The sequence below is a fragment of the Patagioenas fasciata genome, unplaced genomic scaffold (assembly GCF_037038585.1).
Source record: "Patagioenas fasciata isolate bPatFas1 unplaced genomic scaffold, bPatFas1.hap1 Unplaced_6, whole genome shotgun sequence".
In the NCBI taxonomy this organism is placed as follows: Eukaryota; Metazoa; Chordata; class Aves; order Columbiformes; family Columbidae; genus Patagioenas; species Patagioenas fasciata.
The window spans coordinates 328,647-469,007 of NW_027288778.1; positions in this window are offsets into that span (position 1 = coordinate 328,647).

Consider the following 140,361-nt stretch of genomic DNA (forward strand, 5'->3'; position numbering starts at 1 on the left):
ATAGAGACCATAGAGACCCATAGGGACCCATAGGGACCGTAGAGCCTGTAGAGACCCATAGGGACCCATAGAGCTCCATAGGACCCCATAGGGACCCATAGAGACCATAGAGGCCCATAGGGAGCCACAGAGCCCCATGGAACCCCATAGGGACCCATAGAGACCCAAAGGGACCCATAGGGACCCATAGAGACCATAGAGACCCATAGGGACCCATAGGGACCGTAGAGCCTGTAGAGACCCATAGGGACCCATAGAGCTCCATAGGACCCCAGAGGGACCCATAGAGACCATAGAGGCCCATAGGGAGCCACAGAGCCCCATGGAACCCCATAGAGACCCATAGGGACCGTAGAGCCTATAGAGACCCATAGGGACCCATAGAGCTCCGTAGGACCCCATAGGGACCCATAGAGACCATAGAGGCCCATAGGGAGCCACAGAGCCCCATGGAACCCCATAGAGACCCATAGGGACCGTAGAGCCTGTAGAGACCCATAGGGACCCATAGAGCTCCGTAGGACCCCATAGGGACCCATAGAGACCATAGAGGCCCATAGGGAGCCACAGAGCCCCATGGAACCCCATAGAGACCCATAGGGACCCATAGAGACCCAAAGGGACCCATAGAGAGGGAGGGTTTTAGGACCCTGGGGGTTCCATAGAGACCCATAGAGCATCAAGGAGCCCCATAGGGACCCATAGAGCCTGTAGAGACCCATAGAGACCCATAGGGACCCGTAGAGACCCATAGGGACCCATAGAGACCCAAGGAGCCCCATAGAGACCCATTAAGACCCATAAGGACCCATAGGGACCCATAGGGACCCATAGAGCCCCATAGAGGCCCATAGGAAACCACAGAGCCCCATGGAACCCCATAGGGACCTAGAGAGCTCCATAGGGACCCATAGGGACCCATAGAGCTCCATAGGGACCCATAGAGCCCCATAGGGACCCATAGAGAGGGAGGGTTTTAGGACCCCGGGGGTTCCTGCTGGGCTCAACTATGGCAAGAAAACCTTAACGAATAATTAACCGAATATTAATGAATGCAAAAGGCCAGGAACCAATGAGGAGTGAGCACTGAGCCCTGGGACAGCGGGGACAGGGACAGCGGGAATGCGACCCTGGGACCCATTGACCCCATTGACTCCCATTGACCCCATTGACTGACCCCATTGACCCCCATTGATCCCCATTGACCGATTGACCCCCATTGACCCCATTGACCCATTGATCCCCATTGCCCCCCATTGATCCCCATTGACCCATTGACCCCATTGACCCATTGATCCCCATTGACCCCATTGACCCATTGACCCATTGACTCCCATTGACCCATTGATCCCCATTGACTCCCATTGACCCCATTGACCCCCATTGACCCCATTGACTCCCATTGACCCATTGACCCCACTGACCCCATTGACCCATTGATCCCCATTGACCCCCATTGAGTCATTGAGTCATTGACTTCATTGACCCCCCATTGCCCCCCATTGCCTCCCATTGATCACCATTGATCCCCATTGCCCCCCATTGATCCCCATTGCCCCCATTGCCCCCATTGACCCATTGACCCCCATTGACCGCCATTGACCCCGTTGACCCATTGATCCCCATTGCTCCCCATTGACTCCCATTGCCCCCATTGACCCCATTGACCCATTGACCGCATTGACTCCCATTGCCCCCCATTGCCCCCATTGCCCCCCATTGCCCCCATTGTACCCACTGCCCCCATTGTCCCCCATTGTCCCCCATTGCCCCCCACTGACCCCATTGCCCCCCATTGACCCCATTGATCCCCATTGCCCCCATTGTCCCATTTCAGGTAAAAGAGGACATAAACAAGAGAGAAAAAACAAAACACAACACATTTGGGTACTCCTGGGTCCTTTGGGGCACTCCTGGGTCCTTTGGGGCACTCCTGGGTCCCTCCTGAACTCCTGGGTCCTTTGGGGCACTCCTGGGTCCCTCCTGAACTCCTGGGTCCTTTGGGGCACTCCTGGGTCCCTTGGGGTACTCCTGGGTCCCTCCTGAACTCCCCATAGACCCCCATAATTTCCCCCTTAGGGACCCAGGAGTGCCCCATAGTGACCCATAAGTGACTCATGGAGCCCCCTAAGTGTGTTCGGGTCCCTTCGGGTCCCTTCGGGTGAGTGCGGGCCCCACTCGGGTCCCTTCGGGTCCCTTCGGGTGTGTTCGGGTCCCACTCGGGTCCCTTCGGGTGCGTTCGGGTCCCTTCGGGTGCGTTCGGGTCCCTTCGGGTGCCTTCGGGTCCCCTCGGGTGCGTTCGGGCCCCACTCGGGTCCCTTCGGGTGCGTTCGGGTCCCTTCGGGTGCGTTCGGGTCCCTTCGGGTCCCCTCGGGTCCCTTCGGCTCCCTTCGTGTATCTTCGGCTCCTCTCGGAGCCGCCTCCGCGCACGCCACGCACAGTGGGCGTGGCCACGCACCCCCCCCGCTTCCCATTGGCCGCCGCCTGAGGAAGGGGGCGTGGCCTCGCTCGCAGCCACCGCCGCGGCGGGAAACGATCGTGAGGCGGGAAAAGGGGAAGAAAGGGGGCGGGGGGAGGAAGAGGAGGGGCCGGGGGGGGAGCGGAACACGGGTTTTGGGGTAAAAAGGCGGGGATTTGGGAGTTTGGCGCCTTTTGGGGCACTTTCGGGTGGGTTCGGGTCCCTTCGGGGAGACTTCGGGTCCCTTCGGGGAGACTTCGGGCCCCTTCGGGTGGGTTCGGGCCCCTTCGGGGAGACTTCGGGTCCCTTCGGGTGCGTTCGGGTCCCTTCGGGTGCGTTCGGCTCCACTCGGACCCCTTCGGGTGGGTTCGGGTCCCTTCGGGTGGGTTCGGGTCCCTTCGGGTGGGTTCGGGTCCCTTCGGGTTTGTTCGGCTCCACTCGGGCCCCTTCGGGTGGGTTCGGGTCCCTTCCGGTGCGTTCGGCTCCACTCGGACCCCTTCGGGAAGACTTCGGGTCCCTTCGGGTGCGTTCGGCCCCGGCCGTGACTCGGGCGCCGCTCGGCTCCGCTCGGGCGCCGCTCTGCTCCGCTCGGGCGCCGTTCGGCTCCGCTCGGGCGCCGTTCGGCTCCGCTCGGGCGCCGTTCGGCTCCGCTCGGGCGCCGTTCGGCTCCGCTCGGGCCCATTCGGCTCCGCTCGGCTCTTTCCGTCTCCGCTCGTTTTCCCGCGCTTTCCCTCAGAGCGCGAAGCGAAGCGCGGGGACCCCCGGGGCCGCTTTTTTCGCGCTTTTCCCGAGGTGACAACAGCGGGGGCTTTGGGGACACAGCTCGGGGAGCCTCAGCGGGAGGGTTTTGGGTTGAAAAAGCGCTATTTTGGGTCAATTTTGAGGTGGTTTGTGGCCCTCCCGGCGGGGCAAGATGGCGGCTGCGGACATCGAGGGGCTGCTGGGTGAGTAATGAGGGGGAATTAGGGGTGATTAGCGCGAATTAGGGGGTAATTAGGGGGCAGCGGGGATACGGGGGGGTGGGGGGGGTGTTAATTAGCGCTGCTGAGGGTGTTAATTGTTAATGAATGCAGAGGAGGAGCCGTTGCAGGAGCTGCACCCCGGGCTGGCCCCGCTGAGGGGGATTGGGGGGGTGGGAGCGGAGCTGGAGAGGGAGGTGAGACAGGTAAGGGGGCATTGGGGACAATGGGGACAGAGAGAGCGAGTGTGTGCGGATCAGCAGTGATCACCCCAAACCTGCCCCGCAGACACGGCACCCAAAATCCTGCACCCCAAAATACTCTTCCCAAACCTGCACCCCAGATCCTGACCCCAAGCCCTGCACCAAAACCCTGCCCCTCAATCCTGCACCCCCAAATCCTCCACCCCCGATCCTGTCTTCCCAAACCCTGCACCCCAGATCCTGCACCCCCAAATTCGGCCCTACCAAACTCTGCACCCCTAAACCCTACAACTGAAACCTTGCACCCCCTAATCCTGCCCTCCCTACCTTCCTGAACCCCGAAACCTGCACCCCAAACCCTGCATTCCCAAATCTTTCCGTCCTATACCCTCCACCCCTAAACCTGCCCCCAAACCCTGCACCCCAAAGAATTCCCTCCCAAACCCTGCACCTCCAAATCCTGCACCTCAAAGGCCTGGCAACCCAAGCCCTTCAACCCCATCCCTGCAACACCAAATCCTGTACCCCAAACCCAGCACCCCAGAATCCTGCACCCCAAATCCTGCCTGCCAAACCTTTCACTGCAAACCCCTGCACCCCAAGATTGTGCTGCCCTAAACACTGAACCCCCAAATCCTGCAGACCCGGATCCTTGCCTCCCAAGACTCTGCACCCCCAAATCCTGCACCCAAATCTCTCACCCCCACCACCCTGCACCCCCAACCCCTGCACCCCAAAACTCCACACCTCCAAATCCTGAACCCTGAAACCTCGCATCCCCAAATCCTGTGCCCCAGTCCTGTGCACCCCACACTCTGCAACCTTAAATTTCCCCCCAAGCCCCTGCACCCCAAACGCTGCACTCTGAGACCTGACTTCTAAACCCCAAGGGCCCATTGTGACATCCCAGAACCTCCTATTGTCCCCAGGGCCCATTGTGACATCCTGGGGACCCCCATTGTCCCCAGGGCCCATTGTGACATTCAGGGGACTCCTCTTTGTCCCCAGGGCCCATTGTGACATCCTGGGGACCGCCCCTTGTCACTGGGGCCCATTGTGACGTCCCAGGACCCCCCGTTGTCCCCAGGGTTCATTGTGACGTCTTAGGACCCCCCATTGTCCCCAGGGCCCATTGTGACATCCACTGCACCCCCCTGTCCCCAGGGCCCATTGTGACATTCAGGGGACCCCTCTTTGTCCCCAGGGCCCATTGTGACATCCTGGGGACCCCCCCTTGTCCCCAGGGCCCATTGTGACGTCCCAGGACCCCCCATTGTCCCCAGGACCCATTGTGACATTCAGGGGACCCCCTTTGTCACTGGGGCCCATTGTGAAATCCCAGGACCCCACATTGTCCCCAGGGCCCATTGTGACATCCTGGGGACCCCCCCTTTGTCCCCAGTGCCCATTGTGACATCCTGCGGACCCCCCTTTGTCCCCAGGGCCCATTTTGACATTCAGGGGACCCACCATTGTCCTCAGGGCCCATTGTGCGGTCCCAGGACCCCCCATTGTCCCCAGGGCCCATTGTGACATCCTGCGGACCCCCTTGTCCCCAGGGTCCATTGTGACACTATGGGGACCCCCCCTTGTGCCCAGGGCCCATTGTGACACTGTGGGTACCACCCTTGTCTGCAGGGCTCATTGTGACATCCCAGGACCCCCCATTGTCCCCAGGGCCCATTGTGACATTCAGGGGACCCCCCTTGTCCCCCGGGCCCATTCTGATACCGTGGGGACCCCCTTTGTCCCCAGGGCCCATTGTGACATCCTGGGGACCCCCCTTGTCCTCAGGGTCCATTGTGACAGCCCAGGACCCCCCATTGTCCCCAGAGCCCATTGTGACATCCTCGGCACCCCCTTGTCCCCAGGGCCCATTGTGACATCCTGGGGACCCCCCCTTCTTCCCAGGGCCCATTGTGACGTCCCAGGACCCCCCATTGTCCCCAGGGCCCATTCTGACATCCTGGGGATCCCTCCTTGTCCCCAGGGCCCATTGTGACGTCCCAGGACCCCCCATTGTCCCCAGGACCTATTGTGACATTCAGGGGACCCCCTTTGTCACTGGGGCCCATTGTGACACCAGGGAGACCCCCGCTTGTCCCCAGGACCCATTGTGACATCCTGGGCACCCCCTTGCTCCCAGGGCCCGTTGTGGCACCATGGGGACACCCCCTTTGTCCCCAGGGCCCATTGTGACATCCCAGGACCCCCCTTTGACCCCAGGTCCCATTGTGGCACCATGGCAACCCCTTTTGTCCCCAGGGCCCATTGTGACATTCTTGGACCCCACTTTGTCCCCAGGGCCTATTGTGACACCATGGGGACCCCTCCTTGTCACTGGGGACCCATTGTGACACCATGGGGACCCCCCCTTGTCCTCAGGACTCATTCTCACATCCTGGACACCCCCCATTGTCCCCAGGGCCCATTGTAACATCCACTGCACCCCCTTGTCCCCAGGGCCCATTGTGACATTCAGGGGACCCCTCTTTGTCCCCAGGGCCCATTGTGACATCCTGGGGACCCCCCCTTGTCACTGGGGCCCATTGTGACGTCCCAGGATCCCTCCTTGTCCCCAGGGCCCATTGCAACATTCAGGGCACCCCCTTGTCCCCAGGGCCCATTGTGACATTCCGGGGACGCCTCTTTGTCCCCAGGGCACATTGTGACATCCTGGGGACCCCCCCTTGTCACTGGGGGCCATTGTGACGTCCCAGGATCCCCCATTGTCCCCAGGGTCCATTGTGACATTCCGGGGACGCCTCTTTCTCCCCAGGGCCCATTGTGACATTCCGGGGACGCCTCTTTCTCCCCAGGGCCCATTGTGACATTCTGGGGATCCCTCCTTGTCCCCAGGGCCCATTGTGACGTCCCAGGACCCCCCATTTTCCCCAGGACCCATTGTGACACTATGGGGTCCCCCCCTTGTTCCCAGGGCCCATTGTGACACCGTGGGTACCACCCTTGTCCGCAGGGCTCATTGAGACATCCCAGGACCCCCCTTTGTCCCCAGGGCCCATTGTGACATCCAGGGGACCCCCTTTGTCCCCAGGGCCCATTGTGACATCGAAGGACCCCCCTGGTCCCCAGGGCCCATTATGACATCCTGGGGATACCCCCTTATTACTGGGGCCCATTGTGATGTCCCAGGACCCCCATTGTCCCCAGGGCCCATTGTGACATCCTGGGGATCCCTCCTTGTCCCCAGGGCCCATTGCGACATTCAGGGGACGCCTCTTTGTACCCAGGGCACATTGTGACATCCTGGGGACCCCCCCTTGTCCCCAGGGCCCATTGTGACATCCTGGGAATCCCTCCTTGTCCCCAGGGCCCATTGTGATGTCCCAGGACCCCCCATTGTCTTCAGGACCCATTGTGACATTCAGGGCACCCCCTTTGTCACTGGGGCCCATTGTGACATCCCAGGACCCCACATTGTCCTCAGGGCCCATTGTGACATCCTGGGGACCCCACTTGTCCCCAGGACCCATTGTGACACTATGGGCACCCCGCCTTGTTCCCAGGGCCCATTGTGACACCGTGGGTACCACCCTTGTCCCCAGAGCCCATTGTGACATCCAGGGGACCCCCTTTGTCCCCAGGGCCCATTGTGACATCCTGCGGACCCCTTTTGTCCCCACGGCCCATTGTGGCACCATGGGGAACCCCTTTGTCAGTGGGGGCCATTGTGACATCCCAGGATTCCACTTTGTCCCCAGGGCTCGTTCTGACACCTTGGGGACTCCCATTGTCCCCAGGGCCCATTGTGACATCCTGGGGATCCCCCTTTGTCCCCAGGGCCCATTGTGACACCATGGGGACGCCCCCTTTGTCCCCAGTACCCATTGTGACATCCTGCTACCCCCCTTTGTCCCCAGGGCCCATTTTGACATTCAGGGGACCCACCATTGTCCCCAGGGCCCATTGTGACATCCTGGGCAACCCCAATGTCCCCAGGGCCCATTGTGACATCTGGGGGACCCCCTTGTCCCCAGGACCCATCGTGGCACCGTGGGTGCCCTCCTTGTCACTTGGGCCCATTGTGACACCATGGGGACTCCCCCTTTGTCCCCAGTGCCCATTGTGACATCCTGCGGACCCCCCCTTTGTCCCCAGGGCCCATTTTGACATTCAGGACACCCACCATTGTCCCCAGGGCCCATTGTGACCTTCAAGGGACCCCCATTGTTCCTAGGGCCCATTGTGACGTCCTGGGGACCCCCTCTGTTCCCAGGGCTCATTGTGACTTTCAGGGGACCCCCCCCTTGTCCCCAGGGCTGATTGTGACGTCCTAGGGCCCCTCTGTGTCCCCAGGGCCCATTGTGACACTTTAGAGACCCCTCTTTGTACCCAGGGCCCATTGTGACATCCTGGGGACCCCCCCTTGTACCCAGGGCCCATTGTGACATCCTCGGCACCCCCTTGTCCCCAGGGCCCATTGTGACATTCAGGGGACCCCTCTTTGTCCCCAGGGCCCATTGTGACATCCTGGGGACCCCCTCTTGTCCCCAGGGCCCATTGTGACGTCCCAGGACCCCCCATTGTCCCCAGGGCCCATTGTGACATCCTGGGGATCCCTCCTTGTCCCCAGGGCCCATTGTGACGTCCCAGGACCCCAGATTGTCCCCAGGGCCCATTGTGACATCCTGGGGAACCCCTTGTCCCCAGGAGCCATCGTGACACCATGGGGACCCTCCTTGTCACTGGGGACCCATTCCGACACCCTGGGGAACCCCCTTGTCCTCAGGGCCCATTGTGACATCCTGGGCATCCCCCTTTTTCCCCCTGGACCATTGTAACACCGTGGGGACCCCCTTTGTCCCCAGGGCCCATTGTGACACTGTGGGACCCCCCCTTTGTCCCCAGGGCCTATTATTCCGTCCCGGGACCCCCATTGTCCCCAGGGCCCATTGTGACACTTGGGGACCCCCCTTGTCACTGGGGACCCATTGTGACACCATGGGGACCACCCCTTGTCCCCAGGTCCCATTGTGACATCCTGGGGAGCCTCTTTGTCCCCAGGGCCCATTGTGACGTCCCAGGACCCCCCATTGTCCCCAGGGCCCATTGTGGCATCCTGGGGACCTCCTTGTCCCCAGGACCCATCGTGGAACCGTGGGGACCTCCCTTGTCACTGGGGACCCTTTGTGACACCATGGGGACCTCCCATTGTTCTCAGGGCCCATTGAGACATCCTGGGGACCCCCTTTGTCACTGGGGACCCATTGTGACATCCCAGGAACCCCATTGTCCCAAGGGCCCATTGTGACATCCTGGGGACCCCTCTTTGTCTCCAGGACATATTGTGACACCGTGGGGACCACATTAGTCCCCAGGGCCCATTGTGACATCCTAGGAATCCCCTCTTGTCCCCAGGGCCCATTGTGACATCCCAGGACCCCCCTTTGTCCCCAGGGCTCATTGTGACATTCTAGGACCCCACTTTGTCCCCAGGGCCTATTGTGACACCATGGGGAACCCTCCTTGTCACTGGGGACCCATTGTGACACCATGGGGACCCCCCCTTTGTCCCCAGTGCCCATTGTGACATCCTGCCCACCCCCCTTTGTCCCCAGGGTCCATTGTGACATCCTGGGCAACCCCATTGTCCCCACGGCCCATTGTGACATCTAGGGGGACGCCCTTGTCCCCAGGACCCATCGTGGCACCGTGGGGACCCCCATTGTCCCCAGGGCCCATTGTGACATCCCAGGAACCCCATTGTGCCAAGAGCAGATTGTAACATCCTGGGGACCCTCCTTTTTCTCCAGGACGCATTGTGACACCGTGGGGACCTCATTAGTCCCCAGGGCCCATTGTGACATTGTAGGGACCTCCCTTTGTCCCCAGGGCTCATTGTGGCACCATGGGGACCCCCCCGTGTCACTGGGGACCCATTGTGACACCATGGGGACCACCCATGTCCTCAGGGTCCATTGTGACATCCTGGGCACCCCCCATTGTCCCCAGGACCCATTGTGACATCCTGGCCACCCCATTGCTCCCAGGGCCCATTTTAGCACCATGGGGACCGCCTTTGACCCCAGGTCCCCTTGTGGCACCATGGCAACCCCTTTTGTCCCCAGGGCCCATTGTGACATTGTAGGGACCTCCCTTTGTCCCCAGGGCTCATTGTGGCACCATGGCAACCACTTTTGTTCCCAGGGCCCATTGTGACATTCAGGGGACCCCATTGTCCCCAGGACCTATTGTGACACCATGGGGACCCCTCCTTGTCACTGGGGACCCATTGTGACACCATGGGGACCCCCCCATGTCCTCAGGACTCATTTTCACATCCTGGGCACCCCCCATTGTCCCCAGGGCCCATTGTGACATCCCAGAACCTCCTATTGTCCCCAAGGCCCATTGTGACATCCTGGGGACCCCCATAGCCCCCAGTGCCCATTGTGACATTCCAGGACCCCCCATTGTCCCCAGGGCCCATTGTGACATCCTCGGCACGCCCTTGTCCCCAGGGCCCTTTGTGACATTCAGGGGACCCCTCTTTGTCCTCAGGGCCCATTGTGACATCCTGGGGACCCCCCCTTGTCACTGGGGCCCATTGTGACGTCCCAGGACCCCCCATTGTCCCCAGGGCCCATTGTGACATCCTGGGGATCCCTCCTTGTCCCCAGGGCCCATTGTGACGTCCCAGGACCCCACATTGTACCCAGGACCCATTGTGACATTCAGGGGACCCCCTTTGTCACTGGGGCCCATTGTGACATCCCAGGACCCCACATTGTCCCCAGGACCTATTGTGACATCCTGGGGACCCCACTTGTCCCCAGGACCCATTGTGACACTATGGGGACCACCCCTTGTGCCCAGGGCCCATTGTGACACTGTGGGTACCACCCTTGTCCGCAGGGCTCATTGTTACATCCCAGGACCCCCATTGTCCCCAGGGCCCATTGTGACATTCAGGGGACCCCCCTTTGTCCCCAGGGCCCATTCTGATACTGTGGGGACCCCCTTTGTCCCCAGGGCATATTGTGACATCCTGGGGACGCCCTTTGTCCCCAGGACCCATTTTGACACCGTCGACACCCCCGTTTGTCCCCAGGGCCCATTGTGACATCCTGGGGACCCCCTTTCTCCCCAGGGCCCATTGTGACATTGCAGTACCCCCCCTGGTCCCCACGGCCCATTGTGGCACCATGGGGACCCCCTTTTGTCACTGGGGCCCATTGTGACATCCCAACACCCCACTTTGTCCCCAGGGCTTATTGTGACACCATGGGGACCTCCCTTGTCCCCAGGGCCCACTGTGACATCCCATGACCCCCATTTGTCCCCAGTGCTATTGTCAAATCCTGGGGACCCCCTTTGTCCCCAGGGACCATTGTGGCACCATGGGGAACCCCTTTGTCACTGGGGCCCATTGTGACATCCCAGGACCCCACATTGTCCCCAGGACCCATTGTGACATCCTGGGGACCCCACTTGTCCCCAGGACTCATTGTGACACTATGGGGACCCCACCTTGTTCCCAGGGCCCATTGTGAAACCATCGACACCCCCCTTGTCCCCAGAGCCCATTGTGACATCCAGGGGACCCACTTTCTCCCCAGGGCCCATTGTGACATCGCAGGACCCCCCTGGTCCCCAGGGCCCATTGTGACATCCTGGGGATCCCCCTTTGTCCCCAGGGTCCATTGTGACATCCTGGGCAACCCCATTGTCCCCAGGGCCCATTGTGACATCTGGGGGACCCCCTTGTCCCCAGGACCCATCGTGGCACCGTGGGGACCCTCCTTGTCACTTGGGCCCATTGTGACACCATGGGGACCTCCCCTTTGTCCCCAGTGCCCATTGTGACATCCTGCGGACCCCCCTTTGTCCCCAGGGCCCATTTTGACATTCAGGGGACCCACCATTGTTCCCAGGGCCCATTGTGACGTCCTGGGGAGCCCCCTCTGCTCCCAAGGCTCATTGTGACTTTCAGGGGATCCCCCCATGTACCCAGGGCTGATTGTGACGTTGTAGGGCCCCGCTTTGTCCCCAGGGCCCATTGTGACATCCTGGGGAACCCCCTTGTTCCCCGGGCCCATTGTGATGTCCCGGGACCCCCCATTGTCCCCATGGCCCATTGTGACATCCTGGGGATCCCTCCTTGTCCCCAGGGCCCATTGTGACGTCCCAGGACCCCCCATTGTCCCCAGGGCCTACTGTGACATCCTCTGCACCCCCTTGTCCCCAGGGCCCATTGTGACATTCAGGGGACACCTCTTTGTCCCCAGGGCCCATTGTGACATCCTGGGGACCCCCTCTTGTCCCCAGGGCCCATTGTGACGTCCCAGGACCCCCCATTGTCCCCAGGGCCCATTGTGACATCCTGGGGATCCCTCCTTGTCCCCAGGTCCCATTGTGACGTCCCAAGACCCCCCCATTGTCCCCAGGGCCCATTGTGACATCCTGGGGATCCCTCCTTGTCCCCAGGTCCCATTGTGACATCCCAGGACCCCACATTGTCCCCAGGGCCCATTGTGACATCCTGGGGACCCCTCTTTGTCCTAAGGACCCATTGTGACGTCCCAGGACCCTGCATTGTCCCCAGAGCCCATTGTGACATCCTGGAGACACCCTTTGTCCCCAGGACCCATTGTGAGGTCCCAGGACCCCCCATTGTCCCCAGGGTTCATTCTTACATCCTGGGGACCCCCTTGTCCCCAGGACCCATCGTGACACCATGGAGACCCCTCCTTGCCTCAGGGCCCATTGTGACATCCTGGGCATCCCCCTTTGTCACCCGGGACCATTGTAACACCGTGGGGACCCCCTTTGTCCCTAGGGCCTATTGTTACGTCCCAGGACCCCCCGTTGTTCCCAGGGCCCATTGTGACACCTTGGGGACCCCCTTGTCACTGGGGACCCATTGTGACACCATGGGGACCACCCCTTGTCCTCAGGGCCTATTGTGAACATCCTGGGGAACCTCCATTGTCCCCAGAGCCCATTGTGAGTTCCTGGGGACCCCCTTGTCCCCAGGTCCCATTGTGACATCCTGGGGAGTCTCTTTGTCCCCAGGGCCCATTGTGACATCCTGGGGACCCCCTTTGTCCCCAGGGCCCATGGTGACATCCTGGGGACCTCCTTGTCCGCAGGACCCATCCTGGCACCGTGGGGACCTCCCTTGTCACTGGGGACCCTTTGTGACACCATGGGGACCTCCCATTGTCCTCAGGGCCCATTGAGACATCCTGGGGACCCCCTTTGTCACTGGGGACCCGTTGTGACATCCCAGGAACCCCATTGTCCCAAGGGCCCATTGTGACATCCTAGGGACCTCCCTTTGTCCCCAGGGTTCATTGTGGCACCATGGGGACCCCCTTTGCACTGTGTCACATTGTGATATCCAAGAACCCCACTTTGTCCCCAAGGCCCATTTTAACATCCTGGGGACCCCCTTTCTCCCCAGGGCCCATTGTGACATTCAGGGGACACCCCCCTTGTCCCCAGGGCCCATTGTGACTTCCCAGGACTCCCCATTGTCCCTAGAGCCCATTGTGACATTCAGGGGACCCCCTTTGTCACTGGGGTCCATTGTGACATCCCAGGACCCCACATTGTCCCCAGGGCCCATTGTGACATTCAGGGGACACCCCCCTTGTCCCCAGGGCCCATTGTGACGTCCCAGGATCCCCCATTGTCCCCAGGGCCCATTGTGACATTCAGGGGACCCCCTTTGGCACTGGGGCCCATTGTGACATCCCAGGACCCCACATTGTCCCCAGGGCCCATTGTGACATTCAGGGGTCCCCCCCTTGTCCCCAGGACCCATTGTGATGTCCCAGGACCCCTCATTGTCCCCACGGCCCATTGTGACATCCTGGGGACCCCCCTTTGTCACTGGGGCTCATTGAGACATCGTGGGGACCAACTTTGTCCCCAGGGCCCATTGTGACGTCCCAGGACCTCCCGTTGTCCCCAGTGTCCATTGTGACATCCGAGGAGCCCACTTTGTCCCCAGGACCCATTTTGATATTGAGGGGAACCACGTTTGTCCCCAGGGCCCATTGTGACACCATGGGGACCCCCCCTTGTCACTGGGGACCCATTGTGACACCATGGAGACCCCTGCTTGTCCCCAGGGTCCATTGTGACATCTTGGGCACCTCCCATTGTCCCCAGGACCCATTGTGACATCCTGGGGACCCCCTTGCTCCCAGGGCCCATTCTGGCACCATGTGGACATCCCCTTTGTCCCCAGGGCCCATTGTGACATTCCAGGACCCCCCATTGTCCCCAGGGCCCATTGTGACATCCACTGCACCCCCTTGTCCCCAGGGCCCATTGTGACATTCAGGGGACCCCTCTTTGTCCCCAGGGCCCATTGTGACATCCTGGGGACCCCCCCTTGTCCTCAGGGCCCATTGTGACGTCCCAGGACCCCCCATTGTCCCCAGGGCCCATTGTGACATCCTGGGGATCCCTCCTTGTCCTCAGGGCCCATTGTGACGTCTTAGGACCCCCCATTGTCCCCAGGGCCCATTGTGACATTCAGGGGACGCCTCTTTGAAACCCAGGGCCCATTGTGACATCCTGGGGACCCCCCCTTGTCCCCACAGCCCATTGTGACGTCCCAGGACCCCCCATTGTCCCCAGGGCCCATTGTGACATTCAGGGGACCCCTCTTTGTCCCCAGGGCCCATTGTGAAGTCTAATGACCCCCCATTGTCCCCAGGGCCCATTGTGACATCCTGGGGATCCCTCCTTGTCCCCAGAGCCCATTGTGACATCCAAGGGACCCCCTTTGTCTCCAGGGCCCATTGTGGCACCATGGGGACCCCCTTTGACACTGGGACCCATTGTGACACCGTCGACACCCCCCTTTGTCCCCAGGGCCCATTGTGACGTCCTGGGGACCCCCCTTGTCCCCAGAGCCCATTGTGACATCCAGGGGACCCCCTCTTGTCCCCAGGGCCCATTGTGACGTCCCAGGACCCTCCATTGTCCCCAGGGCCCATTGTGACATCCTGGGGATTCCTCCTTGTCCTCAGGGCCCATTGTGACGTCCCAGGACCGCCCATTGTCCCCAGGGCCCATTGTGACATCCTGGGGATCCCTCCTTGTCCCCAGGGCCCATTGTGACATTCAGGGGACCCCCTTTGTCACTGGGGCCCATTGTGACATCCCAGGACCCCACATTGTCCCCAGGGCCCATTGTGACATCCTGGGGACCCCACTTGTCCCCCGGACCCATTGTGACACTATGGGGACCCCCCCTTGTCCCCAGGGCCCATTGTGACGTCCTGGGTACCACCCTTGTGCGCAGGGCTCATTGTGACGTCTCAGGACCCCCCATTGTCCCCAGGGCCCATTGTGACATCCTGGGGATCCCTCCTTGTCCGCAGGGCCCATTGTGACGTCCCAGGACCCCCCATTGTCCCCAGGGCCCATTGTGACATCCTCGGCACCCCCTTGTCCCCAGGGCCCATTGTGACATTCAGGGGACCCCTGTTTGTCCCCAGGGCCCATTGTGACATCCTGGGGACCCCCTCTTGTCACTGGGGCCCATTGTGATGTCCCAGGACCCCCCATTTTCCCCAGGGCCCATTGTGACATTCAGGGGACCCCTCTTTGTCCCCAGGGGCCATTGTGACGTCTAACGACCCCCCATTGTCCCCAGGGCCCATTGTGACATCCTGGGGATCCCTCCTTGTCCCCAGGGCCCATTGTGACGTCCCAGGACCCCCCATTGTCCCCAGGACCCATTGTGACATTCAGGGGACCCCCTTTGTCACTGGGGCCCATTGTGACATCCCAGGACCCCACATTGTTTCCAGGTCCCCTTGTGACATCCTCTGCACCCCCTTGTCCCCAGGGCCCATTGTGACATTCAGGGGACCCCTCCTTGTCCCCAGGGCCCATTGTGACGTCCCAGGACCCCCCATTGTCCCCAGGACCTATTGTGACATTCAGGGGACCCCCTTTGTCACTGGGGCCCATTGTGACACCATGGAGACCCCCGCTTGTCCTCAGGGTCCATTGTGACATCCTGGGCACCCCCCATTTTCCCCAGGACCCATTGTGACATCCTGGCCACCCCCTTGCTCACAGGGCCCGTTGTGGCACCATGGGGATACCCCCTTTGTCCCCAGGGCCCATAGTGACATCCCAGGACCCCCCTTTGTCCCCAGGGCCATTGTGAAATCCTGGGGACCCCTTTTGTCCCCAGGGCCCATTGTGGCACCATGGGGAACCCCTTTGTCACTGGGGGCCATTGTGACATTCCAGGATTCCACTTTGTCCCCAGGGCTCGTTCTGACACCTTGGGGACTCCCATTGTCCCCAGGGCCCATTGTGACATCCCAGGACCCCACTTTGTCCCCAGGGCTTATTGTGACATCTGGGGGACGCCCTTGTCCCCAGGACCCATCCTGGCACCGTGGGGACCCTCCTTGTCACTTGGGCCCATTGTGACACCATGGGGACCCACCCTTTGTCCCCAGTGCCCATTGTGACATCCTGCGGACCCCCCGTTGTCCCCAGGGCCCATTGTGACATTCAGAGGACCCACCATTGTCCTCAGGGCCCATTGTGACGTCCCAGGACCCCCCATTGTCCCCAGGGCCCATTGTGACATCCTCAGCACCCCCTTGTCCCCAGGGCCCATTGTGACATTCAGGGGACCCCTCTTTTTCCCCAGGGCCCATTGTGACATCCTGGGGACCCCCCCTTGTCCCCAGGGCCCATTGTGACGTCCCAGAACCCGCCATTGTCCCCAGGGCCCATTGTGACATCCTGGGGATCCCTGCTTGTCCCCAGGGCCCATTGGGACGTCCCAGGACCCGCTATTGTCCCCAGGGCCCATTTTGACATCCTGGGGATCCCTCCTTGTCCCCAGGGCCCATTGGGACGTCCCAGGACCCCCATTGTCCCCAGGGCCCATTGTGACATTCAGGGGCCCCCGTTTGTCACTGGGGCCCATTGTGACATCCCAGGACCCCACATTGTCCCCAGGGCCCTTGTGACATCCTGGGGAGCCCACTTGTCCCCAGGACCCATTGTGACACTATAGGGACCCCCCCTTGTGCCCAGTGACCATTGTGACACCGTGGGTACCACCCTTGTCCGCACGGCCCATTGTGACATCCTAGGGACACCCCCTTGTCTCCAGGGCCCATTGTGACATCCTGGGAATCCCTCCTTGTCCCCAGGGCCCATTTTGACATTCAGGGGACCCCCCATTGTCCCCAGGGCCCATTGTGACATCCTCTGCACCCCCTTTTCCCCAGGGCCCATTGTGACATTCAGGGGACCCCTCTTTGTCCCCAGGGCCCATTGTGACATCCTGGGGATCCCTCGTTGTCCCCAGGGCCCATTGTGACGTCCCAGGACCTGCCATTGTCCCCAGGACCTATTGTGACATTCAGGGGTGCCCCTTTGTCACTGGGGCCCATTGTGACACCATGGAGACCCCCGCTTGTCCTCAGGGTCCATTGTGACATCCTGGGCACCCCCCATTTTCCCCAGGACCCATTGTGACATCCTGTCCACCCCCTTGCTCCCAGGGCCCGTTGTGGCACCATGGGGACACCCCCTTTGTCCCCAGGACCCATTGTGACATCCCAGGACCCCCCTTTGTCCCCAGGGCCATTGTAACACCATGGGGACCCCCTTTGACCCCAGGGCCCATTGTGGCACCATGGCAACCCCTTTTGTCCCCAGGGCCCATTGTGACATTCTTGGACCCCACTTTGTCCCCAGGGCCTATTGTGACACCATGGGGACCCCTCCTTGTCACTGGGGACCCATTGTGACACCATGGGGACCCCCTCTTGTCCTCAGGACTCATTCTCACATCCTGGACACCCCCCATTGTCCCCAGGGCCCATTGTGACATCCACTGCACCCCATTGTCCCCAGGGCCCATTGTGACATTCAGGGGACCCCTCTTTGTCCCCAGGGCCCATTGTGACATCCTGGGGACCCCCCCTTGTCCCCAGGGCTCATTGAGACGTCCCAGGACCCCCCACTGTCCCCAGGGCCCATTGTGACATTCAGGGGACCCCCTTTGTCCCCAGGGCCCATTCTGATACCGTGGGGACCCCCCATTGTCCCCAGGGCCCATTGTGACATGCTGGGGACGCTCTTTGTCCACAGGGCCCATTGTGACATCCTGGGGACCCTCCTTGTCCCCAGAGCCCATTGTGACATCCAGGGGACCCCCTTTGTCCCCAGGGCCCATTGTGGCACCATGAGGACCCTCTTTGTCACTGGGGCCCATTGTGACATCCCAGGACCCCACTTTGTCCCCAGGGCTTATTGTGACGCCATGGGGATCTCCCTTGTCCCCAGGGCCCATTGTGACATCCCATGACCCCCCATTGTCCCCAGGGCCCATTGTGACATCCTGGCGATCCCTCCTAGTCCCCAGGGCCCATTGTGACATCCTAGGACCCCCCATTGTCCCCAGGACCCATTGTGACATTCAGGGGGCCCCTTTGTCACTGGGGCCCATTGTGACATCCCAGGACCCCACATTGTCCCCAGGACACATTGTGACATGCTGGGGACGCTCTTTGTCCCCAGGGCCCATTGTGACATCCTGGGGACCCTCCTTGTCCCCAGAGCCCACTCTGACATCCAGGGGACCCCCTTTGTCCCCATGGCCCATTGTGGCACCATAGGGACCCCCTTTGTCACTGGGGCCCATTGTGACATCCCAGGACACCCCCTGGTCCCCAGGCCCCATTGTGACATCCTGGGGACCCCACTTGTCCTCAGGGTCCATTGTGACGTCCCAGGACCTTACATTGTCCCCAGGGCCCATTGTGATATCTGGGGGACCCCCTTGTCCCCAGGGCCCATTGTGACATCCCAGGACCCCCCATTGTCCCCAGGGCCCATTGTGACATCCCAGGACCCCCCATTGTCCCCAGGGCCCATTGTGACATCCTCGACACCCCTTTGTCCCCCGGGCCCATTGTGACATCCTGGGGACCCCCCCTTGTCCCCAGGGCCCATTGTGACGTCCCAGGACCCCCCATTGTCCCCAGGGGCCATTGTGACATCCTAGGGATCCCTCCTTGTCCCCAGGGCCCATTGTGACATTCAGGGGACCCCTCTTTGTCCCTAGGGCCCATTGTGACATCCTGGGGATCCCTCCTTGTCCCCAGGACCCATTGTGACGTCCCAGGATCCCCATTGTCTCCAGGACCTACTGTGACATTCCGGGGACCCCCTTTGTCACTGGGGCCCATTGTGACACCATGGAGACCCCCGCTTGTCCCCAGGGCCCATTGTGACATCCCAGGACCCCCCTTTGTCCCCAGGGCCCATTGTAGCACCATGGGGACCCCCTTTGACCCCAGGGCCCATTGTGGCACCATGGCAACCCCTTTTGTCCCCAGGGCCCATTGTGACATTCTTGGACCCCACTTTGTCCCCAGGACCTATTGTGACACCATGGGGACCCCCCCTTGTCCTCAGGACTCATTCTCACATCCTGGACACCCCCCATTGTCCCCAGGGCCCATTGTGACATCCACTGCACCCCATTGTCCCCAGGGCCCATTGTGACATTCAGGGGACCCCTCTTTGTCCCCAGGGCCCATTGTGACATGCTGGGGACGCTCTTTGTCCCCAGGGCCCATTGTGACATCCTGGGGACCCTCCTTGTCCCCAGAGCCCATTGTGACATCCAGGGGACCCCCTTTGTCCCCAGGGCCCATTGTGGCACCATGAGGACCCTCTTTATCACTGGGCCCCATTGTGACATCCCAGGACCCCCCTTTGTCCCCAGGGCCCATTGTGACATCCCAGGACCCCACTTTGTCCCCAGGGCTTATTGTGACACCATGGGGATCTCCCTTGTCCCCAGGGCCCATTGTGACATCCCATGACCCCCCTTTGTCCCCAGTGCTATTGTGAAATCCTGGGGACCCCTTATGTCCCCAGGGCCCATTATGACACCATGGGGAACCCCTTTGTCACTGGGGGCCATTGTGACATTCCAGGATTCCACTTTGTCCCCAGGGCTCGTTCTGACACCTTGGGGACTCCCATTGTCCCCAGGGCCCATTGTGACATCCTGGGGACCCCCATTGTCCCCAGGGCCCATTGTGACATTCCAGGACCCCCCATTGTCCCCAAGGCCCATTGTGACATCCACTGCACCCCCTTGTCCCCAGGGCCCATTGTGACGTCCCAGGACCCCCCATTGTCCCCAGGACCCATTGTGACATTCAGGGGATCCCCTTTGTCACTGGGGCCCATTGTGACATCCCAGGACCCCACATTGTCCCCAGGGCCCATTGTGACATCCTGGGGACCCCACTTGTCCCCAGGACCCATTGTGACACTATGGGGACCCCCCCTTGTCCCCAGGGCCCATTGTGACGTCCTGGGTACCACCCTTGTCCGCAGGGCTCATTGTGACGTCTCAGGACCCCCCATTGTCCCCAGGGCCCATTGTGACATCCTGGGGATCCCTCCTTGTCCGCAGGGCCCATTGTGACGTCCCAGGACCCCCCACTGTCCCCAGGGCCCATTGTGACATCCTGGGGACACCCCCTTGTCTCCAGGGCCCATTGTGACATCCTGGGGAACCCCTTTGTCCCCAGGGCCCATTGTGACATCCAAGGGACCCCCCCTTGTCCCCAGGGCCCATTGTGACGTCCCAGGACCCCCCACTGTCCCCAGGGCCCATTGTGACATTCAGGGGACCCCCCTTTGTCCCCAGGGCCCATTCTGATACCGTCGGGACCCCCTTTGTCCCCAGGGCCCATTGTGACATGCTGGGGACGCTCTTTGTCCACAGGGCCCATTGTGACATGCTGGGGACCCTCCTTGTCCCCAGAGCCCATTGTGACATCCAGGGGACCCCCTTTGTTCCCAGGGCTCATTGTGGCACCATAGGGACCCCCTTTGTCACTGGGGCCCATTGTGACATCCCAGGACCCCCCCTGGTCCCCAGGCCTCATTGTGACATCCTGGGGACCCCTTTGTCCCAAGACTTCATTGTGACATCCTGGGGACCCCCCTTGTCCTCAGGGTCCATTGTGACAGCCCAGGGCCTTACATTTTCCCCAGGACCCATTGTGACATCCTGGGGCCACCCCCTTGCTCCCAGGGCCCGTTGTGGCACCGTGGGGACACCCCGTTTGTCCCCAGGGCCCATTGTGACATCCCAGGACCCCCCTTTGTACCCAGGGCCATTGTAGCACCATGGGGTCCCCTTTGACCCCATGGCCCATTGTGGCACCATGGCAACCCCTTTTGTCCCCAGGGCCCATTGTGACATTCTTGGACCCCACTTTGTCCCCAGGGCCTATTGTGACACCATGGGGACCCCTCCTTGTCACTGGGGACCCATTGTGACACCATGGGGACCCCCCCTTGTCCTCAGGACTCATTCTCACATCCTGGACACCCCCCATTGTCCCCAGGGCCCATTGTGACATCCACTGCACCCCCTTGTCCCCAGGGCCCATTGTGACATTCAGGGGACCCCTCTTTGTCCCCAGGGCCCATTGTGACATCCCAGGACCCCCCCTTGTCCCCAGGGCCCATTGTGACGTCCCAGGACCCCCCACTGTCCCCAGGGCCCATTGTGACATCCTGGGGACCCTCCTTGTCCCCAGAGCCCATTGTGACATCCTGGGGACCCCCTTTGTCCCCAGGGCCCATTGTGGCACCATGAGGACCCTCTTTGTCACTGGGGGCCATTGTGACATCCTGGGGATCCTCCTTGTCCCCAGAGCCCATTTTGACATCCCAGGACCACACTTTGTCCCCAGGGCTTATTGTGACACCATGGGGATCTCCCTTGTCCCCAGGGCCCATTGTGACATCCCATGACCCCCCTTTGTCCCCAGTGCTATTGTGAAATCCTGGGGACCCCTTTTGTCCCCAGGGCCCATTGTGACACCATGGGGAACCCCTTTGTCACTGGGGGCCATTGTGACATTCCAGGATTCCACTTTGTCCCCAGGGCTCGTTCTGACACCTTGGGGACTCCCATTGTCCCCAGGGCCCATTGTGACATCCTGGGCAACCCCATTGTCCCCAGGGCCCATTGTGACATCCTGGGGACCCCCATTGTCCCCAGGGCCCATTGTGACATTCCAGGACCCCCCATTGTCCCCAGGGCCCATTGTGACATCCACTGCACCCCCTTGTCCCCAGGGCCCATTGTGACATTCAGGGGACCCCTCTTTGTCCCCAGGGCCCATTGTGACATTCAGGGGACCCCCCCTTGTCACTGGGGCCCATTGTGACGTCCCAGGACCCCCCATTGTCCCCAGGGCCCATTGTGACATCCTGTGGATCCCTCCTTGTCCCCAGGGCCCGTTGTGACGTCCCAGGACCCCCCATTGTCCCTAGGAACCATTGTGACATTCAGGGGGCCCCTTTGTCACTGGGGCCCATTGTGACATCCCAGGACCCCACATTGTCCCCAGGACACATTGTCACATCCTGGGGACCCCACTTGTCCCCAGGACCCATTGTGACACTATGGGGACCCCCCCTTGTGCCCAGGGCCCATTGTGACACCGTGGGTACCACCCTTGTCCGCAGGGCTCATTGTGACATCCCAGGACCCCCCTTTGTCCCCAGGGCCCATTCTGATACCGTGGGGATCCCCTTTGTCCCCAGAGTCCATTGTGACATCCAGGGGACTCCCTTTGTCCCCAGGGCCCATTGTGACATCGCAGGACCCCCCTGGGCCCCAGGGCGCATTTTGACATCCTGGGGATGCCCCCTTGTCAACGGGGCCCATTGTGACGTCCCAGGACCCCCCATTGTCCCCAGGGCCCATTGTGACATCCTGGGGATCCCTCCTTGTCCCCAGGGCCCATTGTGACGTCCCAGGACCCCCCACTGTCCTCAGGACCTATTGTAACATTCAGGGGACCCCCTTTGTCACTGGGGCCCATTGTGACATCCCAGGACCCCACATTGTCCCCAGGGCCCATTGTGACATCCTGGGGACCCCATTTTCCCCAGGACCCATTGTGACACTATGGGTACCCCCCCTTGTCCCCAGGGCCCATTGTGACGTCCCAGGACCCCCCATTGTCCCCAGGGCCCATTGTGACATTCAGGGGACCCCCTTTGTCACTGGGGCCCATTGTGACATCCCAGGACCCCGCATTGTCCCCAGAGCCCATTGTGACATCCTGGAGACCCCCTTTGTCTCCAGGGCCCATTGTGACGTCCCAGGACCCCCCATTATCCCCAGGGCCCATTGTGACATTCAGGGGACCCCCTTTGTCACTGGGGCCCATTGTGACATCCCAGGACCCCGCATTGTCCCCAGAGCCCATTGTGACATCCTGGAGACCCCCTTTGTCTCCAGGGCCCATTGTGACGTCCCAGGACCCCCCATTGTCCCCAGGGTCCATTGTTACATCCTGGGGACCCCCATGTCCCCAGGACCCATCATGACACCATGGGGACCCTCCTTGTCACTGGGGACCCATTGTGACACCATGGGGACCCCCCCTTGTCCTCAGGGCCCATTGTGACATCCTGGGCATCCCCCTTTGTCCCCCGGGACCATTGTAACACCGTGCGGACCCCCTTTGTCCCCAGGGCCCATTGTGACACTGTGGGGAACCCCCTTGTCCCCAGGGCCTATTGTTACGTCCCAGGACCCCCCATTGTCCCCAGGGCCCATTGTGACACCATGGGGACCCCCTTGTCACTGGAGACCCATTGTGACAGCATGGGGACCACCCCTTGTCCTCAGGGCCTATTGTGAACATCCTGGGGAACCTCCATTGTCCCCAGAGCCCATTGTGAGTTCCTGGAGACCCCCTTGTCCCCAGGTCCCATTGTGACATCCTGGGGAGCCTCTTTGTCCCCACGGCCCATTGTGACATCCTGGGGACCTCCTTGTCCCCAGGACCCATCCTGGCACTGTGGAGACCTCCCTTGTCACTGGGGACCCATTGTGACACCATGGGGACCTCCCATTGTCCTCAGGGCCCATTGAGACATCCTGGGGACCCCCTTTGTCACTGGGGACCCATTGTGACATCCCAGGAACCCCATTGTCCCAAGGGCCCATTGTGACATCCTGGGGACCCCTCTTTGTCTCCAGGACATATTGTGACACCGTGGGGACCACATTAGTCCCCAGGGCCCATTGTGACATCCTAGGAATCCCCTCTTGTCCCCAGGGCCCATTGTGACATCCCAGGACCCCCCTTTGTCCCCAGGGCTCATTGTGACATTCTAGGACCCCACTTTGTCCCCAGGGCCTATTGTGACACCATGGGGAACCCTCCTTGTCACTGGGGACCCATTGTGACACCATGGGGACCCCCCCTTTGTCCCCAGTGCCCATTGTGACATCCTGCCCACCCCCCTTTGTCCCCAGGGTCCATTGTGACATCCTGGGCAACCCCATTGTCCCCAGGGCCCATTGTGACATCTAGGGGGACGCCCTTGTCCCCAGGACCCATCGTGGCACCGTAGGGACCCCCATTGTCCCCAGGGCCCATTGTGACGTCCCAGGACCCCCATTGTCCCCAGGGCCCATTGTGACATCCCAGGACCCCACTTTGTCCCCAGGGCTTATTGTGACACCATGGGGATCTCCCTTGTCCCCAGGGCCCATTGTGACATCCTCGGCACCCCCTTGTCCCCAGGGCCCATTGTGACATTCAGGGGACGCCTCTTTGTCCCCAGGGCCCATTGTGACATCCTGGGGATCCCTCCTTGTCCCCAGGGCCCATTGTGACGTCCCGGGACCCCCCATTGTCCCCAGGGCCCATTGTGACATTCAGGGGCCCCCGTTTGTCACTGGGGCCCATTTTGACATTCAGGGGACCCACCATTGTCCTCAGGGCCCATTGTGACTTTCAGGGGACCCCACTTGTCCCCAGGACCCATTGCGACACTATAGGGACCCCCCCTTGTGCCCAGTGCCTATTGTGACACCGTGGGTACCACCCTTGTCCGCAGGGCCCATTGTGACATCCTGGGGACACCACCTTTGTCCCCAGTGCCCATTGTGACATCCTGCGGACCCCCCTTTGTCCCCAGGGCCCATTTTGACATTCAGGGGACCCACCATTGTCCTCAGGGCCCATTGTGAGGTCCCAGGACCCCCCATTGTCCCCAGGGCCCATTGTGACATCCTGCGGACCCCCTTGTCCCCAGGGCCCATTGTGACATTCAGGGGACCCCACATTGTCCCCAGGGCCCATTGTGACATCCTCTGCACCCCCTTGTCCCCAGGGCCCATTGTGACATTCAGGGGACCCCTCTTTGTCCCCAGGGCCCATTGTGACATCCTGGGGACCCTCTTTGTCACTGGGGCCTATTGTGACATCCCAGGACCCCCCTTTGTCCCCAGGGCCCATTGTAGCACCATGGGGACCCCCTTTGACCCCAGGACCCATTGTGGCACCATGGCAACCGCTTTTGTCCCCAGGGCCCATTGTGACATTCTTGGACCCCACTTTGTCCCCAGGGCCTATTGTGACACCATGGGGACCCCTCCTTGTCACTGGGGACCCATTGTGACACCATGGGGACCCCGCCTTGTCCTCAGGACTCATTCTCACATCCTGGACGCCCCCCATTGTCCCCAGGGCCCATTGTGACATCCACTGCACCCCCTTGTCCCCAGGGCGCATTGTGACATCCTGGGGACCCCCCCTTGTCCCCAGGGCCCATTGTGACGTCCCAGGACCCCCCATTGTCCCCCGGGCCCATTGTGACATCCTGTGGATCCCTCCTTGTCCCCAGGGCCCATTGTGACGTCCCAGGACCCCCCATTGTCCCCAGGGCCCATTGTGATATGTTGGGGAGCCCTCTTTGTCCCCAGGGCCCATTGTGAAATTCAGGGGACCCCAACTTGTCCTCAGGGCCCATTCTGATATCCTGGGGACACTCTTTGTCCCCAGGGCCCATTGTGACATCCTGGGGACCCCATTGTCACCAAAGCCCATTGTGATATCCTGGCGACCACCTTTTGTCCCCAGGGCCCATTGTGATATCCTGAGGACCGCCCTTTGTCCCCAGGGCCCATTGTGACGTCCCGGGACCCCCCATTGTCCCCAGGGCCCATTGTGACATTCAGGGGCCCCCGTTTGTCATTGGGGCCCATTGTGAGATCCCAGGACCCCACATTGTCCCAAGGGCCCATTGTGACTTTCAGGGGACTCCACTTGTCCCCAGGACCCATTGTGACACTATAGGGACCCCCCCTTGTTCCCAGTGCCCATTGTGACACCGTGGGTACCACCCTTGTCCGCAGGGCCCATTGTGACATCCTGGGGACACCCCCTTGTCCCCAGGGCCCATTGTGACATTTTGGGAATCCCTCCTTGTCCCCAGGGCCCATTGTGACGTCCCAGGAGCCCCCATTGTCCCCAGGACCCATTGTGACATTCAGGGGACGCCCTTTGTCACTGGGGCCCATTGTGAAAACCCAGGACCCCACACTGTCCCCAGGGCCCATTGTGACATCCTGGGGACCCCCCCTTTGTCTCCAGTGCCCATTGTGACATCCTGCGGACCCCCCTTTGTCCCCAGGGCCCATTTTGACATTCAGGGGACCCACCATTGTCCTCAGGGCCCATTGTGAGGTCCCAGGACCCCCCATTGTCCCCAGGGCCCATTGTGACATCCTGCGGACCCCCTTGTCCCCAGGGTCCATTGTGACACTATGGGGACCCCCCCTTGTGCCCAGGGCCCATTGTGACACTGTGGGTACCACCCTTGTCTGCAGGGCTCATTGTGACATCCCAGGACCCCCCATTGTCCCCAGGGCCCATTGTGACATTCAGGGGACCCCCCTTGTCCCCAGGGCCCATTCTGATACCGTGGGGACCCCCTTTGTCCCCAGGGCCCATTGTGACATGCTGGGGATCCTCTTTGTCCCCAGGGCCCATTGTGACATCCTGGGGACCCCCTTTGTCCCCAGGGCCCATTGTGGCACCATAGGGACCCCCTTTGTCACTGGGGCCCATTGTGACATCCCAGGACCCCCCCTGGTCCCCAGGGCCCATTGTGAACATCCTGGGGACCCCCTTTGTCCCAAGACTTCATTGTGACATCCTGGGGACCCCCCTTGTCCTCAGGGTCCATTGTGACAGCCCAGGACCTTACATTGTCCCCAGGGCCCATTGTGATATCTGGGGGACCCCCTTGTTCCCAAGGCCCATTGTGACATCCTGGGGACCCCCCCTTGTCCCCAGGGCCCATTGTGACATCCCAGGACCCCCCATTGTCCCCAGGGCCCATTGTGACATCCTCTGCACCCCCTTGTCCCCAGGGCCCATTGTGACATCCCAGGACCTTACTTTGTCCCCAGGGCCCATTGTGACATCCCAGGACCCCCCATTGTCCCCAGGGCCCATTGTGACATCCTCTGCACCCCCTTGTCCCCAGGGCCCATTGTGACATTCAGGGGACCCCCCATTGTCCCCAGGGCCCATTGTGACATTCAGGGGACCCCCTTTGTCACTGGGGCCCATTGTGACGTCCCAGGACCCCCCATTGTTCCCAGGGCCCATTGTGATGTCCTTGGGAGCCCCCTCTCTTCCCAGGGCTCATTGTGACTCTCAGGGGACCCCACCTTGTCCCCAGGACTGATTGTGACGTCCTAGGGCCCCTCTGTGTCCCCAGGGCCCATTGTGACGTCCCAGCACCCCCATTGTCCCCAGGGCCCATTGTGACATCCTCGGCACCCCCTTGTCCCCAGGGCCCATTGTGACATTCAGGGGACCCCTCTTTGTCCCCAGGGCCCATTGTGACATCCTGGGGACCCCCTCTTGTCCCTAGGGCCCATTGTGACGTCCCAGGACCCCCCATTGTCCCCAGGCCCCATTGTGACATCCTGGGGATCCCTCCTTGTCCCCAGGGCCCATTGTGACGTCCCAGGACCCCCCATTGTCCCCAGGGCCCATTGTGACATTCAGGGGACCCCCTTTGTCACTGGGGCCCATTGTGACATCCCAGGACCCCACATTGTCCCCAGGGCCCATTGTGACATCCTGGGGACCCCCATGTCCCCAGGACCCATCATGACACCATGGGGACCCTCCTTGTCACTGGGGACCCATTGTGACACCATGGGGACCCCCCCTTGTCCTCAGGGCCCATTGTGACGTCCCGGGACCCCCCATTGTCCCCAGGGCCCATTGTGACATTCAGGGGCCCCCGTTTGTCACTGGTGCCCATTGTGACATCCCAGGACCCCACATTGTCCCCAGGGCCCATTGTGACTTTCAGGGGACCCCACTTTTCCCCAGGACCCATTGTGACACTATAGGGACCCCACCTTGTGCCCAGTGCCCATTGTGACACCGTGGGTACCACCCTTGTCCGCAGGGCCCATTGTGACATCCTGGGGACACCCCCTTGTCCCCAGGGCCCATTGTGACGTCCTGGGAATCCCTCCTTGTCCCCAGGGCCCATTGTGACATCCAGGGGACCCCCCCTTGTCCCCAGGGCCCATTGTGACGTCCCAGTACCCGCCATTGTCCCCAGGGCCCATTGTGACATCCTGGGGATCCCTCCTTGTCCCCAGGGCCCATTGTGACGTCCCGGGACCCCCCATTGTCCCCAGGGCCCATTGTGACGTTCAGGGGCCCCCGTTTGTCACCAGGGCCCATTTTGACATTCAGGGGACCCACCATTGTCCTCAGGGCCCATTGTGACTTTCAGGGGACCCCACTTGTCCCCAGGACCCATTGTGATACTATAGGGACCCCCCCTTGTGCCCAGTGCCCATTGTGACACCGTGGGTACCACCCTTGTCCGCAGGGCCCATTGTGACATCCTGGGGACACCCCCTTGTCCCCATGGCCCATTGTGACATCCTGGGGATCCCTCCTTGTCCCCAGGGCCCATTGTGACGTCCCAGGACCCCCCATTGTCCCCAGGACCCATTGTGACGTTTAGGGGACCCCCTTTGTCACTGGGGCCCATTGTGAAATCCCAGGACCCCACATTGTCCCCAGGGCCCATTGTGACATCCTGGGGACACCCCCTTTGTCCCCAGTGCCCATTGTGACATCCTGCGGACCCCCCTTTGTTCCCAGGGCCCATTTTGACATTCAGGGGACCCACCATTGTCCTCAGGGCCCATTGTGAGGTCCCAGGACCCCCCATTGTCCCCAGGGCCCATTGTGACATCCTGCGGACCCCCTTGTCCCCAGGGCCCATTGTGACACCTTGGGGACCCCCTTGTCACTGGAGACCCATTGTGACAGCATGGGGACCACCCCTTGTCCTCAGGGCCTATTGTGAACATCCTGGGGAACCTCCATTGTCCCCAGAGCCCATTGTGAGTTCCTGGAGACCCCCTTGTCCCCAGGTCCCATTGTGACATCCTGGGGAGCCTCTTTGTCCCCACGGCCCATTGTGACATCCTGGGGACCTCCTTGTCCCCAGGACCCATCCTGGCACTGTGGAGACCTCCCTTGTCACTGGGGACCCATTGTGACACCATGGCGACCTCCCATTGTCCTCAGGGCCCATTGAGACATCCTGGGGACCCCCTTTGTCACTGGGGACCCATTGTGACATCCCAGGAACCCCATTGTCCCAAGGGCCCATTGTGACATCCTGGGGACCCCTCTTTGTCTCCAGGACATATTGTGACACCGTGGGGACCACATTAGTCCCAGGGGCCATTGTGACATCCTAGGGATCCCCTCTTGTCCCCAGGGCCCATTGTGACGTCCTGGGGACCTCCTTGTCCCCAGGACCCATCCTGGCACTGTGGAGACCTCCCTTGTCACTGGGGACCCATTGTGACACCATGGGGACCTCCCATTGTCCTCAGGGCCCATTGAGACATCCTGGGGACCCCCTTTGTCACTGGGGACCCATTGTGACATCCCAGGAACCCCATTGTCCCAAGGGCCCATTGTGACATCCTGGGGACCCCTCTTTGTCTCCAGGACATATTGTGACACCGTGGGGACCACATTAGTCCCCAGGGCCCATTGTGACATCCTAGGAATCCCCTCTTGTCCCCAGGGCCCATTGTGACATCCCAGGACCCCCCTTTGTCCCCAGGGCTCATTGTGACATTCTAGGACCCCACTTTGTCCCCAGGGCCTATTGTGACACCATGGGGAACCCTCCTTGTCACTGGGGACCCATTGTGACACCATGGGGACCCCCCCTTTGTCCCCAGTGCCCATTGTGACATCCTGCCCACCCCCCTTTGTCCCCAGGGTCCATTGTGACATCCTGGGCAACCCCATTGTCCCCAGGGCCCATTGTGACATCTAGGGGGACGCCCTTGTCCCCAGGACCCATCGTGGCACCGTGGGGACCCCCATTGTCCCCAGGGCCCATTGTGACGTCCCAGGACCCCCATTGTCCCCAGGGCCCATTGTGACATCCCAGGACCCCACTTTGTCCCCAGGGCTTATTGTGACACCATGGGGATCTCCCTTGTCCCCAGGGCCCATTGTGACATCCTCGGCACCCCCTTGTCCCCAGGGCCCATTGTGACATTCAGGGGACGCCTCTTTGTCCCCAGGGCCCATTGTGACATCCTGGGGATCCCTCCTTGTCCCCAGGGCCCATTGTGACGTCCCGGGACCCCCCATTGTCCCCAGGGCCCATTATGACATTCAGGGGCCCCCGTTTGTCACTGGCGCCCATTGTGACATCCCAGGACCCCACATTGTCCCCAGGGCCCATTGTGACTTTCAGGGGACCCCACTTGTCCCCAGGACCCATTGTGACACTATAGGGACCCCACCGTGTGCCCAGTGCCCATTGTGACACCGTGGGTACCACCCTTGTCCGCAGGGCCCATTGTGACATCCTGGGGACACCCCCTTGTCCCCAGGGCCCATTGTGACGTCCTGGGAATCCCTCCTTGTCCCCAGGGCCCATTGTGACATCCAGGGGACCCCCCCTTGTCCCCAGGGCCCATTGTGACGTCCCAGGACCCGCCATTGTCCCCAGGGCCCATTGTGACATCCTGGGGATCCCTCCTTGTCCCCAGGGCCCATTGTGACGTCCCGGGACCCCCCATTGTCCCCAGGGCCCATTGTGACATCCTGGGGACCCCACTTGTCCCCAGGACCCATTGTGACACTATGGGGACCCCCCCTTGTGCCCAGGGCCCATTGTGACACCGTGGGTACCACCCTTGTCTGCAGGGCTCATTGTGACATCCCAGGACCCCCCATTGTCCCCAGGGCCCATTCTGATACCGTGGGGACCCCCTTTGTCCCCAGGGCCCATTGTGACATGCTGGGGACGCTCTTTGTCCCCAGGGCCCATTGTGACATCCTGGGGACCCCCTTTGTCCCCAGGGCCCATTGTGGCACCATAGGGACCCCCTTTGTCACTGGGGCCCATTGTGACATCCTGGGGACCCCCCCTGGTCCCCAGGCCCCATTGTGACATCCTGGAGACCCCCTTTGTCCCAAGACTTCATTGTGACATCCTAGGGACCCCCCTTGTCCTCAGGGTCCATTGTGACAGCCCAGGACCTTACATTGTCCCCAGGGCCCATTGTGATATCTGGGGGACCCCCTTGTTCCCAAGGCCCATTGTGACACCCTGGGGACCCACCCTTGTCCCCAGGGCCCATTGTGACATCCTGGGGATCCCTCCTTGTCCCCAGGGCCCATTGTGACATCCTGGGGATCCCTCCTTGTCTCCAGGGCCCATTGTGATGTCCCAGGACCCCCCATTGTCCCCAGGGCCCATTGTGACATCCTCTGCACCCCCTTGTCCCCAGGGCCCTTTGTGACATTCAGGGGACCCCTCTTTGTCCCCAGGGCCCATTGTGACATCCTGGGGATCCCTCCTTGTCCCCAGGGCCCATTGTGACGTCCCAGGACCCCCCATTGTCCCCAGGACCTATTGTGACATTCAGGGGACCCCCTTTGTCACTGGGGCCCATTGTGACACCATGGAGACCCCCGCTTGTCCTCAGGGTCCATTGTGACATCCTGGGCACCCCCCATTTTCCCCAGGACCCATTGTGACGTCCCAGGACCCGACATTGTCCCCAGGGCCCATTGTGACATCCTCTGCACCCCCTTGTCCCCAGGGCCCATTGTGACGTCCCAGGACCCCCCCTTGTCCCCAGGGCCCATTGTGACGTCCCAGGACCCCCCTTTGTCCCCAGCGCCCATACTGATACCGTGGGGACCCCCTTTGTCCCCAGGGCCCATTGTGACATGCTGGGGACCCTCCTTGTCCCCAGGGCCCATTGTGACATCCAGGGGACCCCCTTTGTCCCCAGGGCCCATTGTGGCACCATGAGGACCCTCTTTGTCACTGGAGCCCGTTGTGACATCCCATGACCCCCCTTTGTCCCCAGTGCTATTGTGAAATCCTGGGGACCCCTTTTGTGCCCAGGGCCCATTGTGGCACCATGGGGAACCCCTTTGTCACTGGGGGCCATTGTGACATTCCAGGATTCCACTTTGTCCCCAGGGCTCGTTCTGACACCTTGGGGACTCCCATTGTCCCCAGGGCCCATTGTGACATCCTGGGCAACCCCATTGTCCCCAGGGCCCATTGTGACATCTGGGGGACGCCCTTGTCCCCAGGGCCCATTGTGACATTCAGGGGACCCCTCTTTGTCCCCAGGGCCCATCGTGACATCCTGGGGACCCCCCCTTGTCCCCAGGGCCCATTGTGACGTCCCAGGACCCCCCATTGTCCCCAGGACCCATTGTGACATTCAGGGGACCACCTTTGTCACTGGGGCCCATTGTGAAATCCCAGGACCCCACATTGTCCCCGGGGCCCATTGTGACATCCTGGGGATCCCCCCTTTGTCCCCAGTGCCCATTGTGACATCCTGCGGACCCCCCTTTGTCCCCAGGGCCCATTTTGACATTCAGGGGACCCACCATTGTCCCCAGAGCCCATTGTGACATCCTCGGCACCCCCTTGTCCCCAGGGCCCATTGTGACATCCTGGGGACCCCCCCTTCTTCCCAGGGCCCATTGTGACGTCCCAGGACCCCCCATTGTCCCCAGGGCCCATTGTGACATCCTGGGGATCCCTCCTTGTCCCCAGGGCCCATTGTGACGTCCCAGGACCCCCCATTGTCCCCAGGACCTATTGTGACATTCAGGGGACCCCGTTTGTCACTGGGGCCCATTGTGACACCATGGAGACCCCCGCTTGTCCTCAGGGTCCATTGTGACATCCTGGGCACCCCCTTGCTCCCAGGGCCCGTTGTGGCACCATGAGGACACCCCCTTTGTCCCCAGGGCCCATTGTGACATCCCAGGACCCCCCTTTGTCCCCAGGGCCCATTGTAGCACCATGGGGACCCCCTTTGACCCCAGGGCCCATTGTGGCACCATGGCAACCCCTTTTGTCCCCAGGGCCCATTGTGACATTCTTGGACCCCACTTTGTCCCCAGGGCCTATTGTGACACCATGGGGACCCCTCCTTGTCACTGGGGACCCATTGTGACACCATGGGGACCCCGCCTTGTCCTCAGGACTCATTCTCACATCCTGGACACCCCCCATTGTCCCCAGGGCCCATTGTGACATCCACTGCACCCCCTTGTCCCCAGGGCCCATTGTGACATTCAGGGGACCCCTCTTTATCCCCAGGGCCCATTGTGACATCCTGGGGACCCCCCCTTGTCCCCAGGGCCCATTGTGACGTCCCAGGACCCGACATTGTCCCCAGGGCCCATTGTGACATCCTCTGCACCCCCTTGTCCCCAGGGCCCATTGTGACGTCCCAGGACCCCCCCTTGTCCCCAGGGCCCATTGTGACGTCCCAGGACCCCCCTTTTTCCCCAGGGCCCATTTTGACATCCTCGGCACCCCCTTGTCTCCAGGGTTCATTGTGACACTATGGGGACCCCCCCTTGTGCCCAGGGCCCATTGTGACACCGTGGGTACCACCCTTGTCCCCAGGGCTCATTGTGACATCCCAGGACCCCCCATTGTCCCCAGGGCCCATTGTGACACCGTGGGGACCCCCTTTGTCCCCAGGGCCCATTGTGACATCCTGGGGACCCCACCTTGTCCCCAGGGCCCATTGTGACATCCCAGGACCCCCCATTGTCCCCAGGGCCCATTGTGACATCCTCGGCACGCCCTTGTCCCCAGGGCCCATTGTGACATCCTGGGGAGCCCCCTTGTTCCCAGGGCCCATTGTGACGTCCCAGGACCCCCCATTGTCCCCAGGGCCCATTGTGACATCCTGGGGATCCCTCCTTGTCCCCAGGGCCCATTGTGATGTCCCAGGACCCCCCATTGTCTCCAGGGCCCATCGTGACATCCTCTGCACCCGCTTGTCCCCAGGGCCCATTGTGACATTCAGGGGACCCCTCTTTGTCCCCAGGGCCCATTGTGACATCCTGGGGACCCCCCCTTTTCCCCAGGGCCCATTGTGACGTCCCAGGACCCCCCATTGTCCCCAGGGCCCATTGTGACATCCTGGGGATCCCTCCTTGTCCCCAGGGCCCATTGTGACGTCCCAGGACCCCCTATTGTCCCCACGACCTATTGTGACATTCAGGGGACCCCCTTTGTCACTGGGGCCCATTGTGACACCATGGAGACCCCCGCTTGTCCTCAGGGTCCATTGTGACATCCTGGGCACCCCCCATTTTCCCCAGGACCCATTGTGACATCCTGGCCATCCCCTTCCTCCCAGGGCCCGTTGTGGCACCGTGGGGACACCCCCTTTGTCCCCAGGGCTCATTGTGACATCCCAGGACCCCCCTTTGTCCCCAGGGCCCATTGTAGCACCATGGGGACCCCCTTTGACCCCAGGGCCCATTGTGGCACCATGGCAACCCCTTTTGTCCCCAGGGCCCATTGTGACATTCTTGGACCCCACTTTGTCCCCAGGGCCTATTGTGACACCATGGGGACCCCTCCTTGTCACTGGGGACCCATTGTGACACCATGGGGACCCCCCCTTGTCCTCATGACTCATTCTGACATCCTGGATGCCCCCCATTGTCCCCAGGGCCCATTGTGACATCCACTGCACCCCCCTGTCCCCAGGGCCCATTGTGACATTCAGGGGACCCCTCTTTGTCCCCAGGGCCCATTGTGACATCCTGGGGACCCCCCCTTGTCCCCAGGGCCCATTGTGACGTCCCAGGACCCCCCATTGTCCTCAGGACCCATTGTGACATTCAGGGGACCCCCTTTGTCACTGGGGCCCATTGTGAAATCCCAGGACCCCACATTGTCCCCAGAGCCCATTGTGACATCCTGGGGGCCCCCCCTTTGTCCCCAGTGCCCATTGTGACATCCTGCGGACCCCCCTTTGTCCCCAGGGCCCATTTTGACATTCAGGGGACCCACCATTGTCCTCAGGGCCCATTGTGCGGTCCCAGGACCCCCCATTGTCCCCAGGGCCCATTGTGACATCCTCGGCACCCCCTTGTCCCCAGGGCCCATTGTGACACTGTGGGTACCACCCTTGTCTTCAGGGCTCATTGTGACATCCCAGGACCCCCCATTGTCCCCAGGGCCTATTGTGACATTCAGGGGACCCCCTTTGTCCCCAGGGCCCATTGTGACATCCTGGGGACCCTCCTTGTCCCCAGAGCCCATTGTGACATTCAGGGGACCCCCTTTGTCCCCAGGGCCCATTGTGGCACCATAGGGACCCCCTTTGTCACTGGGGCCCATTGTGAGATTCCAGGACCCCCGCTTTGTCCCCAGGGCCCATTGTGACATCCTGGGGACCCCCTTTGTCCCAAGACTTCATTGTGACATCCTGGGGACCCCCCTTGTCCTCAGGCTTCATTGTGACAGCCCAGGACCTTACATTGTCCCCAGGGCCCATTGTGATATCTGGGGGACCCCCTTGTTCCCAAGGCCCATTGTGACACCCTGGGGACTCCCATTGTCCCCAGGGCCCATTGTGACATCCCAGGACCCCCCATTGTCCCCAGGGCCCATTGTGACATCCTCTGCACCCCCTTGTCCCCAGGGCCCATTGTGACATTCATTGGACCCCTCTTTTTCCCCAGGGCCCATTGTGACATCCTGGGGACCCCCCCTTGTCCCCAGGGCCCATTGTGACGTCCCAGGACCCCCCATTGTCCCCAGGACCCATTGTGACACTATGGGGACCCCCCGTTGTCCCCAGGGCCCATTGTGACACTGTGGGTACCACCCTTGTCTGCAGGGCTCATTGTGACATCCCAGGACCCCCCATTGTCCCCAGGGCCTATTGTGACATTCAGGGGACCCCCTTTGTCCCCAGGGCCCATTGTGATATCTGGGGGACCGCCTTGTTCCCAAGGCCCATTGTGACACCCTGGGGACTCCCATTGTCCCCAGGGCCCATTGTGACATCCCAGGACCCCCCATTGTCCCCAGGGCCCATTGTGACATCCTCTGCACCCCCTTGTCCCCAGGGCCCATTGTGACATTCATTGGACCCCTCTTTTTCCCCAGGGCCCATTGTGACATCCTGGGGACCCCCCCTTGTCCCCAGGGCCCATTGTGACGTCCCAGGACCCCCCATTGTCCCCAGGACCCATTGTGACACTATGGGGACCCCCCGTTGTGCCCAGGGCCCATTGTGACACCGTGGGTACCACCCTTGTTTGCAGGGCTCATTGAGACATCCTGGGGACCCCCCAGTGTCTCCAGGGCCCATTGTGACATTCAGGGGACCCCCCTTTGTCCCCAGGGCCCATTCTGGTACCGTGGGGACCCCCTTTGTCCCCAGGGCCCATTGTGACATGCTGGGGACGCTCTTTGTCCCCAGGGCCTATTGTGACATCCTGGGGACCCCCCCTTGTCCCCAGGGCCCATTGTGACATCCCAGGACCCCCCGGTGTCCCCAGGGCCCATTGTGACATCCTGGGTCCCCCTTTGTCCCTGTCGAGGGTTAGGATTGCGGGGTGACAATCAAACCCTGCCAGATGTGTTGTCAACCTCCTCTCCCCCCCCCCAATTCCCCCTTTTGCCCCTCCCTCTCCCCCCTTCCCACTCAGCACAGGCGATCGGGAGGGGAAGAAGCACAGAGGGGAGAGAGCTGGAAAAGTTCAAGATGTTTTACTGATGCTACTGATGAGAACAGAGAAAATAATACAAATATACAAAACCCATCTTGTAAGTCTGAGCAACTGCAGAGCCAGCACCCAAAGTCCTGGATCAGACTCTGCAGCCAACCGGAGCTGGATTCAGTCTCTCACTGGCCTCCGTTCGCAGGGACGACCAGCAAGGTCCTCTCCTGATGTCGGCCATGAGCAGAAGGGAAGGAAAAAGGCAAAAGGGAAGGAAAAGGGACGAGATTCTCGTGATCTCCCGCTTTTATATGAAGTATTCACGTGAATGGAATGTTATTCACCGTTGGTCAGTCTCTCGATCACCAGTTTCTCGTTGCCCCTCTCGCGAGATGTCCATCTGTGCTTGTCAATAAGTTTCCATTCCCTTGCTGGGTTTAACCAAAACATGTGTCGGGTTCTCCAGGAAAATGCAGCTGACATGAAGGCTTTGGCTGACAGGCAAATTCACTAAAAGAGAAACTTGTTTTTACCAAAACCAGGACACACCCCCACACACTGCACCCCAAATCCTGCACCCCCAAATCCTCCAGCCCCATGTCCCAAACCCCCAAACCCTGCACCCTCAAGTCTTGCACCCTAATTCTGCCTCCCCAAGACCTGCACCCCCAAACCCTGCACCACTAAACCCTGCACCCCCAAACCCTGTACCCCAAATCCTGACCCCCACAAGTTGCACCCTAAAAACCTGCACCCCAAATCCTGTCCTACCCAACCCTTCACCCCAAACCCCTTCACCCCAAGATCCTGCTGCCCTAAACCCTGCACCCCAAAATCATCCCTCCCAACCCTGCCCCCCAAACCCTGTCCCCCTAAAGCCTGACCCCTAAACCCTGCTCCCCAAAACCCTGCTACCCCCAATCTTGCACCCCCCAACTCTGCACCCCCAGATTATGCTGCTCCAAACCCTGCACCCCCAAATCCTCCAGCCCCACGTCCTGATCTCCCAAACCCTGCACCCCACAACCCTGCACCCCACAACCCCTTCACCCCCAAATCCTGCACCCCCAGCCCTACCCAATAAAATTTCCACCCCCAAACCCTGCCCTACCAAGCCCTCCACCCCAAACCCCTGCACCCCAAGATCCTGCACCCTAAACCCTGCACCCCCATATCCTCCTTCCCCAAACCCTGCACCCCAAAACAATGCACTCCAAACCACTGCACCCCTAAATCCTGCAACCCCAAATCCTGGCCCCCAAACCCGGCACCCCAAACTCCTGCACCCAAATATCCTACTGCCCTAAACCCTGAACCCCCAAATCCTGCACCCCTGGAACCTGCAACCCCAGACTCTGCAGCCACAAATCAGGCCCCGCAAAATCCTTGCACCCCCAAATCCTGCACCACCTAATCCTCCAACCCCCTAACACAACCCCCTAAACCCTTCTCCCCAGGGCCCATTGTGACACCCTGGGGATCCCCCTTGTCCCCAGGGCCCATTGTGACACCATGGGGGACCCCCTTGTCCTCAGGGCCCATTGTGACATCCTGGGGACTCCCCTTTGTCCCCAGGGCCCATTGTGGCACCATGGGGACCCCCTTTGTCCCCAGGGCCAATTGTGATATCCCAGGACCCCCCTTTGTCCCCAGGGCCCATTGTGACAGGGTGGAGATCCCCCTTGTCCCCAGGCCTGTTGTGATGTCCCAGGACTCCCCATTGTCCCCAGGGCCCATTGTGACACCTTGGGGACCCCCCTTGTCCTAAGGGCCCATTGTGACATCCTGGGGACCCCCTTGTCCCCAGGGCCCATAGTGAAGTCCCAGGACCCCCTTTGTCCCAAGGGCCCATTGTGACGTCCTGGGGACCCCCCTTGTCACTGGGGACCCATTGTAACACTATGGGGACCCCGCCTTGTCCCCAGAGCCCATTGTGACATCCTGGAAACCCCCTTTGTCCCCAGGGCCCATTGTGACATCCCAGGACCCCCTTTGTCCCCAGCCCCATTGTGACACCGTGGGGACCCCCTTTGTCCCCAGGGCCCATTGTGACAACCTGGGGACCCCCTTTGTCCCCAGGGCCCATTGTGACATCCCAGGACCCCCTTTGTCCCCAGCCCCATTGTGACATCCAAGGGATCCCCCTTTGTCCCTAGGGCCCATTGTGACATTCCAGGACCCCCCATTGTCCCCAGAGCCCATTGTGATATCCAGGGCACCATCCTTGATCCGCAGGGCCCATTGTGACGTCCCAGGACCCCCCTTTGTCCCCAGGGCCCATTGTGACATCCCAGGACCCCACTTTATACTGAAGGCCCATTGTGACATCCTGGGGACCCCCTTTGTCCCCAGGGCCCATTGTGACGTCCCCGGACCCCCCATTGTCCCCAGGGTCCATTGTGACATCCTGGGGACCCCCATTGTCCCCAGGGCCCATTGTGACATTCAGGGGACAGCCTTTGTCCCAAGGGCCCATTGTGACACCGTCGGGACCCCTGTTGTCCCCAGAGCCCATTGTGACATCCTGGAAACCCCCTTTGTGCCCAGGGCACATTGTGACCTCCCAGGACCCCACTTTGTCCCCAGGGCCCATTGTGACATCCTCGGGACGCCACTGGTCCCCAGAGCCCGTTGTGAAATCCTGGGGACTCCCCTCTGTCCCCTGGGCCCATTGTGACACCGTGGGGACCCCCTTTGTCCCCAGGGCCCATTGTGACATTTAGGGACCTCCCAGTTGTGCCCAGGGCTCATTGTGACATCCCAAGACCCCCCATTGTCCCCAGGGCCCATTGTGACGTCCCAGGACCCCCCGTCATCCCCAGGGCCCATTGTGACATCCTGGGGACCCCCTTCTCCCCAGTGCCCATTGTGAAATCCTGGGGACCTCCTTTGTCCCCAGGGCCCATTGTGACAGGGTGGGGACTCCCTTTGTCCCCAGGGGCCATTGTGATGTCCCAGGATCCCCCTTTGTCCCCAGGGCCCATTGTGACATCTTAGGACACCCCAATTGTTTCCAGGGCCCATTGTGACATCCTGGGGACCGCCCAGTTTTCCCCAGGGCCCATTGTGGCATCCTGGGGACTCCCCTTGTCACTGGGGACCCATTGTGACACCATGGGGACCACCCCTTTCTCCCCAGTGCCCATTGTGACATCCTGGGGACCCCTTTGTCCCCAGGGCCCATTGTGACATCCCAGGAACCCCCTTTGTCACCAGGGCCCATTGTGACATCCTTGGGACCCCTCTTTGTCCCCAGGGCCCATTGTGACATCCCCGGACCCCCCATTGTCCCCAGGACCCATTGTGACATTCAGGGGACCCCCTTTGTCACTGGGGCCCATTGTGAAATCCCAGGACCCCACATTGTCCCCGGGGCCCATTGTGACATCCTGGGGGCCCCCCCTTTGTCCCCAGTGCCCATTGTGACATCCTGCGGACCCCCCTTTGTCCCCAGGGCCCATTTTGACATTCAGGGGACCCACCATTGTCCTCAGGGCCCATTGTGCGGTCCCAGGACCCCCCATTGTCCCCAGGGCCCATTGTGACATCCTCGGCACCCCCTTGTCCCCAGGGCCCATTGTGACACTGTGGGTACCACCCTTGTCTGCAGGGCTCATTGTGACATCCCAGGACCCCCCATTGTCCCCAGGGCCTATTGTGACATTCAGGGGACCCCCTTTGTCCCCAGGGCCCATTGTGACATCCTGGGGACCCTCCTTGTCCCCAGAGCCCATTGTGACATTCAGGGGACCCCCTTTGTCCCCAGGGCCCATTGTGGCACCATAGGGACCCCCTTTGTCACTGGGGCCCATTGTGAGATTCCAGGACCCCCGCTTTGTCCCCAGGGCCCATTGTGACATCCTGGGGACCCCCTTTGTCCCAAGACTTCATTGTGACATCCTGGGGACCCCCCTTGTCCTCAGGCTTCATTGTGACAGCCCAGGACCTTACATTGTCCCCAGGGCCCATTGTGATATCTGGGGGACCCCCTTGTTCCCAAGGCCCATTGTGACACCCTGGGGACTCCCATTGTCCCCAGGGCCCATTGTGACATCCCAGGACCCCCCATTGTCCCCAGGGCCCATTGTGACATCCTCTGCACCCCCTTGTCCCCAGGGCCCATTGTGACATTCATTGGACCCCTCTTTTTCCCCAGGGCCCATTGTGACATCCTGGGGACCCCCCCTTGTCCCCAGGGCCCATTGTGACGTCCCAGGACCCCCCATTGTCCCCAGGACCCATTGTGACACTATGGGGACCCCCCGTTGTGCCCAGGGCCCATTGTGACACCGTGGGTACCACCCTTGTCCGCAGGGCTCATTGAGACATCCTGGGGAACCCCCAGTGTCCCCAGGGCCCATTGTGACATTCAGGGGACCCCCCTTTGTCCCCAGGGCCCATTCTGGTACCGTGGGGACCCCCTTTGTCCCCAGGGCCCATTGTGACATGCTGGGGACGCTCTTTGTCCCCAGGGCCTATTGTGACATCCTGGGGACCCCCCCTTGTCCCCAGGGCCCATTGTGACATCCCAGGACCCCCCGGTGTCCCCAGGGCCCATTGTGACATCCTGGGTCCCCCTTTGTCCCTGTCGAGGGTTAGGATTGCGGGGTGACAATCAAACCCTGCCAGATGTGTTGTCAACCTCCTCTCCCCCCCCCCAATTCCCCCTTTTGCCCCTCCCTCTCCCCCCTTCCCACTCAGCACAGGCGATCGGGAGGGGAAGAAGCACAGAGGGGAGAGAGCTGGAAAAGTTCAAGATGTTTTACTGATGCTACTGATGAGAACAGAGAAAATAATACAAATATACAAAACCCATCTTGTAAGTCTGAGCAACTGCAGAGCCAGCACCCAAAGTCCTGGATCAGACTCTGCAGCCAACCGGAGCTGGATTCAGTCTCTCACTGGCCTCCGTTCGCAGGGACGACCAGCAAGGTCCTCTCCTGATGTCGGCCATGAGCAGAAGGGAAGGAAAAAGGCAAAAGGGAAGGAAAAGGGACGAGATTCTCGTGATCTCCCGCTTTTATATGAAGTATTCACGTGAACGGAATGTTATTCACCGTTGGTCAGTCTCTCGATCACCGGTTTCTCGTTGCCCCTCTCGCGAGATGTCCATCTGTGCTTGTCAATAAGTTTGCATTCCCTTGCTGGGTTTAACCAAAACATGTGTCTGGTTCTCCAGGAAAATGCAGCTGACATGAAGGCTTTGGCTGACAGGCAAATTCACTAAAAGAGAAACTTGTTTTTAACAAAACCAGGACATTCCACCCCTTATCATATGACATTCACTGAATACTTAAACCTTATCAATACAATCTATCAATACAATCTAATTAATCACTACTACTATATATATATACATATGTACATATATACACAGGAGTAATTAATCAGTGGACCATCCTTTGAAAAGTTCATTAAGTTCATTTTGTCACCACAGTCTCCCAGGGCAGGGAAAATGGTCCAAGTGCATCTCATGACCCCTGTTGGTGGGTTAAGGACACCAACTTCCAAGAAGGTGTCGGGCGCCACTCGAAGAAGCCAGCGCTGGTTTCATCACCATTGTCTTGATCTGAAAGACACTTATTAAACATTGTTAGTGCGGCAATTCACATCGTACAGTTCAGCATTGCATATTTTCACCTAAAATCAAATCCCCTTGAGGTGCACACCGAACTTCTCCATCCTTAAGCATCACCCACCAGGTGCTGCCAGGTCCCTGGGCAAAAACAATCCCACGAATAGGTTTGCCTGTGCCTGAGGCAGGAGGAACCCAGACTGCCTTTCCTAACATATTTTCCATGTGTACTACAGGGACTTTATCTCCTTCCACAGTCCATAGAATTTCTGATTGGGCAGGCCCGGCTCCATTGGTTGATCCCCTGGTGTTGACCAACCAAGTGGCTTTTGCTAAATGTGAATCCCAGTTTTTAAAGGCCCCACCACCCAGTGCCTTTAGTGTAGTTTTTAACAAACCATTGCACCTTTCAATTTTCCCAGAGGCTGGTGCATGATATGGAATATGATACACCCACTCAATACCATGTTCTTTGGCCCAATTGTCTATAATACTGGTTTTGAAATGAGTACCATTGTCTGATTCAATTCTTTCTGGCGTACCCGGCCACCAAAGGACTTGCTTCTCAAGGCCCAAGATGGTATTTCGGGCTGTAGCATGAGGTACGGCAGATGTTTCCAACCATCCAGTGGTTGCTTCCACCATTGTAAGTACATAACGCTTACCTTGACGTGTTTGTGGAAGTGTAATATAATCAATCTGCCAAGCTTCTCCATACTTACACTTTAACCATCACCCCCCACATAAGGACCCCCCATCTAAGGACCCCCCAGTTGTGCCCAGGGCTCATTGTAACATATCAGGACGCCCCATTGTCCCCAGGGCCCATTGTGACGTCCCAGGACCCCCCGTCATCCCCAGGGCCCATTGTGACATCCTGGGGACCTCCCTTTGTCCCCAGGGCCCATTTTGACACCGTGGGTATCCCCCTTGTCCCCAGGGCCCATTGTGACATCCTGGGGACCCCCAGTTGTCCCCAGGACCCATTGTGATAACCTGGGGACCAACCTTTGTCCCTAGGGCCCATTGTGACATTCCAGGACCCCCCATTGTCCCCAGAGCCCATTGTGACATCCTGGGCACCATCCTTGATCCCCAGGGCCCATTGTGACATCCCAGGACCCCACTTTATACTGAAGGCCCATTGTGACATCCTGGGGACCCCCATTGTCCCCAGGGCCCATTGTGACATTCAGGGGACAGCCTTTTTCCCTAGGGCCCATTGTGGCATCCTGGGGATCCCCTTTATCCCCAGGGCCCATTGTGACATCCTGGGGACTCCCCTTGTCACTGGGGACCCATTGTGGCACCGTGGGGACCCCCCATTGTCCCCAGGGCCCATTGCGACATCTCAGGACCCCCCAGTTGTCCCGAGGGCCCATTGTGGCATCCGAGGACCCCCCTTTGTCCCCATGGCCCATTGTGACACCATGGGGACCCCCTTTGTCACTGGGGCCCATTGTGACATCCCAGGACCCCCTTTGTCCCCAGCTCCCATTGTGACAGTCAGGGGACCCCACTTTGTCCCCAGGGCCCACTGTGACATCCTAGGACCTCCCTTTGTCCCCAGGGCCCATTGTGACATCCGGTGGACCCCGTTGTCCGCAGGGCCCATCGTGGAACCATGGGGACCCTCCTTGTCACTTGGGCCCATTGTGACACCATGGGGACCACCCCTTTCTCCCCAGAGCCCATTATGACCTCCTGGGGACCCGCCCTTGTACGCAGGGCCCATTGTGAAGTCCCAGGACCCCCTTTGTCCCCAGGGCCCATTGTGACATCCTGGGGACCCCCCTTTGTCCCAAGGACCCATTGTGACATCTCAGGACCCCACTTGTCACTGGGGACCCATTGTGACACCATAGGGACCCCCGTTTGTCCCCAGGGTCCATTGTGACATCATGGGGACCCACCTTTGTCCCCAGGGCCCATCGTGACACCATGTGGACCCCCCTTGTCACTGGTAACCCATTGTGACAGCATGGGGACCCCCCCTTATCCTCAGGGCCCATTGTGACATCCTGGGCACACCTCATTGTCCCCAGGGCCCATTGTGACATCATGGGGACCGCCTCGTCCCTCTGGCCCATTGTGGCACCGTGGGGACCCCCCTTATCACTCGGGACCCATTGTGACACCATGGGGACCCCCTCTTTCTCCCCAGGGCCCATTGTGACATCCTGGGGACCCCCTTTGTCCCCAGGGCCCATTGTGGCACCATGGGGCCCCCTTTTGTCACTGTGGCCCAGTGTGACACCCCAGGACCCCAGTTTGTACCCAAGGCCCAGTGTGACACCGTGGGGACCCCCTTTGTCACTGGGGCCCACTGTGGCACCATGGGGACCTCCTTTGTCGCCAGGGTCCATTGGGGCACCATGGGGACCCCTTTTGTCACTGTGGCCCAATGTGACATCCCAGGACCCCACTTTGTACCCAAGACCCATTGTGACACCGTGGGGACCCCCCTTGTCCCCAGAGCCCATTGTGACATCCTGGGGACGCCCTTTTTCCCCAGGACCCATTGTGGCACCATTGGGACCCCCTTTGTCACTGGGGCCCATTGTGACGTCCCAGGACCCCCCTTTGTCCCCAGGGCCCATTGTGACGTTCCCGGACCCCCCATGGTCCCCAGAGCCCATTGTGACATCCTGGGGACCACCATTGTCCCCAGGGCCCATTTTGACATTCAGGGGACAGCCTTTGGCCCAAGGGCCCATTGTGACACCGTCGGGACCCCCGTTGTCCCCAGGGCCCATTGTGAAATCCTGGGGACCCCCATTGTCCCCAGGGCCCATTGTGACATCCTGGGGACCCCCATTGTCCCTAGGGCCCATTGTGACGTCCCAGGACCCCCCATTGTCCCCAGGGTCCATTGTGACATCCTGGGGACCCCTCTTTGTCCCCACGGCCCATTGTGAGATCCTGGGGGCCCCCTTGTCCCCAGGGCCCATTGTGACATCCTGGGGACCCCCTTTGTCCCCAGGGCCCATTGCAACATCTCCGGACCCCCCAATTGTCCCCAGGGCCCATTGTGGCACCATGGGGACCCCCATTGTCCCCAGGGCCCATTGTGTCACCCTGGGGATCTCCCATTATCCCCAGGGGCCATTGTGACGTCCTGGGGACCCCCTTAGTCCCCAGAACCTATTGTGACATTGCAGGTCCCCCCTTGTCCCCAGGGCCCATTTTGAGATCCTGGGGACCCTCCTTTGTCCCCAGGGGCCATTGTGACATTCAGGCAACCCCTCTTTGTCCCCAGGGCCCATTGTGACACCATGGGGACCGCCTTTGTCCCCAGGGCCTATTGTGACGTCCCAGGACCCCCTTTGTCCCCAGGGCCCATTGTGACATCCTGGGGACCCACTTTGTCCTGAGGGCCCATTTTGGCACCATGGGGACCCCTTTGTCACTGGAGCCCATTGTGACATCCCAGGACCCCCTTTGTCCCCAGGTCCCATTCTGACATTCAGGGTACCCCACTTTGTCCCCAGGGCCCATTGTGATATTCAGGGGACCCCTCTTTGTCCCCAGGGCCCATTGTGACATCCTGGGGAGCCCCCTTTGTCTCCAGGGCCCATTGTGACATCCCAGGACCCCCCTTTTTCCCTAGGGCCCATTGTGCCGTCCCAGAACCCCTCATTGTCCCCAGGGCCCATTGTGACATCCCAGGACCCCCAATTGTCCCCAAGGCCCATTGTGACACCATGGGGAACCCCCTTGTCACTGGCGATGCATTGTGACACAATGGGGACCCCCCCTTTGTCTCAGGTGCCCATTGTGACATCCTGGGGACCCCCTTTATCCCCAGGACTCATTGTGACGTCCCAGGACCCCTCATAGTCCCCAGAGGCCATTGTGACATCCTGGGGACCCCTCTTTCCCCCAGGGCCTAATGTGACATCCTGGGGACTCCTCTTTGTCCCCTGGGCCCATTATGACATCCTGGGCCCCCCGTTTGTCCCCAGGGCCCATTGTGACATCCTGGTGACTCCCTTTGTCCCCAGGGCCCATTGTGGCACCATGGGGACCCTCTTCGTCACTGGGGCCCATTGTGACATCCCAGGACCCCACTTTGTCTTAGAAGGTCACTGATCGGACTACTGGTACATCCTGACTCTGCTTTCTCAATAAACATTGAAGAACACCTGGGGTTTGTTTGCTCCAAGGGAAAACTTCCCTGCCACGGTTCCTGGTTCCCGGTCCTGTTTCCCGGTCCGGTTTGGCTTCGCTATCAGAACAGCTGCTGCCTCCACAGCCGCGCTCAAAGTCCCCGTTGTGACACCGGGATGGCGGGAGAAGGGGGGTGGCGGGGGCGGCAGCGGCGGCGATTGGGGGGGGGCAGTCGGGGCTGGGCGGACAAGCGGCGGCTGCTGCGGCTCCTCAGGCAGCGACAGCAGCAGCGATCGGGGGGACGTGGGGGGCGGACAAGCGGCGGCTGCTGCGGCTCCTCAGGCAGCGACAGCAGCAGCGATCGGGGGGACGTGGGGGGCGGACAAGCGGCGGCTGCTGCGGCTCCTCAGGCAGCGACAGCAGCAGCGATCGGGGGGACGTGGGGGGCGGACAAGCGGCGGCTGCTGCGGCTCCTCAGGCAGCGACAGCAGCAGCGATCGGGGGGACGTGGGGGGCGGACAAGCGGCGGCTGCTGCGGCTCCTCAGGCAGCGACAGCAGCAGCGATCGGGGGGACGTGGGGGGCGGACAAGCGGCGGCTGCTGCGGCTCCTCAGGCAGCGACAGCAGCAGCGATCGGGGGGACGTGGGGGGGCGGACAAGCGGCGGCTGCTGCGGCTCCTCAGGCAGCGACAGCAGCAGCGATCGGGGGGACGTGGGGGGGCGGACAAGCGGCGGCTGCTGCGGCTCCTCAGGCAGCGACAGCAGCAGCGATCGGGGGGACGTGGGGGGCGGACAAGCGGCGGCTCCTGCGGCTCCTCAGGCAGCGACAGCAGCAGCGATCGGGGGGACGTGGGGGGCGGACAAGCGGCGGCTGCTGCGGCTCCTCAGGCAGCGACAGCAGCAGCGATCGGGGGGACGTGGGGGGCGGACAAGCGGCGGCTCCTGCGGCTCCTCAGGCAGCGACAGCAGCAGCGATCGGGGGGACGTGGGGGGCGGACAAGCGGCGGCTGCTGCGGCTCCTCAGGCAGCGACAGCAGCAGCGATCGGGGGGACGTGGGGGGCGGACAAGCGGCGGCTGCTGCGGCTCCTCAGGCAGCGACAGCAGCAGCGATCGGGGGGACGTGGGGGGCGGACAAGCGGCGGCTGCTGCGGCTCCTCAGGCAGCGACAGCAGCAGCGATCGGGGGGACGTGGGGGGCGGACAAGCGGCGGCTGCTGCGGCTCCTCAGGCAGCGACAGCAGCAGCGATCGGGGGGACGTGGGGGGCGGACAAGCGGCGGCTCCTGCGGCTCCTCAGGCAGCGACAGCAGCAGCGATCGGGGGGACGTGGGGGGCGGACAAGCGGCGGCTCCTCCGGCCGCGGCCAGGACGTGGCTTCGCCGGCACCGGGGCCCGAGACCGCGCGCTGTGGGGCTGCGGGGCGGCTGTGGGGCCGGCGGTCTCCGGGGGTCCCGCAGCGGCCGCTGTGGGGCGGGATGGGGCGGCTGTGGAATTACCTGTGGGGCACTCATGGGGCTGCTGTAGGGGTCTTAAGAGGCATGTCTGGAGCACTTATGGGGCGACTATGGGGCAGGTGCTGGGCTGCTACAGCGGGACCTGTGGGGCAGCCATAGGGCTGCTATGGGGTTGGTTATGGGTCACAGATGGGAGGGGGCAGCTGGGTGTGGCCCCGCCTACATGGGGTGGGGTCAGTGCCGAGGGGCGGGTACTGAGAGGGCACGCCCACGGGAGCCCCTCGGGGGGGCGGAGCCTCTGTGTCACGCCCCATGGGAGGTGGTCTGGGGGCGGGCATTCTCTGGGGCACGCCCCCATGGGAGGAGCCTCTTGGGGTAGGGAGAGGGTGCGGTCAACATGGCACGGCCCCAAGGGGGCGTGGCTTAGCTCGGGAAGAGGTGGAGCCGAGAAGGGGCTGCCCGACCCGGCTCTCCAGGCGGCTCTGAGACGGAGCGGAGCGGGCCGGGCGGGGCCGGGCCGGGCACTCCCCGGGGCCTCGCAGAAACAGCGGCGCAGCGAGTCCGCTCCGGGCTCCAACGGTGCGCGCACGGGGCCGCCGAGAGCGCCCCGTGCACCTCGCAGCGCCCATTTCTGCGCATGCGCATTGGGAAGCCCTCGAGACAACCCTTCCCCCGCGGCCCGCCCCTTCTCTTCCCTCTCCGCAATCTGATTGGCCAGCTAAGCACGTCAATTTCCATTCTCTCCGCCTATCATCACCCGTCCCCGTTTGCCCCCCGCTGCGCTCTGATCCAGTGTCTATTTACACTTAAATACATTTAAACTTCCATTTTAACACTCAGGTATCTTTTCAAATTTACAGATTTTGACATATTTACAATTATATATATTTAGACTGGGATATCGATTTACATTTATTAATAAATTAAAGGTATGTATACGGGTGTGAGTGGATATATATAGATGATATTTATTACCTATTTAGACTATGTAACACGTAGTAATTATACATAGCTCTGCCTGCTCACACTTTTTTCTATTTTAAGTTCCTATCTAGATATTTTTTTCTTTTTCAAGTCCTTCACTTTTTAATCTACAAATAGATAAGATGTTTGTATTCTTAAAACCATCAACAGAAATTTTTTACATTCTAAAATCCTTTATATAACAGAGTAGAAAAGGGGTTTTATTTTAAAACCATTTTATATCTACATGAATACCATTCTGCAATATATAAATACAAACGACAGACTTCTCTCTGTTTGAAATTCTCACGCTCATATTTACAGGGTTTAATAAGTTTTATCCTCCCCCAGGAATTTTCAGGCATTTTTGGACTGTGACCCCCTCTTTTCAGGGGGACTCCCTTTTGAGCCCCACATTGTGGGGGATTTGAGGGATTTTCTTGCAGTCAGTGAACATTGTATGGAACTGAACTGAACTGAACAGGGCTCTGAGGCCTCTGTGTCCTGCAAGAGAGCAGGAGCGGAGCAGCCCCCGTGTCTACGTGACTGTACAGCCTTCTTCAGTGTTGGAACCGAGCTGCTTCGCCTTCTGTTTGTCCACGTGCACACACACCATTCCTCACTGGAAAACAGGCAGAAACCTTTCCACACGCACCCAGGTCTGTGCACCCAGGCCTTGTCTATTCCTGTCGGGTTTGCTGGGCTCTGTCAGGCTCCTCTGGCTCTGTCGTGCTGTGACAGCCTCTGTCAGGCCCTGCCAGACTCCACTGTTCGCTGTCAGGCGCTGTCGGGATTTGTCGGCCCCTGTTGAGTTCTATCAGGCTCTGTCAAGCCCTGTTGGGCTCTGTCGCGCTTTGTCAGGCTCTGCCTGGCTTTATCATGTTCCATAAGTGCTCCAAAAACTGGATGCTCTTGCGATGCTTGTATTCACACAATTATCGCATATTCATTACAATTTGGGGGAATTTTTAGCATCAAACGCATCTATAGTAAGAAAAAATGTCATAAACCTCGGGTTAGACTGAGGTTAATAATTTCATGGTCTTTGCTGCCATCTAGCGTCCCTTAAGAGAATGCACAGAACACACATTCGGAGGTGCCTGCAGGTATGTGCCTGTTCTTGGACGAACCTGTGCGCGAAAGCCTTAGTGCCTATAAACGTTGGTCTGTCCACATGCGAGTGCCTTGATGTCAGCTCCATTTATGCTAAAGCTGGAGCATCATCGTTCAGACGTGTGCGTGTGTGCAGTTTGCCAAACATCCACGCACGTGTTTACCCTCAAGCATGTCAGTACATTTCACGTACGCCTTTCTGTCAATAGATGGGACTGGGCACGCTTGTGGAAGTGTGCGTGTGTGTGGCCACGTGTTTGCTTACACATCAGTGTGTAGCTGCGTGTGCGTGCACGCGGTGCTGGGTGCACATACCTGGGTGCCCCACAGGTCCCGCTGTAGCAGCCCAGCACCTGCCCCATAGTCGCCCCATAAGTGCTCCAGACATGCCTCTTAAGACCCCTACAGCAGCCCCATGAGTGCCCCACAGGTAATTCCACAGCCGCCCCATCCCGCCCCACAGCGGCCGCTGCGGGACCCCCGGAGACCCCCGGCCCCACACCCGCCCCGCAGCCCCACAGCGCGCGGTCTCGGGCCCCGGTGCCGGCGAAGCCACGTCCTGGCCGCGGCCGGAGGAGCCGCCGCTTGTCCGCCCCCCACGTCCCCCCGATCGCTGCTGCTGTCGCTGCCTGAGGAGCCGCAGCAGCCGCCGCTTGTCCGCCCCCCACGTCCCCCCGATCGCTGCTGCTGTCGCTGCCTGAGGAGCCGCAGCAGCCGCCGCTTGTCCGCCCCCCACGTCCCCCCGATCGCTGCTGCTGTCGCTGCCTGAGGAGCCGCAGCAGCCGCCGCTTGTCCGCCCCCCACGTCCCCCCGATCGCTGCTGCTGTCGCTGCCTGAGGAGCCGCAGCAGCCGCCGCTTGTCCGCCCAGCCCCGACTGCCCCCCCCCCATCGCCGCCGCTGCCGCCCCCGCCACCCCCCTTCTCCCGCCATCCCGGTGTCACAACGGGGACTTTGAGCGCGGCTGTGGAGGCAGCAGCTGTTCTGATAGCGAAGCCAAACCGGACCGGGAAACAGGAACCGTGGCAGGGAAGTTTTCCCTTGGAGCAAACAAACCCCAGGTGTTCTTCAATGTTTATTGAGAAAGCAGAGTCAGGATGTACCAGTAGTCCGATCAGTGACCTTCTAAGACAAAGTGGGGTCCTGGGATGTCACAATGGGCCCCAGTGACAAAGAGGGTCCCCATGGTGCCACAATGGGCCCTGGGGACAAAGGGAGTCACCAGGATGTCACAATGGGCCCTGGGGACAAGGGGGGTCCCACCCTGTAACAATGGGCCCTGGGGACAAAGTGGGGCCCTGGGATGTCACAATGGGCCCTGGGGACAAATGGGGTCCTGGGACGTCACAATGGGTCCTGGGGATAAAGGGGGTCCCCAGGATGTCACAATGGGCACTTGAGACAAAGGTGGGGTCCCCATTGTGTCACAATGGGTCCCCAGTGACAAGAGGGTTCCCCATGGTGTCACAATGGGCCCTGGGGACAATTGGGGGTCCTGGGATGTCACAATGGGCCCTGAGGACAACAGGGGGTCCCCACGGTGTCAAAATGGGCCCTGGTGACATACGGGGCAGCCCAGGATGTCACAATAGGCCCTGGGGACAAAGAGGGGTCCCCAGGATGTTCACAATGGGCCCTGGAGACAGTGGGGGGTCCAGAAATGTCACAATGGGCCCTGGGGACAAAGGGGGCTCCCCAGGATGTCACAATGGGCTCTGGGGACACAGGGGGTCCCCACGGTGTTACAATGCACCCTGGGGACAATGGGGGGTCCTGGGACGTCACAATGGGCCCTGGGGACAAAGTGAGTTCCTGGGAAGTCACAATGGGCCCCAGTGACAAAGGGGGTCCCAATGGTGCCACAATGGGTCCTGGGGAAAAAGGGCGTCCCCAGGATGTCACAATGGGCCCTGGGGACAAGGGGGGGTCCTGGGACATCACAGTGGGCCCTGGGGAACAAGGGGGTCCCCAGGATGTCACAATGGGCTCTGGGGACAAGGGGGGATCCCCATAGTGTTACAATGGGTCCCAGTGACAACGGTGGTCCCCACGGTGCCACGGTGGGCCCTGGAGACAAGGGGGGTCCCCACGGTGTCACAATGGGCCTTGGGTACAAAGTGGGGTCCTGGGATGTCACATTGGACCACAGTGACAAAAGGGGTCCCCATGGTGTCACAATGGGCCCTGGGGACAAAGGAGGTCCCCACGGTGCCACAACGGGCCAGAGGGACAAGGCGGTCCCCATGATGTCACAATGGGCCCTGGGGACAATGGGAGGTCCTGGGATGTCACAATGAGCACTGGGGACAAACAGGGGTCCCTATGGTGTCACAATGGGTCCCCAGTGACAAGTGGGGTCCTGAGATGTCACAATGGGTCCTTGGGACAATGGGGGGTCCTGGGATGTCACAATGAGCCCTGGGGACAAACGGGGGTCCCCATGGTGTCACAATGGGTCACCAGTGACAAGGGGGGGTCCCCAGGATGTCACAATGGGCCCTGGGGACAAAGGGGGTCCTGGGACTTCACAATGGGCCCTGCGGACAAGGGCGGGTCCCCAGGATGTCACAATGGGCCCTGGGGACAATTGGGAGGTCCTGGGATGTGACAATGGGCCCTGGAGTCAAAGGGGTGTCCCCATGGTGTCACAATGGGCCCTGGGGACATAGGGGGGTCCTGGGATGTCACAATGGGCACTGGGAATAAAGAGGGGGTCCCCAGGGTGCAACTATGGGCCCTGGGGACAAGAGGGTCCCCAGGATGTCACAATGGGCCCTGAGGACAAGGGCAGGTCCCCATGGTGTCACAATGGGTCCGCAGTGACGAGGAGGGTCCCCATGGTGTCACAATTGGCCCTGGGGACAACGGGGGTCCCGATGGTGTCACAATGGGCCCTTGGGAAAAAGGCTGTCCCCTGAATGTCACAATGGGCCCTGGGGACAATGGGGGTCCCAAGGATGTCACAATGGGCTCTGGGGACAATGGGGGGTCCGGGGATGTCACAATGGGCCCTGGGGACAAAGAGGGGTCCTGGGACGTCACAATGGGCCCTGGTGACAAAGGGGGGTCCTGGGATGTCACAATGGGCCCTGGGGACAAAGGGGGCTCACCAGGATGTCACAATGGGCTCTGGGGACAAAGGGGTCCCCAGGATGTCACAATGGGCACTGGGGAGAAAGGGGTGGTCCCCATGGTGTCACAATGGGTCCCCAGTGACAAGGGGAGTCCCCAGGATGTCACAATGGGCCCCGGGGATAAAAGGGGTACCCAGGATGCCACAATGGGCCCTGGAGACAATTGGGGTGTCCTGAGATGTCACAATGGGCCCTGGGGACAAAGGGGGATCCTGAGATGTCACAATGGGCCCTGGGGACAAAGGGAGTCCCCACCCTGTCACAATGGGCCCTGGGGACAAAGAGGGTCCCCAGGATGTCCCAATGGACCCTGGGGACAAAGGGGGGTCCTGGGACGTCACAATGGGCCCTGGGGACAAAGGAGGTCCCCAGGATTTCACAATGGGCCATGGGGACAAGGGGTGTCCTGGAATGTCACAATGGGCCCTGGGGACAAAGGGGGTGCCCAGGATTTCACAATAGGCACTGGGGACAAGGGGGTCCCCAGGATGTCACAATGGGCCCTGGGGACAAAGAGCGTCCCCAGCATGTCACAATGGGCCCTGGGGACAAAGAGGGGTCCCCTGAATGTCACAATGGGCCCTGGGGACAAGGGGGTGCAGTGGATGTCACGATGGGCCCTGGGGACAATGGGGGGTGTCCAGGATGTGAGAATGAGTCCTGAGGACAAGGGGGGGTCCCCATGGTGTCACAATGGGTCCCCAGTGACAAGGAGGTGTCCCCATGGTGTCACAATAGGCCCTGGGGACAAAGTGGAGTCCAAGAATGTCACAATGGGCCCTGGGGACAAAAGGGCTTGCCATGGTGCCACAATGGGCCCTGGGGTCAAAGGGGGTGTCCCCATGGTGCCACAACGGGCCCTGGGAGCAAGGGGGTGGCCAGGATGTCACAATGGGTCCTGGGGAAAATGGGGGGTACCCAGGATGTCACAATGGACCCTGAGGACAATGAGGGTCCCCAGGATGTCACAATGGGCCCTGGGGACAATGGCGGGTGCCCAGGATGTGAGAATGAGTCCTGAGGACAAGGAGGGGTCCCCATGGTGTCACAATAGGCCCTGGGGACAAAGTGGGGTCCTAGAATGTCACAATGGGCCCTGGGGACAAAAGTGGTCCCCATGGTGCTACAATGGCTCCTGGGGACAAAGGGGGGTCCTGGGATGTCACAATGGGCACCAGGGACAAGGGGGTGTCCCCATGGTGCCACAATGGGCCCTGGGAGCAAGGGGGTGTCCAGGATGTCACAATAGGTCCTGGGGACAATGGGGGGTCCTGGGACGTCACAATGGGCCCTGGGGACAAAAGGGGTCCCCTGAATGTCACAATGGGCCCTGGGGACAAGGGGGTGCCGAGGATGTCACAATGGGCCCTGGGGACAATGGGGGGTCCTGGGATGTCACAATGGGCCCTGGGGACAAGGGGTTTCCCCAGATATCACAATGGGCCCTGGGGACAATGTAAGGTCCTGGGCTGTCACAATGGACCCTGAGGACAAGGGGGGTCCCCAGGATGTCACAATGGGGCCTGGGGACCAGGGGGGGTCCTGGGATGTCACAATGGGCCGTGCGGACAAGGGTGGTACCCACGGTGTCACAATGGTCACTGGGCACAAGGGGGGGTCCCTATAGTGTCACAATGGGTCCTGGGGACAAGTGGGGTCCTGGGATGTCACAATGGGCCCCAGTGACAAACGGGGGCCCCTGAATGTCACAATGGGCCCTGGGGACAATGGGGGTCCTGGGACGTCCCAATGGGCCCTGGGGACAAGCAGGGATCCCCAGGATGTCACAATGGGCCCTGGGGACAATGGCGGGTTCTGGGACGTCACAATGGGCCCTGGGGACAAGGGGGGTCCCCAGGATGTCACAATAGGCCCTGGGGAAAAAGAGGGGTCCCCTGAATGTCACAATGGGCCCTGGGGACAAGGGGGTGCTGAGGATGTCACAATGGGCCCTGGGGACAATGGGGGGTCCTGGGACGTCACAATGGGCCCTGAGGACAATGGTGGGTCCCCTGAATGTCACAATGGGCCTTGGGGACAACGGGGGGTCCGCAGGATGTCACAATGGGCCCTGGGGACAATGGCGGGTTCTGGGACGTCACAATGGGCCCAAGTGACAAGGAGGGTCCCCACGGTGCCACGATGGGTCCTGGGGACAAGGGCGTCCCCCAAATGTCACAATAAGCCCTGGGGACAAAGTGGGGTCCTGGGATGTCACAATGGGCCCTGGGGACAATGGGAGTCCCCAAGGTGTCAGAACGAGCCCTGGGGACAAAGTGGAATCCTGGAATGTCACAATGGCCCCCAGTGACAAAGGGGTTCCCCATGGTGTCACAATGGGCCCTGGGGACAAAAGGGGTCCCCAGGATTTCACAATGGCCCTGGGGACAAAGGGGGGGTCCTGGGATGTCACAATGGGCCCTGGGGACAAAGGGGGTATCCCCATGGTGCCACAACGGGCCCTGGGAGCAAGGGGGTGCCCAGGATGACACAATGGACCCTGAGGACAAGCGGGGGTCTCCATGGTGTCACAATGGGCCCCAGTGACAAAGGGGCTCCCCTGAATGTCACAATAGGTCCTGGGGACAATGGGGGGTGCTGGGACGTCACAATGGGCCCTGGGGACAATGAGGGATCCCCAGGATGTCACAATGGGCCCTGGGGACAAAGAGGGGTCCCCTGAATGTCACTATGGGCCCTGGGGACAATGGGCGGTCCTGGGACGTCACAATGGGCCCTGAGGACAAGGAGGGATCCCCAGGATGTCACATTGGGCCCTGGGGACAATGGGGGGTCGTTAGACGTCACAATGGCCCCTGGGGACAAAGAGGGGTCCCCTGAATGTCACAATGGGCCCTGGGGACAATGGGGGGTCCTGGGACGTCACAATGGGCCCCAGTGACAAGAGGGGGTCCCCAGGACGTCACAATGGGCCCTGTGGACAAACAGGGGTCCCCTGAATGTCACAATGGGCCCTGGGGACAAGGGGGTGCCGAGGATGTCACAATGGGCCCTGGGGACAATGGGGGGTCCTGGGTCGTCACAATGGGCCCTGCGGACAAGGAGGGATCCCCAGGATGTCACAATGGGCCCTGGGGACAATGGGGGGTCCTGGGACGTCACAATGAGCCCTGCGGACAAGGGTGGTACCCAGGACGTCACAATGGGCCCTGGGGACAAGGGGGTTCCCCATAGTGTCACAATGTGTCCTGGGGACAAGTGGGGTCCCCAGGATGTCACAATGGGCCCTGGGGACAATGTGGGGTCCTGGGATGTCACAATGGGCCCCAGTGACAAAGGGGGTCCCCTGAATGTCACAATGGGTCCTGGGGACAATGGGGGGTCCTGGGACGTCACAATGGGCCCTGGGGACAAGGAGGGATCCCCAGGATGTCACAATGGGCCCTGGGGACAATGGGGGGTCCCCAGGATGTCACAATGAAGTCCTGGGACAAAGGGGGTCCCCAGGATGTCACAATGGGGCCTGGGGACCAGGGGGATCCTGGGATGTCACAATGGGCCGTGCGGACAAGGGTGGTACCCACGGTGTCACAATGGTCACTGGGCACAAGGGGGGGTCCCTATAGTGTCACAATGGGTCCTGGGGACAAGTGGGGTCCTGGGATGTCACAATGGGCCCTGGGGACTAGGAGGGATCCCCAGGATGTCACAATGGGCCCTGGGGACATTAGCGGGTCCTGGGACGTCCCAATGGGCCCTGGGGACAAGCAGGGATCCCCAGGATGTCACAATGGGCCCTGGGGACAATGGCGGGTTCTGGGACGTCACAATGGGCCCTGGGGACAAGGGGGGTCCCCAGGATGTCACAATGGGCCCTGGGGAAAAAGAGGGGTCCCCTGAATGTCACAATGGGCCCTGGGGAAAAGGGGGTGCTGAGGATGTCACAATGGGCCCTGGGGACAATGGGGGGTCCTGGGACCTCACAATGGGCCCTGAGGACAATGGTGGGTCCCCTGAATGTCACAATGGGCCTTGGGGACAACGGGGGGTCCGCAGGATGTCACAATGGGCCCTGGGGACAATGGCGGGTTCTGGGACGTCACAATGGGCCCAAGTGACAAGGAGGGTCCCCACGGTGCCACGATGGGTCCTGGGGACAAGGGCGTCCCCCAAATGTCACAATAAGCCCTGGGGACAAAGTGGGGTCCTGGGATGTCACAATGGGCCCTGGGGACAATGGGGTTGCCCAGGATGTCACAATGGGCCCTGGGGACAATGGGAGTCCCCAAGGTGTCAGAACGAGCCCTGGGGACAAAGTGGAATCCTGGAATGTCACAATGGCCCCCAGTGACAAAGGGGTTCTCCATGGTGCCACAATGGGCCCTGGGGACAAAAGGGGTCCCCAGGATTTCACAATGGCCCTGGGGACAAAGGGGGGGTCCTGGGATGTCACAATGGGCCCTGGGGACAAAGGGGGTATCCCCATGGTGCCACAACGGGCCCTGGGAGCAAGGGGGTGCCCAGGATGACACAATGGACCCTGAGGACAAGCGGGGGTCTCCATGGTGTCACAATGGGCCCCAGTGACAAAGGGGCTCCCCTGAATGTCACAATAGGTCCTGGGGACAATGGGGGGTGCTGGGACGTCACAATGGGCCCTGGGGACAATGAGGGATCCCCAGGATGTCACAATGGGCCCTGGGGACAAAGAGGGGTCCCCTGAATGTCACTATGGGCCCTGGGGACAATGGGCGGTCCTGGGACGTCACAATGGGCCCTGAGGACAAGGAGGGATCCCCAGGATGTCACATTGGGCCCTGGGGACAATGGGGGGTCGTTAGACGTCACAATGGCCCCTGGGGACAAAGAGGGGTCCCCTGAATGTCACAATGGGCCCTGGGGACAATGGGGGGTCCTGGGACGTCACAATGGGCCCCAGTGACAAGAGGGGGTCCCCAGGACGTCACAATGGGCCCTGTGGACAAACAGGGGTCCCCTGAATGTCACAATGGGCCCTGGGGACAAGGGGGTGCTGAGGATGTCACAATGGGCCCTGGGGACAATGGGGGGTCCTGGGTCGTCACAATGGGCCCTGCGGACAAGGAGGGATCCCCAGGATGTCACAATGGGCCCTGGGGACAATGGGGGGTCCTGGGACGTCACAATGAGCCCTGCGGACAAGGGTGGTACCCAGGACGTCACAATGGGCCCTGGGGACAAGGGGGTTCCCCATAGTGTCACAATGTGTCCTGGGGACAAGTGGGGTCCCCAGGATGTCACAATGGGCCCTGGGGACAATGTGGGGTCCTGGGATGTCACAATGGGCCCCAGTGACAAAGGGGGTCCCCTGAATGTCACAATGGGTCCTGGGGACAATGGGGGGTCCTGGGACGTCACAATGGGCCCTGGGGACAAGGAGGGATCCCCAGGATGTCACAATGGGCCCTGGGGACAATGGGGGGTCCCCAGGATGTCACAATGAAGTCCTGGGACAAAGGGGGTCCCCAGGATGTCACAATGGGGCCTGGGGACCAGGGGGATCCTGGGATGTCACAATGGGCCGTGCGGACAAGGGTGGTACCCACGGTGTCACAATGGTCACTGGGCACAAGGGGGGGTCCCTATAGTGTCACAATGGGTCCTGGGGACAAGTGGGGTCCTGGGATGTCACAATGGGCCCTGGGGACTAGGAGGGATCCCCAGGATGTCACAATGGGCCCTGGGGACATTAGCGGGTCCTGGGACGTCCCAATGGGCCCTGGGGACAAGCAGGGATCCCCAGGATGTCACAATGGGCCCTGGGGACAATGGCGGGTTCTGGGACGTCACAATGGGCCCTGGGGACAAGGGGGGTCCCCAGGATGTCACAATGGGCCCTGGGGAAAAAGAGGGGTCCCCTGAATGTCACAATGGGCCCTGGGGAAAAGGGGGTGCTGAGGATGTCACAATGGGCCCTGGGGACAATGGGGGGTCCTGGGACCTCACAATGGGCCCTGAGGACAATGGTGGGTCCCCTGAATGTCACAATGGGCCTTGGGGACAACGGGGGGTCCGCAGGATGTCACAATGGGCCCTGGGGACAATGGCGGGTTCTGGGACGTCACAATGGGCCCAAGTGACAAGGAGGGTCCCCACGGTGCCACGATGGGTCCTGGGGACAAGGGCGTCCCCCAAATGTCACAATAAGCCCTGGGGACAAAGTGGGGTCCTGGGATGTCACAATGGGCCCTGGGGACAATGGGGTTGCCCAGGATGTCACAATGGGCCCTGGGGACAATGGGAGTCCCCAAGGTGTCAGAACGAGCCCTGGGGACAAAGTGGAATCCTGGAATGTCACAATGGCCCCCAGTGACAAAGGGGTTCTCCATGGTGCCACAATGGGCCCTGGGGACAAAAGGGGTCCCCAGGATTTCACAATGGCCCTGGGGACAAAGGGGGGGTCCTGGGATGTCACAATGGGCCCTGGGGACAAAGGGGGTATCCCCATGGTGCCACAACGGGCCCTGGGAGCAAGGGGGTGCCCAGGATGACACAATGGACCCTGAGGACAAGCGGGGGTCTCCATGGTGTCACAATGGGCCCCAGTGACAAAGGGGCTCCCCTGAATGTCACAATAGGTCCTGGGGACAATGGGGGGTGCTGGGACGTCACAATGGGCCCTGGGGACAATGAGGGATCCCCAGGATGTCACAATGGGCCCTGGGGACAAAGAGGGGTCCCCTGAATGTCACTATGGGCCCTGGGGACAATGGGCGGTCCTGGGACGTCACAATGGGCCCTGAGGACAAGGAGGGATCCCCAGGATGTCACATTGGGCCCTGGGGACAATGGGGGGTCGTTAGACGTCACAATGGCCCCTGGGGACAAAGAGGGGTCCCCTGAATGTCACAATGGGCCCTGGGGACAATGGGGGGTCCTGGGACGTCACAATGGGCCCCAGTGACAAGAGGGGGTCCCCAGGACGTCACAATGGGCCCTGTGGACAAACAGGGGTCCCCTGAATGTCACAATGGGCCCTGGGGACAAGGGGGTGCTGAGGATGTCACAATGGGCCCTGGGGACAATGGGGGGTCCTGGGTCGTCACAATGGGCCCTGCGGACAAGGAGGGATCCCCAGGATGTCACAATGGGCCCTGGGGACAATGGGGGGTCCTGGGACGTCACAATGAGCCCTGCGGACAAGGGTGGTACCCAGGACGTCACAATGGGCCCTGGGGACAAGGGGGTTCCCCATAGTGTCACAATGTGTCCTGGGGACAAGTGGGGTCCCCAGGATGTCACAATGGGCCCTGGGGACAATGTGGGGTCCTGGGATGTCACAATGGGCCCCAGTGACAAAGGGGGTCCCCTGAATGTCACAATGGGTCCTGGGGACAATGGGGGGTCCTGGGACGTCACAATGGGCCCTGGGGACAAGGAGGGATCCCCAGGATGTCACAATGGGCCCTGGGGACAATGGGGGGTCCCCAGGATGTCACAATGAAGTCCTGGGACAAAGGGGGTCCCCAGGATGTCACAATGGGGCCTGGGGACCAGGGGGATCCTGGGATGTCACAATGGGCCGTGCGGACAAGGGTGGTACCCACGGTGTCACAATGGTCACTGGGCACAAGGGGGGGTCCCTATAGTGTCACAATGGGTCCTGGGGACAAGTGGGGTCCTGGGATGTCACAATGGGCCCCAGTGACAAACGGGGGCCCCTGAATGTCACAATGGGCCCTGGGGACAATGGGGGTCCTGGGACGTCCCAATGGGCCCTGGGGACTAGGAGGGATCCCCAGGATGTCACAATGGGCCCTGGGGACATTAGCGGGTCCTGGGACATCCCAATGGGCCCTGGGGACAAGCAGGGATCCCCAGGATGTCACAATGGGCCCTGGGGACAATGGCGGGTTCTGGGACGTCACAATGGGCCCTGGGGACAAGGGGGGTCCCCAGGATGTCACAATGGGCCCTGGGGAAAAAGAGGGGTCCCCTGAATGTCACAATGGGCCCTGGGGAAAAGGGGGTGCTGAGGATGTCACAATGGGCCCTGGGGACAATGGGGGGTCCTGGGACCTCACAATGGGCCCTGAGGACAATGGTGGGTCCCCTGAATGTCACAATGGGCCTTGGGGACAACGGGGGGTCCGCAGGATGTCACAATGGGCCCTGGGGACAATGGCGGGTTCTGGGACGTCACAATGGGCCCAAGTGACAAGGAGGGTCCCCACGGTGCCACGATGGGTCCTGGGGACAAGGGCGTCCCCCAAATGTCACAATAAGCCCTGGGGACAAAGTGGGGTCCTGGGATGTCACAATGGGCCCTGGGGACAATGGGGTTGCCCAGGATGTCACAATGGGCCCTGGGGACAATGGGAGTCCCCAAGGTGTCAGAACGAGCCCTGGGGACAAAGTGGAATCCTGGAATGTCACAATGGCCCCCAGTGACAAAGGGGTTCTCCATGGTGCCACAATGGGCCCTGGGGACAAAAGGGGTCCCCAGGATTTCACAATGGCCCTGGGGACAAAGGGGGGGTCCTGGGATGTCACAATGGGCCCTGGGGACAAAGGGGGTATCCCCATGGTGCCACAACGGGCCCTGGGAGCAAGGGGGTGCCCAGGATGACACAATGGACCCTGAGGACAAGCGGGGGTCTCCATGGTGTCACAATGGGCCCCAGTGACAAAGGGGCTCCCCTGAATGTCACAATAGGTCCTGGGGACAATGGGGGGTGCTGGGACGTCACAATGGGCCCTGGGGACAATGAGGGATCCCCAGGATGTCACAATGGGCCCTGGGGACAAAGAGGGGTCCCCTGAATGTCACTATGGGCCCTGGGGACAATGGGCGGTCCTGGGACGTCACAATGGGCCCTGAGGACAAGGAGGGATCCCCAGGATGTCACATTGGGCCCTGGGGACAATGGGGGGTCGTTAGACGTCACAATGGCCCCTGGGGACAAAGAGGGGTCCCCTGAATGTCACAATGGGCCCTGGGGACAATGGGGGGTCCTGGGACGTCACAATGGGCCCCAGTGACAAGAGGGGGTCCCCTGAATGTCACAATGGGTCCTGGGGACAATGGGGGGTCCTGGGACGTCACAATGAGCCCTGCGGACAAGGGTGGTACCCAGGACGTCACAATGGGCCCTGGGGACAAGGGGGTTCCCCATAGTGTCACAATGTGTCCTGGGGACAAGTGGAGTCCCCAGGATGTCACAATGGGCCCTGGGGACAATGTGGGGTCCTGGGATGTCACAATGGGCCCCAGTGACAAAGGGGGTCCCCTGAATGTCACAATGGGTCCTGGGGACAATGGGGGGTCCTGGGACGTCACAATGGGCCCTGGGGACAAGGAGGGATCCCCAGGATGTCACAATGGGCCCTGGGGACAATGGGCGGTCCTGGGACGTCACAATGGGCCCTGAGGACAAGGAGGGATCCCCAGGATGTCACAATGGGCCCTGGGGACAATGGAGGGTCCTGGGACGTCACAATGGGCCCTGGGGACAAGAGGGGGTCCCCTGGATGTCACAATGGGCTCTGGGGACAAGGGGGGTCCCCATGGTGCCACAATGGGCCCTGGAGACAAAGGGGGTCCCTTGGATGTCACAATGGGCTCTGGGGACAAGGAGGGTCCCCAGGATGTCATAATGGGCCGTGGGGACAAGGAGGGATCCCCAGGATGTCACAATGGGCCCTGGGGACAATGGGGGGTCCTTTGACTTCACAATGGGCCCTGGGGACAAAGAGGGGTCCCCTGAATGTCACAATGGGCCCTGGGGACAATGGGGGGTCCTGGGACGTCACAATGGGCCCCAGTGACAAGAGGGGGTCCCCAGGATGTCACAATGGGCCCTGGGAACAAAGGGGGTCCCCTGAATGTCACAATGGGCCCTGGGGACAAGGGGGTGCCGAGGATGTCACAATGGGCCCTGGGGACAATGGGGGGTCCTGGGACGTCACAATGGGCCCTGCAGACAAGGAGGGATCCCCAGGATGTCACAATGGGCCCTGGGGACAATGGGGGGTCCTGGGACGTCACAATGAGCCCTGCGGACAAGGGTGGTACCCAGGATGTCACAATGGGCCCTGGGAACAAGGGGGGGTCCCCATAGTGTCACAATGGGTCCTGGGGACAAGTGGGGTCCCCAGGATGTCACAATAGGTCCTGGGGACAATGTGGGGTCCTGGGATGTCACAATGGGCCCCAGTGACAAAGGGGCCCCCTGACTCTCACAATGGGCCCTGGGGACAATGGGGTGTCCTGGGACGTCACAATGGGCCCTGGGGACAAGGAGGGATCCCCAGGATGTCACAATGGGCCCTGGGGACAATGGGGGGTCCTGGGACGTCACAATGGGCTCTGGGGACAAGGGGGGGTCCCCAGGATGTCACAATGTGCCCTGGGTTTCAAAGAGGCGTCCCCTGAATGTCACAATGGGCCCTGGGGACAATGGGGGGTCCTAAGACGTCACAATGGGCCCTGAGGACAAGGAGGGATCCCCAGGATGTCACAATGGGCCCTGAGGACAATGGGGGGTCCTGGGACGTCACAATGGGCCCCAGTGACAAGGGGGGGTCCCCAGGATGTCAGAATGGGCCCTGGGGACAAAGAGGGGTCCCCTGAATGTCACAATGGGCCCTGGGGACAAGGGGGTGCAGTGGATGTCACAATGGGCCCTGGGGACAATGGGGGGTCCTGGAATGTCACAATGGGCCCTGGGGACAAAGAGGGGTCCCCATGGTGCCACAATGGGCCCTGGGAGCAAGGGGGTCCCCAGGATGTCACAATGGGTCCTGGGGTCAATGGGAGGTGCCCAAGATGTCACAATGGACCCTGAGGACAAGCAGGGGTCTCCATGGTGTCACAATGGGTCCCCAGTGACAAGGGGGGGTCCCCATGGTGTCACAATGGGCTCTGGGGACAAACATGGTTCCCCTCAATATCAAAATGGGTCCTGGGGACAAAGTGGGCTCCTCGGATGTCACAATGGACACTGGGGACAACGGGAGGTCCTGGGACGTCACAATGGGCCCTGGGTCTAAAGTTGGTCCCCACGATGTCTCAATGAGCCCCAGTGACAAAGGGGGGTACCCAGGATGTCACAATGGGCCGTGGGGACAATGAGGGGTCCTGGGACATCACAATGGGTCCTGGGGACAAGGGGGGGACCCCTGAATGTCACAATGGGCCCTGGGGACAATGTGGGGTCCTGGGATGTCACAATGGGCCCCAGTGACAAAGGGGGTCCCCTGAATGTCACAATGGGCCCTGGGGACAATGGGGGATCCTGGGACGTCAGAATGGGCCCTGGGGACACAGAGGGATCCCCAGGATGTCACAATGGGCTCTAGGGTCAATGGGGGGTCCTGGGAAGTCACAATGGGCCCTGGGGACAAGGGGGGGGGTCCCCTGAATGTCACAATGGGCCCTGGGGAGAAAGGGGGTCCCCAGGATGTCAAAATGGGCCTTGGGGACAAAGTGGGGTTCTTGGATATCACAATGTGACACAGTGACAAAGGGGGTCCCCATGGTGCCACAATGAGCCCTGGGGACAAAGGGAGGTCCCTAGGATGTCACAATGGGCCCTTGGGACAATGGGGTTCCTGGGATGTCACAATGGGTCCCCAGTGACAAAGGGGGTCCCCAGGATGTCTCAATGGGCCCTGAGGACAATGGGAGGTCCCCATGGTGTCACAAAGGGTCCCCAGTGACAAGGGAGGTCCCCACGGTGCCAGGATGGGTCCTGCGGACAAGGAGGTCCCCAGGATGTCACCATGGGCCCTGGGGACAAAGGGGGTCCCCAGGATGTCACAATGGGCCCTGGGGACAAAGAGACTCCCCAGGATGTCACAATGGGACCTGGGGACAAGGGGGTCCCCAGGAACTCACAATGGGCTCTGGGGACAATGGAGGTTCCCCAGGATGTTCACAATAGGCCCTGAGGACAAGGGGTGGTCCCCATGGTGTCACAATGGGTCCCCAGTGACAAGGGGGTCCCCAAGGTGTCACAATGGGCCCTGGGAACAATGGGGAGTCCTGGGACGTAACAATAGGCCCTAGGGACAAAGGGGGTCCCCACGGTGTTACTATGGTCCCGGGTGACAAAGGGGGATGCCCAGAATGTCACAATGGGCCCTGAGGACAAGGAGGGGTCTCCATGGTGTCACAATGGGTCCCCAGTGACAAGGAGGGTCCCCATGGTGTCACGATGGGTCCTGGGGACAAGGGGGTCCCCAGGATGTAAGAATGAACCCTGGGGACAATGGGGGATCGTGGGACGTCACAATGGGTCCTGGGGACAAAGGGTGTCTCCAGGATGTCACAATGGGCTCTGGGGACAATGCAGGGTCCTGGGACGTCACAATGGGTCCTTAGGACAAAGAGGGGTCCCCAGGATGTCACAATGGGCCCTGGGGACAATGTGGGGTCCTGGGATGTCACAATGGGCCCCAGTGACAAAGGGGGTCCCCTGAATGTCACAATGGGCCCTGGGGACAATGGGGGGGTCCTGGGACGTCACAATGGGCCCTGGGGACAAGGAGGGATCCCCAGGATGTCACAATGGGCCCTGGGGACAATGGGGGGTCCTGGGACGTCACAATGGGCCCTGGGGACAAGGGGGGGTCCCCAGGATGTCACAATGGGCCCTGGGGACAAAGAGGTGTCCCCTGAATGTCACAATGGGCCCTGGGGACAAGGGGGGGTCCTGGGACGTCACAATGGGCCCTGGGGACAAGGAGGGATCCCCAGGATGTCACAATGGGCCATGGGGACAATGGGGGGTCCCAGGACATCACAATGGGCCCGGGGAACAAGGGGGTTCCCCAGGATGTCACAATGGGCCATGGGGACAATGGGGGGTCCCAGGACATCACAATGGGCCCGGGGAACAAGGGGGTTCCCCAGGATGTCACAATGGGCCCTGGGGACAAAGAGGGGCCCTACAACGTCACAATCAGCCCTGGGTACAAGGGGGGATCTCCTGAAAGTCACAATGAGCCTTGGGAGCAGAGGGGGCTCCCCAGGACGTCACAATGGGCCCTGGGAACAATGGGGGTCCCTTGAAGGTCACAATGGGCCCTGGGGACAATGGTGGGTCCCCTGAATGTCAAAATGGGCCCTGGAGACAAAGGGGGGTCCGCAGGATGTCACAATGGGCACTGGGGACAAAGGGGAGGTCCCCATGGTGTCACAATGGGCCCAAGTGACAAGGAGGGTCCCCACGGTGCCACGATGGGTCCTGGGGACAAGGGGGTCCCCCAGATGTCACAATGGGCCCTGGGGACAATGGGGTTGCCCAGGATGTCACAATGGACCCTGGGGACAAAGGGGGATCCCCAGGATGTCACAATGGGCCCTGGGGACCAGGGGGGTCCTGCGATGTCACAATGGGCCCTGGGGACAATGGGGTTACCCAGGATGTCACAATGGACCCTGGGGACAAAGAGGGATCCCCAGGATGTCACAATGGGCCCTGGGGACCAGGGGGGTCCTGCGATGTCACAGTGGGCCCTGGGGAGAAAGGGGGTCCCCTGGATGTCACAATGGGCTCTGGGGACAAGGAGGGTCCCCAGGATGTCACAATGACCCCTGCGGACAAGGGGGGTGTCGATGGTGTCACAATGGGCCCTGGGAACAAGGGCGGGTCCCCATAGTGTCACAATGGGTCCTGGGGACAAGTGGGGTCCCCAGGATGTCACAATGGGTCCTGGGGACAGTGTGGAGTCCTGGGATGTCACAATGGGCCCCAGTGACAAAGGGGTTCCCCATGGTGCCACAATGGCCCCTGGGGACAAAGGGGGTCCCCAGGATTTGACAATAGCACTGGGGACAAATGGGGGTCATGGGATGTCACAGTGGGCCCTGGGGACAAGGGAGGTCCCCGTGGTGTCACAATAAGCCCTGGGGACAAAGTGGGGTGCTGGGATGTCACAATGGGCCCCAGTGACAAAAGGGGGTCCCCATGGTGCCACAATGGGCCGTGGGGACCAGGGGGGGTACTGCGATGTCACAATGGGCCCTGGGGATAAAGGGGGTCCCCTGGATGTCACAATGGGCTCTGGGGACAAGGAGTGTCCCCAGGATGTCACAATGGGCCCTGGGGACAAACGGGGGTGTCGACGGTGTCAAAATGGGTCCTGGGGACAAAGGGCGTCCCCAGGATGTCACAATATGCCCTGGGGACAAAGGGGGTCCCCACGGTATCAGAATGGGCCCTGGGGACAAAGGGGGGTCCCCTGAATGTCACAATGGGCCCTGGGGACAATGGGGGTCCTCGGATGTCACAATGAGCCCTGCGGACAAGGGTGGTACCCACAGTGTCATAATGGGTCCTGGGCACAAGGGGTGGTCCCCATAGTGTCACAATGGGTCCTGGGGACAAGTGGGGTCCCCAGGATGTCACAATAGGTCCTGGGGACAATGTGGGGTCCTGGGATGTCACAATGGGCCCCAGTGACAAAGGGGGTCCCCTGAATGTCACAATGGGTCCTGGGTAAAATGTGGGGTCCTGGGACGTCACAATGGGCCCTGGGGACAAGGAGGGATCCCAAAAATGTCACAATGGGCCCTGGGGACAATGGGGGGTCCTGGGACGTCACAATGGCCCCAGTGACAAGGGGGGGTCCCCAGGATGTCACAATGGGCCCTGAGGACAAAGAGGGGTCCCCTGAATGTCACAATGGGCCCTGGGGACAAGGGCGTGCCGAGGATGTCACAATGGGCCCTGGGGACAATGGGGGGTCCTGGAATGTCACAATAGGCACTGGGGACTATGGGGGTCCCCAGGATGTCACTATGGGCCTTGGGGACAATAGGAGGTTCTGGGATGTCACAATGGGCCCTGGGGACAATGGGGGGTGCCCAGGATGTGAAAATGAGTCCTGAGGACATGGGGGGGTCCCCATGGTGTCACAATGGGTCCCCAGTGACAAGGAGGGGTCCCCATGGTGTCACAATAGGCCCTGGGGACAATGGGGTCCCCTGAATGTCACAATGGGCCCTGGGAACAAAAGTGGTTGCCATGCTGCCACAAGGGGCCCTGGGGTCAAAGGCGGTCCCCATGGTGCTAAAATGGGCCCTGGGAGCAAGGGAGTGGCCAGGATGTCACAATGGGTCCTGGGGACAATGGGGGGTGCCCAGGATGTCACAATGGACCCTGAGGACAAGGGGGGGTCTCCATGGTGTCACAATGGGTCCCCAGTGACAAGGGGGGGTCCCCATGGTGCCACAATGAGCCCTGGGGACAAAGGGAGGTCCCCATGGTGTCACAAAGGGTCCCCAGTCAAGGGAGGTCCCCACGGTGCCACGATGGGTCCTGGGGACAAGGAGGTCCCCAGGATGCCACAATGGGCCCTGGGGATAAAGGGGGTCCCCAGGATGTCACAATGGGACCTGGGGACAAGGGGCTCCACAGGATCTCACAATGGGCTCTGGGGACAATGGAGGTTCCCCAGGATGTTCACAATAGGCCCTGAGGACAAGGGGTGGTCCCCATGGTGTCACAATGGGCCCTGGGGACAATGGGGGGTCCTGGGACGTCACAATGGGCCCTGGAGACAAAGGGGGTCCCCAGGATGTCACAATGAGCCCTGGGGACAATGTGGGGTCCTGGGACGTCGCAATGGGCCCCAGTGACAAAGGGGGTCCCCAGGATGTCACAATGGGCCCTGGGGACAATCTGGGGTCCTGGGACGTCACAATGGGCCCTGGGGACAGGGAGGGATCCCCAGGATGTCACAATGGGCCCTGGGGACAATGGGGGGTCCTGGGACGTCACAATGGGCCCTGGGGACAAGAGGGCGTCCCCAGGATGTCACAATGTGCCCTGGGGACAAAGAGGGGTCCCCTGAATATCACAATGGGCCCTGGGGACAAGGGGGTGCCGAGGATGTCACAATGGGCCCTGGGGACAAGGGGGGGTCCCCAGGATGTCACAATGGGCCCTGGGGACAAAGAGGGGTCTCTAAAGTGTCACAATGGGCCCTGGGGACACAGAGGGGCCCTAGGACATCACAATCAGCCCTGGGGACAAGGGGGGGTTCCCCAGGATGTCACAATGAGCCCTGGGAACAGAGGGGGTCCCCAGGACGTCACAATGGGCCCTGGGAACAATGGGGGTCCCTTGAAGGTCACAATGGGCACTGGGGACAATGGTGGGTGCCCTGAATGTCAAAATGGGCCCTGGGGACAAAGGGGGGGTCCGCAGGATTTCACAATGGGCACTGGGGACAAAGGGGGCGTCCCCATGGTGTCACAATGGGCCCAAGTGACAATGAGGGCACCCACGGTGCCACGATGGGTCCTGGGGACAAGGGGGTCCCCCAGATGTCACAATGGGCCCTGGGGACATTGGGGTTGCCCAGGATGTCACAATGGGCCCTGGGGACAAGGTGGGTCCCCTGAATGTCAAAATGGGCCCTGGGGACAAAGGGGGGTCGCAGGATGTCACAATGGGCACTGGGGACAAAGGGGGCGTCCCCATGGTGTCACAATGGGCCCAAGTGACAAGGAGGGCCCCACGGTGCCACGATGGGTCCTGGGGACAAGGGGGTCCCCTAGATGTCACAATGGGCCGTGGGGACAATGGGGTTGCCCAGGATGTCACAATGGACCCTGGGGACAAAGGGGGATCCCCAGGATGTCACAATGGGCCCTGGGGACAATGGGAGTGCCCAAGGTGTCAGAACGAGCCCTGGGGACAAAGTGGAATCCTGGAATGTCACAATAGCCCCCAGTGACAAAGGGGTTCCCCATGGTGCCACAATGAGCCCTGGGCACAAAGGGGGTCCCCAGGATTTCACAATAGCACTGGGGACAAAGGGGGGTCACGGGATGTCACAATGGGCCCTGGGGACAAGGGAGGTCCCCATGGTGTCACAATAAGCCCTGGGGACAAAGTGGGGTCCTGGGATGTCACAATGGGCCCCAGTGACAAAGGGGGTCCCCATGGTGCCACAATGGGCCGTGGGGACAAAAGGGGTCCGCAGGATGTCACAATGGGCCCTGGGGACCAGGGGGGGTCCTGCGATGTCACAATGGGCCCTGGGGACAAAGGGGGTCCCCTGGATGTCACAATGGGCTCTGGGGACAAGGGTGGTACCCACGGTGTCACAATGGGCCCTGGGAACAAGGCGGGGTGCCCATAGTGTCACAATGGGTCCTGGGGACAAGTGGGGTCCCCAGGATGTCACAATGGGCCCTGGGGACAATGGGGGGTCCTGGGATGTCACAATGGGCCCTGGGGCCAAACAGGGATCCCCAGGATGTCACAATGGGCCCTGGGGACAATGGGGGGTGCTGGGACGTCACAATGGGCCCCAGTGATAAGGGGGCATCCCCAGGATGTCATAATGGGCCCTGGGGACCAGAGGGGTCCTTCGATATCACAATGGGCCCTGGGGACAAAGGGGGTCCCCTGGATGTCACAATGGGCCCTGGGGACAAAGGGGGGTCCTGGGATGTCACAATGGGCCCCAGTGACAAAGGGGCCCCCTGAAAGTCACAATGGGTCCTGGGGACAATGGGGGGTCCTGGGACGTCACAATGGGCCCTGGGGACAAAGAGGCGTCCCCGGAATGTCACAATGGGCCCTGGGGACAAGGGGGTGCCCTGAATGTCACAATGGGCCCTGGGGACAATGGGGGATCCTGGGACGTCACAATGGGCCCCAGTGACAAGGGGGGGTCCCCAGGATGTCACAATGTGCCCTGGCGACAAAGAGGCGTCCCCGGAATGTCACAATGGGCCCTGGGGACAAGGGGGTGCCCTGAATGTCACAATGGGCCCTGGGGACAAGTGGGGTCCCAAGACGTCACAATGGGCCCTGGGGACAAGGAGGGATCCTGGGACGTCACAATGGGCCCCAGTGACAAGGGGGGGTCCCCAGGATGTCACAATGGGCCCTGGGGACAAAGAGGGGTCCCCAGGATGTCACAATGGGCCCTGGGGACAATGGGGGGTCCTAAGACGTCACAATGAACCCTGGGGACAACGGGGGGTCCTGGGACGTCACAATGGGCCCCAGTGACAAGGGGGGGTCCCCAGGATGTCACAATGGGCCCTGGGGACAAAGAGGGTCCCCTGAATGTCACAATGGGCCCTGGGGACAAGGGGGTGCAGTGGATGTCACGATGGGCCCTGGGGACAATGGGGGGTCCTGGAATGTCACAATGGGCCCTGGGGACAATGGGGGTCCCCAGGATGTCACAATGGGCCCTGGGGACAATAGGAGGTTCTGGGATGTCACAATGGGCCCTGGGGACAATGATGGTCCCCAGGATGTCACAATGGGCCCTGGGGACAATGGGGGGTGCCCAGGATGTGAGAATGAGTCCTGAGAAGAAGGGGGGGTCCCCATGGTGTCATAATGGGTCCCCAGTGACAAGGAGGGTTCCCCACGGTGTCACAATAGGCCCTGGGGACAAAGTGGGGTCCTAGAATGTCACAATGGGCCCTGGGGCAAAAGGGGTTGCCATGGTGCCACAATGGGCCCTGGGGTCAAAGGGGGTCCCCATGGTGCTACAATGGGCCCTGGGGACAAAGCGGGGTCCTGGGATGTCACAATGGTTCCTGGGGACAAAGGTGATGTCCTCATGGTGCCATAATGGGCCCTGGGAGCAAGGGGGTCCCCAGGATGTCACAATAGGTCCTGGGGACAATGGGAGGTGCCCAAGATGTCACAATGGACCCTGAGGACAAGCGGGGGTCTCCATGCCCGACAGATCCTGACAGGGCCCGAGCAAACCTGACAGGGCCCGACGGAGCCTGACAGGGAACGAAGGAGCCCGACAGGGCCCGAGCAAACCCGACAGGGCCCGACAGAGCCCAACAGGACCCAAGCAAACCCGACAGGGCCCGAGCAAACCCGACAGGGTTCGACAAAGCCTGACAGGGCTCGATGGAGCCCGACAGGGCCCGAGGAAACCCGACAGGGCCCGACGGAGCCTGACAGGGCCCGAGCAAACCCGACAGGGCTCGATGGAGGCTGACAGGGCCCGAGCAAACCCGACAGGGCCCGAGCAAACCTGACAGGGCACGAAAGAGCCCGACAGGGCCCGAGCAAACCCGACAAGGCCCAATGGATCCCGACAGGGCCTGGGCAAACCTGACAGGGCCCGACGGAGCCCGACAGGGTACAAGCAAACCAGACAGGGCCTGACGGAGCCTGACAGGGCCCGAGCAAACCCGACAGGGCTCGACGGAGCCTGACAGGGCCTGAGCAAACCCGACAGGGCCCGAGCAAACCTGACAGGGCTCGACGGAGCCTGACAGGGCCCGAGCAAACCCGACAGAGCCCGAGCAAACCTGACAGGGCACGAAGGAGCCCGACAGGGCCCGAGCAAACCCGACAGGGCCCAACGGATCCCGACAGGGCCTGAGCAAACCTAACAGGGCCCGATGGAGCCTGACTGGGCCCGAGCAAACCCGACAGGGCCTGACGGAGCCTGACAGGGCCCGAGCAAACCCGACAGGGCCCGAGCGAATCTGACAGGGCCCGACGGAGCCCCACAGGACGCGGGCAAAACCGACAAGGCCCGAGCAAACTCGACAGGGCCTGACAAGGCCCGACAGGGCCTGAGCAAACCCGACAGGACCCGACAAAGCCTGACGGGGTCCGATGGTGCCCGACAGGGCCTGAGCAAACCCGACAGGGCTCGATGGAGCCCGACAGGGCCCGAGGAAACCCGACAGGGCGCGACGGAGCCTGACAGGGCCCGAGCAAACCCGACAGGGCTCGACGGAACCCGACAGGGCCTGAGGAAACCAGACAGGGCCCGACGGAGCCTGACAGGGCTTGATGGAGCCCGACAGGGCCCGAGGAAACCCGACAGGGCCCGACGGAGCCCGATAGGGCCCGAGCAAACCCGACAGGACCCGATGGAGCCCGACAGGGCTCAAGCAAACCCGACAGGGCCTGAGCAAATCCGACAGGGCCCGACGGAGCCCGACAGGTCCCGAGCAAACCCGAAAGGGCCCGACGGAGCCTGACAGGGCTCGATGGAGCCCGACAGGGCCCGAGGAAACCCGACAGGGCCCCACGGAGCCCGATAGGGCCCGAGCAAACCTGACAGGGCCTGATGGAGCCTGACAGGGCCCGGGCAAACCCGACAGGGCACGCTGGAGCCCGACAGAGCCCGAGCAAACCCGACAGGGCCCGACAAGGCCCGACAGGGCCCGAGCAAACCTGACAGGACCTTACAAAGCCTGACAGGGCCCGACGGAGCCCGACAGGGCCTGAGCAAACCCGAAAGAGCCCGACAGAGCCTGACAGGGCCCGAGCAAACCCGACAGGGCCCGAGCAAACCTGACAGGGCACGAAGGAGCCCGACAGGGCCCGAGCAAACCCGACAAGGCCCAACGGATCCCGACAGGGCCTGAGCAAACCTGACAGGGCCCGACGGAGCCCGACAGGGCACGAGCAAACCCGACAGGGCCTGACGGAGCCTGACAGGGCCCGAGCAAACCCGACAGGGCCCGAGCGAATCTGACAGGGCCCGACGGAGCCCGACAGGACGCGGGCAAACCCGACAGGTCCCGAGCAAACCTGACAGGGCCTGACAAGGCCCGACAGGGCCCGAGCAAACCTGACAGGGCCTGACGGAGCCCGACAGGGCTCGAGCAAACCCGATAGGGCCTGACGGAGCCTGACAGGGCCCGAGCAAACCTGACAGGGCCCGAGAGAACCTGACAGGGCCCGACGGAGCCCGACAGGGCGCGAGCAAACCTGACAGGGGCTGACAAAGCCCGACAGGGCCTGAGCAAACCCGACAGGACCCGCCAAAGCCTGATAGGGTCCGATGGAGCCCGACAGGGCCCGAGCAAACCCGACAGGGCCCGAGCAAACCTGAGAGGGCTCGATGGAGCCCGACAGGGCCCGAGGAAACCCGACAGGGCGCGACGGAGCCTGACAGGGCCCGAGCAAACCCGACAGGGTTCGACGGAGCCCGACAGGGCCCGAGCAAACCCGACAGGGTCCGACGAAGCCTGACAGGGCTTCAGCAAACCTGACAGGGCCCGAGCAAATCCGACAGGGCCCGACGGAGCCCGACAGGGCCCGAGGAAACCAGACAGGGCCCGACAGAGCCCGACAGGGCCCGAGCAAACCCGACAGGGCCTGATGGAGCCCGACAGGGCCCGAGCAAACCCGAAAGGGCCCGACGAAGCCTGACAGGGCTCGATGGAGCCCGACAGGGCCCGAGGAAACCCGACAGGGCCCGACGGAGCCCGATAGGGCCCGAGCAAACCTGACAGGACCCGATGGAGCCCGACAGGGCTCAAGCAAACCCGACAGGGCCTGAGCAAATCCGACAGGGCCCGACGGAGCCCGACAGGGACCGAGCAAACCCGAAAGGGCCCGACGAAGCCTGACAGGGCTCGATGGAGCCCGACAGGGCCCGAGGAAACCCGACAGGGCCCCACGGAGCCCGATAGGGCCCGAGCAAACCCGACAGGGCCTGATGGAGCCTGACAGGGCCCGGGCAAACCCGACAGGGCACGCTGGAGCCTGACAGAGCCCGAGCAAACTCGACAGGGCCTGACAAGGCCCGACAGGGCCCGAGCAAACCTGACAGGACCTTACAAACCCTGACAGGGCCCGACGGAGCCCGACAGGGCCTGAGCAAACCCGAAAGAGCCCGACGGAGCCTGACAGGGCTCGATAGAGTCCGACAGGGCCCGAGGAAACTCGACAGGGCCGGACGGAACCCGAGAGGGCCCGACGGAACCCGAGAGGGCCCGAGGAAATCCGACAGGGCCCGACAGAGCCTGACAGGGCCCGAGCAAACATGACAGGGCCCGACAGAGCCCGACAGGACCCGAGCAAACCCAACAGGGTTCGACAAAGCCTGACAGGGCTCGATGGAGCCCGACAGGGCCCGAGGAAACCCGAGAGGGCCAGACGGAGCCTGACAGGGCCCGAGCAAACCCGACAGGGCCCGAGCAAACCTGACAGGGCACGAAGGAGCCCGACAGGGCCCGAGCAAACCCGACAAGGCCCAACGGATCCCGACAGGGCCTGAGCAAACCTGACAGGGCCCGAGAAAGCCCGACAGGGCACGAGCAAACCCGACAGGGCCCGAGCGAATCTGACAGGGCCCGACGGAGCCCGACAGGACGCGGGCAAACCCGACAGGTCCCGAGCAAACCCGACAGGGCCTGACAAGGCCCGACAGGGCCCGAGCAAACCTGACAGGGCCTGACGGAGCCCGACAGGGCTCGAGCAAACCCGATAGGGCCTGACGGAGCCTGACAGGGCCCGAGCAAACCTGACAGGGCCCGAGAGAACCTGACAGGGCCCGACGGAGCCTGACAGGGCGCGAGCAAACCTGACAGGGGCTGACAAGGCCCGACAGGGCCTGAGCAAACCCGACAGGACCCGCCAAAGCCTGATAGGGTCCGATGGAGCCCGACAGGGCCCGAGCAAACCCGACAGGGCCCGAGCAAACCTGACAGGGCTCGATGGAGCCCGACAGGGCCCGAGGAAACCCGACAGGGCGCGACAGAGCCTGACAGGGCCCGAGCAAACCCGACAGGGTTCGACGGAGCCCGACAGGGCCCGAGCAAACCCGACAGGGTCCGACGAAGCCTGACAGGGCTTCAGCAAACGCGACAGGGCCCGAGCAAATCCGACAGGGCCCGACGGAGCCCGACAGGGCCCGAGGAAACCAGACAGGGCCCGACAGAGCCCGACAGGGCCCGACAGAGCCCGACAGGGCCCGAGCAAACCCGACAGGGTTCGACAAAGCCTGACAGGGCCCGACGGAGCCCGACAGGGCCCTAGCAAACCCGACAGGGCTTGACAAAGCCTGACAGGGCCCGAGCAAACCCGACAGGGCCCGAGCAAACCCGACAGGGCCCGACGGAGCCTGACAGGGCTCGATGGAGCCCGACAGGGCCCGAGGAAACCCGACAGGGCTCGACGGAGCCCGATAGGGCCCGAGCAAACCCGACAGGGCCTGACGGAGCCCGACAGGGCCCGAGCAAACCCGAAAGGGCCCGACGAAGCCTGACAGGGCTCGATGGAGCCCGACAGGGCCCGAGGAAACCCGACAGGGCCCGACGGAGCCCGATAGGGCCCGAGCAAACCCGACAGGACCCGATGGAGCCCGACAGGGCTCGAGCAAACCCGACAGGGCCTGAGCAAATCCGACAGGGCCCGACGGAGCCCGATAGGGCCCGAGCAAACCCGAAAGGGCCCGACGGAGCCTGACAGGGCTCGATGGAGCCCGACAGGGCCCGAGGAAACCCGACAGGGCCCCACGGAGCCCGATAGGGCCCGAGCAAACCCGACAGGGCCTGATGGAGCCTGACAGGGCCCGGGCAAACCCGACAGGGCACGCTGGAGCCCGACAGAGCCCGAGCAAACCCAACAGGGCCCGACAAGGCCCGACAGGGCCCGAGCAAACCTGACAGGACCTGACAAAGCCTGACAGGGCCCGACGGAGCCCGACAGGGCCTGAGCAAACCCGAAAGAGCCCGACGGAGCCTGACAGGGCTCGATAGAGTCCGACAGGGCCCGAGGAAACCCGACAGGGCCGGACGGAACCCGAGAGGGCCCGACGGAACCCAAGAGGGCCCGAGGAAATCCGACAGGGCCCGACGGAGCCTGACAGGGCCCGAGCAAACCCGACAGGGCCCGACAGAGCCCGACAGGACCCGAGCAAACCCGACAGGGCCCGAGCAAACCCGACAGGGTTCGACAAAGCCTGACAGGGCTCGATGGAGCCCGACAGGGCCCGAGGAAACCCGACAGAGCCCGACGGAGCCTGACAGGGCCCGAGCAAACCCGACAGGGCCCGAGCAAACCTGACAGGGCACGAAGGAGCCCGACAGGGCCCGAGCAAACCCGACAAGGCCCAACGGATCCCGACAGGGCCTGAGCAAACCTGACAGGGCCCGACGGAGCCCGACAGGGCACGAGCAAACCCAACAGGGCCTGACAGAGCCTGACAGGGCCCGAGCAAACCCGACAGGGCCCGAGCGACTCTGACAGGGCCCGACGGAGCCCGACAGGACGCGGGCAAACCCGACAGGTCCCGAGCAAACCCGACAGGGCCTGACAAGGCCCGACAGGGCCCGAGCAAACCTGACAGGGCCTGACGGAGCCCGACAGGGCTCGAGTAAACCCGATAGGGCCTGACGGAGCCTGACAGGGCCCGAGCAAACCTGACAGGGCCCGAGAGAACCTGACAGGGCCCGACGGAGCCCGACAGGGCGCGAGCAAACCTGACAGGGGCTGACAAGGCCCGACAGGGCCTGAGCAAACCCGACAGGACCCGCCAAAGCCTGATAGGGTCCGATGGAGCCCGACAGGGCCCGAGCAAACCCGACAGGGCCCGAGCAAACCTGAGAGGGCTCGATGGAGCCCGACAGGGCCCGAGCAAACCCGACAGGGTTCGACGGAGCCCGACAGGGCCCGAGCAAACCCGACAGGGTCCGACGAAGCCTGACAGGGCTTCAGCAAACCCGACAGGGCTCGAGCAAATCCGACAGGGCCCGACGGAGCCCGACAGGGCCCGAGGAAACCAGACAGGGCCCGACAGAGCCCGACAGGGCCCGAGCAAACCTGACAGGGCCTGACGGAGCCCGACAGGGCTCGAGCAAACCCGATAGGGCCTGACGGAGCCTGACAGGGCCCGAGCAAACCTGACAGGGCCCGAGAGAACCTGACAGGGCCCGACGGAGCCTGACAGGGCGCGAGCAAACCTGACAGGGGCTGACAAGGCCCGACAGGGCCTGAGCAAACCCGACAGGACCCGCCAAAGCCTGATAGGGTCCGATGGAGCCCGACAGGGCCCGAGCAAACCCGACAGGGCCCGAGCAAACCTGACAGGGCTCGATGGAGCCCGACAGGGCCCGAGGAAACCCGACAGGGCGCGACAGAGCCTGACAGGGCCCGAGCAAACCCGACAGGGTTCGACGGAGCCCGACAGGGCCCGAGCAAACCCGACAGGGTCCGACGAAGCCTGACAGGGCTTCAGCAAACGCGACAGGGCCCGAGCAAATCCGACAGGGCCCGACGGAGCCCGACAGGGCCCGAGGAAACCAGACAGGGCCCGACAGAGCCCGACAGGGCCCGACAGAGCCCGACAGGGCCCGAGCAAACCCGACAGGGTTCGACAAAGCCTGACAGGGCCCGACGGAGCCCGACAGGGCCCTAGCAAACCCGACAGGGCTTGACAAAGCCTGACAGGGCCCGAGCAAACCCGACAGGGCCCGAGCAAACCCGACAGGGCCCGACGGAGCCTGACAGGGCTCGATGGAGCCCGACAGGGCCCGAGGAAACCCGACAGGGCTCGACGGAGCCCGATAGGGCCCGAGCAAACCCGACAGGGCCTGACGGAGCCCGACAGGGCCCGAGCAAACCCGAAAGGGCCCGACGAAGCCTGACAGGGCTCGATGGAGCCCGACAGGGCCCGAGGAAACCCGACAGGGCCCGACGGAGCCCGATAGGGCCCGAGCAAACCCGACAGGACCCGATGGAGCCCGACAGGGCTCGAGCAAACCCGACAGGGCCTGAGCAAATCCGACAGGGCCCGACGGAGCCCGATAGGGCCCGAGCAAACCCGAAAGGGCCCGACGGAGCCTGACAGGGCTCGATGGAGCCCGACAGGGCCCGAGGAAACCCGACAGGGCCCCACGGAGCCCGATAGGGCCCGAGCAAACCCGACAGGGCCTGATGGAGCCTGACAGGGCCCGGGCAAACCCGACAGGGCACGCTGGAGCCCGACAGAGCCCAAGCAAACCCAACAGGGCCCGACAAGGCCCGACAGGGCCCGAGCAAACCTGACAGGACCTGACAAAGCCTGACAGGGCCCGACGGAGCCCGACAGGGCCTGAGCAAACCCGAAAGAGCCCGACGGAGCCTGACAGGGCTCGATAGAGTCCGACAGGGCCCGAGGAAACCCGACAGGGCCGGACGGAACCCGAGAGGGCCCGACGGAACCCAAGAGGGCCCGAGGAAATCCGACAGGGCCCGACGGAGCCTGACAGGGCCCGAGCAAACCCGACAGGGCCCGACAGAGCCCGACAGGACCCGAGCAAACCCGACAGGGCCCGAGCAAACCCGACAGGGTTCGACAAAGCCTGACAGGGCTCGATGGAGCCCGACAGGGCCCGAGGAAACCCGACAGAGCCCGACGGAGCCTGACAGGGCCCGAGCAAACCCGACAGGGCCCGAGCAAACCTGACAGGGCACGAAGGAGCCCGACAGGGCCCGAGCAAACCCGACAAGGCCCAACGGATCCCGACAGGGCCTGAGCAAACCTGACAGGGCCCGACGGAGCCCGACAGGGCACGAGCAAACCCAACAGGGCCTGACAGAGCCTGACAGGGCCCGAGCAAACCCGACAGGGCCCGAGCGACTCTGACAGGGCCCGACGGAGCCCGACAGGACGCGGGCAAACCCGACAGGTCCCGAGCAAACCCGACAGGGCCTGACAAGGCCCGACAGGGCCCGAGCAAACCTGACAGGGCCTGACGGAGCCCGACAGGGCTCGAGTAAACCCGATAGGGCCTGACGGAGCCTGACAGGGCCCGAGCAAACCTGACAGGGCCCGAGAGAACCTGACAGGGCCCGACGGAGCCCGACAGGGCGCGAGCAAACCTGACAGGGGCTGACAAGGCCCGACAGGGCCTGAGCAAACCCGACAGGACCCGCCAAAGCCTGATAGGGTCCGATGGAGCCCGACAGGGCCCGAGCAAACCCGACAGGGCCCGAGCAAACCTGAGAGGGCTCGATGGAGCCCGACAGGGCCCGAGCAAACCCGACAGGGTTCGACGGAGCCCGACAGGGCCCGAGCAAACCCGACAGGGTCCGACGAAGCCTGACAGGGCTTCAGCAAACCCGACAGGGCTCGAGCAAATCCGACAGGGCCCGACGGAGCCCGACAGGGCCCGAGGAAACCAGACAGGGCCCGACAGAGCCCGACAGGGCCCGAGCAAACCTGACAGGGCCTGACGGAGCCCGACAGGGCTCGAGCAAACCCGATAGGGCCTGACGGAGCCTGACAGGGCCCGAGCAAACCTGACAGGGCCCGAGAGAACCTGACAGGGCCCGACGGAGCCTGACAGGGCGCGAGCAAACCTGACAGGGGCTGACAAGGCCCGACAGGGCCTGAGCAAACCCGACAGGACCCGCCAAAGCCTGATAGGGTCCGATGGAGCCCGACAGGGCCCGAGCAAACCCGACAGGGCCCGAGCAAACCTGACAGGGCTCGATGGAGCCCGACAGGGCCCGAGGAAACCCGACAGGGCGCGACAGAGCCTGACAGGGCCCGAGCAAACCCGACAGGGTTCGACGGAGCCCGACAGGGCCCGAGCAAACCCGACAGGGTCCGACGAAGCCTGACAGGGCTTCAGCAAACGCGACAGGGCCCGAGCAAATCTGACAGGGCCCGACGGAGCCCGACAGGGCCCGAGGAAACCAGACAGGGCCCGACAGAGCCCGACAGGGCCCGACAGAGCCCGACAGGGCCCGAGCAAACCCGACAGGGTTCGACAAAGCCTGACAGGGCCCGACGGAGCCCGACAGGGCCCTAGCAAACCCGACAGGGCTTGACAAAGCCTGACAGGGCCCGAGCAAACCCGACAGGGCCCGAGCAAACCCGACAGGGCCCGACGGAGCCTGACAGGGCTCGATGGAGCCCGACAGGGCCCGAGGAAACCCGACAGGGCTCGACGGAGCCCGATAGGGCCCGAGCAAACCCGACAGGGCCTGACGGAGCCCGACAGGGCCCGAGCAAACCCGAAAGGGCCCGACGAAGCCTGACAGGGCTCGATGGAGCCCGACAGGGCCCGAGGAAACCCGACAGGGCCCGACGGAGCCCGATAGGGCCCGAGCAAACCCGACAGGACCCGATGGAGCCCGACAGGGCTCGAGCAAACCCGACAGGGCCTGAGCAAATCCGACAGGGCCCGACGGAGCCCGATAGGGCTCAAGCAAACCCGAAAGGGCCCGACGGAGCCTGACAGGGCTCGATGGAGCCCGACAGGGCCCGAGGAAACCCGACAGGGCCCCACGGAGCCCGATAGGGCCCGAGCAAACCCGACAGGGCCTGATGGAGCCTGACAGGGCCCGGGCAAACCCGACAGGGCACGCTGGAGCCCGACAGAGCCCAAGCAAACCCAACAGGGCCCGACAAGGCCCGACAGGGCCCGAGCAAACCTGACAGGACCTGACAAAGCCTGACAGGGCCCGACGGAGCCCGACAGGGCCTGAGCAAACCCGAAAGAGCCCGACGGAGCCTGACAGGGCTCGATAGAGTCCGACAGGGCCCGAGGAAACCCGACAGGGCCGGACGGAACCCGAGAGGGCCCGACGGAACCCAAGAGGGCCCGAGGAAATCCGACAGGGCCCGACGGAGCCTGACAGGGCCCGAGCAAACCCGACAGGGCCCGACAGAGCCCGACAGGACCCGAGCAAACCCGACAGGGCCCGAGCAAACCCGACAGGGTTCGACAAAGCCTGACAGGGCTCGATGGAGCCCGACAGGGCCCGAGGAAACCCGACAGAGCCCGACGGAGCCTGACAGGGCCCGAGCAAACCCGACAGGGCCCGAGCAAACCTGACAGGGCACGAAGGAGCCCGACAGGGCCCGAGCAAACCCGACAAGGCCCAACGGATCCCGACAGGGCCTGAGCAAACCTGACAGGGCCCGACGGAGCCCGACAGGGCACGAGCAAACCCAACAGGGCCTGACAGAGCCTGACAGGGCCCGAGCAAACCCGACAGGGCCCGAGCGACTCTGACAGGGCCCGACGGAGCCCGACAGGACGCGGGCAAACCCGACAGGTCCCGAGCAAACCCGACAGGGCCTGACAAGGCCCGACAGGGCCCGAGCAAACCTGACAGGGCCTGACGGAGCCCGACAGGGCTCGAGTAAACCCGATAGGGCCTGACGGAGCCTGACAGGGCCCGAGCAAACCTGACAGGGCCCGAGAGAACCTGACAGGGCCCGACGGAGCCCGACAGGGCGCGAGCAAACCTGACAGGGGCTGACAAGGCCCGACAGGGCCTGAGCAAACCCGACAGGACCCGCCAAAGCCTGATAGGGTCCGATGGAGCCCGACAGGGCCCGAGCAAACCCGACAGGGCCCGAGCAAACCTGAGAGGGCTCGATGGAGCCCGACAGGGCCCGAGCAAACCCGACAGGGTTCGACGGAGCCCGACAGGGCCCGAGCAAACCCGACAGGGTCCGACGAAGCCTGACAGGGCTTCAGCAAACCCGACAGGGCTCGAGCAAATCCGACAGGGCCCGACGGAGCCCGACAGGGCCCGAGGAAACCAGACAGGGCCCGACAGAGCCCGACAGGGCCCGAGCAAACCTGACAGGGCCTGACGGAGCCCGACAGGGCTCGAGCAAACCCGATAGGGCCTGACGGAGCCTGACAGGGCCCGAGCAAACCTGACAGGGCCCGAGAGAACCTGACAGGGCCCGACGGAGCCTGACAGGGCGCGAGCAAACCTGACAGGGGCTGACAAGGCCCGACAGGGCCTGAGCAAACCCGACAGGACCCGCCAAAGCCTGATAGGGTCCGATGGAGCCCGACAGGGCCCGAGCAAACCCGACAGGGCCCGAGCAAACCTGACAGGGCTCGATGGAGCCCGACAGGGCCCGAGGAAACCCGACAGGGCGCGACAGAGCCTGACAGGGCCCGAGCAAACCCGACAGGGTTCGACGGAGCCCGACAGGGCCCGAGGAAACCCGACAGGGTCCGACGAAGCCTGACAGGGCTTCAGCAAACGCGACAGGGCCCGAGCAAATCCGACAGGGCCCGACGGAGCCCGACAGGGCCCGAGGAAACCAGACAGGGCCCGACAGAGCCCGACAGGGCCCGACAGAGCCTGACAGGGCCCGAGCAAACCCGACAGGGTTCGACAAAGCCTGACAGGGCCCGACGGAGCCCGACAGGGCCCTAGCAAACCCGACAGGGCTTGACAAAGCCTGACAGGGCCCGAGCAAACCCGACAGGGCCCGAGCAAACCCGACAGGGCCCGACGGAGCCTGACAGGGCTCGATGGAGCCCGACAGGGCCCGAGGAAACCCGACAGGGCTCGACGGAGCCCGATAGGGCCCGAGCAAACCCGACAGGGCCTGACGGAGCCCGACAGGGCCCGAGCAAACCCGAAAGGGCCCGACGAAGCCTGACAGGGCTCGATGGAGCCCGACAGGGCCCGAGGAAACCCGACAGGGCCCGACGGAGCCCGATAGGGCCCGAGCAAACCCGACAGGACCCGATGGAGCCCGACAGGGCTCGAGCAAACCCGACAGGGCCTGAGCAAATCCGACAGGGCCCGACGGAGCCCGATAGGGCCCGAGCAAACCCGAAAGGGCCCGACGGAGCCTGACAGGGCTCGATGGAGCCCGACAGGGCCCGAGGAAACCCGACAGGGCCCCACGGAGCCCGATAGGGCCCGAGCAAACCCGACAGGGCCTGATGGAGCCTGACAGGGCCCGGGCAAACCCGACAGGGCACGCTGGAGCCCGACAGAGCCCGAGCAAACCCAACAGGGCCCGACAAGGCCCGACAGGGCCCGAGCAAACCTGACAGGACCTGACAAAGCCTGACAGGGCCCGACGGAGCCCGACAGGGCCTGAGCAAACCCGAAAGAGCCCGACGGAGCCTGACAGGGCTCGATAGAGTCCGACAGGGCCCGAGGAAACCCGACAGGGCCGGACGGAACCCGAGAGGGCCCGACGGAACCCAAGAGGGCCCGAGGAAATCCGACAGGGCCCGACGGAGCCTGACAGGGCCCGAGCAAACCCGACAGGGCCCGACAGAGCCCGACAGGACCCGAGCAAACCCGACAGGGCCCGAGCAAACCCGACAGGGTTCGACAAAGCCTGACAGGGCTCGATGGAGCCCGACAGGGCCCGAGGAAACCTGACAGAGCCCGACGGAGCCTGACAGGGCCCGAGCAAACCCGACAGGGCCCGAGCAAACCTGACAGGGCACGAAGGAGCCCGACAGGGCCCGAGCAAACCCGACAAGGCCCAACGGATCCCGACAGGGCCTGAGCAAACCTGACAGGGCCCGACGGAGCCCGACAGGGCACGAGCAAACCCAACAGGGCCTGACAGAGCCTGACAGGGCCCGAGCAAACCCGACAGGGCCCGAGCGACTCTGACAGGGCCCGACGGAGCCCGACAGGACGCGGGCAAACCCGACAGGTCCCGAGCAAACCCGACAGGGCCTGACAAGGCCCGACAGGGCCCGAGCAAACCTGACAGGGCCTGACGGAGCCCGACAGGGCTCGAGTAAACCCGATAGGGCCTGACGGAGCCTGACAGGGCCCGAGCAAACCTGACAGGGCCCGAGAGAACCTGACAGGGCCCGACGGAGCCCGACAGGGCGCGAGCAAACCTGACAGGGGCTGACAAGGCCCGACAGGGCCTGAGCAAACCCGACAGGACCCGCCAAAGCCTGATAGGGTCCGATGGAGCCCGACAGGGCCCGAGCAAACCCGACAGGGCCCGAGCAAACCTGAGAGGGCTCGATGGAGCCCGACAGGGCCCGAGCAAACCCGACAGGGTTCGACGGAGCCCGACAGGGCCCGAGCAAACCCGACAGGGTCCGACGAAGCCTGACAGGGCTTCAGCAAACCCGACAGGGCTCGAGAAAATCCGACAGGGCCCGACGGAGCCCGACAGGGCCCGAGGAAACCAGACAGGGCCCGACAGAGCCCGACAGGGCCCGAGCAAACCCGACAGGGCCCGAGCAAACCTGACAGGGTTCGACAAAGCCTGACAGGGCCCGACAGAGCCCGACAGGGCCCTAGCAAACCCGACAGGGCTTGACAAAGCCTGACAGGGCCCGAGCAAACCCGACAGGGCCCGAGCAAACCCGACAGGGCCCGACGGAGCCCGACAGGGCCCGAGCAAACCCGACAGGGCCTGACGGAGCCCGACAGGGCCCGAGCAAACCCGAAAGGGCCCGACGAAGCCTGACAGGGCTCGATGGAGCCCGACAGGGCCCGAGGAAACCCGACAGGGCCCGACGGAGCCCGATAGGGCCCGAGCAAACCCGACAGGACCCGATGGAGCCCGACAGGGCTCGAGCAAACCCGACAGGGCCTGAGCAAATCCGACAGGGCCCGACGGAGCCCGACAGGGCCCGAGCAAACCCGAAAGGGCCCGACGGAGCCTGACAGGGCTCGATGGAGCCCGACAGGGCCTGAGGAAACCCGACAGGGCCCCACGGAGCCCTATAGGGCCCGAGCAAACCCGACAGGGCCTGATGGAGCCTGACAGGGCCCGGGCAAACCCGACAGGGCACGCTGGAGCCCGACAGAGCCCGAGCAAACCCAACAGGGCCCGACAAGGCCCGACAGGGCCCGAGCAAACTTGACAGGACCTGACAAAGCCTGACAGGGCCCGACGGAGCCCGACAGGGCCTGAGCAAACCCGAAAGAGCCCGACGGAGCCTGACAGGGCTCAATAGAGTCCGACAGGGCCCGAGGAAACCCGACAGGGCCGGACGGAACCCGAGAGGGCCCGACGGAACCCGAGAGGGCCCGAGGAAATCCGACAGGGCCCGACGGAGCCTGACAGGGCCCGAGCAAACCCGACAGGGCCCGACAGAGCCCGACAGGACCCGAGCAAACCCGACAGGGCCCGAGCAAACCCGACAGGGTTCGACAAAGCCTGACAGGGCTCGATGGAGCCCGACAGGACCCGAGGAAACCCGACAGAGCCCGACGGAGCCTGACAGGGCCCGAGCAAACCCGACAGGGCCCGAGCAAACCTGACAGGGCACGAAGGAGCCCGACAGGGCCCGAGCAAACCCGACAAGGCCCAACGGATCCCGACAGAGCCTGAGCAAACCTGACAGGGCCCGACGGAGCCCGACAGGGCACGAGCAAACCCGACAGGGCCTGACGGAGCCTGACAGGGCCCGAGCAAACCCGACAGGGCCCGAGCGAATCTGACAGGGCCCGACGGAGCCCGACAGGACGCGGGCAAACCCGACAGGTCCCGAGCAAACCCGACAGGGCCTGACAAGGCCCGACAGGGCCCGAGCAAACCTGACAGGGCCTGACGGAGCCCGACAGGGCTCGAGCAAACCCGATAGGGCCTGACGGAGCCTGACAGGGCCCGAGCAAACCTGACAGGGCCCGAGAGAACCTGACAGGGCCCGAAGGAGCCCGACAGGGCGCGAGCAAACCTGACAGGGGCTGACAAGACCCGACAGGGCCTGAGCAAACCCGACAGGACCCGCCAAAGCCTGATAGGGTCCGATGGAGCCCGACAGGGCCCGAGCAAACCCGACAGGGCCCGAGCAAACCTGACAGGGCTCGATGGAGCCTGACAGGGCCCGAGGAAACCCGACAGGGCGCGACGGAGCCTGACAGGGCCCGAGCAAAGCCGACAGGGTTCGACGGAGCCCAACAGGGCCCGAGCAAACCCGACAGGGTCCGACGAAGCCTGACAGGGCTTCAGCAAACCGGACAGGGCCCGAGCAAATCCGACAAAGCCCGACAGAGCCCGACAGGGCCCGAGGAAACCAGACAGGGCCCGACAGAGCCCGACAGGGCCCGAGCAAACCCGACAGGGCCCGAGCAAACCCGACAGGGTTCGACAAAGCCTGACAAGGCCCGACGGAGCCCGACAGGGCCCTAGCAAACCCGACAGGGCTTGACAAAGCCTGACAGGGCCCGAGCAAACCTGACAGGGCCCGAGCAAACCCGACAGGGCCCGACGGAGCCCGACAGGGCCCGAGCAAACCCGAAAGGGCCCGACGGAGCCTGACAGGGCTCGATGGAGCCCGACAGGGCCCGAGGAAACCCGACAGGGCTCGACGGAGCCCGATAGGGCCCGAGCAAACCCAACAGGGCCTGACGGAGCCTGACAGGGCCCGAGCAAACCCGAAAGGGCCCGACGAAGCCTGACAGGGCTCGATGGAGCCCGACAGGGCCCGAAGAAACCCGACAGGGCCCGACGGAGCCCGATAGGGCCCGAGCAAACCCGACAGGACCCGATGGAGCCCGACAGGGCTCGAGCAAACCCGACAGGGCCTGAGCAAACCCGACAGGGCCCGACGGAGCCCGACAGGGCCCGAGCAAACCCGAAAGGGCCCGACGGAGCCTGACAGGGCTCGATGGAGCCCGACAGGGCCCGAGGAAACCCGACAGGGCCCCACGGAGCCCGATAGGGCCCGAGCAAACCCGACAGGGCCTGATGGAGCCTGACAGGGCCCAGGCAAACCCGACAGGGCACGCTGGAGCCCGACAGAGCCCGAGCAAACCCAACAGGGCCCGACAAGGCCCGACAGGGCCCGAGCAAACCTGACAGGACCTGACAAAGCCTGACAGGGCCCGACGGAGCCCGACAGGGCCTGAGCAAACCCGAAAGAGCCCGACGGAGCCTGACAGGGCTCGATAGAGTCCGACAGGGCCCGAGGAAACCCGACAGGGCCGGACGGAACCCGAGAGGGCCCGACGGAACCCGAGAGAGCCCGAGGAAATCCGACAGGGCCCGACGGAGCCTGACAGGGCCCGAGCAAACCCGACAGGGCCCGACAGAGCCCGACAGGACCCGAGCAAACCCGACAGGGCCCGAGCAAACCCGACAGGGTTCGACAAAGCCTGACAGGGCTCGATGGAGCCCGACAGGGCCCGAGGAAACCCGACAGAGCCCGACGGAGCCTGACAGGGCCCGAGCAAACCCGACAGGGCCCGAGCAAACCTGACAGGGCACGAAGGAGCCCGACATGGCCCGAGCAAACCCGACAAGGCCCAACGGATCCCGACAGGGCCTGAGCAAACCTGACAGGGCCCGACGGAGCCCGACAGGGCACGAGCAAACCCGACAGGGCCTGACGGAGCCTGACAGGGCCCGAGCAAACCCGACAGGGCCCGAGCGAATCTGACAGGGCCCGACGGAGCCCACAGGACGCGGGCAAACCCGACAGGTCCCGAGCAAACCCGACAGGGCCTGACGGAGCCCGACAGGGCCTGAGCAAACCTGACAGGGCCTGACGGAGCCCGACAGGGCTCGAGCAAACCTGATAGGGCCTGACAGAGCCTGACAGGGCCTGAGCAAACCTGACAGGGCCCGAGAGAACCTGACAGGGCCCGAAGGAGCCCGACAGGGCGCGAGCAAACCTGACAGGGGCTGACAAGGCCCGACAGGGCCTGAGCAAACCCGACAGGACCCGCCAAAGCCTGATAGGGTCCGATGGAGCCCGACAGGGCCCGAGCAAACCCGACAGGGCCCGAGCAAACCTGACAGGGCTCGATGGAGCCCGACAGGGCCCGAGGAAACCCGACAGGGCAGGACGGAGCCTGACAAGGCCCGAGCAAAGCCGACAGGGTTCGACGGAGCCCAACAGGGCCCGAGCAAACCCGACAGGGTCCGACGAAGCCTGACAGGGCTTCAGCAAACCCGACAGGGCCCGAGCAAATCCGACAGGGCCCGACGGAGCCCGACAGGGCCCGAGGAAACCCGACAGGGCCCGATGGAGCCCGACAGGGCTCGAACAAACCCGACAGGGTCCGACGAAGCCTGACAGGGCTTCAGCAAACCCGACATGGCCCGAGCAAACCCGACAGGGCCCGACGAAGCCCAACAGAGCCCGAGGAAACCCGACAGGGCCCGACGGAGCCCGACAGGGCCCGAGCAAACCCGACAGGGCCCGAGCAAACCCGACAGGGTTCGACAAAGCCTGACAGGGCTTGATGGAGCCCGACAGGGCCTGAGGAAACCCAACAGGGCCCGACGGAGCCTGACAGAGCCCGAGCAAACCCGACAGGGCTCGACGGAGCCCGATAGGGCCCGAGCAAACCCGACAGGGCCTGACGGAGCCCGACAGGGCCCGAGCAAACCCGAAAGGGCCCGACGAAGCCTGACAGGGCTCGATGGAGCCCGACAGGGCCCGAGGAAACCCGACAGGGCCCGACGGAGCCCGATAGGGCCCGAGCAAACCCGACAGGGCCCGATTGAGCCCGACAGGGCTCGAGCAAACCCGACAGGGTCCGACAAAGCCTGACAGGGCTTCAGCAAACCCGACATGGCCCGAGCAAACCCGACAGAGTTCGACGGAGCCCGACAGAGCCCGAAGAAACCAAACAGGGCCCGACGGAGCCCGACAGGGCCCGAGCAAACCCGAAAGGGCCCGACGGAGCCTGACAGGGCTCGATGGAGCCCGACAGGGCCCGAGCAAACCCGACAAGGCCCAACGGATCCCGACAGGGCCTGAGCAAACCTGACAGGGCCCGACGGAGCCCGACAGGGCACGAGCAAACCCAACAGGGCCTGACGGAGCCTGACAGGGCCCGAGCAAACCCGACAGGGCCCGAGCGAATCTGACAGGGCCCAACGGAGCCCGACAGGACGCGGGCAAACCCGACAGGTCCCGAGCAAACCCGACAGGGCCTGACAAGGCCCGACAGGGCCCGAGCAAACCTGACAGGGCCTGACGGAGCCCGACAGGGCTCGAGCAAACCTGATAGGGCCTGACGGAGCCTGACAGGGCCCGAGCAAACCTGACAGGGCCCGAGAGAACCTGACAGGGCCCGAAGGAGCCCGACAGGGCGCGAGCAAACCTGACAGGGGCTGACAAGGCCCGACAGGGCCTGAGCAAACCCGACAGGACCCGCCAAAGCCTGATAGGGTCCGATGGAGCCCGACAGGGCCCGAGCAAACCCGACAGGGCCCGAGCAAACCTGACAGGGCTCGATGGAGCCCGACAGGGCCCGAGGAAACCCGACAGGGCAGGACGGAGCCTGACAAGGCCCGAGCAAAGCCGACAGGGTTCGACGGAGCCCAACAGGGCCCGAGCAAACCCGACAGGGTCCGACGAAGCCTGACAGGGCTTCAGCAAACCCGACAGGGCCCGAGCAAATCCGACAGGGCCCGACGGAGCCCGACAGGGCCCGAGGAAACCCGACAGGGCCCGATGGAGCCCGACAGGGCTCGAACAAACCCGACAGGGTCCGACGAAGCCTGACAGGGCTTCAGCAAACCCGACATGGCCCGAGCAAACCCGACAGGGCCCGACGAAGCCCAACAGAGCCCGAGGAAACCCGACAGGGCCCGACGGAGCCCGACAGGGCCCGAGCAAACCCGACAGGGCCCGAGCAAACCCGACAGGGTTCGACAAAGCCTGACAGGGCTTGATGGAGCCCGACAGGGCCTGAGGAAACCCAACAGGGCCCGACGGAGCCTGACAGAGCCCGAGCAAACCCGACAGGGCTCGACGGAGCCCGATAGGGCCCGAGCAAACCCGACAGGGCCTGACGGAGCCCGACAGGGCCCGAGCAAACCCGAAAGGGCCCGACGAAGCCTGACAGGGCTCGATGGAGCCCGACAGGGCCCGAGGAAACCCGACAGGGCCCGACGGAGCCCGATAGGGCCCGAGCAAACCCGACAGGGCCCGATTGAGCCCGACAGGGCTCGAGCAAACCCGACAGGGTCCGACAAAGCCTGACAGGGCTTCAGCAAACCCGACATGGCCCGAGCAAACCCGACAGGGTTCGACGGAGCCCGACAGAGCCCGAGGAAACCAGACAGGGCCCGACGGAGTCCAACAGGGCCCGAGCAAACCCGACAGGGCCCGACGGAGCCCGACAGGGCCCGAGCAAACCCGACAGGGCCCGACGGAGCCCGACAGGGCCTGAGCAAATCTGACAGGGTCCGACGAAGCCTGACAGGGCTTCAGCAAACCCGACAGGGCCCGAGCAAATCCGACAGGGCCCGACGGAGCCCGACAGGGCCCGAGGAAACCAGACAGGGCCCGACAGAGCCCGACAGGGCCCGAGCAAACCCGACAGGGCCCGAGCAAACCCGACAGGGTTCGATAAAGCCTGACAAGGCCCGACGGAGCCCGACAGGGCCCTAGCAAACCCGACAGGGCTTGACAAAGCCTGACAGGGCCCGAGCAAACCCGACAGGGCCCGAGCAAACCCGACAGGGCCCGACGGATCCCGACAGGGCCTGAGCAAATCTGACAGGGTCCGACGAAGCCTGACAGGGCTTCAGCAAACCCGACAGGGCCCGAGCAAATCCGACAGGGCCCGACGGAGCCCGACAGGGCCCGAGGAAACCAGACAGGGCCCGACAGAGCCCGACAGGGCCCGAGCAAACCCGACAGGGCCCGAGCAAACCCGACAGGGTTCGATAAAGCCTGACAAGGCCCGACGGAGCCCGACAGGGCCCTAGCAAACCCGACAGGGCTTGACAAAGCCTGACAGGGCCCGAGCAAACCCGACAGGGCCCGAGCAAACCCGACAGGGCCCGACGGAGCCCGACAGGGCCCGAGCAAACCCGAAAGGGCCCGACGGAGCCTGACAGGGCTCGATGGAGCCCGACAGGGCCCGAGGAATCCCAACAGGGCTCGACGGAGCCCGATAGGGCCCGAGCAAACCCGACAGGGCCTGACGGAGCCCGACAGGGCCCGAGCAAACCCGAAAGGGCCCGACGAAGCCTGACAGGGCTCGAGCAAACCCGACAGGGCCTGAGCAAACCCGACAGGGCCTGACGGAGCCCGACAGGGCCCGAGCAAACCCGAAAGGGCCCGACGGAGCCTGACAGGGACCGAGGAAACCACACAGGGCCCGACAGAGCCCGACAGGGCCCGAGCAAACCTGACAGGGCCCGAGAGAACCTGACAGGGCCCGATGGAGACCGACAGGGCCCGAGCAAACCCGACAGGGCTCGATGGAGCCCGACAGGGCCCGAGGAAACCCGACAGGGCGCGACGGAGCCTGACAGGGCCCGAGCAAACCCGACAGGGTTCGACAAAGCCTGACAGGGCCCGACGGAGCCCGACAGGGCCCTAGCAAACCCGACAGGGCTTGACAAAGCCTGACAGGGCCCGAGCAAACCCGACAGGGCCCGACGGAGCCCGACAGGGCCCGAGCAAACCCGAAAGGGCCCGACGAAGCCTGACAGGGCTCGATGGAGCCTGACAGGGCCTGAGGAAACCCGACAGGGCCCGACGGAGCCCGATAGGGCCCGAGCAAACCCGACAGGACCCGATGGAGCCCGACAGGGCTCGAGCAAACCCGACAGGGCCCGAGCAAACCCGACAGGGCCTGACGGAGCCCGACAGGGCCCGAGCAAATCCGAAAGGGCCCGACGAAGCCTGACAGGGCTCGATGGAGCCCGACAGGGCCCGAGGAAACCCGACAGGGCCCGACGGAGCCCGATAGGGCCCGAGCAAACCCGACAGGACCCGATGGAGCCCGACAGGGCTCGAGCATACCCGACAGGGCCTGAGCAAATCCGACAGGGCCCGACGGAGCCCGACAGGGCCCGAGCAAACCCGAAAGGGCCCGACGGAGCCTGACAGGGCTCGATGGAGCCCGACAGGGCCCGAGGAAACCCGACAGGGCCCCACGGAGCCCGATAGGGCCCGAGCAAACCCGACAGGGCCTGATGGAGCCTGACAGGGCCCGGGCAAACCCGACAGGGCACGCTGGAGACCGACAGAGCCCGAGCAAACCCGACAGGGCCCGACAAGGCCCGATAGGGCCCGAGCAAAGCTGACAGGACCTGACAAAGCCTGACAGGGCCCGACGGAGCCCGACAGGGCCTGAGCAAACCCGAAAGAGCCCGACGGAGCCCGACAGGGCCCGAGCAAACCCGACAGGGCCCGACGGAGCCCGACAGGGCCTGAGCAAATCTGACAGGGTCCGACGAAGCCTGACAGGGCTTCAGCAAACCCGACAGGGCCCGAGCAAATCCGACAGGGCCCGACGGAGCCCGACAGGGCCCGAGGAAACCAGACAGGGCCCGACAGAGCCCGACAGGGCCCGAGCAAACCCGACAGGGCCCGAGCAAACCCGACAGGGTTCGATAAAGCCTGACAAGGCCCGACGGAGCCCGACAGGGCCCTAGCAAACCCGACAGGGCTTGACAAAGCCTGACAGGGCCCGAGCAAACCCGACAGGGCCCGAGCAAACCCGACAGGGCCCGACGGATCCCGACAGGGCCTGAGCAAATCTGACAGGGTCCGACGAAGCCTGACAGGGCTTCAGCAAACCCGACAGGGCCCGAGCAAATCCGACAGGGCCCGACGGAGCCCGACAGGGCCCGAGGAAACCAGACAGGGCCCGACAGAGCCCGACAGGGCCCGAGCAAACCCGACAGGGCCCGAGCAAACCCGACAGGGTTCGATAAAGCCTGACAAGGCCCGACGGAGCCCGACAGGGCCCTAGCAAACCCGACAGGGCTTGACAAAGCCTGACAGGGCCCGAGCAAACCCGACAGGGCCCGAGCAAACCCGACAGGGCCCGACGGAGCCCGACAGGGCCCGAGCAAACCCGAAAGGGCCCGACGGAGCCTGACAGGGCTCGATGGAGCCCGACAGGGCCCGAGGAATCCCAACAGGGCTCGACGGAGCCCGATAGGGCCCGAGCAAACCCGACAGGGCCTGACGGAGCCCGACAGGGCCCGAGCAAACCCGAAAGGGCCCGACGAAGCCTGACAGGGCTCGAGCAAACCCGACAGGGCCTGAGCAAACCCGACAGGGCCTGACGGAGCCCGACAGGGCCCGAGCAAACCCGAAAGGGCCCGACGGAGCCTGACAGGGACCGAGGAAACCACACAGGGCCCGACAGAGCCCGACAGGGCCCGAGCAAACCTGACAGGGCCCGAGAGAACCTGACAGGGCCCGATGGAGACCGACAGGGCCCGAGCAAACCCGACAGGGCTCGATGGAGCCCGACAGGGCCCGAGGAAACCCGACAGGGCGCGACGGAGCCTGACAGGGCCCGAGCAAACCCGACAGGGTTCGACAAAGCCTGACAGGGCCCGACGGAGCCCGACAGGGCCCTAGCAAACCCGACAGGGCTTGACAAAGCCTGACAGGGCCCGAGCAAACCCGACAGGGCCCGACGGAGCCCGACAGGGCCCGAGCAAACCCGAAAGGGCCCGACGAAGCCTGACAGGGCTCGATGGAGCCTGACAGGGCCTGAGGAAACCCGACAGGGCCCGACGGAGCCCGATAGGGCCCGAGCAAACCCGACAGGACCCGATGGAGCCCGACAGGGCTCGAGCAAACCCGACAGGGCCCGAGCAAACCCGACAGGGCCTGACGGAGCCCGACAGGGCCCGAGCAAATCCGAAAGGGCCCGACGAAGCCTGACAGGGCTCGATGGAGCCCGACAGGGCCCGAGGAAACCCGACAGGGCCCGACGGAGCCCGATAGGGCCCGAGCAAACCCGACAGGACCCGATGGAGCCCGACAGGGCTCGAGCATACCCGACAGGGCCTGAGCAAATCCGACAGGGCCCGACGGAGCCCGACAGGGCCCGAGCAAACCCGAAAGGGCCCGACGGAGCCTGACAGGGCTCGATGGAGCCCGACAGGGCCCGAGGAAACCCGACAGGGCCCCACGGAGCCCGATAGGGCCCGAGCAAACCCGACAGGGCCTGATGGAGCCTGACAGGGCCCGGGCAAACCCGACAGGGCACGCTGGAGACCGACAGAGCCCGAGCAAACCCGACAGGGCCCGACAAGGCCCGATAGGGCCCGAGCAAAGCTGACAGGACCTGACAAAGCCTGACAGGGCCCGACGGAGCCCGACAGGGCCTGAGCAAACCCGAAAGAGCCCGACGGAGCCTGACAAGGCTCGATAGAGTCCGACAGGGCCCGAGGAAACCCGACAGGGCCGGACGGAACCCGAGAGGGCCCGACGGAACCCGAGAGGGCCCGAGGAAATCCGACAGGGCCCGACAGAGCCTGACAGGGCCCGAGCAAACCCGACAGGGCCCGACAGAGCCCGACAGGACCCGAGCAAACCCGACAGGGCCCGAGCAAACCCGACAGGGTTCGACAAAGCCTGACAGGGCTCGATGGAGCCCGACAGGGCCCGAGGAAACCCGACAGAGCCTGACGGAGCCTGACAGGGCCCGAGCAAACCCGACAGGGCCCGAGCAAACCTGACAGGGCACGAAGGAGCCCGACAGGGCCCGAGCAAACCCGACAAGGCCCAACGGATCCCGACAGGGCCTGAGCAAACCTGACAGGGCCCGACGGAGCCCGACAGGGCACGAGCAAACCCGACAGGGCCTGACGGAGCCTGACAGGGCCCGAGCAAACCCGACAGGGCCCGAGCGAATCTGACAGGGCCCGACGGAGCCCGACAGGACGCGGGCAAACCTGACAGGTCCCGAGCAAACCCGACAGGGCCTGACAAGGCCCGACAGGGCCCGAGCAAACCTGACAGGGCCTGACGGAGCCCGACAGGGCTCGAGCAAACCCGATAGGGCCTGACGGAGCCTGACAGGGCCCGAGCAAACCTGACAGGGCCCGAGAGAACCTGACAGGGCCCGATGGAGCCCGACAGGGCGCGAGCAAACCTGACAGGGGCTGACAAGGCCCGACAGGGCCTGAGCAAACCCGACAGGACCCGCCAATGCCTGATAGAGTCCGATGGAGCCCGACAGGGCCCGAGCAAACCCGACTGGGTCCGACGAAGCCTGACAGGGCTTCAGAAAACCCGACAGGGCCCGAGCAAACCGACAGGGCCCAACAGAGCCCGACAGGGCCCGAGGAAACCCGACAGGATCCGACGAAGCCTGACAGGGCTTCAGCAAACCCGACAGGGCCCGAGCAAACCCGACAGGGCCCGACGGAGCCCAACAGGGCCCGAGGAAACCAGACAGGGCCCGACAGAGCCCGACAGGGCCCGAGCAAACCCGAGAGGGCCCGAGCAAACCCGACAGGGCTCGACAAAGCCTGACAGGGCTTGATGGAGCCCGACAGGGCCCGAGGAAACCCGACAGGGCCCGACGGAGCCTGACAGAGCCCGAGGAAACCCGACAGGGCTCGACGGAGCCCGATAGGGCTAGAGCAAACCCGACAGGGCCTGACGGAGCCCGACAGGGCCCGAGCAAACCCGAAAGGGCTCGACGAAGCCTGACAGGGCTCGATGGAGCCCGACAGGGCCCGAGGAAACCCGACAGAGCCCGACGAAGCCCGACAGAGCCCGAGGAAACCAGACAGGGCCCGACGGAGCCCGACAGGGCCCGACGGAGCCCAAGAGGGCCCGAGCAAACCCGTAAGGGCCCGACAAAGCCTGACAGGGCTCGATGGAGCCTGACAGGGCCCGAGGAAACCCGACAGGGCCTGATTGAGCCCGATAGGGCCCGAGCAAACCCGACAGGGCCGGACGGAGCCTGACAGGGCCCGGGCAAACCCGACAGGGCACGCTGGAGCCCGACAGAGCCCGAGCAAACCCGACAGGGCCCGACAAGGCCCGACAGGGCCTGAGCAAACCTGACACGTCCTGACAAAGCCTGACAGGGCCCGACGGAGCCCGCCAGGGCCCGAGCAAACCCGAAAGAGCCCGATGGAGCCTGACAGGGCTCAGTGGAGTCCGACAGGGCCCGAGGAAACCCGACAGGGCCCGACAGAGCCTGACAAGGCCCGAGAAAACCTGACAGGGCTCGACGGAGCCCGACAGGGCCCGAGCACACTCGACAGGGTCCGACGAAGCCTGACAGGGCTTCAGAAAACCCGACAGGGCCCGAGCAAACCGACAGGGCCCAACGGAGCCCGACAGGGCCCGAGGAAACCAGACAGGGCCCGACAGAGCCCGACAGGGCCCGAGCAAACCCGAGAGGGCCTGAGCAAATCCGACAGGGTTCAACAAAGCCTGACAGGGCCCGACGGAGCCCGCCAGGGCCCAAGCAAACCCGAAAGAGCCCGACGGAGCCTGACAGGGCTCAGTGGAGTCCGACAGGGCCCGAGGAAACCTGACAGGGCCCGACGGAACCCGACAGGGCCTGAGAAAACCTGACAGGGCCCGAGCAAACCCGACAGGGCCCGACAAAGCCTGACAAGGCCCGAGAAAACCTGACAGGGCTCGACGGAGCCCGACAGGGCCCGAGCACACTCGACAGGGTCCGACGAAGCCTGACAGGGCTTCAGAAAACCCGACAGGGCCCGAGTAAACCGACAGGGCCCAACGGAGCCCGACAGGGCCCGAGGAAACCAGACAGGGCCCGACAGAGCCCGACAGGGCCCGAGGAAACCCGACAGGGCCTGAGCAAACCCGACAGGGTTCGACAAAGCCTGACAGGGCTCGATGGAGCCCGACAGGGCCCAAGGAAACCTGACAGGGCCCGACAGAGCCCGACAGTGCCCAAGCAAACCTGACAGGGCCCGACGGAGCCCGACAGGGCACGAGCTAACCAGACAGGGCCTGACGGAGCCCGACAGGGCCCGAGCAAACCCGACAGGGCTCGACAAAGCCTGACAGGGCCCGAGCAAACCCGACAGGGCCCGAGCAAACCTGACAAAGCTCGACGGAGCCTGACAGGGCCCGAGTAAACCCGACAGGGCCCGAGCGAACCTGACAGGGCACGAAGGAGCCCGACAGGGCCCGAGCAAACCCGACAGGGCCCAACGGATACCGACAGGGCCTGAGCAAACCTGACAGGGCCCGACGGAGCCCGACAGGACGCGAGCAAACCCGACAGGGCCCGAGCAAACCCGACAGGGGCTGACAAGGCCCGACGGGGCCTGAGCAAACCCGACAGGACCCGACAAAGCCTGACTGGTCCGATGGAGACCGACAGGGCCCGAGCAAACCCGACAGGGCTCGATGGAGCCCGACAGGGCCCGAGGAAACCCGACAGGGCGCGACGGAGCATGACAGGGCATGAGCAAACCCGACAGGGCTCGACGGAGCCCGACAGGGCCTGAGGAAACCAGACAGGGCCCGACGGAGCCCGACAGGGCCCTAGCAAACCCGACAGGGCCTGAGCAAACCCGACAGGGCCCGAGCGAATCTGACAGGGCCTGACGGAGCCCGACAGGACGCGGGCAAACCCGATGTCGGGTTTGCTGAAGCCCTGTCAGGCTTCGTCGGACCCTGTCGGGTTTGCTCGGGCCCTGTCGGGCTCCATCGGGCCCTGTCGGGTTTGCTCGGGCCCTATCGGGATCCGTCGGGCCCTATCGGGTTTCCTCGGGCCCTGTCGGGCTCCATCGAGCCCTGTCAGGCTTCGTCGGGCCCTTTCGGGTTTGCTCGGGCCCTGTCGGGCTCCGTCAGGCCCTGTCGGGTTTCCTCGGGCCCTGTCGGGCTCCATCGAGCCCTGTCAGGCTTTGTCGGGCCCTTTCGGGTTTGCTCGGGCTCTGTCAGGCTCCGTCGGGCCCTGTCGGGTTTCCTCGGGCCCTGTCGGGCTCCATCGAGCCCTGTCAGGTTTGCTCGGGCCCTGTCGGGTTTGCTCGGGCCCTGTCGGGCTCCATCGGACCCTATCAGGCTTTGGCGGGTCCTGTCGGGTTTGCTCAGGCCCTGTCGGGCCTTGTCAGCCCCTGTCAGGTTTGCTCGCGCCCTGTCGGGCTCCGTCGAACCCTGTCAGGTTCTCTCGGGCCCTGTCAGGTTTGCTCGGGCCCTGTCAGGCTCCGTCAGGCCCTATCGGGTTTGCTCGAGCCCTGTCGGGCTCCGTCAGGCCCTGTCAGGTTTGCTCGGGCCCTGTCGGGCCTTGTCAGGCTCTGTCGGGTTTGCTCGGGACCTGTCGGGTTTGCCCGCGTCCTGTCGATCTCCGTCAAGCCCTGTCAGATTCGCTCGGGCCCTGTCGGGTTTGCTCGGGCCCTGTCAGGCTCCGTCAGGCCCTGTCGGGTTTCCTCGTGCCCTGTCGGGCTCCGTCGGGCACTGTCAGGTTTGCTCAGGCTCTGTCGGGATCCGTTGGGCCTTGTCGGGTTTGCTCGGGCCCTGTCGGGCTCCGCCGTGCCCTGTCAGGTTTGCTCGGGCCCTGTCGGGTTTGCTCGGGCCCTGTCAGGCTTTGTCGGGCTCTGTCGGGTTTCCTCGGGCCCTGTCGGGCTCCATCGAGCCCTGTCAGGCTTTGTCGAACCCTGTCGGGTTTGCTCGGGCCCTGTCGGGTTTGCTCGGGTCCTGTCGGGCTCTGTCGGGCCCTGTCGGGTTTGCTCAGGCCCTGTCGGGTTCCGTCGGGCCCTGTCGGGTTTCCTCGGGCCCTGTCGGACTCCACTGAGCCCTGTCAGGCTCCGTCGGGCTCTTTCGGGTTTGCTCGGGCCCTGGCGGGCTCCGTCGGGCCCTGTCAGGCTCCGTCAGGACGTGTCAGGTTTGCTCGAGCCCTGTTGGGCTCCGTCGGGCCCTGTCGGGTTTGCTCGGGCTCTGTCGGGCTCCAGCGTGCCCTGTCGGGTTTGCTCGGGCCCTGTCAGGCTCCGTCAGGCCCTGTTGGGTTTGCTCGGGCCCTATCGGGCTCAATCAGGCCCTGTCGGGTTTCCTCGGGCCCTGTCTGGCTCCATCGAACCCTGTCAGGCTCCGTCGGGCCCTTTCGGGTTTGCTCGGGCCCTGTCGGGCTCCGTCGGGCCCTGTCGGGTTTGCTCGGGCCCTGTCGGGCTCCGTCGAGCCCTGTTTGGTTTCTTCGGGCTCTGTCGGGCTCCGTCGAACTCTGTCGGGTTTGCTCGGGCCATGTCGGGTTTGCTGAAGCCCTGTCAGGCTTCGTCGGACCCTGTCGGGTTTGCTCGAGCCCTGTCGGGCTCAATCGGGCCCTGTCGGGTTTGCTCGGGCCCTATCGGGCTCCGTCGGGCCCTGTCGGGTTTCCTCGGGCCCTGTCGGGCTCCATCGAGCCCTGTCAGGCTTCGTCGGGCCCTTTCGGGTTTGCTCGGGCCCTGTCGGGCTCCGTCAGGCCCTGTCGGGTTTGCCCGGGCCCTATCGGGCTCCGTCGAGCCCTGTCGGGTTTGCTCGGGTTCTGTCAGGCTCCGTCGGGCCCTGTTGGGTTTCCTCAGGCCCTGTCGGGCTCCATCAAGCCTTGTCAGGCTTTGTCGAACCCTGTCGGGTTTGCTCGGGCCCTGTCGGGTTTGCTCGGGCCCTGTCGGTCTCCGTCGGGCCCTGTCTGCTTTCCTCGGGCTCTGTTGGTCTTCGTCGGGCCCTGTCGGGTTTGCTCGGGCCATGTCGGGTTTGCTGAAGCCCTGTCAGGCTTCGTCGGACCCTGTCAGGTTTGCTCGAGCCCTGTCGGGCTCCATCGGGCCCTGTCGGGTTTGCTCGGGCCCTATCGGGCTCCTTCGGGCCCTCTCGGGTTTCCTCGGGCCCTGTCGGGCTCCATCGAGCCCTTTCAGGCTTCGTCGGGCCCTTTCGGGTTTGCTCGGGCCCTGTCGGGCTCCGTCAGGCCCTGTCGGGTTTCCTCGGGCCCTGTCGGGCTCCATCGAGCCCTGTCAGGCTTTGTCGGGCCCTTTCGGGTTTGCTCGGGCTCTGTCAGGCTCCGTCGGGCCCTGTCGGGTTTCCTCGGGCCCTGTCGGGCTCCATCGAGCCCTGTCAGGTTTGCTCGGGCCCTGTCGGGTTTGCTCAGGCCCTGTCGGGCCTTGTCAGCCCCTGTCAGGTTCTCTCGGGCCCTGTCAGGTTTGCTCGGGCCCTGTCAGGCTCCGTCAGGCCCTATCGAGTTTGCTCGAGCCCTGTCGGGCTCCATTGAGCCCTGTCAGGCTCGGTCGGGCCCTTTCGGGTTTGCTCGGGCCCTGTCGGGCTCCGTCGGGCCCTGTCGGATTTGCTCAGGCCCTGTCAGGTTTGCTCGAGCTTTGTCGGGCTCCAGCGTGCCCTGTCGGGTTTGCCCGAGCCCTGTCAGGCTCCATCAGGCCCTGTCGGGTTTGCTCGGGCCCTATCGGGCTCCGTCGGGCCCTGTCGGGTTTCCTCGGGCCCTGTCGGGCTCCATCGACCCCTGTCAGGCTCCGTCGGGCCCTTACGGGTTTGCTCAGGCCCTGTCGGGCTCCGTCGGGCCCTGTCGGGTTTGCTCGGGCCCTGTCGGGTTTGCTCCGGCCCTGTCGGGCTTTGTCAAGCCCTGTCGGGTTTGCTAGGGCCCTGTCGGGCTCCGTCGGGCCCTGTCTGGTTTCCTCAGGCCCTGTCGGGCTCTGTCGGGCCCTGTTGGGCTTCGTCGGGCCCTGTCGGGTTTGCTCGGGCCATGTCGGGTTTGCTGAAGCCCTGTCAGGCTTCGTCAAACCCTGTCGGGTTTGCTCGGGCCCTGTCGGGCTCCATCGGGCCCTGTCGGGTTTGCTCGGGCCCTATCGGGATCCGTCGGGCCCTATCGGGTTTCCTCGGGCCCTGTCGGGCTCCATCGAGCCCTGTCAGGCTTCGTCGGGCCCTTTCGGGTTTGCTCGGGCCCTGTCGGGCTCCGTCAGGCCCTGTCGGGTTTCCTCGGGCCCTGTCGGGCTCCATCGAGCCCTGTCAGGCTTTGTCGGGCCCTTTCGGGTTTGCTCGGGCCCTGTCAGGCTCCGTCGGGCCCTGTCGGGTTTCCTCGGGCCCTGTCGGGCTCCATCGAGCCCTGTCAGGTTTGCTCGGGCCCTGTCGGGTTTGCTCGGGCCCTGTCGGGCTCCATCGGACCCTATCAGGCTTTGGCGGGTCCTGTCGGGTTTGCTCAGGCCCTGTCGGGCCTTGTCAGCCCCTGTCAGGTTTGCTCGCGCCCTGTCGGGCTCCGTCGAACCCTGTCAGGTTCTCTCGGGCCCTGTCAGGTTTGCTCGGGCCCTGTCAGGCTCCGTCAGGCCCTATCGGGTTTGCTCGAGCCCTGTCGGGCTCCGTCAGGCCCTGTCAGGTTTGCTCGGGCCCTGTCGGGCCTTGTCAGGCTCTGTCGGGTTTGCTCGGGACCTGTCGGGTTTGCCCGCGTCCTGTCGGTCTCCGTCAAGCCCTGTCAGATTCGCTCGGGCCCTGTCGGGTTTGCTCGGGCCCTGTCAGGCTCCGTCAGGCCCTGTCGGGTTTGCTCGTGCCCTGTCGGGCTCCGTCGGGCACTGTCAGGTTTGCTCAGGCCCTGTCGGGATCCGTTGGGCCTTGTCGGGTTTGCTCGGGCCCTGTCGGGCTCCGCTGTGCCCTGTCAGGTTTGCTCGGGCCCTGTCGGGTTTGCTCGGGCCCTGTCGGGCTCCATCGAGCCCTGTCAGGCTTTGTCGAACCCTGTCGGGTTTGCTCGGGCCCTGTCAAGTTTGCTCGGGTCCTGTCGGGCTCTGTCGGGCCCTGTCGGGTTTGCTCAGGCCCTGTCGGGTTCCGTCGGGCCCTGTCGGGTTTCCTCGGGCCCTGTCGGACTCCACTGAGCCCTGTCAGGCTCCGTCGGGCTCTTTCGGGTTTGCTCGGGCCCTGGCGGGCTCCGTCGGGCCCTGTCGGGTTTCCTCGGGCCCTGTCGGGCTCCATCGAGCCCTGTCAGACTTTGTCGAACCCTGTCGGGCTCCGTCGAGCCCTGTCGGGTTTGCTCGGGCCCTGTCAGGTTTGCTGAAGCCCTGTCAGGCTTCGTCGGACCCTGTGGAGTGTGCTCATACCCTGTCGGGCTCCGTCGAGCCCTGTCAGGTTTGCTCAAGCCCTGTCAGGCTCCGTCGGGCCCTGTCGGATTTCCTCGGGCCCTGTCGGGTTTGCTCGGGCCCTGTCGGGTTCCGTCGGGCCCTGTCGGGTTTGCTCGGGCCCTGTCGGGCTCCGTCGGGCCCTGTCGGGTTTCCTCGGGCCCTGTCGGGCTCTATCGAGCCCTGTCAGGCTCCGTCAGGACTTTTCGGGTTTGCTCGGGCCCTGTCGGGCTCCGTCGGGCCCTGTCAGGCTTTGTCAGGTCCTGTCAGGTTTGTTCGGGCTCTGTCGGGCCTTGTCGGGCCCTGTCGGGTTTGCTCGGGCTCTGTTGGGCTCCGTTGGGCCCTGTCGGGTTTGCTCGGGCTCTGTCGGGTTTGCTCGGGCCCTGTCGGGTTTGCTCGGGCCCTGTCAGGCTCCGTCAAGCCCTGTCGGGTTTGCTCGGGCCCTGTCGGTTTTGCTGAAGCCCTGTCAGGCTTCGACGGACCCTGTCGGGTTTGCTCGGGCCCTGTCGGGCATTGTCGAGCCCTGTCGGGTTTGCTCGGGCCCTGTCAGGCTCCGTCGCGCCCTGTCGGGTTTCCTCGGGCCCTCTCGGGCTCCATCGAGCCCTGTCGGGTTTGCTCGGGCCCTGTCGGGCTCCATCGGACCCTGTCAGGCTTTGTCGGGTCCTGTCGGGTTTGCTCAGGCCCTGTCGGGCCTTGTCAGGCCCTGTCGGGTTTGCTCGGGCCCTGTCGGGTTTGCCCGCGTCTTGTCGGGCTCCGTCCGGCCCTGTCAGATTCGCTCGGGCCCTGTCGGGTTTGCTCGGGCCCTGTCAGGCTCCGTCAGGCCCTGTCGGGTTTGCTCGTGCCCTGTCGGACTCCGTCGGGCCCTGTCAGGCTTTGTCAGGTCCTGTCGGGTTTGCTCAGGCCCTGTCGGGCCTTGTCAGGCCCTGTCGGGTTTGCTCGGGCCCTGTCGGGTTTGCCCTGTCCTGTCGGGCTCCGTCGGGCCCTGTCAGATTCGCTCGGGCCCTGTCGGGTTTGCTCGGGCCCTGTCAGGCTCCGTCAGGCCCTGTCGGGTTTTCTCGTGCCCTATAGGGCTCCGTCGGGCCCTGTCAGCTTTGCTTGCGCCCTGTCAGGATCCGTTGGGCCCTGTCGGGTTTGCTCGGGCCCTGTCGGGCTCCTTCGTGCCCTGTCAGGTTTGCTCGGGCCCTGTCGGGTTTGCTCAGGCCCTGTCAGGCTCCGTCGAGCCCTGTCGGGTTTGCTCGGGCCCTGTCAGGCTCCGTCGGGCCCTGTCGGGTTTCCTTGGGCCCTGTCAGGCTCCATCGAGCCCTGTCAGGCTTTGTCGAACTCTGTCAGGTTTGCTCGGGCTATGTCGGGTTTGCTCGGGCCCTGTCAGGCTCTGTCGGGCCCTGTCTGGTTTCCTCGGGCCCTGTCGGGCTCCGTCGCGCCCTGTCGGGTTTCCTCGGGCCCTGTCGGGCTCCATCGAGCCCTGTCAGGTTTGCTCGGGCCCTGTCGGGTTTGCTCGGGCCCTGTCAGGCTCCATCGGACCCTGTCAGGCTTTGTTGGGTTCTGTCAGGTTTGCTCGGGCCCTGTCGGGTTTGCCCGCGTCCTGTCGGGCTTTGTCAAGCCCAGTCAGGTTCGCTCGGGCCCTGTCGGGTTTGCTCGGGCCCTGTCAGGCTCCGTCAGGCCCTGTCGGGTATGCTCGTGCCCTGTCGGGCTCCGTCGCGCCCTGTCGGGTTTGCTCGGGCTCTGTCGGGCTCCAGCGTGCCCTGTCGGGTTTGCCCGGGCCCTGTCGGGCTCCATCGAGCCCTGTCAGGCTTCGTCAGGCCCTTGCGGGTTTGCTCGGGCCCTGTCGGGCTCCGTCAGGCCCAGTCGGGTTCGCTCGGGCCCTATCGGGCTCCGTCGGGCCCTGTCGGGTTTCCTCGGGCCCTGTCGGGCTCCATCGAGCCCTGTCAGGCTCCGTCGGGCCCTTTCGGGTTTGCTCGGGCCCTGTCAGGCTCCGTCGAGCCCTGGCGGGTTTGCTCGGGCCCTGTCGGGCCTTGTCGGGCCCTGTCGGGTTTGCTCGGGCTCTGTCGGGCTCTAGCATGCCCTGTCGGGTTTGCCCGGGCCCTGTCAGGCTCCGTCAGGCCCTGTCGGGTTTGCTCGGGCCCTATCGGGCTCCGTGGGGCCCTGTCGGGTTTCCTCAAGCCCTGTCGGGCTCCATCGAGCCCTGTCAGGCTCCGTCGGGCCCTTTCGGGTTTGCTCGGGCCCTGTCGGGCTCCGTCAGGCCCTGTCGGACTTGCTCAGGCCCTGTCGGGTTTGCTCGAGCCCTGTCGGGCTCCATCGGGCCCTGTCGGGTTTGCTCGGGCCCTATCGGGCTCCGTCGGGCCCTTTCGGGTTTCCTCGGGCCCTGTCAGGCTCCATCGAGCCCTGTCAGGCTTCGTCGGGCCCTTTCGGGTTTGCTCGGGCCCTGTCGGGCTCCGTCAGGCCCTGTCGGGTTTGCTCGGGCCCTATCGGGCTCCGTCGGGCCCTGTCGGGTTTCCTCGGGCTCTGTCGGTCTCCATCGAGCCCTGTCAGGCTCCGTCAGGCCCTGTCGGGTTTGCTCGGGCCCTATCGAGCTCCGTCGGGCCCTGTCGGGTTTCCTCGGGCTCTGTCGGTCTCCATCGAGCCCTGTCAGGCTCCGTCGGGCCCTGTCGGGTTTGCTCGGGCCCTGTCGGGTTTGCTCAGGCACTGTCGGGTTTGCTCAGGCCCTGTCGGGTTTGCTTGGGCCCTGTCGGGCTCCGTCGGGCCCTGTCGGGTTTCCTCGGGCCCTGTCGGGCTCCATCGAGCCCTGTCAGGCTCCGTCGGGCCCTTTCGGGTTTGCTCGGGCCCTGTCGGGCTCCGTCGAGCCATGTCGGGTTTCCTCGGGCCCTGTCGGGTTCCATCGAGCCCTGTCTGGCTCCGTCGGGCCTTTTTGGGTTTGCTCGGGCCCTGTCGGGCTCCGTCGGGCCCTGTCAGGCTTTGTCAGGTCCTGTCAGGTTTGTTCTGGCCCTGTCGGGCCTTGTCGGGCCCTGTCGGGTTTGCTCGGGCTCTGTCGGGCTCCGTTGGGCCCTGTCGGGTTTGCTCGGGCACTGTCGGGTTTGCTCAGGCCCTGTCAGGCTCCGTCGACCCCTGTCAGGTTTGCTCGGGCCCTGTCGGGCTCCGTTGAGCCCTGTCGGGTTTGCTCGGGCCCTGTCGGGCTCCATCGAACCCTGTCAGGCTTTGTCGGGTCCTGTCGGGTTTGCTCAGGCCCTGTCAGGCTCCGTCGACCCCTGTCAGGTATGCTCGGGCCCTGTCGGGTTTGCTCAGGCCCTGTCAGGCTCCGTCGACCCCTGTCAGGTTTGCTCGGGCCCTGTCGGGCTCCGTCGGGCCCTGTCGGGTTTGCTCGGGCCCTGTCGGGTTTGCTGGGGCCCTGTCGGGCTCCGTCGGGCCCTGTCGGGTTTGCTCGGGCCCTGTCGGGCTCCGTCTAGCCCTGTCGGGTTTCCTCGGGGCCTGTCGGGCTCCATCGAGCCCTGTCAGGCTCTGTGAGGCTTTGTCGGGTTTGCTCGGGCCCTGTCGAGCTCCGTCGGGCCCTGTCAGGCTTTGTCGGGCCCTGTCGGGTTTGCTCGGGCCCTGTCGGTCCTTGTCGGGCCCTGTCGGGATTGCTCGGGCCCTGTCGGGCTCCGTCGAGCTTTGTCGGGTTTGTTCGGGCCCTTTCGGTTTTACTCAGGCCCTGTCAGGCTCCGATAAGCCCTGTCAGGTTTGCTCGGGCCCTGTCGGGTTTGCTCGGGCCCTGTCAGGCTCCGTCAGGCCCTGTCAGGTTTGCTCGGGCCCTGTCGGGTTTGCTCAGGCCCTGTCAGGCGCCGTCGACCCCTGTCAGGTTTGCTCGGGCCCTGTCGGGCTCCGTCGAGCTTTGTCGGGTTTGTTCGGGCCCTTTCGGTTTTACTAAGGCCCTGTCAGGCTCCGACAAGCCCTGTCAGGTTTGCTCGGGCCCTGTCGGGTTTGCTCGGGCCCTGTCAGGCTCCGTCAGGCCCTGTCGGGTTTGCTCGGGCCCTGTCGGGTTTGCTCAGGCCCTGTCAGGGGCCGTCGAACCCTGTCAGGTTTGCTCGGGCCCTGTCGGGTTTGCCCGCGTCCTGTCGGGCTTTGTCAAGCCCAGTCAGGTTCGCTCGGGCCCTGTCGGGTTTGCTCGGGCCCTGTCAGGCTCCGTCAGGCCCTGTCGGGTATGCTCGTGCCCTGTCGGGCTCCGTCGCGCCCTGTCGGGTTTGCTCGGGCTCTGTCGGGCTCCAGCGTGCCCTGTCGGGTTTGCCCGGGCCCTGTCGGGCTCCATCGAGCCCTGTCAGGCTTCGTCGGGCCCTTGCGGGTTTGCTCGGGCCCTGTCGGGTTTGCTCGGGCCCTGTCGGGCTCCGTCAGGCCCAGTCGGGTTCGCTCGGGCCCTATCGGGCTCCGTCGGGCCCTGTCGGGTTTCCTCGGGCCCTGTCGGGCTCCATCGAGCCCTGTCAGGCTCCGTCGGGCCCTTTCGGGTTTGCTCGGGCCCTGTCAGGCTCCGTCGAGCCCTGGCGGGTTTGCTCGGGCCCTGTTGGGCCTTGTCGGGCCCTGTCGGGTTTGCTCGGGCTCTGTCGGGCTCTAGCATGCCCTGTCGGGTTTGCCCGGGCCCTGTCAGGCTCCGTCAGGCCCTGTCGGGTTTGCTCGGGCCCTCTCGGGCTCCGTGGGGCCCTGTCGGGTTTCCTCGGGCCCTGTCGGGCTCCATCGAGCCCTGTCAGGCTCCGTCGGGCCCTTTCGGGTTTGCTCGGGCCCTGTCGGGCTCCGTCAGGCCCTGTCGGAATTGCTCAGGCCCTGTCGGGTTTGCTCGGGCCCTATCGGGCTCCGTCGGGCCCTTTCGGGTTTCCTCGGGCCCTGTCAGGCTCCATCGAGCCCTGTCAGGCTTCGTCGGGCCCTTTCGGGTTTGCTCGGGCCCTGTCGGGCTCCGTCAGGCCCTGTCGGGTTTGCTCGGGCCCTATCGGGCTCCGTCGGGCCCTGTCGGGTTTCCTCGGGCTCTGTCGGTCTCCATCGAGCCCTGTCAGGCTCCGTCAGGCCCTGTCGGGTTTGCTCGGGCCCTATCGAGCTCCGTCGGGCCCTGTCGGGTTTCCTCGGGCTCTGTCGGTCTCCATCGAGCCCTGTCAGGCTCCGTCGGGCCCTGTCGGGTTTGCTCGGGCCCTGACGGGTTTGCTCAGGCACTGTCGGGTTTGCTCAGGCCCTGTCGGGTTTGCTTGGGCCCTGTCGGGCTCCGTCGGGCCCTGTCGGGTTTCCTCGGGCCCTGTCGGGCTCCATCGAGCCCTGTCAGGCTCCGTCGGGCCCTTTCAGGTTTGCTCGGGCCCTGTCGGGCTCCGTCGAGCCATGTCGGGTTTCCTCGGGCCCTGTCGGGTTCCATCGAGCCCTGTCAGGCTCCGTCGGGCCTTTTTGGGTTTGCTCGGGCCCTGTCGGGCTCCGTCGGGCCCTGTCAGGCTTTGTCAGGTCCTGTCAGGTTTGTTCTGGCCCTGTCGGGCCTTGTCGGGCCCTGTCGGGTTTGCTCGGGCTCTGTCGGGCTCCGTTGGGCCCTGTCGGGTTTGCTCGGGCACTGTCGGGTTTGCTCAGGCCCTGTCAGGCTCCGTCGACCCCTGTCAGGTTTGCTCGGGCCCTGTCGGGCTCCGTTGAGCCCTGTCGGGTTTGCTCGGGCCCTGTCGGGCTCCATCGAACCCTGTCAGGCTTTGTCGGGTCCTGTCGGGTTTGCTCAGGCCCTGTCAGGCTCCGTTGACCCCTGTCAGGTATGCTCGGGCCCTGTCGGGTTTGCTCAGGCCCTGTCAGGCTCCGTCGACCCCTGTCAGGTTTGCTCGGGCCCTGTCGGGCTCCGTCGGGCCCTATCAGGTTTGCTCGGGCCCTGTCGGGTTTGCTCAGGCCCTGTCAGGCTCCGTCGAGCCCTGTCGGGTTTGCTCACGCCCTGTCAGGCTCCGTCAGGCCCTGTCGGTTTTGCTCGGGCCCTGTCGGGTTTGCTGGGGCCCTGTCGGGCTCCGTCGGGCCCTGTCGGGTTTGCTCGGTCCCTGTCGGGCTCCGTCTAGCCCTGTCGGGTTTCCTCGGGGCCTGTCGGGCTCCATCGAGCCCTGTCAGGCTCTGTGAGGCTTTGTCGGGTTTGCTCGGGCCCTGTCGAGCTCCGTCGGGCCCTGTCAGGCTTTGTCGGGCCCTGTCGGGTTTGCTCGGGCCCTGTCGGTCCTTATCGGGCCCTGTCGGGATTGCTCGGGCCCTGTCGGGCTCCATCGAGCTTTGTCGGGTTTGTTCGGGCCTTTTCGGTTTTACTCAGGCCCTGTCAGGCTCCGACAAGCCCTGTCAGGTTTGCTCGGGCCCTGTCGGGTTTGCTCGGGCCCTGTAAGGCTCCGTCAGGCCCTGTCGGGTTTGCTCGGGCCCTGTCGGGTTTGCTCAGGCCCTGTCAGGCGCCGTCGACCCCTGTCAGGTTTGCTCGGGCCCTGTCGGGCTCCGTCGAGCTTTGTCGGGTTTGTTCGGGCCCTTTCGGTTTTACTCAGGCCCTGTCAGGCTCCGACAAGCCCTGTCAGGTTTGCTCGGGCCCTGTCGGGTTTGCTCGGGCCCTGTCAGGCTCCGTCAGGCCCTGTCGGGTTTGCTCGGGCCCTGTCGGGTTTGCTCAGGCCCTGTCAGGCGCCGTCAACCCCTGTCAGGTTTGCTCGGGCCCTGTCGGGCTCCGTCGAGCTTTGTCGGGTTTGTTCGGGCCCTTTCGGTTTTACTAAGGCCCTGTCAGGCTCCGACAAGCCCTGTCAGGTTTGCTCGGGCCCTGTCGGGTTTGCTCGGGCCCTGTCAGGCTCCGTCAGGCCCTGTCGGGTTTGCTCGGGCCCTGTCGGGCCTTGTCGGGCCCTGTCGGGTTTGCTCGGGCTCTGTCGGGCTCTAGCATGCCCTGTCGGGTTTGCCCGGGCCCTGTCAGGCTCCGTCAGGCCCTGTCGGGTTTGCTCGGGCCCTATCGGGCTCCGTGGGGCCCTGTCGGGTTTCCTCGGGCCCTGTCGGGCTCCATCGAGCCCTGTCAGGCTCCGTCAGGCCCTTTCGGGTTTGCTCGGGCCCTGTCGGGCTCCGTCAGGCCCTGTCGGACTTGCTCAGGCCCTGTCGGGTTTGCTCGAGCCCTGTCGGGCTCCATCGGGCCCTGTCGGGTTTGCTCGGGCCCTATCGGGCTCCGTCGGGCCCTGTCGGGTTTCCTCGGGCCCTGTCAGGCTCCATCGAGCCCTGTCAGGCTTCGTCGGGCCCTTTCGGGTTTGCTCGGGCCCTGTCGGGCTCCGTCAGTCCCTGTCGGGTTTGCTCGGGCCCTATCGGGCTCCGTCGGGCCCTGTCGGGTTTCCTCGGGCTCTGTCGGTCTCCATCGAGCCCTGTCAGGCTCCGTCAGGCCCTGTCGGGTTTGCTCGGGCCCTATCGAGCTCCGTCGGGCCCTGTCGGGTTTCCTCGGGCTCTGTCGGTCTCCATCGAGCCCTGTCAGGCTCCGTCGGGCCCTGTCGGGTTTGCTCGGGCCCTGTCGGGTTTGCTCAGGCACTGTCGGGTTTGCTCAGGCCCTGTCGGGTTTGCTTGGGCCCTGTCGGGTTTGCTCGGGCCCTGTCGGGCTTCCTCGGGCCCTGTCGGGCTCCATCGAGCCCTGTCAGGCTCCGTCGGACCCTATCAGGCTTTGCTCGGGCCCTGTCGGGCTCCGTCAGGCCCTGTCGGGTTTGCTCGGGCCCTATCGGGCTCCGTCGGGCCCTGTCGGGTTTCCTCGGGCTCTGTCGGTCTCCATCGAGCCCTGTCAGGCTCCGTCGGGCCCTGTCGGGTTTGCTCAGGCCCTGTCAGGCTCCGTCGACCCCTGTCAGGTTTGCTCGGGCCCTGTCGGGCTCCGTTGAGCCCTGTCGGGTTTGCTCGGGCCCTGTCGGGCTCCATCGAACCCTGTCAGGCTTTGTCGGGTCCTGTCGGGTTTGCTCAGGCCCTGTCAGGCTCCGTCGACCCCTGTCAGGTATGCTCGGGCCCTGTCGGGTTTGCTCAGGCCCTGTCAGGCTCCGTCGACCCCTGTCAGGTTTGCTCGGGCCCTGTCGGGCTCCGTCGGGCCCTATCAGGTTTGCTCGGGCCCTGTCGGGTTTGCTCAGGCCCTGTCAGGCTCCGTCGAGCCCTGTCGGGTTTGCTCACGCCCTGTCAGGCTCCGTCAGGCCCTGTCGGGTTTGCTCGGGCCCTGTCGGGTTTGCTGGGGCCCTGTCGGGCTCCGTCGGGCCCTGTCGGGTTTGCTCGGGCCCTGTCGGGCTCCGTCTAGCCCTGTCGGGTTTCCTCGGGGCCTGTCGGGCTCCATCGAGCCCTGTCAGGCTCTGTGAGGCTTTGTCGGGTTTGCTCGGGCCCTGTCGAGCTCCGTCGGGCCCTGTCAGGCTTTGTCGGGCCCTGTCGGGTTTGCTCGGGCCCTGTCGGTCCTTGTCGGGCCCTGTCGGGATTGCTCGGGCCCTGTTGGGCTCCGTCGAGCTTTGTCGGGTTTGTTCGGGCCCTTTCGGTTTTACTCAGGCCCTGTCAGGCTCCGACAAGCCCTGTCAGGTTTGCTCGGGCCCTGTCGGGTTTGCTCGGGCCCTGTCAGGCTCCGTCAGGCCCTGTCAGGTTTGCTCGGGCCCTGTCGGGTTTGCTCAGGCCCTGTCAGGCGCCGTCGACCCCTGTCAGGTTTGCTCGGGCCCTGTCGGGCTCCGTCGAGCTTTGTCGGGTTTGTTCGGGCCCTTTCGGTTTTACTCAGGCCCTGTCAGGCTCCGACAAGCCCTGTCAGGTTTGCTCGGGCCCTGTCGGGTTTGCTCGGGCCCTGTCAGGCTCCGTCAGGCCCTGTCGGGTTTGCTCGGGCCCTGTCGGGTTTGCTCAGGCCCTGTCAGGGGCCGTCGACCCCTGTCAGGTTTGCTCGGGCCCTGTCGGGTTTGCCCGCGTCCTGTCGGGCTTTGTCAAGCCCAGTCAGGTTCGCTCGGGCCCTGTCGGGTTTGCTCGGGCCCTGTCAGGCTCCGTCAGGCCCTGTCGGGTATGCTCGTGCCCTGTCGGGCTCCGTCGCGCCCTGTCGGGTTTGCTCAGGCTCTGTCGGGCTCCAGCGTGCCCTGTCGGGTTTGCCCGGGCCCTGTCCGGGCTCCATCGAGCCCTGTCAGGCTTCGTCGGGCCCTTGCGGGTTTGCTCAGGCCCTGTCGGGCTCCGTCAGGCCCAGTCGGGTTCGCTCGGGCCCTATCGGGCTCCGTCGGGCCCTGTCGGGTTTCCTCAGGCCCTGTCGGGCTCCATCGAGCCCTGTCAGGCTCCGTCGGGCCCTTTCGGGTTTGCTCGGGCCCTGTCAGGCTCCGTCGAGCCCTGGCGGGTTTGCTCGGGCCCTGTCGGGCCTTGTCAGGCCCTGTCGGGTTTGCTCGGGCTCTGTCGGGCTCTTGCATGCCCTGTCGGGTTTGCCCGGGCTTTGTCAGGCTCCGTCAGGCCCTGTCGGGTTTGCTCGGGCCCTATCGGGCTCCGTGGGGCCCTGTCGGGTTTCCTCGGGCCCTGTCGGGCTCCATCGAGCCCTGTCAGGCTCCGTCGGGCCCTTTCGGGTTTGCTCGGGCCCTGTCGGGCTCCGTCAGGCCCTGTCGGACTTGCTCAGGCCCTGTCGGGTTTGCTCGAGCCCTGTCGGGCTCCATCGGGCCCTGTCGGGTTTGCTCGGGCCCTATCGGGCTCCGTCGGGCCCTGTCGGGTTTCCTCGGGCCCTGTCAGGCTCCATCGAGCCCTGTCAGGCTTCGTCGGGCCCTTTCGGGTTTGCTCGGGCCCTGTCGGGCTCCGTCAGGCCCTGTCGGGTTTGCTCGGGCCCTATCGGGCTCCGTCGGGCCCTGTCGGGTTTCCTCGGGCTCTGTCGGTCTCCATCGAGCCCTGTCAGGCTCCGTCAGGCCCTGTCGGGTTTGCTCGGGCCCTATCGAGCTCCGTCGGGCCCTGTCGGGTTTCCTCGGGCTCTGTCGGTCTCCATCGAGCCCTGTCAGGCTCCGTCGGGCCCTGTCGGGTTTGCTCGGGCCCTGTCGGGTTTGCTCAGGCACTGTCGGGTTTGCTCAGGCCCTGTCGGGTTTGCTTGGGCCCTGTCGGGTTTGCTCGGGCCCTGTCGGGCTTCCTCGGGCCCTGTCGGGCTCCATCGAGCCCTGTCAGGCTCCGTCGGACCCTATCAGGCTTTGCTCGGGCCCTGTCGGGCTCCGTCAGGCCCTGTCGGGTTTGCTCGGGCCCTATCGGGCTCCGTCGGGCCCTGTCGGGTTTCCTCGGGCTCTGTCGGGTTTCCTCGGGCTCTGTCGGTCTCCATCGAGCCCTGTCAGGCTCCGTCGGGCCCTGTCGGGTTTGCTCGGGCCCTGTCGGGTTTGCTCAGGCCCTGTCAGGCGCCGTCGACCCCTGTCAGGTTTGCTCGGGCCCTGTCGGGCTCCGTCGAGCTTTGTCGGGTTTGTTCGGGCCCTTTCGGTTTTACTCAGGCCCTGTCAGGCTCCGACAAGCCCTGTCAGGTTTGCTCGGGCCCTGTCGGGTTTGCTCGGGCCCTGTCAGGCTCCGTCAGGCCCTGTCGGGTTTGCTCGGGCCCTGTCGGGTTTGCTCAGGCCCTGTCAGGGGCCGTCGACCCCTGTCAGGTTTGCTCGGGCCCTGTCGGGTTTGCCCGCGTCCTGTCGGGCTTTGTCAAGCCCAGTCAGGTTCGCTCGGGCCCTGTCGGGTTTACTCGGGCCCTGTCAGGCTCCGTCAGGCCCTGTCGGGTATGCTCGTGCCCTGTCGGGCTCCGTCGGGCCCTGTCGGGTTTGCTCGGGCTCTGTCGGGCTCCAGCGTGCCCTGTCGGGTTTGCCCGGGCCCTGTCGGGCTCCATCGAGCCCTGTCAGGCTCCGTCGGGCCCTTTCGGGTTTGCTCGGGCCCTGTCAGGCTCCGTCGAGCCCTGGCGGGTTTGCTCGGGCCCTGTCGGGCCTTGTCGGGCCCTGTCGGGTTTGCTCGGGCTCTGTCGGGCTCTAGCATGCCCTGTCGGGTTTGCCCGGGCCCTGTCAGGCTCCGTCAGGCCCTGTCGGGTTTGCTCGGGCCCTATCGGGCTCCGTGGGGCCCTGTCGGGTTTCCTCGGGCCCTGTCGGGCTCCATCGAGCCCTGTCAGGCTCCGTCGGGCCCTTTCGGGTTTGCTCGAACCCTGTCGGGCTCCGTCAGGCCCTGTCGGACTTGCTCAGGCCCTGTCGGGTTTGCTCGAGCCCTGTCGGGCTCCATCGGGCCCTGTCGGGTTTGCTCGGGCCCTATCGGGCTCCGTCGGGCCCTGTCGGGTTTCCTCGGGCCCTGTCAGTCTCCATCGAGCCCTGTCAGGCTTCGTCGGGCCCTTTCGGGTTTGCTCGGGCCCTGTCGGGCTCCGTCAGGCCCTGTCGGGTTTGCTCGGGCCCTATCGGGCTCCGTCGGGCCCTGTCGGGTTTCCTCGGGCTCTGTCGGTCTCCATCGAGCCCTGTCAGGCTCTGTCAGGCCCTGTCGGGTTTGCTCGGGCCCTATTGAGCTCCGTCGGGCCCTGTCGGGTTTCCTCGGGCTCTGTCAGTCTCCATCGAGCCCTGTCAGGCTCCGTCGGGCCCTGTCGGGTTTGCTCGGGCCCTGTCGGGTTTGCTCAGGCACTGTCGGGTTTGCTCAGGCCCTGTCGGGTTTGCTTGGGCCCTGTCGGGCTCCGTCGGGCCCTGTCGGGTTTCCTCGGGCCCTGTCGGGCTCCATCGAGCCCTGTCAGGCTCCGTCGGGCCCTTTCGGGTTTGCTCGGGCCTTGTCGGGCTCCGTCGAGCCATGTCGGGTTTCCTCGGGCCCTGTCGGGTTCCATCGAGCCCTGTCAGGCTCCGTCGGGCCTTTTTGGGTTTGCTCGGGCCCTGTCGGGCTCCGTCGGGCCCTGTCAGGCTTTGTCAGGTCCTGTCAGGTTTGTTCTGGCCCTGTCGGGCCTTGTCGGGCCCTGTCGGGTTTGCTCGGGCTCTGTCGGGCTTCGTTGGGCCCTGTCGGGTTTGCTCGGGCACTGTCGGGTTTGCTCAGGCCCTGTCAGGCTCCGTCGACCCCTGTCAGGTTTGCTCGGGCCCTGTCGGGCTCCGTTGAGCCCTGTCGGGTTTGCTCGGGCCCTGTCGGGCTCCATCGAACCCTGTCAGGCTTTGTCGGGTCCTGTCGGGTTTGCTCAGGCCCTGTCAGGCTCCGTCGACCCCTGTCAGGTATGCTCGGGCCCTGTCGGGTTTGCTCAGGCCCTGTCAGGCTCCGTCGACCCCTGTCAGGTTTGCTCGGGCCCTGTCGGGCTCCGTCGGGCCCTATCAGGTTTGCTCGGGCCCTGTCGGGTTTGCTCAGGCCCTGTCAGGCTCCGTCGAGCCCTGTCGGGTTTGCTCATGCCCTGTCAGGCTCCGTCAGGCCCTGTCGGGTTTGCTCGGGCCCTGTCGGGTTTGCTGGGGCCCTGTCGGGCTCCGTCGGGCCCTGTCGGGTTTGCTCGGGCCCTGTCGGGCTCCGTCTAGCCCTGTCGGGTTTCCTCGGGGCCTGTAGGGCTCCATCGAGCCCTGTCAGGCTCTGTGAGGCTTTGTCGGGTTTGCTCGGGCCCTGTCGGGCTCCGTCGGGCCCTGTCAGGCTTTGTCGGGCCCTGTCGGGTTTGCTCGGGCCCTGTCGGTCCTTGTCGTGCCCTGTCGGGTTTGCTCAGGCACTGTCGGGTTTGCTCAGGCCCTGTCGGGTGTGCTTGGGCCCTGTCAGGTTTGCTCGGGTCCTGTCGGGCTTCCTCGGGCCCTGTCGGGCTCCATCGAGCCCTGTCAGGCTCCGTCGGACCCTATCAGGCTTTGCTCGGGCCCTGTCGGGCTCCGTCAGGCCCTGTCGGGTTTGCTCGGGCCCTATCGGGCTCCGTCGGGCCCTGTCGGGTTTCCTCGGGCTCTGTCGGTCTCCATCGAGCCCTGTCAGGCTCCGTCGGGCCCTGTCGGGTTTGCTCGGGCCCTGTCGGGTTTGCTCAGGCACTGTCGGGTTTGCTCAGGCCCTGTCGGGTTTGCTTGGGCCCTGTCGGGCTCCGTCGGGCCCTGTCGGGTTTCCTCGGGCCCTGTCGGGCTCCATCAAGCCCTGTCAGGCTCCGTCGGGCCCTTTCGGGTTTGCTCGGGCCCTGTCGGGCTCCGTCGAGCCATGTCGGGTTTCCTCGGGCCCTGTCGGGTTCCATCGAGCCCTGTCAGGCTCCGTCGGGCCTTTTTGGGTTTGCTCGGGCCCTGTCGGGCTCTGTCGGGCCCTGTCAGGCTTTGTCAGGTCCTGTCAGGTTTGTTCTGGCCCTGTCGGGCCTTGTCGGGCCCTGTCGGGTTTGCTCGGGCTCTGTCGGGCTCCGTTGGGCCCTGTCGGGTTTGCTCGGGCACTGTCGGGTTTGCTCAGGCCCTGTCAGGCTCCGTCGACCCCTGTCAGGTTTGCTCGGGCCCTGTCGGGCTCCGTTGAGCCCTGTCGGGTTTGCTCGGGCCCTGTCGGGCTCCATCGAACCCTGTCAGGCTTTGTCGGGTCCTGTCGGGTTTGCTCAGGCCCTGTCAGGCTCCGTCGACCCCTGTCAGGTATGCTCGGGCCCTGTCGGGTTTGCTCAGGCCCTGTCAGGCTCCGTCGACCCCTGTCAGGTTTGCTCGGGCCCTGTCGGGCTCCGTCGGGCCCTATCAGGTTTGCTCGGGCCCTGTCGGGTTTGCTCAGGCCCTGTCAGGCTCCGTCGAGCCCTGTAGGGTTTGCTCACGCCCTGTCAGGCTCCGTCAGGCCCTGTCGGGTTTGCTCGGGCCCTGTCGGGTTTGCTGGGGCCCTGTCGGGCTCCGTCGGGCCCTGTCGGGTTTGCTCGGGCCCTGTCGGGCTCCGTCTAGCCCTGTCGGGTTTCCTCGGGGCCTGTAGGGCTCCATCGAGCTCTGTCAGGCTCTGTGAGGCTTTGTCGGGATTGCTCGGGCCCTGTCGGGCTCCGTCGGGCCCTGTCAGGCTTTGTCGGGCCCTGTCGGGTTTGCTCGGGCCCTGTCGGTCCTTGTCGAGCCCTGTCGGGTTTGCTCAGGCACTGTCGGGTTTGCTCAGGCCCTGTCGGGTTTGCTTGGGCCCTGTCGGGTTTGCTCGGGTCCTGTCGGGCTTCCTCGGGCCCTGTCGGGCTCCATCGAGCCCTGTCAGGCTCCGTCGGACCCTATCAGGCTTTGCTCGGGCCCTGTCGGGCTCCGTCAGGCCCTGTCGGGTTTGCTCGGGCCCTATCGGGCTCCGTCGGGCCCTGTCGGGTTTCCTCGGGCTCTGTCGGTCTCCATCGAGCCCTGTCAGGCTCCGTCGGGCCCTGTCGGGTTTGCTCGGGCCCTGTCGGGTTTGCTCAGGCACTGTCGGGTTTGCTCAGGCCCTGTCGGGTTTGCTTGGGCCCTGTCGGGCTCCGTCGGGCCCTGTCGGGTTTCCTCGGGCCCTGTCGGGCTCCATTGAGCCCTGTCAGGCTCCGTCGGGCCCTTTCGGGTTTGCTCGGGCCCTGTCGGGCTCCGTCGAGCCATGTCGGGTTTCCTCGGGCCCTGTCGGGTTCCATCGAGCCCTGTCAGGCTCCGTCGGGCCTTTTTGGGTTTGCTCGGGCCCTGTCGGGCTCCGTCGGGCCCTGTCAGGCTTTGTCAGGTCCTGTCAGGTTTGTTCTGGCCCTGTCGGGCCTTGTCGGGCCCTGTCGGGTTTGCTCGGGCTCTGTCGGGCTCCGTTGGGCCCTGTCGGGTTTGCTCGGGCACTGTCGGGTTTGCTCAGGCCCTGTCAGGCTCCGTCGACCCCTGTCAGGTTTGCTCGGGCCCTGTCGGGCTCCGTTGAGCCCTGTCGGGTTTGCTCGGGCCCTGTCGGGCTCCATCGAACCCTGTCAGGCTTTGTCGGGTCCTGTCGGGTTTGCTCAGGCCCTGTCGAGCTCCGTCAACCCCTGTCAGGTATGCTCGGGCCCTGTCGGGTTTGCTCAGGCCCTGTCAGGCTCCGTCGACCCCTGTCAGGTTTGCTCGGGCCCTGTCGGGCTCCGTCGGGCCCTATCAGGTTTGCTCGGGCCCTGTCGGGTTTGCTCAGGCCCTGTCAGGCTCCGTCGAGCCCTGTCGGGTTTGCTCACGCCCTCTCAGGCTCCGTCAGGCCCTGTCGGGTTTGCTCGGGCCCTGTCGGGTTTGCTGGGGCCCTGTCGGGCTCCGTCGGGCCCTGTCGGGTTTGCTCGGGCCCTGTCGGGCTCCGTCTAGCCCTGTCGGGTTTCCTCGGGGCCTGTCGGGCTCCATCGAGCCCTGTCAGGCTCTGTGAGGCTTTGTCGGGTTTGCTCGGGCCCTGTCGAGCTCCGTCGGGCCCTGTCAGGCTTTGTCGGGCCCTGTCGGGTTTGCTCGGGCCCTGTCGGTCCTTGTCGGGCCCTGTCGGGATTGCTCGGGCCCTGTCGGGCTCCGTCGAGCTTTGTCGGGTTTGTTCGGGCCTTTTCGGTTTTACTCAGGCCCTGTCAGGCTCCGACAAGCCCTGTGTAGGTTTGCTCGGGCCCTGTCGGGTTTGCTCGGGCCCTGTCAGGCTCCGTCAGGCCCTGTCGGGTTTGCTCGGGCCCTGTCGGGTTTGCTCAGGCCCTGTCAGGCGCCGTCGACCCCTGTCAGGTTTGCTCGGGCCCTGTCGGGCTCCGTCGAGCTTTGTCGGGTTTGTTCGGGCCCTTTCGGTTTTACTCAGGCCCTGTCAGGCTCCGACAAGCCCTGTCAGGTTTGCTCGGGCCCTGTCGGGTTTGCTCGGGCCCTGTCAGGCTCCGTCAGGCCCTGTCGGGTTTGCTCGGGCCCTGTCGGGTTTGCTCAGGCCCTGTCAGGGGCCGTCGACCCCTGTCAGGTTTGCTCGGGCCCTGTCGGGTTTGCCCGCGTCCTGTCGGGCTTTGTCAAGCCCAGTCAGGTTCGCTCGGGCCCTGTCGGGTTTGCTCGGGCCCTGTCAGGCTCCGTCAGGCCCTGTCGGGTATGCTCGTGCCCTGTCGGGCTCCGTCGCGCCCTGTCGGGTTTGCTCGGGCTCTGTCGGGCTCCGGCGTGCCCTGTCGGGTTTGCCCGGGCCCTGTCGGGCTCCATCGAGCCCTGTCAGGCTTCGTCGGGCCCTTGCAGGTTTGCTCGGGCCCTGTCGGGCTCCGTCAGGCCCAGTCGGGTTCGCTCGGGCCCTATCGGGCTCCGTCGGGCCCTGTCGGGTTTCCTCGGGCCCTGTCGTGCTCCATCGAGCCCTGTCAGGCTCCGTCGGGCCCTTTCGGGTTTGCTCGGGCCCTGTCAGGCTCCGTCGAGCCCTGGCGGGTTTGCTCGGGCCCTGTCGGGCCTTGTCGGGCCCTGTCGGGTTTGCTCGGGCTCTGTCGGGCTCTAGCATGCCCTGTCGGGTTTGCCCGGGCCCTGTCAGGCTCTGTCAGGCCCTGTCGGGTTTGCTCGGGCCCTATCGGGCTCCGTGGGGCCCTGTCGGGTTTCCTCGGGCCCTGTCGGGCTCCATCGAGCCCTGTCAGGCTCCGTCGGGCCCTTTCGGGTTTGCTCGGGCCCTGTCGGGCTCCGTCAGGCCCTGTCGGACTTGCTCAGGCCCTGTCGGGTTTGCTCGAGCCCTGTCGGGCTCCATCGGGCCCTGTCGGGTTTGCTCGGGCCCTATCGGGCTCCGTCGGGCCCTTTCGGGTTTCCTCGGGCCCTGTCAGGCTCCATCGAGCCCTGTCAGGCTTCGTCGGGCACTTTCGGGTTTGCTCGGGCCCTGTCGGGCTCCGTCAGGCCCTGTCGGGTTTGCTCGGGCCCTGTCGGGTTTGCTCGGGCCCTGTCAGGCTCCGTCAGGCCCTGTCGGGTTTGCTCGGGCCCTGTCGGGTTTGCTCAGGCCCTGTCAGGCTCCGACAAGCCCTGTCAGGTTTGCTCGGGCCCTGTCGGGTTTGCTCGGGCCCTGTCAGGCTCCGTCAGGCCCTGTCGGGTTTGCTCGGGCCCTGTCGGGTTTGCTCAGGCCCTGTCAGGCGCCGTCGACCCCTGTCAGGTTTGCTCGGGCCCTGTCGGGCTCCGTCGAGCTTTGTCGGGTTTGTTCGGGCCCTTTCGGTTTTACTCAGGCCCTGTCAGGCTCCGACAAGCCCTGTCAGGTTTGCTCGGGCCCTGTCGGGTTTGCTCGGGCCCTGTCAGGCTCCGTCAGGCCCTGTCGGGTTTGCTCGGGCCCTGTCGGGTTTGCTTAGGCCCTGTCAGGGGCCGTCGACCCCTGTCAGGTTTGCTCGGGCCCTGTCGGGTTTGCCCGCGTCCTGTCGGGCTTTGTCAAGCCCAGTCAGGTTCGCTCGGGCCCTGTCGGGTTTGCTCGGGCCCTGTCAGGCTCCGTCAGGCCATGTCGGGTATGCTCGTGCCCTGTCGGGCTCCGTCGCGCCCTGTCGGGTTTGCTCGGGCTCTGTCGGGCTCCAGCGTGCCCTGTCGGGTTTGCCCGGGCCCTGTCGGGCTCCATCGAGCCCTGTCAGGCTTCGTCGGGCCCTTGCGGGTTTGCTCGGGCCCTGTCGGGCTCCGTCAGGCCCTGTCGGGTTTGCTCGGGCCCTGTCGGGCTCCGTCTAGCCCTGTCGGGTTTCCTCGGGGCCTGTAGGGCTCCATCGAGCCCTGTCAGGCTCTGTGAGGCTTTGTCGGGTTTGCTCGGGCCCTGTCGAGCTCCGTCGGGCCCTGTCAGGCTTTGTCGGGCCCTGTCGGGTTTGCTCGGGCCCTGTCGGTCCTTGTCGGGCCCTGTCGGGATTGCTCGGGCCCTGTCGGGCTCCGTCGAGCTTTGTCGGGTTTGTTCGGGCCTTTTCGGTTTTACTCAGGCCCTGTCAGGCTCCGACAAGCCCTGTCAGGTTTGCTCGGGCCCTGTCGGGTTTGCTCGGGCCCTGTCAGGCTCCGTCAGGCCCTGTCGGGTTTGCTCGGGCCCTGTCGGGTTTGCTCAGGCCCTGTCAGGCGCCGTCGACCCCTGTCAGGTTTGCTCGGGCCCTGTCGGGCTCCGTCGAGCTTTGTCGGGTTTGTTCGGGCCTTTTCGGTTTTACTCAGGCCCTGTCAGGCTCCGACAAGCCCTGTCAGGTTTGCTCGGGCCCTGTCGGGTTTGCTCGGGCCCTGTCAGGCTCCATCGGACCCTGTCAGGCTTTGTTGGGTTCTGTCAGGTTTGCTCGGGCCCTGTCGGGTTTGCCCGCGTCCTGTCGGGCTTTGTCAAGCCCAGTCAGGTTCGCTCGGGCCCTGTCGGGTTTGCTCGGGCCCTGTCAGGCTCCGTCAGGCCCTGTCGGGTATGCTCGTGCCCTGTCGGGCTCCGTCGCGCCCTGTCGGGTTTGCTCGGGCTCTGTCGGGCTCCAGCGTGCCCTGTCGGGTTTGCCCGGGCCCTGTCGGGCTCCATCGAGCCCTGTCAGGCTTCGTCAGGCCCTTGCGGGTTTGCTCGGGCCCTGTCGGGCTCCGTCAGGCCCAGTCGGGTTCGCTCGGGCCCTATCGGGCTCCGTCGGGCCCTGTCGGGTTTCCTCGGGCCCTGTCGGGCTCCATCGAGCCCTGTCAGGCTCCGTCGGGCCCTTTCGGGTTTGCTCGGGCCCTGTCAGGCTCCGTCGAGCCCTGGCGGGTTTGCTCGGGCCCTGTCGGGCCTTGTCGGGCCCTGTCGGGTTTGCTCGGGCTCTGTCGGGCTCTAGCATGCCCTGTCGGGTTTGCCCGGGCCCTGTCAGGCTCCGTCAGGCCCTGTCGGGTTTGCTCGGGCCCTATCGGGCTCCGTGGGGCCCTGTCGGGTTTCCTCAAGCCCTGTCGGGCTCCATCGAGCCCTGTCAGGCTCCGTCGGGCCCTTTCGGGTTTGCTCGGGCCCTGTCGGGCTCCGTCAGGCCCTGTCGGACTTGCTCAGGCCCTGTCGGGTTTGCTCGAGCCCTGTCGGGCTCCATCGGGCCCTGTCGGGTTTGCTCGGGCCCTATCGGGCTCCGTCGGGCCCTTTCGGGTTTCCTCGGGCCCTGTCAGGCTCCATCGAGCCCTGTCAGGCTTCGTCGGGCCCTTTCGGGTTTGCTCGGGCCCTGTCGGGCTCCGTCAGGCCCTGTCGGGTTTGCTCGGGCCCTATCGGGCTCCGTCGGGCCCTGTCGGGTTTCCTCGGGCTCTGTCGGTCTCCATCGAGCCCTGTCAGGCTCCGTCAGGCCCTGTCGGGTTTGCTCGGGCCCTATCGAGCTCCGTCGGGCCCTGTCGGGTTTCCTCGGGCTCTGTCGGTCTCCATCGAGCCCTGTCAGGCTCCGTCGGGCCCTGTCGGGTTTGCTCGGGCCCTGTCGGGTTTGCTCAGGCACTGTCGGGTTTGCTCAGGCCCTGTCGGGTTTGCTTGGGCCCTGTCGGGCTCCGTCGGGCCCTGTCGGGTTTCCTCGGGCCCTGTCGGGCTCCATCGAGCCCTGTCAGGCTCCGTCGGGCCCTTTCGGGTTTGCTCGGGCCCTGTCGGGCTCCGTCGAGCCATGTCGGGTTTCCTCGGGCCCTGTCGGGTTCCATCGAGCCCTGTCTGGCTCCGTCGGGCCTTTTTGGGTTTGCTCGGGCCCTGTCGGGCTCCGTCGGGCCCTGTCAGGCTTTGTCAGGTCCTGTCAGGTTTGTTCTGGCCCTGTCGGGCCTTGTCGGGCCCTGTCGGGTTTGCTCGGGCTCTGTCGGGCTCCGTTGGGCCCTGTCGGGTTTGCTCGGGCACTGTCGGGTTTGCTCAGGCCCTGTCAGGCTCCGTCGACCCCTGTCAGGTTTGCTCGGGCCCTGTCGGGCTCCGTTGAGCCCTGTCGGGTTTGCTCGGGCCCTGTCGGGCTCCATCGAACCCTGTCAGGCTTTGTCGGGTCCTGTCGGGTTTGCTCAGGCCCTGTCAGGCTCCGTCGACCCCTGTCAGGTATGCTCGGGCCCTGTCGGGTTTGCTCAGGCCCTGTCAGGCTCCGTCGACCCCTGTCAGGTTTGCTCGGGCCCTGTCGGGCTCCGTCGGGCCCTGTCGGGTTTGCTCGGGCCCTGTCGGGTTTGCTGGGGCCCTGTCGGGCTCCGTCGGGCCCTGTCGGGTTTGCTCGGGCCCTGTCGGGCTCCGTCTAGCCCTGTCGGGTTTCCTCGGGGCCTGTCGGGCTCCATCGAGCCCTGTCAGGCTCTGTGAGGCTTTGTCGGGTTTGCTCGGGCCCTGTCGAGCTCCGTCGGGCCCTGTCAGGCTTTGTCGGGCCCTGTCGGGTTTGCTCGGGCCCTGTCGGTCCTTGTCGGGCCCTGTCGGGATTGCTCGGGCCCTGTTGGGCTCCGTCGAGCTTTGTCGGGTTTGTTCGGGCCCTTTCGGTTTTACTCAGGCCCTGTCAGGCTCCGATAAGCCCTGTCAGGTTTGCTCGGGCCCTGTCGGGTTTGCTCGGGCCCTGTCAGGCTCCGTCAGGCCCTGTCAGGTTTGCTCGGGCCCTGTCGGGTTTGCTCAGGCCCTGTCAGGCGCCGTCGACCCCTGTCAGGTTTGCTCGGGCCCTGTCGGGCTCCGTCGAGCTTTGTCGGGTTTGTTCGGGCCCTTTCGGTTTTACTAAGGCCCTGTCAGGCTCCGACAAGCCCTGTCAGGTTTGCTCGGGCCCTGTCGGGTTTGCTCGGGCCCTGTCAGGCTCCGTCAGGCCCTGTCGGGTTTGCTCGGGCCCTGTCGGGTTTGCTCAGGCCCTGTCAGGGGCCGTCGAACCCTGTCAGGTTTGCTCGGGCCCTGTCGGGTTTGCCCGCGTCCTGTCGGGCTTTGTCAAGCCCAGTCAGGTTCGCTCGGGCCCTGTCGGGTTTGCTCGGGCCCTGTCAGGCTCCGTCAGGCCCTGTCGGGTATGCTCGTGCCCTGTCGGGCTCCGTCGCGCCCTGTCGGGTTTGCTCGGGCTCTGTCGGGCTTCAGCGTGCCCTGTCGGGTTTGCCCGGGCCCTGTCGGGCTCCATCGAGCCCTGTCAGGCTTCGTCGGGCCCTTGCGGGTTTGCTCGGGCCCTGTCGGGTTTGCTCGGGCCCTGTCGGGCTCCGTCAGGCCCAGTCGGGTTCGCTCGGGCCCTATCGGGCTCCGTCGGGCCCTGTCGGGTTTCCTCGGGCCCTGTCGGGCTCCATCGAGCCCTGTCAGGCTCCGTCGGGCCCTTTCGGGTTTGCTCGGGCCCTGTCAGGCTCCGTCGAGCCCTGGCGGGTTTGCTCGGGCCCTGTTGGGCCTTGTCGGGCCCTGTCGGGTTTGCTCGGGCTCTGTCGGGCTCTAGCATGCCCTGTCGGGTTTGCCCGGGCCCTGTCAGGCTCCGTCAGGCCCTGTCGGGTTTGCTCGGGCCCTCTCGGGCTCCGTGGGGCCCTGTCGGGTTTCCTCGGGCCCTGTCGGGCTCCATCGAGCCCTGTCAGGCTCCGTCGGGCCCTTTCGGGTTTGCTCGGGCCCTGTCGGGCTCCGTCAGGCCCTGTCGGAATTGCTCAGGCCCTGTCGGGTTTGCTCGGGCCCTATCGGGCTCCGTCGGGCCCTTTCGGGTTTCCTCGGGCCCTGTCAGGCTCTATCGAGCCCTGTCAGGCTTCGTCGGGCCCTTTCGGGTTTGCTCGGGCCCTGTCGGGCTCCGTCAGGCCCTGTCGGGTTTGCTCGGGCCCTATCGGGCTCCGTCGGGCCCTGTCGGGTTTCCTCGGGCTCTGTCGGTCTCCATCGAGCCCTGTCAGGCTCCGTCAGGCCCTGTCGGGTTTGCTCGGGCCCTATCGAGCTCCGTCGGGCCCTGTCGGGTTTCCTCGGGCTCTGTCGGTCTCCATCGAGCCCTGTCAGGCTCCGTCGGGCCCTGTCGGGTTTGCTCGGGCCCTGTCGGGTTTGCTCAGGCACTGTCGGGTTTGCTCAGGCCCTGTCGGGTTTGCTTGGGCCCTGTCGGGCTCCGTCGGGCCCTGTCGGGTTTCCTCGGGCCCTGTCGGGCTCCATCGAGCCCTGTCAGGCTCCGTCGGGCCCTTTCAGGTTTGCTCGGGCCCTGTCGGGCTCCGTCGAGCCATGTCGGGTTTCCTCGGGCCCTGTCGGGTTCCATCGAGCCCTGTCAGGCTCCGTCGGGCCTTTTTGGGTTTGCTCGGGCCCTGTCGGGCTCCGTCGGGCCCTGTCAGGCTTTGTCAGGTCCTGTCAGGTTTGTTCTGGCCCTGTCGGGCCTTGTCGGGCCCTGTCGGGTTTGCTCGGGCTCTGTCGGGCTCCGTTGGGCCCTGTCGGGTTTGCTCGGGCACTGTCGGGTTTGCTCAGGCCCTGTCAGGCTCCGTCGACCCCTGTCAGGTTTGCTCGGGCCCTGTCGGGCTCCGTTGAGCCCTGTCGGGTTTGCTCGGGCCCTGTCGGGCTCCATCGAACCCTGTCAGGCTTTGTCGGGTCCTGTCGGGTTTGCTCAGGCCCTGTCAGGCTCCGTTGACCCCTGTCAGGTATGCTCGGGCCCTGTCGGGTTTGCTCAGGCCCTGTCAGGCTCCGTCGACCCCTGTCAGGTTTGCTCGGGCCCTGTCGGGCTCCGTCGGGCCCTATCAGGTTTGCTCGGGCCCTGTCGGGTTTGCTCAGGCCCTGTCAGGCTCCGTCGAGCCCTGTCGGGTTTGCTCACGCCCAGTCAGGCTCCGTCAGGCCCTGTCGGTTTTGCTCGGGCCCTGTCGGGTTTGCTGGGGCCCTGTCGGGCTCCGTCGGGCCCTGTCGGGTTTGCTCGGTCCCTGTCGGGCTCCGTCTAGCCCTGTCGGGTTTCCTCGGGGCCTGTCGGGCTCCATCGAGCCCTGTCAGGCTCTGTGAGGCTTTGTCGGGTTTGCTCGGGCCCTGTCGAGCTCCGTCGGGCCCTGTCAGGCTTTGTCGGGCCCTGTCGGGTTTGCTCGGGCCCTGTCGGTCCTTATCGGGCCCTGTCGGGATTGCTCGGGCCCTGTCGGGCTCCATCGAGCTTTGTCGGGTTTGTTCGGGCCTTTTCGGTTTTACTCAGGCCCTGTCAGGCTCCGACAAGCCCTGTCAGGTTTGCTCGGGCCCTGTCGGGTTTGCTCGGGCCCTGTAAGGCTCCGTCAGGCCCTGTCGGGTTTGCTCGGGCCCTGTCGGGTTTGCTCAGGCCCTGTCAGGCGCCGTCGACCCCTGTCAGGTTTGCTCGGGCCCTGTCGGGCTCCGTCGAGCTTTGTCGGGTTTGTTCGGGCCCTTTCGGTTTTACTCAGGCCCTGTCAGGCTCCGACAAGCCCTGTCAGGTTTGCTCGGGCCCTGTCGGGTTTGCTCGGGCCCTGTCAGGCTCCGTCAGGCCCTGTCGGGTTTGCTCGGGCCCTGTCGGGTTTGCTCAGGCCCTGTCAGGCGCCGTCGACCCCTGTCAGGTTTGCTCGGGCCCTGTCGGGCTCCGTCGAGCTTTGTCGGGTTTGTTCGGGCCCTTTCGGTTTTACTAAGGCCCTGTCAGGCTCCGACAAGCCCTGTCAGGTTTGCTCGGGCCCTGTCGGGTTTGCTCGGGCCCTGTCAGGCTCCGTCAGGCCCTGTCGGGTTTGCTCGGGCCCTGTCGGGCCTTGTCGGGCCCTGTCGGGTTTGCTCGGGCTCTGTCGGGCTCTAGCATGCCCTGTCGGGTTTGCCCGGGCCCTGTCAGGCTCCGTCAGGCCCTGTCGGGTTTGCTCGGGCCCTATCGGGCTCCGTGGGGCCCTGTCGGGTTTCCTCGGGCCCTGTCGGGCTCCATCGAGCCCTGTCAGGCTCCGTCAGGCCCTTTCGGGTTTGCTCGGGCCCTGTCGGGCTCCGTCAGGCCCTGTCGGACTTGCTCAGGCCCTGTCGGGTTTGCTCGAGCCCTGTCGGGCTCCATCGGGCCCTGTCGGGTTTGCTCGGGCCCTATCGGGCTCCGTCGGGCCCTGTCGGGTTTCCTCGGGCCCTGTCAGGCTCCATCGAGCCCTGTCAGGCTTCGTCGGGCCCTTTCGGGTTTGCTCGGGCCCTGTCGGGCTCCGTCAGTCCCTGTCGGGTTTGCTCGGGCCCTATCGGGCTCCGTCGGGCCCTGTCGGGTTTCCTCGGGCTCTGTCGGTCTCCATCGAGCCCTGTCAGGCTCCGTCAGGCCCTGTCGGGTTTGCTCGGGCCCTATCGAGCTCCGTCGGGCCCTGTCGGGTTTCCTCGGGCTCTGTCGGTCTCCATCGAGCCCTGTCAGGCTCCGTCGGGCCCTGTCGGGTTTGCTCGGGCCCTGTCGGGTTTGCTCAGGCACTGTCGGGTTTGCTCAGGCCCTGTCGGGTTTGCTTGGGCCCTGTCGGGTTTGCTCGGGCCCTGTCGGGCTTCCTCGGGCCCTGTCGGGCTCCATCGAGCCCTGTCAGGCTCCGTCGGACCCTATCAGGCTTTGCTCGGGCCCTGTCGGGCTCCGTCAGGCCCTGTCGGGTTTGCTCGGGCCCCATTGGGCTCCGTCGGGCCCTGTCGGGTTTCCTCGGGCTCTGTCGGTCTCCATCCAGCCCTGTCAGGCTCCGTCGGGCCCTGTCGGGTTTGCTCAGGCCCTGTCAGGCTCCGTCGACCCCTGTCAGGTTTGCTCGGGCCCTGTCGGGCTCCGTTGAGCCCTGTCGGGTTTGCTCGGGCCCTGTCGGGCTCCATCGAACCCTGTCAGGCTTTGTCGGGTCCTGTCGGGTTTGCTCAGGCCCTGTCAGGCTCCGTCGACCCCTGTCAGGTATGCTCGGGCCCTGTCGGGTTTGCTCAGGCCCTGTCAGGCTCCGTCGACCCCTGTCAGGTTTGCTCGGGCCCTGTCGGGCTCCGTCGGGCCCTATCAGGTTTGCTCGGGCCCTGTCGGGTTTGCTCAGGCCCTGTCAGGCTCCGTCGAGCCCTGTCGGGTTTGCTCACGCCCTGTCAGGCTCCGTCAGGCCCTGTCGGGTTTGCTCGGGCCCTGTCGGGTTTGCTGGGGCCCTGTCGGGCTCCGTCGGGCCCTGTCGGGTTTGCTCGGGCCCTGTCGGGCTCCGTCTAGCCCTGTCGGGTTTCCTCGGGGCCTGTCGGGCTCCATCGAGCCCTGTCAGGCTCTGTGAGGCTTTGTCGGGTTTGCTCGGGCCCTGTCGAGCTCCGTCGGGCCCTGTCAGGCTTTGTCGGGCCCTGTCGGGTTTGCTCGGGCCCTGTCGGTCCTTGTCGGGCCCTGTCGGGATTGCTCGGGCCCTGTTGGGCTCCGTCGAGCTTTGTCGGGTTTGTTCGGGCCCTTTCGGTTTTACTCAGGCCCTGTCAGGCTCCGACAAGCCCTGTCAGGTTTGCTCGGGCCCTGTCGGGTTTGCTCGGGCCCTGTCAGGCTCCGTCAGGCCCTGTCAGGTTTGCTCGGGCCCTGTCGGGTTTGCTCAGGCCCTGTCAGGCGCCGTCGACCCCTGTCAGGTTTGCTCGGGCCCTGTCGGGCTCCGTCGAGCTTTGTCGGGTTTGTTCGGGCCCTTTCGGTTTTACTCAGGCACTGTCAGGCTCCGACAAGCCCTGTCAGGTTTGCTCGGGCCCTGTCGGGTTTGCTCGGGCCCTGTCAGGCTCCGTCAGGCCCTGTCGGGTTTGCTCGGGCCCTGTCGGGTTTGCTCAGGCCCTGTCAGGGGCCGTCGACCCCTGTCAGGTTTGCTCGGGCCCTGTCGGGTTTGCCCGCGTCCTGTCGGGCTTTGTCAAGCCCAGTCAGGTTCGCTCGGGCCCTGTCGGGTTTGCTCGGGCCCTGTCAGGCTCCGTCAGGCCCTGTCGGGTATGCTCGTGCCCTGTCGGGCTCCGTCGCGCCCTGTCGGGTTTGCTCAGGCTCTGTCGGGCTCCAGCGTGCCCTGTCGGGTTTGCCCGGGCCCTGTCCGGGCTCCATCGAGCCCTGTCAGGCTTCGTCGGGCCCTTGCGGGTTTGCTCAGGCCCTGTCGGGCTCCGTCAGGCCCAGTCGGGTTCGCTCGGGCCCTATCGGGCTCCGTCGGGCCCTGTCGGGTTTCCTCAGGCCCTGTCGGGCTCCATCGAGCCCTGTCAGGCTCCGTCGGGCCCTTTCGGGTTTGCTCGGGCCCTGTCAGGCTCCGTCGAGCCCTGGCGGGTTTGCTCGGGCCCTGTCGGGCCTTGTCAGGCCCTGTCGGGTTTGCTCGGGCTCTGTCGGGCTCTTGCATGCCCTGTCGGGTTTGCCCGGGCTTTGTCAGGCTCCGTCAGGCCCTGTCGGGTTTGCTCGGGCCCTATCGGGCTCCGTGGGGCCCTGTCGGGTTTCCTCGGGCCCTGTCGGGCTCCATCGAGCCCTGTCAGGCTCCGTCGGGCCCTTTCGGGTTTGCTCGGGCCCTGTCGGGCTCCGTCAGGCCCTGTCGGACTTGCTCAGGCCCTGTCGGGTTTGCTCGAGCCCTGTCGGGCTCCATCGGGCCCTGTCGGGTTTGCTCGGGCCCTATCGGGCTCCGTCGGGCCCTGTCGGGTTTCCTCGGGCCCTGTCAGGCTCCATCGAGCCCTGTCAGGCTTCGTCGGGCCCTTTCGGGTTTGCTCGGGCCCTGTCGGGCTCCGTCAGGCCCTGTTGGGTTTGCTCGGGCCCTATCGGGCTCCGTCGGGCCCTGTCGGGTTTCCTCGGGCTCTGTCGGTCTCCATCGAGCCCTGTCAGGCTCCGTCAGGCCCTGTCGGGTTTGCTCGGGCCCTATCGAGCTCCGTCGGGCCCTGTCGGGTTTCCTCGGGCTCTGTCGGTCTCCATCGAGCCCTGTCAGGCTCCGTCGGGCCCTGTCGGGTTTGCTCGGGCCCTGTCGGGTTTGCTCAGGCACTGTCGGGTTTGCTCAGGCCCTGTCGGGTTTGCTTGGGCCCTGTCGGGTTTGCTCGGGCCCTGTCGGGCTTCCTCGGGCCCTGTCGGGCTCCATCGAGCCCTGTCAGGCTCCGTCGGACCCTATCAGGCTTTGCTCGGGCCCTGTCGGGCTCCGTCAGGCCCTGTCGGGTTTGCTCGGGCCCTATCGGGCTCCGTCGGGCCCTGTCGGGTTTCCTCGGGCTCTGTCGGGTTTCCTCGGGCTCTGTCGGTCTCCATCGAGCCCTGTCAGGCTCCGTCGGGCCCTGTCGGGTTTGCTCGGGCCCTGTCGGGTTTGCTCAGGCCCTGTCAGGCGCCGTCGACCCCTGTCAGGTTTGCTCGGGCCCTGTCGGGCTCCGTCGAGCTTTGTCGGGTTTGTTCGGGCCCTTTCGGTTTTACTCAGGCCCTGTCAGGCTCCGACAAGCCCTGTCAGGTTTGCTCGGGCCCTGTCGGGTTTGCTCGGGCCCTGTCAGGCTCCGTCAGGCCCTGTCGGGTTTGCTCGGGCCCTGTCGGGTTTGCTCAGGCCCTGTCAGGGGCCGTCGACCCCTGTCAGGTTTGCTCGGGCCCTGTCGGGTTTGCCCGCGTCCTGTCGGGCTTTGTCAAGCCCAGTCAGGTTCGCTCGGGCCCTGTCGGGTTTACTCGGGCCCTGTCAGGCTCCGTCAGGCCCTGTCGGGTATGCTCGTGCCCTGTCGGGCTCCGTCGGGCCCTGTCGGGTTTGCTCGGGCTCTGTCGGGCTCCAGCGTGCCCTGTCGGGTTTGCCCGGGCCCTGTCGGGCTCCATCGAGCCCTGTCAGGCTCCGTCGGGCCCTTTCGGGTTTGCTCGGGCCCTGTCAGGCTCCGTCGAGCCCTGGCGGGTTTGCTCGGGCCCTGTCGGGCCTTGTCGGGCCCTGTCGGGTTTGCTCGGGCTCTGTCGGGCTCTAGCATGCCCTGTCGGGTTTGCCCGGGCCCTGTCAGGCTCCGTCAGGCCCTGTCGGGTTTGCTCGGGCCCTATCGGGCTCCGTGGGGCCCTGTCGGGTTTCCTCGGGCCCTGTCGGGCTCCATCGAGCCCTGTCAGGCTCCGTCGGGCCCTTTCGGGTTTGCTCGAACCCTGTCGGGCTCCGTCAGGCCCTGTCGGACTTGCTCAGGCCCTGTCGGGTTTGCTCGAGCCCTGTCGGGCTCCATCGGGCCCTGTCGGGTTTGCTCGGGCCCTATCGGGCTCCGTCGGGCCCTGTCGGGTTTCCTCGGGCCCTGTCAGTCTCCATCGAGCCCTGTCAGGCTTCGTCGGGCCCTTTCGGGTTTGCTCGGGCCCTGTCGGGCTCCGTCAGGCCCTGTCGGGTTTGCTCGGGCCCTATCGGGCTCCGTCGGGCCCTGTCGGGTTTCCTCGGGCTCTGTCGGTCTCCATCGAGCCCTGTCAGGCTCTGTCAGGCCCTGTCGGGTTTGCTCGGGCCCTATTGAGCTCCGTCGGGCCCTGTCGGGTTTCCTCGGGCTCTGTCAGTCTCCATCGAGCCCTGTCAGGCTCCGTCGGGCCCTGTCGGGTTTGCTCGGGCCCTGTCGGGTTTGCTCAGGCACTGTCGGGTTTGCTCAGGCCCTGTCGGGTTTGCTTGGGCCCTGTCGGGCTCCGTCGGGCCCTGTCGGGTTTCCTCGGGCCCTGTCGGGCTCCATCGAGCCCTGTCAGGCTCCGTCGGGCCCTTTCGGGTTTGCTCGGGCCTTGTCGGGCTCCGTCGAGCCATGTCGGGTTTCCTCGGGCCCTGTCGGGTTCCATCGAGCCCTGTCAGGCTCCGTCGGGCCTTTTTGGGTTTGCTCGGGCCCTGTCGGGCTCCGTCGGGCCCTGTCAGGCTTTGTCAGGTCCTGTCAGGTTTGTTCTGGCCCTGTCGGGCCTTGTCGGGCCCTGTCGGGTTTGCTCGGGCTCTGTCGGGCTTCGTTGGGCCCTGTCGGGTTTGCTCGGGCACTGTCGGGTTTGCTCAGGCCCTGTCAGGCTCCGTCGACCCCTGTCAGGTTTGCTCGGGCCCTGTCGGGCTCCGTTGAGCCCTGTCGGGTTTGCTCGGGCCCTGTCGGGCTCCATCGAACCCTGTCAGGCTTTGTCGGGTCCTGTCGGGTTTGCTCAGGCCCTGTCAGGCTCCGTCGACCCCTGTCAGGTATGCTCGGGCCCTGTCGGGTTTGCTCAGGCCCTGTCAGGCTCCGTCGACCCCTGTCAGGTTTGCTCGGGCCCTGTCGGGCTCCGTCGGGCCCTATCAGGTTTGCTCGGGCCCTGTCGGGTTTGCTCAGGCCCTGTCAGGCTCCGTCGAGCCCTGTCGGGTTTGCTCATGCCCTGTCAGGTCCGTCAGGCCCTGTCGGGTTTGCTCGGGCCCTGTCGGGTTTGCTGGGGCCCTGTCGGGCTCCGTCGGGCCCTGTCGGGTTTGCTCGGGCCCTGTCGGGCTCCGTCTAGCCCTGTCGGGTTTCCTCGGGGCCTGTAGGGCTCCATCGAGCCCTGTCAGGCTCTGTGAGGCTTTGTCGGGTTTGCTCGGGCCCTGTCGGGCTCCGTCGGGCCCTGTCAGGCTTTGTCGGGCCCTGTCGGGTTTGCTCGGGCCCTGTCGGTCCTTGTCGTGCCCTGTCGGGTTTGCTCAGGCACTGTCGGGTTTGCTCAGGCCCTGTCGGGTTTGCTTGGGCCCTGTCAGGTTTGCTCGGGTCCTGTCGGGCTTCCTCGGGCCCTGTCGGGCTCCATCGAGCCCTGTCAGGCTCCGTCGGACCCTATCAGGCTTTGCTCGGGCCCTGTCGGGCTCCGTCAGGCCCTGTCGGGTTTGCTCGGGCCCTATCGGGCTCCGTCGGGCCCTGTCGGGTTTCCTCGGGCTCTGTCGGTCTCCATCGAGCCCTGTCAGGCTCCGTCGGGCCCTGTCGGGTTTGCTCGGGCCCTGTCGGGTTTGCTCAGGCACTGTCGGGTTTGCTCAGGCCCTGTCGGGTTTGCTTGGGCCCTGTCGGGCTCCGTCGGGCCCTGTCGGGTTTCCTCGGGCCCTGTCGGGCTCCATCAAGCCCTGTCAGGCTCCGTCGGGCCCTTTCGGGTTTGCTCGGGCCCTGTCGGGCTCCGTCGAGCCATGTCGGGTTTCCTCGGGCCCTGTCGGGTTCCATCGAGCCCTGTCAGGCTCCGTCGGGCCTTTTTGGGTTTGCTCGGGCCCTGTCGGGCTCTGTCGGGCCCTGTCAGGCTTTGTCAGGTCCTGTCAGGTTTGTTCTGGCCCTGTCGGGCCTTGTCGGGCCCTGTCGGGTTTGCTCGGGCTCTGTCGGGCTCCGTTGGGCCCTGTCGGGTTTGCTCGGGCACTGTCGGGTTTGCTCAGGCCCTGTCAGGCTCCGTCGACCCCTGTCAGGTTTGCTCGGGCCCTGTCGGGCTCCGTTGAGCCCTGTCGGGTTTGCTCGGGCCCTGTCGGGCTCCATCGAACCCTGTCAGGCTTTGTCGGGTCCTGTCGGGTTTGCTCAGGCCCTGTCAGGCTCCGTCGACCCCTGTCAGGTATGCTCGGGCCCTGTCGGGTTTGCTCAGGCCCTGTCAGGCTCCGTCGACCCCTGTCAGGTTTGCTCGGGCCCTGTCGGGCTCCGTCGGGCCCTATCAGGTTTGCTCGGGCCCTGTCGGGTTTGCTCAGGCCCTGTCAGGCTCCGTCGAGCCCTGTAGGGTTTGCTCACGCCCTGTCAGGCTCCGTCAGGCCCTGTCGGGTTTGCTCGGGCCCTGTCGGGTTTGCTGGGGCCCTGTCGGGCTCCGTCGGGCCCTGTCGGGTTTGCTCGGGCCCTGTCGGGCTCCGTCTAGCCCTGTCGGGTTTCCTCGGGGCCTGTAGGGCTCCATCGAGCTCTGTCAGGCTCTGTGAGGCTTTGTCGGGTTTGCTCGGGCCCTGTCGGGCTCCGTCGGGCCCTGTCAGGCTTTGTCGGGCCCTGTCGGGTTTGCTCGGGCCCTGTCGGTCCTTGTCGAGCCCTGTCGGGTTTGCTCAGGCACTGTCGGGTTTGCTCAGGCCCTGTCGGGTTTGCTTGGGCCCTGTCGGGTTTGCTCGGGTCCTGTCGGGCTTCCTCGGGCCCTGTCGGGCTCCATCGAGCCCTGTCAGGCTCCGTCGGACCCTATCAGGCTTTGCTCGGGCCCTGTCGGGCTCCGTCAGGCCCTGTCGGGTTTGCTCGGGCCCTATCGGGCTCCGTCGGGCCCTGTCGGGTTTCCTCGGGCTCTGTCGGTCTCCATCGAGCCCTGTCAGGCTCCGTCGGGCCCTGTCGGGTTTGCTCGGGCCCTGTCGGGTTTGCTCAGGCACTGTCGGGTTTGCTCAGGCCCTGTCGGGTTTGCTTGGGCCCTGTCGGGCTCCGTCGGGCCCTGTCGGGTTTCCTCGGGCCCTGTCGGGCTCCATTGAGCCCTGTCAGGCTCCGTCGGGCCCTTTCGGGTTTGCTCGGGCCCTGTCGGGCTCCGTCGAGCCATGTCGGGTTTCCTCGGGCCCTGTCGGGTTCCATCGAGCCCTGTCAGGCTCCGTCGGGCCTTTTTGGGTTTGCTCGGGCCCTGTCGGGCTCCGTCGGGCCCTGTCAGGCTTTGTCAGGTCCTGTCAGGTTTGTTCTGGCCCTGTCGGGCCTTGTCGGGCCCTGTCGGGTTTGCTCGGGCTCTGTCGGGCTCCGTTGGGCCCTGTCGGGTTTGCTCGGGCACTGTCGGGTTTGCTCAGGCCCTGTCAGGCTCCGTCGACCCCTGTCAGGTTTGCTCGGGCCCTGTCGGGCTCCGTTGAGCCCTGTCGGGTTTGCTCGGGCCCTGTCGGGCTCCATCGAACCCTGTCAGGCTTTGTCGGGTCCTGTCGGGTTTGCTCAGGCCCTGTCGAGCTCCGTCGACCCCTGTCAGGTATGCTCGGGCCCTGTCGGGTTTGCTCAGGCCCTGTCAGGCTCCGTCGACCCCTGTCAGGTTTGCTCGGGCCCTGTCGGGCTCCGTCGGGCCCTATCAGGTTTGCTCGGGCCCTGTCGGGTTTGCTCAGGCCCTGTCAGGCTCCGTCGAGCCCTGTCGGGTTTGCTCACGCCCTCTCAGGCTCCGTCAGGCCCTGTCGGGTTTGCTCGGGCCCTGTCGGGTTTGCTGGGGCCCTGTCGGGCTCCGTCGGGCCCTGTCGGGTTTGCTCGGGCCCTGTCGGGCTCCGTCTAGCCCTGTCGGGTTTCCTCGGGGCCTGTCGGGCTCCATCGAGCCCTGTCAGGCTCTGTGAGGCTTTGTCGGGTTTGCTCGGGCCCTGTCGAGCTCCGTCGGGCCCTGTCAGGCTTTGTCGGGCCCTGTCGGGTTTGCTCGGGCCCTGTCGGTCCTTGTCGGGCCCTGTCGGGATTGCTCGGGCCCTGTCGGGCTCCGTCGAGCTTTGTCGGGTTTGTTCGGGCCTTTTCGGTTTTACTCAGGCCGTGTCAGGCTCCGACAAGCCCTGTGTAGGTTTGCTCGGGCCCTGTCGGGTTTGCTCGGGCCCTGTCAGGCTCCGTCAGGCCCTGTCGGGTTTGCTCGGGCCCTGTCGGGTTTGCTCAGGCCCTGTCAGGCGCCGTCGACCCCTGTCAGGTTTGCTCGGGCCCTGTCGGGCTCCGTCGAGCTTTGTCGGGTTTGTTCGGGCCCTTTCGGTTTTACTCAGGCCCTGTCAGGCTCCGACAAGCCCTGTCAGGTTTGCTCGGGCCCTGTCGGGTTTGCTCGGGCCCTGTCAGGCTCCGTCAGGCCCTGTCGGGTTTGCTCGGGCCCTGTCGGGTTTGCTCAGGCCCTGTCAGGGGCCGTCGACCCCTGTCAGGTTTGCTCGGGCCCTGTCGGGTTTGCCCGCGTCCTGTCGGGCTTTGTCAAGCCCAGTCAGGTTCGCTCGGGCCCTGTCGGGTTTGCTCGGGCCCTGTCAGGCTCCGTCAGGCCCTGTCGGGTATGCTCGTGCCCTGTCGGGCTCCGTCGCGCCCTGTCGGGTTTGCTCGGGCTCTGTCGGGCTCCGGCGTGCCCTGTCGGGTTTGCCCGGGCCCTGTCGGGCTCCATCGAGCCCTGTCAGGCTTCGTCGGGCCCTTGCAGGTTTGCTCGGGCCCTGTCGGGCTCCGTCAGGCCCAGTCGGGTTCGCTCGGGCCCTATCGGGCTCCGTCGGGCCCTGTCGGGTTTCCTCGGGCCCTGTCGTGCTCCATCGAGCCCTGTCAGGCTCCGTCGGGCCCTTTCGGGTTTGCTCGGGCCCTGTCAGGCTCCGTCGAGCCCTGGCGGGTTTGCTCGGGCCCTGTCGGGCCTTGTCGGGCCCTGTCGGGTTTGCTCGGGCTCTGTCGGGCTCTAGCATGCCCTGTCGGGTTTGCCCGGGCCCTGTCAGGCTCTGTCAGGCCCTGTCGGGTTTGCTCGGGCCCTATCGGGCTCCGTGGGGCCCTGTCGGGTTTCCTCGGGCCCTGTCGGGCTCCATCGAGCCCTGTCAGGCTCCGTCGGGCCCTTTCGGGTTTGCTCGGGCCCTGTCGGGCTCCGTCAGGCCCTGTCGGACTTGCTCAGGCCCTGTCGGGTTTGCTCGAGCCCTGTCGGGCTCCATCGGGCCCTGTCGGGTTTGCTCGGGCCCTATCGGGCTCCGTCGGGCCCTTTCGGGTTTCCTCGGGCCCTGTCAGGCTCCATCGAGCCCTGTCAGGCTTCGTCGGGCACTTTCGGGTTTGCTCGGGCCCTGTCGGGCTCCGTCAGGCCCTGTCGGGTTTGCTCGGGCCCTGTCGGGTTTGCTCGGGCCCTGTCAGGCTCCGTCAGGCCCTGTCGGGTTTGCTCGGGCCCTGTCGGGTTTGCTCAGGCCCTGTCAGGCTCCGACAAGCCCTGTCAGGTTTGCTCGGGCCCTGTCGGGTTTGCTCGGGCCCTGTCAGGCTCCGTCAGGCCCTGTCGGGTTTGCTCGGGCCCTGTCGGGTTTGCTCAGGCCCTGTCAGGCGCCGTCGACCCCTGTCAGGTTTGCTCGGGCCCTGTCGGGCTCCGTCGAGCTTTGTCGGGTTTGTTCGGGCCCTTTCGGTTTTACTCAGGCCCTGTCAGGCTCCGACAAGCCCTGTCAGGTTTGCTCGGGCCCTGTCGGGTTTGCTCGGGCCCTGTCAGGCTCCGTCAGGCCCTGTCGGGTTTGCTCGGGCCCTGTCGGGTTTGCTTAGGCCCTGTCAGGGGCCGTCGACCCCTGTCAGGTTTGCTCGGGCCCTGTCGGGTTTGCCCGCGTCCTGTCGGGCTTTGTCAAGCCCAGTCAGGTTCGCTCGGGCCCTGTCGGGTTTGCTCGGGCCCTGTCAGGCTCCGTCAGGCCATGTCGGGTATGCTCGTGCCCTGTCGGGCTCCGTCGCGCCCTGTCGGGTTTGCTCGGGCTCTGTCGGGCTCCAGCGTGCCCTGTCGGGTTTGCCCGGGCCCTGTCGGGCTCCATCGAGCCCTGTCAGGCTTCGTCGGGCCCTTGCGGGTTTGCTCGGGCCCTGTCGGGCTCCGTCAGGCCCTGTCGGGTTTGCTCGGGCCCTGTCGGGCTCCGTCTAGCCCTGTCGGGTTTCCTCGGGGCCTGTAGGGCTCCATCGAGCCCTGTCAGGCTCTGTGAGGCTTTGTCGGGTTTGCTCGGGCCCTGTCGAGCTCCGTCGGGCCCTGTCAGGCTTTGTCGGGCCCTGTCGGGTTTGCTCGGGCCCTGTCGGTCCTTGTCGGGCCCTGTCGGGATTGCTCGGGCCCTGTCGGGCTCCGTCGAGCTTTGTCGGGTTTGTTCGGGCCTTTTCGGTTTTACTCAGGCCCTGTCAGGCTCCGACAAGCCCTGTCAGGTTTGCTCGGGCCCTGTCGGGTTTGCTCGGGCCCTGTCAGGCTCCGTCAGGCCCTGTCGGGTTTGCTCGGGCCCTGTCGGGTTTGCTCAGGCCCTGTCAGGCGCCGTCGACCCCTGTCAGGTTTGCTCGGGCCCTGTCGGGCTCCGTCGAGCTTTGTCGGGTTTGTTCGGGCCCTTTCGGTTTTACTCAGGCCCTGTCAGGCTCCGACAAGCCCTGTCAGGTTTGCTCGGGCCCTGTCGGGTTTGCTCGGGCCCTGTCAGGCTCCGTCAGGCCCTGTCGGGTATGCTCGTGCCCTGTCGGGCTCCGTCGCGCCCTGTCGGGTTTGCTCGGGCTCTGTCGGGCTCCGGCGTGCCCTGTCGGGTTTGCCCGGGCCCTGTCGGGCTCCATCGAGCCCTGTCAGGCTTCGTCGGGCCCTTGCGGGTTTGCTCGGGCCCTGTCGGGCTCCGTCAGGCCCAGTCGGGTTCGCTCGGGCCCTATCGGGCTCCGTCGGGCCCTGTCGGGTTTCCTCGGGCCCTGTCGGGCTCCATCGAGCCCTGTCAGGCTCCGTCGGGCCCTTTCGGGTTTGCTCGGGCCCTGTCAGGCTCCGTCGAGCCCTGGCGGGTTTGCTCGGGCCCTGTCGGGCCTTGTCGGGCCCTGTCGGGTTTGCTCGGGCTCTGTCGGGCTCTAGCATGCCCTGTCGGGTTTGCCCGGGCCCTGTCAGGCTCTGTCAGGCCCTGTCGGGTTTGCTCGGGCCCTATCGGGCTCCGTGGGGCCCTGTCGGGTTTCCTCGGGCCCTGTCGGGCTCCATCGAGCCCTGTCAGGCTCCGTCGGGCCCTTTCGGGTTTGCTCGGGCCCTGTCGGGCTCCGTCAGGCCCTGTCGGACTTGCTCAGGCCCTGTCGGGTTTGCTCGAGCCCTGTCGGGCTCCATCGGGCCCTGTCGGGTTTGCTCGGGCCCTATCGGGCTCCGTCGGGCCCTTTCGGGTTTCCTCGGGCCCTGTCAGGCTCCATCGATCCCTGTCAGGCTTCGTCGGGCACTTTCGGGTTTGCTCGGGCCCTGTCGGGCTCCGTCAGGCCCTGTCGGGTTTGCTCGGGCCCTGTCGGGTTTGCTCGGGCCCTGTCAGGCTCCGTCAGGCCCTGTCGGGTTTGCTCGGGCCCTGTCGGGTTTGCTCAGGCCCTGTCAGGCTCCGACAAGCCCTGTCAGGTTTGCTCGGGCCCTGTCGGGTTTGCTCGGGCCCTGTCAGGCTCCGTCAGGCCCTGTCGGGTTTGCTCGGGCCCTGTCGGGTTTGCTCAGGCCCTGTCAGGCGCCGTCGACCCCTGTCAGGTTTGCTCGGGCCCTGTCGGGCTCCGTCGAGCTTTGTCGGGTTTGTTCGGGCCCTTTCGGTTTTACTCAGGCCCTGTCAGGCTCCGACAAGCCCTGTCAGGTTTGCTCGGGCCCTGTCGGGTTTGCTCGGGCCCTGTCAGGCTCCGTCAGGCCCTGTCGGGTTTGCTCGGGCCCTGTCGGGTTTGCTTAGGCCCTGTCAGGGGCCGTCGACCCCTGTCAGGTTTGCTCGGGCCCTGTCGGGTTTGCCCGCGTCCTGTCGGGCTTTGTCAAGCCCAGTCAGGTTCGCTCGGGCCCTGTCGGGTTTGCTCGGGCCCTGTCAGGCTCCGTCAGGCCATGTCGGGTATGCTCGTGCCCTGTCGGGCTCCGTCGCGCCCTGTCGGGTTTGCTCGGGCTCTGTCGGGCTCCAGCGTGCCCTGTCGCGTTTGCCCGGGCCCTGTCGGGCTCCATCGAGCCCTGTCAGGCTTCGTCGGGCCCTTGCGGGTTTGCTCGGGCCCTGTCGGGCTCCGTCAGGCCCAGTCGGGTTCGCTCGGGCCCTATCGGGCTCCGTCGGGCCCTGTCGGGTTTCCTCGGGCCCTGTCGGGCTCCATCGAGCCCTGTCAGGCTCCGTCGGGCCCTTTCGTGTTTGCTCGGGCCCTGTCAGGCTCCGTCGAGCCCTGGCGGGTTTGCTCGGGCCCTGTCGGGCCTTGTCGGGCCCTGTCGGGTTTGCTCGGGCTCTGTCGGGCTCTTGCATGCCCTGTCGGGTTTGCCCGGGCCCTGTCAGGCTCCGTCAGGTCCTGTCGGGTTTGCTCGGGCCCTATCGGGCTCCGTGGGGCCCTGTCGGGTTTCCTCGGGCCCTGTCGGGCTCCATCGAGCCCTGTCAGGCTCCGTCGGGCCCTTTCGGGTTTGCTCGGGCCCTGTCGGGCTCCGTCAGGCCCTGTCGGACTTGCTCAGGCCCTGTCGGGTTTGCTCGAGCCCTGTCGGGCTCCATCGGGCCCTGTCGGGTTTGCTCGGGCCCTATCGGGCTCCGTCGGGCCCTGTCGGGTTTCCTCGGGCCCTGTCAGGCTCCATCGAGCCCTGTCAGGCTTCGTCGGGCCCTTTCGGGTTTGCTCGGGCCCTGTCGGGCTCCGTCAGGCCCTGTCGGGTTTGCTCGGGCCCTATCGGGCTCCGTCGGGCCCTGTCGGGTTTCCTCGGGCTCTGTCGGTCTCCATCGAGCCCTGTCAGGCTCCGTCAGGCCCTGTCGGGTTTGCTCGGGCCCTATCGAGCTCCGTCGGGCCCTGTCGGGTTTCCTCGGGCTCTGTCGGTCTCCATCGAGCCCTGTCAGGCTCCGTCGGGCCCTGTCGGGTTTGCTCGGGCCCTGTCGGGTTTGCTCAGGCACTGTCGGGTTTGCTCAGGCCCTGTCGGGTTTGCTCAGGCCCTGTCGGGTTTGCTCGGGCCCTGTCGGGCTTCCTCGGGCCCTGTCGGGCTCCATCGAGCCCTGTCAGGCTCCGTCGGACCCTATCAGGCTTTGCTCGGGCCCTGTCGTGCTCCGTCGGGCCCTGTCGGGTTTCCTCGGGCTCTGTCGGTCTCCATCGAGCCCTGTCAGGCTCCGTCGGGCCCTGTCGGGTTTGCTCGGGCCTTGTCGGGTTTGCTCAGGCACTGTCGGGTTTGCTCAGGCCCTGTCGGGTTTGCTTGGGCCCTGTCGGGTTTGCTCGGGCCCTGTCGGGCTTCCTCGGGCCCTGTCGGGCTCCATCGAGCCCTGTCAGGCTCCGTCGGACCCTATCAGGCTTTGCTCGGGCCCTGTCGGGCTCCGTCAGGCCGTGTCGGGTTTGCTCGGGCCCTATCGGGCTCCGTCGGGCCCTGTCGGGTTTCCTCGGGCTCTGTCGGGTTTCCTCGGGCTCTGTCAGTCTCCATCGAGCCCTGTCAGGCTCCGTCAGGCCCTGTCGGGTTTGCTCGGGCCCTGTCGGGTTTGCTCAGGCCCTGTCAGGCGCCGTCGACCCCTGTCAGGTTTGCTCGGGCCCTGTCGGGTTTGCCCGCGTCCTGTCGGGCTTTGTCAAGCCCAGTCAGGTTCGCTCGGGCCCTGTCGGGTTTGCTCGGGCCCTGTCAGGCTCCGTCAGGCCCTGTCGGGTATGCTCGTGCCCTGTCGGGCTCCGTCGCGCCCTGTCGGGTTTGCTCGGGCTCTGTCGGGCTCCAGCGTGCCCTGTCGGGTTTGCCCGGGCCCTGTCGGGCTCCAGCGTGCCCTGTCGGGTTTGCTCGGGCCCTGTCGGGCTCCGTCAGGCCCAGTCGGGTTCGCTCGGGCCCTATCGGGATCCGTCGGGCCCTGTCGGGTTTCCTCGGGCCCTGTCGGGCTCCATCGAGCCCTGTCAGGCTCCGTCGGGCCCTTTCGGGTTTGCTCGGGCCCTGTCAGGCTCCGTCGAGCCCTGGCGGGTTTGCTCGGGCCCTGTCGGGCCTTGTCGGGCCCTGTCGGGTTTGCTCGGGCTCTGTCGGGCTCTTGCATGCCCTGTTGGGTTTGCCCGGGCCCTGTCAGGCTCCGTCAGGCCCTGTCGGGTTTGCTCGGGCCCTATCGGGCTCCGTGGGGCCCTGTCGGGTTTCCTCGGGCCCTGTCGGGCTCCATCGAGCCCTGTCAGGCTCCGTCGGGCCCTTTCGGGTTTGCTCGGGCCCTGTCGGGCTCTGTCAGGCCCTGTCGGACTTGTTCAGGCCCTGTCGGGTTTGCTCGAGCCCTGTCGGGCTCCATCGGGCCCTGTCGGGTTTGCTCGGGCCCTATCGGGCTCCGTCGGGCCCTGTCGGGTTTCCTCGGGCCCTGTCAGGCTCCATCGAGCCCTGTCAGGCTTCGTCGGGCCCTTTCGGGTTTGCTCGGGCCCTGTCGGGCTCCGTCAGGCCCTGTCGGGTTTGCTCGGGCCCTATCGGGCTCCGTCGGGCCCTGTCGGGTTTCCTCGGGCCCTGTCAGGCTCCATCGAGCCCTGTCAGGCTTCGTCGGGCCCTTTCGGGTTTGCTCGGGCCCTGTCGGGCTCCATCGGGCCCTGTCGGGTTTG